Here is a 144,179-nt window from a genome sequence, read left to right as displayed (position 1 = left end):
TTCAACACTGCCTTTAGCTCGATTAGTGTGAAGTCGCGGTCCATAACTTCCGGGGGACGTGGCCAGTCGTGGTGAAGTTCAGCCGTCAAACTGTGGAAAAAACTGCGGTGTAGGGGCGTGGTCGAGGCAGCCGCCGGAGTCGTTAGTACCACACAGAAGTCCGTCGCAAGCGTGTTCTCGTCTACACGCTGAACGATAGCCAAGGCCGCGAGAGGATTCTTTTGAGGGGGCGCCTCCTTCAGAGATCGGATTGTCCGCCAGATCTTCGTGGCCGGATCGAACGGTGAAAGGTGGTGGGAAAACTTACGCCAACGCTTCCTGTCCTCGTTTTTAAGTTCTCGTGTTACAAGCTTGTCACAGTCGAAGTACTGCGTGGTTGCGTGCATTTCTGTTGTTTTTCTAATCAATTTAAAATATGTACAGAATCACACGTCCTCCGTCAAAGATGTGCGCTGTAAAAACGTTTTTACAACACGATTTTATGACGAGTGGCAGGCAAAAGAGGCGAATCGCACGGTTGCTAGTGCTTTCGGTGTGCGTCCCTAGTGTTAGAAACGCCGTCCTGCTGGCCGCATTTTTTTTTCAGACAAACCTCACCCATAGCATTACGGAGGAGTTACATCACCAGGAGCATAGAGTGACCATGGCAGTACCTTTAATAAAATTTCTGGCACTTCGTGTGAAAGTTCAGTACCACAAAGTACAGTTAAATTCAGCTTTCTCTGTTGTGCATGTATTGTGATGTCCCTCCTATTTTTGTTTACTTGCTACACGGAGCATGTCGCATGTCACAGTACAATCCTATGCATTGTATTTAAGACCTTTAATTCTCACTGTATTTAGAGCTCTTGGCTTGTTGCTCTCCGGAATAAGTTCAAGAACGAGTGACGAAAGGTGCAGAACCATCAACAAGTGCAACGAAATCGCACAAAGCAATCGACGTGGAACTGATGCTGAGCAGCCTAGTGAACTGCGGAGGGCACAACGAAAGGTACAGACAGTAAAAGGAGCACTTTACTATAGCCATAGGATGTCTGCGTGTAAATTTCTGCATTACTAATTACAAATTAAAGGCAGTTTAGTTGCTCAATGCTTTTGTACAGCAAGAGCTTGTTAATTCAAATGTAACAGTGACTCTAAATAAGTTTGAATTAATCACTGTTGTACCCGCTACCCGAAAAAGGTAGCGTAATACCGATAGGGGATACCTGAGCAAAAAGTAACGAAATGCCGATAACGTTACACGTACCTAAAAGTAGCGGAATACCGCTACCGTTACCCGTAAAAAGTAACGCGATACTTCATGCGCTACTTTTTAGGAAACAGTATCGTTGATGACGAACTTCAAACGTCTTAAAATAATAAATCATAAAATCAAACCACATCTCAAAATAATAATATAAAATAATATCTCAAAATTATAAATCGACGTCCAATGGAGGTTATACGTAGGTCGACTGAAAACTATAATTTGGAAAACCGTTTTTTTTTTTTTTAACAGATTCACCAAAAACCTACTCCATAACCTGCATATATACAAGGTGTCCCAGAAAACGTGTCATTGAATTATAATAAAAAAAACTACGCCACCTAGAACCATGCGGTCAACGGCATTTGTTCTTATTACGTTTTTGCCACCTTGTAAAGTTAATGTCATCTACCCCAAGTTTAATTATGCAAATATTTGCGAACTGAACTCAGAAATTTGCCAAGGGAAGGTCACTTTTTTACCCCACCAATATGAAGAGCGTGCCGAATTCACTCAAATTCATAATAATTGTCAGTGGTATTCACGAGCTATCCCATCGGAAAAAATAGCCGAACATCATGCTTTTCGGAGCACCGGACCATAAAGCGGTAACCGCATACGACGAATTCTCGACGGAAAAACGGCCAACTTCCCCACCGGCATGACAACTCGACGGAAAAACGGCGGGATCAACCGCATGCACAGATTTCCACTGCGGCGGACGGTGGCTTTCCTAGCGGGCGTTTCTTTAGTCCGTGTTAAATTTTCACTTCAAATTAACTGACAAATATTTTGCTACACATAGAAAAGTTATAGTGACACACAGAATAGTTCTTGCGGTCAATGCATACTCTCGAAGTAAGCGCTACACAAGCGCCCTCAGACAGCAGCGAGCGGACGACAGCATCCTTCCCAGTTCCCACTCTTCTCGTCTTGTGTTGTTGTTCGCGCGCACTATGGATGAGATTGACCTGCTTTTGCTGAAAAAGAAACTGTTGCTGTTGAAAAAGAGAAAGCTTCGCGCTGCAAGCAATCCCAAGCGATGGCCTGTTCGTCCTGTTTGGCTTCAACGGAAGAAGGAAAGCGAGTACTTCACAGCGGTACGTCAGTTTTGTTTTTCGTGCGAACGCTTGTCACTTACTCGCGTTTGAAATAATTGTTGCAGATGAGAAAACTGAGGGAGTCTGGTGACACGGAGTACTTCACAAAGTACTTCCGTATGTTACCAGATACCTTCGACCGGCTACACAGACTTGTAGAGTCCGCGTTGACGAAAGAGTATCTGTGCCGAGAACCAATCTCCTCGGGTGAGCGACTCGCGCTCACACTGAGGTAAGCGTACGTTTTTCTGTCTGAATTCTTGCGAACTCACGTTGAAATGCGTAATTGGGTAATCAGCAAGCCTGCGTTGTAGAATATAAAGCGTTCATCTTGTACTCTAGAAGATTATCTTGCAAAATGTGGTTTCCCAGTCACCGGCAAGAGCCGTATAGTGCTATGCAACTCCCCCAAAGCTTTGTTTTCTGCCATATAAAATTACAGAGTTGCCGTTACTCCCAAAACCTGCTGGATATTTCGTAATGCTTTGTTGTGTCAGTCATTTATAATATGAGCAGCATATTTTGTACATTACAAATTAAAGCAATGTTCCTGGTTTACTTCTGACACATATTTTGTGAGAAACCACTCAATCCCTGTACAGAAACGTTAGTAAAATTGAGAGCAAAGTTAGCTTGTTTGAGATTACGAGTAACTTCTCTTGATATGGATGTAAATTGACGGATCAGTGCATTTCATAAGTGTGTTTATAAATTTTGTGGCAGGTACTTGTCGTCAGCGATGGATTTGAAGGACGTTGCAATGGCTTATCGCATGGGCCTGGAAACGGCACGTGAAGCTATCCTACTAACCTGTACAGCATTGTGGGAAATCCTCAAAGACAGGTACATGAAGGTAATACGGATTTTCAGTGCTCGTCTAACATGACTGAAAGAACGGCATATATGTAGGAAGGTCGATGGTAGAAATACATTCAGGTCCTCTGCTTGTCTTAAGTCCCACATGTTTATCCCCTTATTTTAGCTCATTCTGTAGGTTTTCTTATGGACCCATCTTACATACATTCTGTGGTCATCTCAGTCATTGTGTACTCTTTTGTATGTTTGAAACGTGCACATCATGTGAAGTTGCTTCACATCACATTGCAAGTAACACGTCCATGTGTGTTCCAGCCACCTACAACTATAGAATGGCAAGAGATTGCTGCCGGCTTCATGGAAAGATGGCAGTTTCCCAACTGCTTGGGAGCTGTAGATGGCAAACACGTTAAAATAACTGCACCAAAGAGATCTGGGACCACTTACTTCAACTACAAGGTTTAACATCTTGTCTCTCTTTCAAGCTACCATGTGGAGGTCTCGCGTGTTGCTCATGATTTCTCGTTTCGCTTCCAGGGCACGTACTCCATTGTTCTCATGGCTGTCGTGGACTCGACGTATCGGTTCAGACTAGTTGACATAGGTGCTGAAGGTAGACTAAGTGACTCAGGTGTCTTCAAGAACTCCCCGATTGGGTTTCACCTCGAGGCTGGCACACCCGGAATACCTGGGCTGGCACGGATACCAGGGACGGAACTGGTTGCTCCCCATGTCTTCATAGGAGATGAAGCATTCCAGTTACGCGCTGATTTTCTGCGGCCATATCCAGGCAGCAACTTACCCGTAGACAAGAGAATATACAACTACAGGCTAAGCCGTGCTAGGTAAAATTATTTTATGCATTTATCTATACCTCTTACGTCTATGCTGTTCTGCACAGTGACTCGAAACAAGATTATTATAACTGCGAAAGTTGTTTAATCTTCCTTACATTGTTCTTTAATTAGCATGGGTAGTTATTGTTTTTGGATTTTAACATGTTATGCAGGAACTGCGTGGAAAATGCCTTCGGTATTCTGTCAGCACGCTGGAGGACACTACTGCATACCATCAACTTTGCACCGAAAAACGTGGACCTGATTGTCAAGGCAGCCTGCATTCTTCACAACTTCTTGCTAGACCACGGAGACGACTCGGCTGACTATGGTGACAGAGAGGACGCATTCGGCAATATTACTGAGGGACGGTGGCATGAAGAACTAAGTGACAGCGTTCTACAGTCTATCCAGAGCACCCATGCTCGGAACCACAGCAGGGAGGCAGTAGCAGCTCGAGATATTTTTGCTCGTTACTTTAACAGTACTGAGGGTGCGCTGACATGGCAGTGGGCGAGAGCACAGCCTCCAGCGCCTTTGTAAATGCATGTGCATGTTGTTCATAGGAAGCGGCATTTTCAAGTTAAATGTGATTTTGCCTGATTTCTCCCTGAATTTCAGGCTGTATCAGTCGTCGATTGCCCTTTCCGTTGAAGGCCCACAAACATTGCCATGTGATATTTCAGGAACGCACTGGTGTATTGACACTTTCTATTAATCCGCAGATTAGCACATTTAGATTAGCAGATTAGCACATCGTTAATTTCTTAGGCAAATTGAGGCTTTGTATGTATTTGTCCCTTCTATGTTGTTCCAGCCTCAGAACATCAGTTCTTTCACATTTAGGTTGTTCACCAAAAGGTACAAAGCACAGGGAGTCTTTTCACAAAGAAAATTATTTTTCAAAGGTGTGTGGAATGCAGCCATCATGCTCGCTCTTTAGGTCACCTGCGCTCACCGTTCTTTCGCATGAACTCAATTTATGAGTTGGAAAACACTTCGCACCAAAAAAAGGTTAAACTAAATTGGGGTTCACTTCAATGCTGCTTTAAGCAAGTTTACTGTATGAAGCACCTGATTCCCCCTCCCCCTAGAATCTATCAAATACATTTCAGCTGAAAAAGCCGCTCCCTGTGTATAGAGTTGAGGTTTATGTCTTGAGGCTCTTGCGTACTAGCTCCGCTAAATAATTTAGGAGTTACAAACATTGATACTCGGTGTACATTTTGCTTAACCATTTCTCTCCACAAAACATTTAATTTTTTGACACGGGGTGTTAATAGTTTGACTGAAAACCCGCATAGTTTCGGTATGTGCTGTGCATTTTATGTTTGCACATTTTCATTCAACTTGAATTTGTTAATGAACTGATGTGTCATGCACTATAGTTATTACCAAAATGATGAGAGGGTAATAGAAAGGTAAACCGGCAGCTATATTTGAAGCCACTCGGGATTGTGCCATGTTGGCCTCGCCTTGCCTTGTTTGCAAATCTCGGACATTTGGGTTTTGTACGCTTTTTTTTAGGGTTTTGTACGCTTGTACGTTTCAAAATTCTATAGCAATTATTCATTCAATAATGCTGCCAATAATATTTCCCAAGCGTACTGCAGACATACTATGGTAGTCACATAAGCAAACCAAACAGCCTGTGCCAGTGCTGTACAATAATCGCTTACAAATATTGTTTGTGTTCATAACCCTGTTTCTTGACTCTTCACAATGCATGATGAGAACTGTGCTTTTTCACTATTGTTGTTGCACAATACTAATTCAAATGGATAAGGCTTTCATTACATCTTGTGACCTTTGTTGCCTTGAAATTAAAAAGAAAATGTTAGCATTTTAATAAAAATTGTTTGAGAGAGACCAGCGACATGCTGGTTTTTGCACATAGAAATAAATTTTTGTAAAATACGGTTAGTCGTTTGACATTTCTTCATAGTGATTAAGCATATTCAGAAAGTCAATTCTCATGCTGTGTAGGTGCTCCTTTTTGACACGTCGCATGCCCTCTGCAAGGACCCTGCAAAAATTGTCGTGCTCATCTCCCATTCGCTGTTGAATTTGTGTGTCTATCAGTCTCAGCTCTGCTTCAATTCTGTCCTCCTGGTCGTCTCTCCTTCGCTTCCGTGCATTTCTTGTGGAACGCGAGGAAGGCTGGATGGTATTGTGTAGTTGGGGTACCACAGCTGCAGGAGGACTTTGTGACTGTGTAGGGCCAGCAGGCAGGTCTTCAATTGAGGCAGCAGACTGAGGAGGTGGCGGACACTGTGATGTAGACCTGGGCAAACACTGCGCACATACACTGGCAGTCGCTTGTGAGACGTCTGTCTCTGTTGCTGTACAGCACATGGACCCTATTATTGATTCTACCGTCTTCGTTGAACTTCCTGCTGCATTTGTGGGCTGTGGAATTATTGCATATCCAAGGTTCCCGGATGTTCTGCACAGAAACCTGAACAAATGTAGAACTTCTAGAATGACCTCTAAAATCGTTCGACAAGCGTTATTTCAGCAGCATCCTTATTAAAATTGTTCATACTTGGGTATACTAATCTCGGGGATCAGAGGGTCACTTGTGTTCATTCTCTTCACCTTGCTGCAATGTTAATTAAATCAGCACGTGAATTGAAGCGCGAGCTATTTACCACGCACGCATGGGCAGCTGAAGCTTTGAGGGTTGGCCGGGACGCAGTTGCCCCCCCCCCCTCCTTTGCGTGAATATCGACGTTACCGCCACCATCTTGAGCATTCCTCAACAAGTTAAAACAGTCCGCCTTGTACGTGACCCATGTGACTTATTATAATCGAGGCTCTATTTTTGCCACAGCGGCATTTTCAAGTTAAATGTGATGTGTGTTAAATGTGAAACCAACTCGTTAACGTTTACCTCCTTATATTGTACACGTCCTTGAGAAAGAACAACTGACGGAAATGAGTCCAGTTCACATCATCAGCACTAATTTCTTCAACTTCATCGACGCCGGCACCACTTCTTCTAGACAAAAGTACAGCTCGATACTTCTTGCCGAAGGTGTCTCTAAGGTTGCGCCAGCGGCATTGCACTTCTTCAACTAGAGAGAAAAGATGATATTGCTGAAATTTTGCTAGCACACATGAACTGCCGCAACTAAATTTTAAACTTACTATCCCATGCTACCGCCTCTGCAACCTGCTGCCATAAAAGTGACTTCAGCGTTGTGTCCTTATATTGAGGGCATTTAATGTCCCAAAGAACCTTCCTCTTCTCTACTTCACTGATAATTTTTTCATTTTGAAGGGCTCGTGTCATCCCCGAAGACAGCATCGTTACTTTTTTGAGTGCTACCGAGCTTGGCCATACGCGCGTCCGAAATACCCGCCGCGCCCGCACGTGGAGCGGCCATCTGACGTGACTTCCGTTTGCGCTCCCATTGGCTGCCGTCGAGCGGCCGCTTCCGCTCTTCGACGAATTTTTCTGGCGATCGCTGTCGTCGAGAAATCGGTGAAGTTCCCATTGCTTGCGTCGGCTCACCGGAAAAACGGTGACGGTGGCCGTTTTTCCGTCGAGAATTCGTCGTATGCGGTTACCGCTCAACGCGCGATGTCTTTTTGAGTGCAATCGCTCGCAGTCCGACGAAAGGAGGTTCCGAAGCCAGCCCACAGAGTGATAGTAGAAAAAGTAACAGTTTCTAAAATTGGGAGAGGGAAAGCATTATCCCAGCGAAAGTTGGACGTGATAAGCCATGTCTGCGTTATCTCTTTCTACGATGCCGTGGTGGGCTGGGTTCCCAACCTCCTTTCGTCGGACTGACAAAGATTGCACTGAAAAATTCATCGTGCGCTATCCTGTGCGACCTCCGTAGAGCATGATGTTCGGCTATTTTTTCCGATGGGATAACTCCGGAATAGCCTTGCCAATTATCATTAATTTGAGTAAATTAGACACGCTCTTCACATTGGTGGGGTAAAAAAGTGACCTTTACTAGGCAAATTTCCGACTTAAGCTCGCAAAAATGTACATAATTAAACTTACGTCACACGACATTCACATGAGGAGGTGGCAAAAACCCAGTAAGAACAAATGCCGTTGACCGCATGACTCTAGGTGGTGTAGTTTTTTTTATTATAATTCAATGACACGTTTTCTGGGACACCCTGTATATTATCTTCCTCTAAAGTAAACAAAGCATGTCTACCGATAAAAGGCACAACAGCTTTGTCACACAAAAAAATCAGATTGCCCGGAACGAGAAGTTAGTAAACATACCATGGTAAGTTTTTTTTTTTTTTTTTCAAATTGGATGTTGACTTCCTTGACGAACAGATAAAGCTTCGCCACCGAGGCGCATAAAAGACAGCTAAACACCACGCTACCGTTTTGAGTTTGAGTTTGATTATAGAAAAAAAAACGGAAGATATTGAATTCGTCACTGACGAATTCTGCTACTCCCACAAGGCTACCGTTTTCTTTCTCCTCCTTATACTGAAAGATGCTTGCTGCAGCATGCCATGGTCCCTCCATTGCAGCGGACAGGAAATGGCAATAGTCAAGCACCTAAGCGTACGTTGTGCAATGTCATGACTCATAGCTAGCGGGGACGGCTCCAGAATGCAGTAGGAGTGACGTCCCAAGCAGCACAATGTACCGAAAGTCGAGTGCAATAGGGGTGGACGGTGTCTTATCAGTGTTCTTTAGCTTCACGAGTCTGTTCAAGGCCTTCCACCTACCCGTCCACCCCTATTGCACTCGACTTTGAGTACATTGTGCTGCTTGGGCACCATACACCAAATTTTGAAGTAGGTTAATCCCAACTAGGGAACACGCGTGGAGGACACAGCCTGTTTGTAAGATAACGGCCTCCGTGCCCTCCTTTCGGCTATTTGCCTGGTCTTCGCAGAATGAGTTGTGACATCGGGCAGCTTGTTCGAAGGCAGGCACAGTGGAGGCTTGATGATAGGTCCGGGTCGAGTTGTCGCGAACCTGAGCTCGGAAAGTAGCGGCAGCGGTAGCGCTCAAAGGTTGCGCTACCGCAAATTTGTAACGAAAGTACTTCTTCCGTTACCAGTTAAAAAAAGGAGCGCGATCTCTACTCCACCACCGATAAAAGTAACGGATCCGGTAGCGCCGCTACGTACAACACTCGAAATAATGCACGGAAATAAAGCGATATCCAACAGTGGTAAAACAGGAGTCTCCCAACACTTACGTATTCAACGAACAAGTATGTTTCCGTTAAGGCGCTTGCACAAAAATTTCAAAATTCAGCATGTTTTGTGAAATGAAGTGGTTGGCACGGAATTCTGCCATTTCAGAACTGCAAAATTATGTTCTGTTTCTAAAGCAGCCTATTGCGCTTGTATGCAATTATTGTGGGGTGACCTCTCTACAGGACCGTTTTCAGCTTGTCAGGCAACAACTTTCCTTGCAATAGCCACCAGTGGCGGTGCATTTTTGTGACAAAAGTTCACTTCAGCTCTGTGCGTTTTCGTAAAAGGGGGGGGGGCGCCCAGTTCGAATCGTCATATGCTTGACTCTTGTAAGGAACTATAATTTTTTTTTTTTTTCATTTATGATTTTGACTACAAACTCTTTCCCTCATGGTATACTTGCTTGCCTTCTGTTTCAGTCTGATGTTCATACTGCCAGTCAGCATGAGGATGAAACAAGTATAGAGAGACATGAGCAGTGGCTAAGAAGCTAGATCAAAATGACAGACCTTGGTTAGTTCCGCCACTTTTTTCCTACTAGAGAGAGCAGACCACTCGTTCCATCGCCGATCAACGTCCTTCCTCTGTTATTTCCATAGTAATAGTGCTGCTGCGCTCTAACCCAAATACGAAGAGGCCCCAACCTCCTACCACGCACTAACGTCTGCCCCAGTCGTTTTCATATTTGCAACAGTGGTGTCTAAATTAACTTATTGCAAAGCACACCTTGTTTCTGATGTTTCTTGCAGTTTTTCAGTGAGTTTGAGTGCCACAGGCAAAGAAGCCCTCCAATCTGTGCAGCGTGGTGTGGAGAAAGTGATCAGGCTCACTGTTAGTGGTACTATTCGTACCGGCAGCCAGCTGGAGGAAAAGGTGAAAAAAATCCCACACCTGGAAGATGTAGGCACAACGCGAAAGAAACGTAAGCTGCAGCTGTACTCTGATTTAAGACCCAGGTGATGACCGTACATATGGCGCCCAGTTTTCGGGTTTTATTTTTTGTAAAAATCGGGGGATAAAACTCGTGTTCAAAATGAGGACCAGCCAAACAGTGTGAAATCGGGTGTTATACTGAGAAGCAAGGGCGGGCATTCGGCCTGACCGGCCTCAGTCTTGCCCTCACCTCAATTTTCCAGGAGAAAAAATTTCCTCCCCTCATCTCACCTCACCTCACCTCAAAATGACTTTTGAAGCCTTTTCTCACTTCACATCCAAATATTTGTTTGAAACTTTTCTGCACATCACCTCAAAAAAAATTTTCTCTCCCTCTCTTCAAAATTTTTTCCGGAACTTTTCCTGGCCTCAACTCACTCCAGGCTAACGAAACGAGCAACTTTATCGACGCTTTGCGTGGTCCCAATCTGTGCTCCTCGTGAAGCTTGTTCTTTGTGGTTATTTTGCACGTTGCGAGCGCTCACATGTTGTGATGTCACCGCCCTGAGCGAAGAGCAGGCTGGCAGCGAGGCTGCATCTTCTCTGACCAATAGGACTGTTTCATTTCTTCCGATAGCTCTCATTCTCGTGCTCTCATACATGCTCATTGCGTTCCAATGTTCGTTCCCAGGCTCGTTCGTCATCTTCTTTTTCTTCCCGTCTCAATATATGGCTCGCTAGTCGTGTGAAAATAATTAACAAACATGTACATCACTGTAAGGATAATCGTCGAGCTATACGCAAAAAATTGTAAATCATTTTCCTACCCTGACGATGGTGTCGGGTGAGAATGGTCTTAAGTATGATACCAGAACTAGTGTGAGTCCGAGACCAGAAAGGAAAGACGTAGTGGTATCAGAAGTATCAAAAGAAGAAAGAGGAGGAGGCTGCCCGTTCTCCTCAACGTGTACACTTATTTCATTAACTTTATGTACCTTTTTCTTCATGCATGGAAGTACAACGCGCAGCCTTACAGTCAGGCTTCATAAACATTGCGAACAGCAATTCTTCCCGGATGGAACAACTTTACAAAATCTATCTGGTCCAGTTGAAAGGCATCCTGACGCCTAAAATAAAATAAATTCGCAGTGCGACAATTTTCTAGTGAGCTCCAACAGAACATCAGTGAACTGTTTTAATTCCATGTTAGCAGCGCGAAGCAAGAGAATGTTATGAAACTATTCAAGACAATCGACCTAAAAAAATCCACAGAATCCTTTGCTCTTCCTTTCATTGCTACATCAACACTATGTCCGCAATCTACTATTAAAGAGAACGATTCGAACACTACTATATGCATCCATTTCGCCTTTGTTGTTCATCACAACACCCGTAGCTATCAAGACGGAGTGAAGTACACGGTCACAAGTCCTCACAAACGGTGCGGAGAGCGTTTCTTGGCGGACGGAAGAACTTTACAGAATCTGTCTCGTCCAGTTGAAAGGCATCCTGACGCCATCACGTTCATGGGGCACAGTTAGATGCTTGTGTGATCGCCCAAGCGAAGAATCACTCCGCCGTCTTTCTTAGGTAGCTTCAACGTCAGCGTGTCGTTACGAATAACGGAACGAAGAAACTTATCGACGCCCTGCTGTGGCACAATCTCTGCTCCTCGTTTAGCTTCTTCGTTGAGGCTATCATGCTCGTAACGAGCCGTTACGTGTTGTGATGTCACCGCCCTGAACAAACTACAGCTGCCAACGAGGCTGTAATCTTGTCGACCAATGAGGTTGTTTAATTTTCTTTGGATAGCTCGCATGGTTTGTCTATGGCTTGTCGTTGTCACTTCTTTGTCTTCTTTCTCGTCTTCATCTGCATCTTCTCGAGAATATCTAACAGCCCTCATGTAACCACTGGTGTAAATACGATGAAAGGGGGAGCATGTCATTTTGTACACAGTCGTGGAGCAATACATGTTCGTTTCTGAAGAAATTCCGTTTCTGCAAATCTCCAAATGAAGATGTTTCACATTTTAACGAGTGGGTAGACCCACTCGTTAGGCAAACGATCTAATTTGATCGTAGCTAGACCGAGAGATTACGCCCCTGTCACTTTAACGAAAAGAGCGCGTCATACACCACGTGCTCGAGCTCCCGAGTGCCTCGCGCCTCGTTAGATCATGAGCCGTGTAGGCGATGAAGCCTGTGAGCACGTGAACACATTCGTTAGGCAGACGACAACGTCGGTCGTTACGCGAGCAAGAGATTACGCCTTTGTTCCGTTAACGAAAAAAGCGCGTTACGCGTCACGTGAAACGTGTCACGTGTTCGTTTTAACGAGAGCTCCGCCCCTCGTTTGCTCGCGAACGATGGAAGTGATTAAGCCCCCAGCTGGTGAGGAGTGATGTATTTTCGGGTGGGAAAAAAACGCATGGTGCATTACTGTGTTGAATTAAAGTGAGAGAATACGGTATTTACTCAAGATTACTCAAGTGTCACGTCACGTGAGAATTAGACGCGGTGCCACTGTCAGCTGAGTAGTTTCTGTTTCGGTGTACCTTTGCCACGTAGTAGTTGTGGAACTCGGCAACTTTTAAGTGTTTTTATGGATGGGTACTGAAAAATACTGCCTTTGGAACGCGCCGACTGTGATTCTTCATGCCGGCCCTTCAAGTTAACGCGAAACATTGTTTTGCGGTAAGTTTGGCACTATAATCCCATTAAACTCCGTGAAGGTTCCGCAGAGAAAAAAGCGCGATTAGCACATGTCAAAAGCATGTTTGGAAGTCCTGTGTGTGCGTGATGTCACGCTCGTACCCCTGAGGTCAAGTACGCGTTCTTTCTACGTGGTGCTTTCTCCGTCCCATGGCCTTCAAATTAGGGTCAGTGCTCCCCTGAAGACCGCAAATGACGTTCGCTAATCCGGATTAGCAGAATACGTACCTGTTATTCCTGTTTGCATAGGAAACTTTTCGTTGCAAAGATAAAAATTCCGCGGAACAGACTCAAAAATCAATCAATCAATCAATCAATCAATCAATCAATCAATCAATCGGTCGGTCGGTCGGTCGGTCGGTCGGTCGGTCGGTCGGTCGGTCGGTTGGTTGGTAAAATAACAAGGGGAGGTTGAATTCGCGCAAGTGAATTCCGCAACCCCCCCCCCCCCCCCCAGAAGAAAAAAAAAGGAAACGGTACGAGCGCACCGCAAAAGTTCACCGGTGCGAGCGTCTCGACCGCGACCACGCAGGACCGAGCGCGCCGTTCACATCAAGCATCATAGTAATGTCCACGCACCGTCTAGTATAGGGTTTCTAGTCCAGATTTCACCATGAAATTGACAAGAGCATTGAAGGCCGTGACCCTGTGCTTAGCGTCCCATACGCCTAAGACTTTCTCTATGCTGAAGTCCCTGCTGTCGAGATGGCCAAGGGTCTGCCTCAGGATGCCTCTTTGTACAGCATGTTTTGGACAATGCATGATGATATGTTCAGTGTTTTCCACTGTCCGGTACAGTAAAGAGTTGGGCGGGTCCACCTTGCCCACTTTATGAAAAAACTGGCGACCATAGGGCACATTCAGGCGTAGACGATGCAGGAGAGTTTCTATGTGTCTGGGCGTTTTTGAAGGTATTGTAAAATTCAGCTCCGGGTCTAGCGTGCGCAGCAGTGACGGACCACTGTCGGCTTGGTGCCATTTTGTCCTGCGGATGTCATCAGTCATAGATTTGAGGAGAGATTTGATGTCCTGCTTAGAAAACGTGACTAGATGTTCTGTCGATGACAGGTGTGCGATGTTCGCCATTTCGTCCGCCTTCTCGTTACCGCTTATGCCAATATGGCCAGGTATCCACTGAAGAATGACGCCGTGACCGATGTCTGTGCACTTGCGATACCCTAACAGGAGGTCTCGTACTGTTGACGCCGTACGGCCTTTTTCCAAGAACGATGACATAGCTCAAAAATCGTTTTGCTAATTCGGTATGTTCGTTCAAAAGGAATTCGTTGTAAATGTCCTACAAATGCATTACATCATATGGGAGCAAAAAAATCGTTGTAGCAGTAGCAGTTGTAGCAGTTTTTGTGTGTGTGTGTGTGTGTCGTTAAGAGGGGTTTGGTGTAAAGGAGTTTGATTGTACTGATGAGTTGGGACACCTCTGAGGCTGAGTGCAAACTCATGTGACATTGCGAACAGAATATTAAGTAGATGTGTGTGAATATTGAAATTCTCAAATACGAATAGTAGACGCATACACAAAAAAGTTCCTCCGAGTATTGAATCAAATATCGGACATCACAGCCCGACAAAAATGCTAACACTACAGCCTTAACACTAAACAGTCACGTTCACGAACTTTGCATGGGCACGACATATATGGTCCTGGTGCTTATGAAAGGGGCAGGCACATAAGAAAGATAGATAATTAGGACCCTCAGTTTTTTAGATATATTTTTATGAAAATTGGATAAAAATCAGGATGAATTTTAGTTTAAGGTTTAACCCTATTTTTCTCTGAATTTACAATCCACATCACAGCCAGCCTGCTTAGGGTTCAACTCATTTACTACCAACAAGACCGCACCTCAGCTAAACACCTCAAGGCAGCGGCATACCATTCTTTCACAAAATGCACAGTTCATTACGCCTAAGGCTCCGTATAAACAGTACGATGAAGAACTTCAGTTCTACAATAAGGCCAGATCTCTCCCTACCCCAGTTAAGTCAGGTGGTGATTTTTGCATCCGAATATGCATCAATTATCAACATGAGGCTATTGACACGATTTGTACCCCCAAGCTTAAAAGAATAAAACCCGAAAACTTCAGGATCTATTTGGGTACTACCTGCGACCACTGAACAGTGTGATGTTCTGATTCTTCATTCTACTGTAGTCCATATGCTTGTGCAGCACCAGTGTTTAAGAGTGTATATTTCAGGTGGACCCAACAACCATGACCCCCTGCGTCAGGTTCACAGGGGACTCAGTTGACGAAGCACAGCATATGCACCTTCGTGTTGATGGAAGCACAGTATGGCAAAGAAGTGACCAACGTCATGACATTCATCGAACGTCAGTGGTGCAAGTTGCATTCTACAAAGGCAAAGCAACAAGTCATCAAGCTAGTCAGCAAAGTGGAGAGGGCTACCACGTAAAACAATGCGGAAGTCTGGTGTGGAACTGTGTTTCAGTTCACCCGTGTATTGTTCAGGATTGCCTTTTTTGTTTTTGACATTTTTTTATAGTTCCTGTCTTCTGATAGTGCCCATTTAGACATTTTATGGAACACATTTGTTCATTTTCACAAATAACTGTGATAGCGAACTGGTCGTAACATTGCTAGTGTTGCACTTGGACACTTAACTGCTCGACTCCAAGTATATTCTAGTCTCATTTATAAGGAACTTACATTGAAGCACTGTAGATTTACACATATTAAGCAAAATATTAGTTTATTTCGCAGCTCCTTGAGGGCACTTCCAGCTTTGGCACACTTTGATATACCGACGTCAGGAGTTTTAAAGCAGTGTTGCCCAGCAAGACTTCACATAATTCTTGTTGAATGTTTCATTTAAAGTGAAAGTCGCATCCGGGAACGAGTATAAAAACTGATACCAAAATGTTGAGCATCGCTATCAGATAAGACACAAATACCAATATATTTTCAGCAACTATTGGTTAATTTCTAGTTGGTGCGGTGCATATAGCGTGTCCATGGACTGATTTTTTTGTTCTTGGAGAAATCGTATTTTTTTGCAGTTATAAGGGATGACAACATGTTCTACATCCGAAGTGGATGTACTAATTAGGTCTCGTTTAATTATTGAAAATAGAAGGTCGGTGCAAATGCAACGTCGGTTTCCCTATGTGCCGCTATAGTTTTCAAAAGTATGCTCCTGAGCATTTAGTGCGAGGACATGGCCCCGAAATAATGGTTGTGTGAGAGTACGTCTCGAAGTGTTCTTTTTGCCCTTTCACTTGAACGTGAGGAAGAAACAACGCTGCAGAACTGCAAGCAGCACATTTAATGTAATGTCGCGCAGGATGCAAGTTTTATAGCAATTTCATATTTCAGCACAATATTTATAAGCTGTAAAACTAGGTGCAAGGGTACCATACAATGAAGTAGCTGGTACCGTAAATTTTAGACTTCTTCTTGGCGTGGGGGCTTAGCATAAAGAGTGACCTGCTAATAAACGTACTTGGGGATTTCTGAATGTTAAGATCATAGGAGAGAAAGGAAGGCAAACAAATACATCAGAGTGTGGAATGCATTTCTCACACTTCTGATTTCAGTTACTTATTGCGGTTGGTTTTCTTCAGTTCCCACATCTGATAACCAGAATTTGCACTGTATATCCACGCGATGCAGGTGCAAAAAAGATGCAAAAATTTCTGTGAGAAAATTTCATGGTATTTAAGACCTTGAAAATGGCATTCTTCGGTTTCAGGGTATTCAAAGACCAATGAAAACAAAGTGCTTGAATTATTATGTCTAGATACATCTCTTGCAGCTTTTGCATGGCAAATCGTTGTCTAGGAAGGTGCGCGAATCAATGTGGATGTTCCTGAAATTAGAATCTTATTTTGTTACACTTTGAAATTACCGTATGCTGGTTACAAAAATTAACGCACCTCTGCTGAATCAAGTTATTCATCCGAGAGAAAATTGTTTTTTTTCTTGCAAACAAACAAAACAGTTTCTTCACATTCATATGCAGCTGGTTTGCAGAAATGCATTTTGAGAGTCTGTCCAGTACCTGTTCCCTGCATCTATCAGAACGTAGGCTCACAAGGAAAACCACAGGCAGGTTCCGATTTCACGATTCTACGTTTCTGAGGCTGGAGCACACACAAACACATATAGAATAACGGACAAACACAACACATCCACACGGTATCGGAATCATACTTTTTCGTCGATCGTCACTTCTCAACTCTACGATTTCACAACCAAGGCAGCCCTGCAGGAGAATGGCGATGTGCGCGACAATGTTCATAATATAGCAGGTGTCCACGATAGCTGGAACCAACACTGGTTACACGACACGAATTCAGAGTTCGACATACTCAAGTTTGACAGGCGACCAGCGGAACAAAGCATTAACTGTAGTGTCAACAGAATCCCGATAGCCGGCTAATACAGTAAACGATTCGTCCAGACTCGGTACTCTCGTTCCCAGCCCACCGCAAAGGGCCTCACGCTGCGGGGAACTATTTTGAGACGCGGGAGCCAAAAGCCTTCGCTGCTCTGAGGCTGTCGTGCCTATTGACCAATCAGAGACGATTTATTTTGAAAGTTTGAATCTCAAGCGTTTGTATCGCAAAAGTTGATTTTTACGGCTTTATCTTTACATCGTGAATTTTTTCGTGATTTATTTCGAGGAGTTTATTCTCGAAGTTTATTTTGCGATGTGTAAACCAGAGTGATCCCGCATAGAGCAGTCGCCGCATTCAGTACAGTGTATGACATTGGAGCTTGTGCTTGTGAATGCGTGGTTAATGGGGTCGGTGTAACTGCTCAATGAAATGCTCGATTGCTCATGTTCTTTCATGTAATTACTCGCAGTGCTTTTGGGGGAGTTAGCGTGTTGAACGTTCTTGCATGTTTTGCAGCGCGGGAGGTTGCAGGGTCGTGTTCCCGTGTACGGGGTGCTCGTTTTCCTGATTTTAGCATTGACCAAGGAGTCTGCTAGATTTTTTGCGCGTCGGTATGTCACCTGTATTGGATGGGTGAATATACTGCTAAGTCGGTCACTGCTTTAGAGGAGAGGGTCGTGCTTCTGTAGAATGGCTTTGATGTTTGGAAGTGCCTCGGAATATCTTGTAATGAAGCTTATTGGCCACGCGTCAGGATTTTTTCGGTTTTCCAGAACCTCGTTTCGATCGAATGTGAGTGCCTTGCTACGGAATTGGGTTAGGAGGGAGTCTGGATAGTCCCTTTGGGCAAGTGTACTGCAGAGTTCGTCAAGCTTCTCAGCGTAATCCGTGTCGTTTCAACAAATTCTGCGCAGTCTTACACTCTGCCCATTAGGAATTCCAACCTTACAGTGACGCGGGTGGTGACTCTTGAAGTGAAGGTATTGTTGTTTGTCAGTTGGCTTTTTGTACAGGGTTGTAGTGAGGTTGCCGTTGTCTAGTGATATTGTGGTGTCGCGGAAGTTAATTAAGTGAGCTGGCTGTTGTGATGTGAACTTTATGTTGCTATGCGCGGTGTTCAGTAGATCTACGAACTTTTGAAATTCATGTTCCCCGTGTTCCCATATTATCAGTATATCATCGATGTATCGAAGGTACACAGTGGGTTTTAATGAGAGGGCGCTGAGAACTTTGTTTCCTCAGAACCCAATTAAGATATTTGCACATGTGAGTGCAACAGGTGTGCCCATACTTGTACCGTGTACTTGTAGGTAGTATACGCCATTAAACTCGAAGTAGTTCAGTTTAAGGACCAAGTCCATTAGAGCGAGCATGTTTTCCGTGCCTTTTCTGGCGTTTGTTGTAGAAAGGGTATTGCAGAGGGCTGTGATTCCGTCGTTGTGTGGGATGTTAGTATACAGTGATGTCACCTCCAGCGTGGCTAGTATTGTGTCCCAACCAAATGTACGAGTGTTGTTTATGTCTCTGATTATTCTGAGGAGGTGGCGTGTGTCTTGTACATGCAATGGCAGTGTTGTCGGAATATGGTTTAAATAGTGGTCCAGGAATTTCGAGAGTATTTCTGTTGGTGTGTTGTTATTACATACAATTGGCCTGCCGGGGATGTCAGCCGTATAGAGCTCGCTGGCGTGTACCTTGTGGATTTTGGGCAGTAAATAGAAACGACCTGCGCCTGTGTTTGATGGGGAGAGTCATCACGTGTGATGAGGTCATCACGTGTGATGAGCTTTCGTTCGTGGAGGTCCTGTATGGTATGGGTTATTAGCGCCGTGTACTCCTTCGTTGGGTCATGGTCCAGTTTGAGGTAGTGCTGCGTATTGTTGAGTTGCCTACGAGCTTCAGAAATATATTTATCTGTGGGCTAGATGGCAATACTCCCACCCTTATCTGCGGACTTGATAATGATATCATCTCTGTCAGTTAGCGCTTTGATGATGTCACGCTGTGTTTTAGTGAGGTTGTGACCACGCGAGCTTTGGGAAATACCGCGAAGGATGTCGTTGCTTACTTGTTTAATGTACAGGTCTAATGCAGGTTCTTGGCCGTGACTTGTTGTCCAGGTTAATCGTAGTCGGAGGTCGTTGTTGTTTTCTTGTGTTGTATCAGCGAAGAATTCTCTAAGGCGTAGCCGTCTCCCAAAGTCTGATATGTCTTTGTGGATTTCGTATTCGTTAACAGAATTGAGTGTAGGGCAGAATGTTAACCTCCTAAAGAGGACTTGTAGTTCGTCGCTGGTTACTGAGCGTGATATATCTATTACGGTGCTTGCGTCAGCGTTTTCTCCGGGTGGCTCAGCGATGTTGCGGAGAGTTGTGGTTGTGTGGAAATTATTTGTTCAGCTGTTGCGTGTGTTGTGTTAGTGGGTCCGGTACCCGTGTCGCTGTTCGAATTCGGTTTTCCGAGTTTTGAGTGTTCCTTGTTATAAAGAAAATTTATTACATTAACCTGATGATATGTTCCTTGTTAGCTTGCTCGCGGTTGAGTTGATGAATGTGTAGTTCGAGAGTGTTTGCCTCCGCGTCGGTGAGACTGATATTGTTTATATGGGCCTGGATCGCAGCGAGTTGCGCGTGGCACGGTTTCTTTAATGCTTCTAGAAACGTACGGGTTGTGTTGCTAAGGGCTGATGCCCACTCTAGCTCTAGCTCAGGTGTCAGTTTTCCTAATGCAGGAACTGTTTTAGGGGTGAGGCCTTTAGGTGCTGTGTTGTGAGCCAGGTGGTGGGTGTAGATCCGTAGATGATGTAGGTATCGGCTACGTTTCTCCATGAGTTTTCGCATTCGTAGAAAGTATTGAAGCAAGAAAGCATTGAATGCGGTGACTGCTCTATGCAATAGATTGGTGAAACCGGCCGACAAATGAACAACCGCCTTACCGGACACAGAACCCCACGTCCAACTCCTCAAGGCAGTCGCCGAACACTTTAACGTTCCTGATCACAATTTTGACACCATTAAACTATATATTCTATAAACCGGGTTTAGATCCACACGTGACAGACGTGATAGGTAGTCTTATCTCATATACAAGTTCAACGCTCTTCACCCGTCCGGTATCAACAAATCACAAGGCACCCCAGAAACACTTCACAACTAAAACTAGAAACTTCTAGGCACCTAGGCAACCTAGAAACTTCGCAAATAAAATGTGCGTTTCCCTTCTATCTCCATATCATGGCTTATGTTCTGCATGGCCACTGCTTTCTGCTTTCTTTATTGCATGCCACAACTTTGTATTACAAATATTACAAAGAAAAAAAAACTTTGCTCGTTCTGGAATTTTCCGCACGTAACCACTAACGTCCTTATCTTTCGCTATGTTTGCCAATTCTTGCCTGTTGTCCCGTTTCGTCCACGTGTTCGTGAACCTCCCATTTTTCTGTAACCGGTGTGGAGCCTAGATCACTACGTTCACATAATCCCCTCCACACTCTAACAATGCGGCGATTCACTCCGGCCGTAGAAGCCCGTACGGGTAGCAGACCATATCCTCCAAACTCCCATTTCCACCGACGTCCCAAATCAACCAAAAGCTCGTTTCCTCCGAAAAAATGTTCGGAGGTTCTGGGCTTTCGGTTGATATGAGCAAACGGGGTGCAGTGACCCACATCATCCAAATACTCTTTTCATCCGAGCGCCCAGAACCACCGAAAGCGGAGCATTTGAAAGGACACGCTTCCCCAATTTTCCAGGGAGACTTATCCAGGGAGAGTTATCATTGCTGTGTCGTCAGGGGAAGTTTCCTTATAATGAGCACTAATCAAACGCGTTCCAGGAAGCAGACGTACATTCAGAAAACACGCTATTAACCGGCTTAGAAAAGCTTGCAACCAGTAGGACTTCGTGAAAACAACATATAGTCTGAACTGTCAATCTCCTCAGGAGACGCCTGAGGTTTGTCTGTTTTTTCACCGTCCCGCTATGTGTAACAGTCACAGAACATACCATTTCCACCATCCCCTTTCTCTGTTCCTCATGACGCGGACCTTCATGAGCTTTCGAAGATAGCGCTTGTCGCGTCAGCAACCAACATCCATACGAATAAAATTGTTGGTATCACTTCTTGAACACAACCTCATTTATACGTATTTCCTTTCCAAGCTTCACTTCTGAGCTTTAACGGATAGAAATCACATGACAGGTGCCCACCTCACACCGAGTATCGCGTCGTTTCCATCCACCCATGCTCAGGCTTCTTTAATGTGGTTTTTGTACACCAGCTCTCATTTTTATATCCGTCATATCTGTTACATCTCCAGGATAGAGAATAGACATTTCGGGCACCGGATGAGCAGCAGCCAGGAACCCACGTGACGACAAGAGTCACGTGACCCTCTCTGGTCAGTTGTAGTCTTGCAGGGAGTACATCGAATTGCCGCACACTTCAGAGCCGTGTACCCTTCCTCCTCTCCCGCAAAAACGGGAAAGGCGTGTCCTTTCAAGTATTCCGCTTTCTGTGGTTATGGGCGCTCGGATGAAAAGAGCATTTGGGGGATGTGGGTCACTGCGATCCGCGTGCTCATATCAACCGAAAACCCAGAACCTCCGAACATTTTTTCGGAGGAAACGAGCTTTTGGTTGATTTGGGACGTCGGTGGAAATGGGCATTTGGAGGATATGAGGCCTAACCGCCCGTACGGACCCTTTCTTCCCTCCGTGCTGTTGACCCACAATTCGCATGAAACTTTAAACACGTGACACCTAACCCTTTAAATACCATGTCAATGATGAGGACGGTGCCCAGAAGAAGAACAGTCTCTGTTCGAAATATCGACGGCTTCTGTCCTGAGGCAACTCCCTTCCTACAAAATAACACTGTAGTTTCCGAATCGCCAGAATGAGATGCGACTGTCAGTTTAAGACCCAGAACTAAGGGAGACCGAGTTTTGTTAAGCGATGCACCAACAGGTGGGTAGTTTCATTTTAAATCGAACAACGTGTGAAAGTCGTATTTTTTAATTCGCCCAGAAAAAATATATGTTAGAGGACAGTTCAAACGACGCAAATCGCGCCACGTGCGACGCTCGTGCGTGGAGTAGTTTCCGCGTAGGAGAGGGGGAAAGTCAGAGGCTGCTTGGGCGCGCTTTCTCCTGGACCGACTTTGACGGGATCTAGCACCGTTGACTTTATGTCTAGGAACTGGAGGATTTTTGTGATTATAGGCTGCACCACAGATACTGTGGACAGCCACCCACAGAATTCTGAGAGCCACAGATTTTCTGTTAAAAAATGCCAAACTTGGCGTAAACGTTCAAAAAGGCCAAATTTTGTTACCAATTTCCTTCATGACGGAACCTCTGACAACATCGAGCTTAGTGTCATTCGATAGGACATTGAAAGAGCTTTCGTGCTATATAGAGCTCATTTTTCTCAGCCCAGTTATTTCTGTGTTATTAGCTTGAGAATCACACATAGTAGGCGAAAATTGCCAATGTTGCATCTCAGTTTTCTCAAAAATGCCATCTTCGATTTCCTTGATTATTTGTCAAAAGGTGCCGTCATGTCTCTACTTTAGACGCCAAATGAGACAATCTTTTATTTTTGCCTGAGAGACGCGCAGCGATTTTTTTTTTGTCAGGCAGGGTGCACGAGGCTGCAGCCTTGCGCGCCCCACCCACGAGCACGCGACCTTCAACCTCTTCTTTGCTACATGTGTCCCGTTGATGGAGAAATCAATGACCACACTGTGTGAGCTTGTTGTAGTGTCCCCGGAGCATCACTTTACGTTTACCCAATGGCCTCTCAGTTCCGTCAGGCTCATTCAAACCGTGGGAGAGTACATGAGTTGCCTGTGCGCCCTTGACGAGAAGCCCCAGTTCGACGAACATACCGACAAAGCAGTGAGAAGAAAGGAAGCACTTCGTAGAGATCTTTATCCACTGGTAACATCTTAGCTTTTGTTTCAGGTTGCCGCCAGTCCCTCAGGCAGTGTGAAAGGCACATCCTTTTCATTGGTAAAAGAACGAAAACCGAAAGTTTCGAAATATTGTAAAATGTGCCCATGGCGAGACCCCTGCAGGTGGTGGCTGCCACCATTGGATTAGCATCATCCGATAGCTTTAGACATGACCTTTCACATGATATGAAGTGACTGGGTTCAAGCGCATGCTTTGTCCACCTAGTATCGCAAAACCACGAGTGGTACGCGAAAATTTTGCATGTTCGATCGTAATTATTTCTAAAAAGCCGGAATATTTTTCACGATTTATTCCACAGGGGCAGAATTATGCCGGTACTTGGCGGTAGTGGTAAAGTACCTTTTCTCTTTTTGATTGAGACGTAGGGCTACCTTTCCGCGGAGCGATTTTTCCACACAAAGGCGCCCTTCGTATGTTTACGAGCGCGTTTTGCTTCGTAGTCTTTGCTTTGTAATTTAATGCCCAGATGTTGCATTATGTACTTATTTTGCACTTATGGTACGTATGTTTAAGTTTTCCTTTGGAGACGCAGGGCAATACTTTCGTGGACGACTTGAACTTGCTATTACGCACTTTCATGGGAGTCGCATGCACGACGTGTGCGTATACGCACGTGCGCATATTCACTATTCTCCCGCACATGTGCTTGAGGCAATGCACATAGCACGCTATGGGGCTGCCGTGCGAGTTAATATTAAGAAGGCAGAACTACGGCCACAGGGGACAGAAAGTTACAACACCTGAGAATACAAATTTGTGGTCGTGTGGTTGCAGTCGCCTCTTAACTTGGGCGCAATAAGTGATAGTTCCGAAGGTCTGCATGCTCTCTTTAATTAGTTTTATGCTCCGTAGCGTTATTTCGGAACTACAACGAGTGGTACAAAACCCGTAAGACCGCTGTGATGACAGTTGGTGCTCTCAAGTATAACACGTTCGCGCTCACCGAGATGTGTCAGTGTCACCGTGGGAATCAAAATTTCCGACAGAACAACGCATAACTAAAATCCCTCGTTTCCGGTAGCCGTAGGTGCCTTAAACCCTCGGTGTGGTCTTCAGTAGTCCTTCTGGCATCCATGCGCTTGAACCCATTCACTTTATATCATGTGAAAGGACATGTGTAAAGCTATCGGATGATGCTAATCCAATGGTGGCAGCCACCACCTGCAGGGATCTCGCAATTGGCACATTTTACGTTGCTCGAAACTTCCGTTTTTCGTTCTTTTACCAATGAAAAGGATGTGACTTTCACACTTCCTGGGGGACTGGTGGCAACCCGAAACAAAAGCTAAGATGTTACCAGTGGATAAAGATCTCTACGAAGCGCTTCGTTTCTTCTCACTGCTTTGTCGGTATGTTCGTCGAACTGGGGTTTCTCGACAAGGGCGCACAGGAAACTCATGTACTCACCCACGGTTTGAATGAGGCTGACGGAACTGGGAGGCCATTGGGCTCTGGGGACACTACAACAAGCTCACGCAGTTTGGTCATTGATTTCTCCGTCAGCGGGACACATGTAGCAAAGAAGAGGTTGAAGGTCGCGTGCTCGTAGGTGGGGCGCGCAAGGCCGCAGCCTCGTGCACCCTGCCTGACAAAAAAAATCGCTGCGCGTCTCTCAGGAAAAAATAAAAGATTGTCTCACTTGGCGTCTAAAGTAGAGACATGACGCCACCTTTTCAAAAATAATCAAGGAAATCGAAGATGGCATTTTTGAGAAAACTGAGATGCAACATTGGCAATTTTCGCCTACTATGTGTGATTCTCAAGCTAATAACACAAAAATAACTGGGCTGAGAAAAATGAGCTCTATATAGCACGAAAGCTCTTTCAATGTCCTATCGAATGACACTAATGTCGATGTTGTCAGAGGTTCCGTCATGAAGGAAATTGGTAACAAAATTTGGCCTTTTTGAACGTTTACGCCAAGTTTGGCATTTTTTAACAGAAAATCTGTGGCTCTCAGAATTCTGTGGGTGACTGTCGACAGTGTCTATGGTGTAGCCTATAATCACAAAAAACCTCCAGTTCCTAGACGTAAAATTAGCGGTGCTAGATCACGTCAAAGTCGGTCCAGAAGAAAGCGTGCTCAAGCAGCCTCAGACTTTCCCCCTCTCCTGCGCGGAAACTACTACACGCACGAGCATCGCACGTGGCGCGATTTGCGTCGTTTGAGCTGTCCTCTAACATATATTTTTTCTGGGCGAATAAAAAAAATACGACTTTCACACGTTGTTCGATTTAAAATGAAACTACCCAGGTGCTTTGTATCCTGGCAGCAAGAGTTTCATGCCATATATAGTTTTGGTAGTAATTACGGTTATAGTATTGATATGTGGTGTTTGTCTGGTTTGTCCTCATTAGCAATACAAAGGTATTCTTTGGGTAGCTGCCGTAGCAATTGGACCCCAAGCATTAGAAAATAAAGAAGCTGTATACTAGAACTTTTCTTTACAGGTGCATTCCTCAAATGCTGCAGTGGTTGTGCATTTGGCGCTCGTGGAAATTTGTTGTGTCCATAGCAATTAGCAGCGAGGGACTCCCCTGAATAGTGCATGCGTAATTCAACTCCTCTTTTATTGGCCTACGTACGCGTGCATGGATTCACAGTTTCTGGCTGCTGGCCTTTGTGAGAACTATAGCAACACTTTTTGGAAAGGGTGTAATATTACCAAGGGGCGTTAAATTACCCTAAAGGGCGTGAGTTATAACATTTTTGGATTACACCTTAAAGGGTGTTTTTAAGTAGCAAATTACACCCCTGTTTGGAGGGCGTAGCCTGTGGAAAAGGGTGTTTTATTACACCCTAAAGGGAGTGTGTTATCGCACTTTTGGAATACCCCCTTAATGGAATGCACCTTTGGAATACCCCCTTTGGAATGCACCCTTAATACACCCTAAAGGGTGCAAAAAATTAAGGGTGTAGCATGAGGCCACGACCATCTTCCCGCTGGGACATTCCATCATCGCCGATCAGAACTCACGTAGAGGGACACCAGCTCCTCTACAGAAGTTTTAGTGTCACATCCACAACAAAGGTCGCACTGCGCCAACACAGTGCTTACCATGAGACGATTTGAAAATATCGACAATGTTTAATATAAGGAGAGATGTAATATATAAAATACCAGTCTAAAGCTAAAAAATGTTGACAATTCCAATGGCTCTTAAAAAATTTAGAACTCTACGAAAATGGATGATAGCCCATTCACCAAACAATAGCGCACTAGATAATATAATTTACTAGAATATTTTATTGTCGAAGGACACGCACAGAATGCGTAACAGTGAACACAAAACATGGCATTCCTGATCCAATATCAAAAAGCCTCAAACAGCGTTTACATGCTTTAATTTAAAGTGATGAACGAGGCTTCTCTTCCACTTGTAAGGAACTCCGCACTGAACACATTTAAACGGCCTCTCGTCGGTATGCACCCTCATGTGTCTCCGAGCATCATACCTGCAACGAAATTTTCTGCCGCACACTTCACACGACACCGGTCCCTTGCCCGTGCGTCTCATCTTGTGGAGTCTCAAACCCCCGGTGTCTCTCCCGGAAACCACGCGACTTAAGTGTCTCTCGCGAACGTGAACATGCTCTACGTGGTTTACGTAGCCGCGTGTGCTGTAGAAGGGCCTCGAACATACGCAGCACACATCCGTCGGCTCTCCCGTGTGACGCCTAACGTGCTCGACAAGATCGTTGCTGTCGCGGAACCCTTTATCGCACACATTGCAGCACCATCTGTGTTCTCCTAAATGCACCGTTTTAATGTGTCTGTCCACGTTGCGGATACTCGCAAAGACGGCTCCGCAGATGTCGCATTCGAATAGCTTCTCCCCGGTGTGGACATAGTAATGGCGTCGTAGTTTTTTGGGACGAAACCACCTGAAGCACACTTCACAACGCTCCCTCGAATTCTTAGAGTGTGTAAACATATGCGCTTTTAACGAAGACTTGGAATTGAAGCTGCCATGGCACGTCTTGCAGACTTGCTTCAGATGCTTGCTGTGCGTTCTGCTGTAGTGGTCCACGAAGGTCCACGCGTCTTTGTAGGTTTTCGGACATTTTGGACAGCGAAACGGACGCTCGGTGGCATGTACATTGTAGTGCCTGCGTAAGCCGGACATGCATCCTACTCGTCGACCACAAAGTGTGCAACATATGGCTCCATTTGGCTGACGGCTCTTTTCGAAGTAGCTGGCATCTGGAGGGCCCTGTTTTTGAAGACGATTACGATATTAGTAACGTGGTAGCACGAGCAGGTATCTTTTGTATGAAAAAAACATATTGCACTATTTTGTACGGCGCTGATTTAAGGGATTCCAAAACTTATACGGGATTATATTTACGTGTACCACGGATACGCTACCGTGAAGGTTTAATTCGGGACAACAAAGTAGGCTCCTAGGAATCTGCAGAAATGTTCCCTAATAGCAGACGCTGGATGTTCAGAGCGGTGAGAATCTCACCCTCCCAAAAAAGTGTTGCCGTTTAGCCGAATACACCAATGGGCGGGCGGACTGGCAGAACGTCTGTATTATGTGCACGATACCTTGAGCACGCCATGTCTGCAGATTCCTCGTCCTCTAAACTTGCCGTTAAGCTCAGCTAAATGGATATCTTTGTTGACGTCTGGTTGTCCCTCCCGGATGTCAATTAATTAACCCGATGATCCATATGTACTAAATAACGACTCAAATTTGATATCCAAATGGTGTCAAACAATGGAAATGCAACTTAGTGTCAATAAGACAGTGTGTATGTCGGTGTCACGAAAACGAGACATTCGTACATTTAATTATTCCATTGAAGGAAATGGGATTAAATGCGTTGTGGAATACAAATATTTGGGTGTTTTCATGGACAGCTGGTTAAGCTCGGATAGCCACATAGAACACATCATTAAGAAATGTACTTTTCGTGTAAACACATTCAGGAGAACGTTAAGGTATGCCATGCTAGACACAAAACTATTAATATATAAAGTCTCGATACGTCCAGTTTTAGATTATGCGGCTGTGGTATGGTTGCCCTTTCAGACGACTAAAGTTAATGCTCTCGAAATGGTGCAAAGGAAAGCGGCAAGGTTTATATGTAGGAAATATTCCAGGGACATTTCGGTATCCACGTTGTATCGGGACTTGTGCCTAGAAAACTTAAGCAGTAGGGTCAAGGTTCAGCGACCGAAATTGTTTTGGCAGTTCCTGAATCATGAACTGACACTGAATGCTCCTGACATAAAAAGTTTAGCGCGACCTGGACGGTCACGTACCAGACACTCGATACACATCCCTTTCGCAAGGGTAGAAATTAGGGATGTGCCAACCGAATCCACGAATCCTAGGCAGGAATTCGAGATTCGGGAATCCGAATCCCAGTGCCCAAAACGGCGAATCGAATCTTTCGAATCCACCAACCACGTTTGTTTGTTTCTTTTTCAAACTGGCGACTCCGGAGTCCGCGAAAACCTCATTGGCCGACGGGTGTTTTCTTGTTTCTTCGTTTCCATTGCTCTGGACTGAAAGAGTTCAGGTAGGAACTGTTACATTACAAGTTTAAAAGTAATATGATTTTCGATTGTTGCTTAGTTTAATGGAAAAAATTCTGACTCGCGAATTTATGTACTTCTTGTAGATGAACAATATGTTAAATACATTATGTTTGAGAAGAACTATATGGGTATATGTTCTCCCGAAACTGAACTAATATTTAATTGGTTTTTCATTAAACAAATGCATCATATCTGCTTCAAAACACTTTTCACTATAAGCTTTTTTATGGGAGGGGGGGGGGGGGCGTTTTCAACTCTTTTTAAAGAAAGGATTCGAAAGATTCGAGATTCGTCCCATCTCTAGTAGAAATCTTTAGGTATTCTTTCTTCGTCTAGGTGATAAATGATTGGAATAATCTGCCGCGAAATGTTGTTGTAATCAAAAACAGCACAGACTTTATCAAGAAACTACATTCCTTGTTATTACCATTGACTTCAGAAAGGGGTGGGGGGGGTGTATATGAATTACCGCTGTTTTTGTTCGCAATTGTGCTTTAATATGTACTGCCCTATATTGCATTGTATTATCTGTATTGTCGATACTGCCCTTCTGGTTTGAACGTATGGTACAGACTTCAATTTTCTGTTGTGCTGAGTAATTGGTAGCAGTAAGTTCAAAGTGTGTAGGTTGTGGCACAGAGTTAGAATCCCGTAATTAGTGCTCTCATCTATATGTTACGAGTGTGAAGGTGCATGTAAATGAATGTACACAGACATGTACGTACTCTGTTTATTTGTCACATTCGAAGTGTGTGTGTTGTACCTGTCCTTCCTGCTACGCATGCCGATTGGCAGCGCATGCAGTATGAATAAAAAAATCGTCCGAACGCCCACAATCGCGCCCGTAACAGCCGAAAGGTCGCTTAGATGTCATCGGTCGTCGCCCAAGCAGCCGGTCCAGCGCAGCTGATGACCGTCGACGGCAGTGATTAAGTGTTGAAAGCAAAGAAGAAGACGAGGGTCCGTTTCCGACGTTGTTTATTTTCCGATGCGTGTCAATGCGCTGATCACACTACTTGCTTATCGACCTAGGCCGGCACGTATTACTACAGGCGTGCAAGCTTAATGGTGATCCCATACAAAAAAAACTTGTGCCGAACTTCTTAGTTTACTTGCTCACCGCAATGGCGCTCGCTCCCAGGCCCAGGAATGCTAAGACAGCAATAAATGTAAAACGTTATGATATATCCAAGAGTAATCAAATAGCGATTTATAGCGCACATTTTTACAATTCTAGCAACAATTGGGACATATGTGAGTGTTCATATACGAGCGTAAAATACAAAGAGTGTGGTGACGACAGTTAACGTAGTCTGCCATGAGCATCGATCGTCTGTCGCAGAACACGGATAGCATCTAAAGGGGCTCTAAAATGAAAAAAAAAAAAAAAAAAAAGATGTCCTGAAATGAAAGTCCGTGTTTCAGTTGGCATAATCGAAACAAAATTAGTTCACACAATACTACCGTTTAGAAGGAAAGCGCAGTGAAAACAGAGTAGTCTTTGTCGGCAAGGAACGGGATATCCAGGAGGCAAAGATTGCCGCCATCCAATGAGACAGCAGTAGAGGCGCGTGCATACCGCTCGAGAACCTGTGGATTTGGAATGGGTCCGGCCGTATAGCGTGCCGTTTATGCGCGGCATAATGCGCGCACTGCTGCATTTTTCAACAACGATTCACTGAATTGTAGCCCACAACAGTTCTCGCGAATGTTCCACTGACATTTATCTTCATGTCCTTCGAACAGCGACGCAAATCCGCTTTGCAAAGCGCACTATGTTTTTCACCGGGACTGTTCCATTGCGTGCACGTGCAGCATGGACTAAAAACACCGATGCACGAGCTGAAGCGTCCTTCACTGCTTAACGCCGAAGCAAGAAAGGGTCCGGTATCATTTTGATTCTAGCTTCGTACCGGAACGATACTTTGGACTTATGATATCATTCAAAATTAAGATAGCGTGTAACGGAATTTGAAGCTAACGTGTTTTTACATTTTAGTGCCCCTTTAAGCCATTTGGTACGCCAGCTATCATTTGATACTCCGAATTAGGGTTCTTCCTCAAATTTCAGCGCAAATGATGTTTATTCGAAGGCACAGCGGCAACAAATTAGGCATGGGCGGTGTACAGAATGTTTGAAACCACTTTGAGGGGAAGCCTCAGTATGGGATGGCCAGGGTGGAGGGAGGTATACACTATAACTGTTCCCGAGGCAGATCGCGGTCCGCTTAACGGACATTTGGCCCATGTACGCAGCGCCAATGTGGCAAGTTGGTGAGCTAAGGGCAGCACAACCTTTTGTGCGGAGCTTTCAGGCCTGAAGTAATACATGTCGGCCTAGGTCCGACATTAGCATCGATGACGGATGGAAACATGCGGCTACTTTGTAGCGCACGCAAATGGCTCGCCTATCTCGCTCTCGTCGGTATACATGTACCTCGAGTGTACGGCTAAAGTCGGTGTGGACAATCTCGCCCTTCCCCGTTCGCCGCACGAAGAGCGTCCGCCCGTCGAAGCTTAAAATCGCATTACCCACCTACACTTAACTGTCCCGTTCCCGCTATAACTTAATTTGAAATAATATAATTAATTTTAGCATTTTTCGCAGTTCTCATCGCCACCAAATACCTGGAAAAAAAAGAGTTAACATCTCCACATATATTACGACGATTTCAACTTTCACAGGAGCACCTGTGGCGTTCACTTAAATACGGACGAATTCGACATCCAACATTAAGCAAAACAGCACGCGCTCGTGCAAATTCCTTCCCTTATTTTTAGCTCAACGCTATCCTGCAACACACGCGCTCACAATCTCACAATATCGCGATCAGTCTTTACGAGCTGTTACCATATCAGTCGTTTTCCCACCAACACTCAAAAAACAGAACTTCACCGTATGACAGCCTCAGGGCTGAACTTCGTTCAGGATGATATCGTACACTTTCTCATGTGCACGATACAGGACGTCACAGGAGTTTGTCGGAAACCCAAGCCACCGACTCAGAACGTCGCTGAACTTCACGTGAATGGCATTGAGATTGAGCTGTGGGAAACACGAGTCAGAAAGACTCAAAATATATTGCTAGGATGGGATTTGCGGTAGATCTGCATCATGAGCTCTGTCATTCAAGGCCAGACACGTCGGCAGTAGCAGAGGTCACTGATATTGTTAACTCGCTGGCGTGGTTCTCCCTGTCGCGATGTACGTTTTCTCCGCACTCCACGTTTGATACGGGCTATCCCGAGTTGTGCCAAGAGGAAACCTTCCGTTTTGCGAACACAAGTAGGTAACAGCCTGGGCTATATAACTACAAAATATGAAGAAAATCCGAGGTGGGGTTTTTGAGAAACTAGAATCCCAAAAAACCCATTTTGAGAACATAGCTGTACTCTATACACCGCCTTGCCAAAAGGGGGCAAAGTATAGACATGTAAATGTGCATCAATTTAAAGAGCACGCTTCGGAGTTTCACGCCCGTACCTCATATATCTCGGTGGCATGTATACCAGGAGTACAGCGCAAAGACCAATATGAGCAAAATGTGAATTTTCTAGCAACTTTGGCGATTTTTAATGCAGATCAAAATAGAATTGACCCGTGCTGCTTGCGCACGCTAAAAGTCGTTGTATCTGGCATGTTGTGCAAAAATATATATATAGTTTGGGACCGGCCGATGGCGAGGAATAAAATGTCAAAGTCGCTCCGTCAGAAAGCTCCGTCGTCGAATCAATTTCTTTGGTATTTTCTTTTTTTTTTTTTTTTTTCTGACGGACCGCAACGCATAGAGCCAAAATATTTATTGATCCTGTGTGTATGTGTGTTGCGGCACAACATATATATTTTTAAAGGAAATCGGTGACGGTGTCCGGACCACCCTGCCTGACTTGAGATGGAAACACCCACACGCATTGCACGCCCCGGGTTGCAGTTGCGGTGCGAGTAAATATTTATTTACCCGCGCTCACCTCCACTAATAAATACGGCCGTTCGGAACGAGAGGATGCTCGCTAATAAATTCTTAACGATGTATAACGGAATCGTGTGCGCTCTAAGTATAGGTGATTGCCTGAGAGACCATTCCTCTAACCCAAGAATTCTCAACTGGTGGGGCATTCCCTACTGTGGGTGATTTGGAATGGTCAAGAGGAGAATGACAAGATGTAACATTCGTCTCCAATTGACCCTCGTCAACGCCACCTAGATAGAGAAATCCGCCTTAATCCGCCTTCTCTCCCTCCTTCGTTACGTAGATAAATAGTAGTCAGCATTCGTCCGCTACCGAGATTCGCTGTCCTGCGAGTTCAGGAACTAACAGATGGTTGCACCTAACTCTGCAAACCTGAACCTGTAGACCAAAAGTGCAAAACGCTTTCCGGAAGATTAGGTTTAAGAAACGTACGGGACCGTTTTGCGTCTTATTTTGTTTTTCCCATTTAGTATGCGAGGATGTTCTATACTCGCTGCCTATATAGTGGCGTTCTGCTGCTACCTTTAGTTATACTACGAATAAGTGAATAAATTACGCCAGACCTTTGCTGTGTTCACAACTGCAATAATAACGGGATGCCAGAAGAAAAATCCTTTCTTTTTTGTTCATACTAGGTGACGAGAATGCAGTGGCGATTTTGAAACACAGGCTGTCTGTGGCTGCCCATGCTGCTGACGGCGGTTCGGTCAATGCCTACGACCGCTAACAGCACGTTCGTCAGTCGCTACGGCCGTTTAAAACGCGGTCCCGATTGGTTGACCCTTACTTTTTACGTCACGTCCACGAGTAAGCAGGATTTCTCTCTATAGGGGCGCGCGCCTGGGGTTTAGCGGAACGACGCCAGCGCCAATTTCTCCCCTGTCGACGGAAGGCGAAACTACCGTCCCGTGTATGCCGGAGTGTGCTGCTGGGCGATTCCACGCGAAATGATCCAGCTGACCTGCTCGGCCCCCACAAAACGATCCCGAATTTTTACGAAAAATTTTTTAGCAGTCGCTAATAGTGCAAAACGACACACCACGAAACATTTCTTCCCAAATCTCTATGTGGCGGGTGCTAGACACGAGTAAAGTTCGCAGCGCTGGCGGTAACCGTGCCTGGCGTGAACGGCAGGTGCGGCTCATAGAAAGCACCTAGAACTGTGTGGTTTTCTTTTGCGGATAGAGGAAACTATGCTCTACACAGCATCCAAATCCCGGTTGTCGTGCTGTAATCGGTGCAGGGATACAAAGGCCGGAAGTTTCGCAATTTTCCTCCTACTTCGCGATTTTTTTGTGGACAATCAAACCATTAAATTTTAATGAATATTTTTTTCCTGACAAGGCCCCAAGGCATACTTCAACAGGAAAAATCGCCAGACACGTAACTTTCACAGTCATTGCAGGAAAAAAAGAGGAAGTATGCGATTTTTCCAAAATTCGCTACAATCGAGCGTAAAACACGCAATGAAGAAGTCGGAAGATACGCCTGAAACCGACGCAGTTTTATAGAACGAGCCTTGCTCTACAACATACTAAAAAATCTCGAGGGTGTTTTTTCGTATACAGGAGAAAATATTTTTTTGTAGTAGAGGGTATTACGACCACAAAAAGAAAAGAAAAAGGCCAACAAAAAAAGCTGTCACCAAACTTCATCCACACGGGCGACTTCCTGTCTTTCGTTCTGACAGTGAAAACCCCGGAGCGGCATAGCTTTTGTAGCGAGGACAAGTCCTGAGCGTCCTATCATCAACTCGTGCACTCCAGTCCAAAAAATGTATCCCAGTGCAGTGAATATGTCTCTAAACCCTATGGAACGTAATTTCAGTGGGGCTTTGAAACAACAGTGTTGGCACGAGACTGTCCTTTTAACCACTGAAGTCAGTAACGCACCTTTGGCTTCTATTTGAGCATCATTTATTGAGTTGTTAGAACATTGCTACAGAATAAAGCAAATGTTGATATTCAGATAATATAAGCCACAAGTTTATTCGGTCTCACTGAGCTCATTGAGGAGATATGTAAAGTAAAAATACTCTAGCTTTGGGATTAATTCTGAAAGAAACGAGTCATCCCGAGTGACTACCACAGTCTGTGTCTCCTTCGGACTGTACACAAACAAAGCACCCCTGGACAGGTTGAGAACATATAACTGGACTTGGATTTGAGTGTAGTAGCAATGTTGATTCCTTAGTGATACCTGTCCAGTACACAGCTCTAGATATTCTACCAAACATCGTGCACCATCTTCAAAAATAACGCTCCTGTGAAGTATGCTTCCACGTTCTCCACCTTGCCGAATCCACAAAATAGACGCAACATTGCCATAGCTAGGAAAGCACGGCGGCACAACGCAGAAGTAGCCGTTCACTTGCTTTCGCTGGAAACAGCTGCGCCTATGGCCTGGCTGGCGCGAGACGGTAATTACTCCGCCACCGCGAGTGGCGCTGTACGCAGTGAACTTGCACGCCACCTGGCCGAGACGTTCCATTCTATATGGGTGGTGTTGCTCTTGCGCGTATTCTTCGTAGAGTATTATTTACGGGACACCTCCACAGGAAAGCCTCAACAGTATCTCATGATCACTCCTGGGTGCACACGGTACTGGAACAGCTATGCTTTTAAGGCACACCGAAGACGCAACGAAATATTTTTATTCGTGCATTGCTTAGGAGTTAATATGTGGGACATAACTGTTTCATGAACGCTAAAAGGGGTCTACGGAGCAAAAAGGTTGAGCACCTCTACATTAACCATTTCGCTAGTAACGCATGAAAGCCGCAAAGAAAGTGTTATGTTTCCTTCTTTCGCTTCTTTCATTGCAGAACTGTGGCATCGTATTTCCGCATTTCCTGTCACTGGTATTTCCTGGTACTGTCACTGGGGTGCTCTAGATCTAGAGCACATTCTTCTTCATTGTTTAGACTACACAACCTTCCCGAACCGCACTCTCATGGTCTGTTAATCAGCTGGACTCTCGAACCTTCTCTCTATCAAAATTGCTTGGTCCCTAGCCAAATCCTGCCCCCCAACGCTATGCCCTCGAAGCTCTTTTGACCTTTTTGGACACCGTAGAGCTTACGTCTTTATTGCGAAGGGGCTCCTTTTTACATTCCCCACATCACCACCAGCAATGGGTAGGTACCACCCTGTGATGAAACGCCCCATTCATCACCTCAAAATGAAGTTGTTTGTATTTCCTGAACATTGCTGCTGCACAGGCACACAAGGTTGCCTACAGGAAATACATCTGGGCTCTTGTAGGTACACAAAAACTGTGAACTTATAAAAAATAAAAATGCATAAATAAAAAAAGTGACCAGCTCCCGTGGCATAGTGGTTAAAATGACCGCTTTCCACGCCGAGACTGGGAGGTGACACGTGGTTCGAATCCTGTCATCGGCTGTGCTGTCTCAGGTTTTTCCTGGGTTTTGCGAATACTTTCCAGACGAATGTCGGCACAATTCCCGCTGAAGTCGGCCCAGGTCGCATACTAACTCCCCTGTCCCCCACTCCTTCCTGCTGTCCACGGCTGTTCGCCGCTCATAGCCACAGTTGCTTCGCGGCGCTAATACGGAATTTTAAAAAATATACATACAAACAAGACTGTCAAGTTATGAGGCCTGATAGCATTGCGATTCCATAATGTGGCTCAAATAAACTGCTGCCCACGTCTGAACAAGGCTGACCAATAGACCTACCGGATTATGAGTCACCATATGTTTCTTTAGCCTCGTCCAGTCTTCACACGTCTCCTGGCACACGATGCATTTGTTGCCAAGTCCAGCAGGTATGGTGTCGCTTTCTTGTCCTTTCGTACCCCTCATATCTGTGCCAACACCATTGGCAAGTGTAGCCTACCCTGTGCAGATCAAGCAAAGTTTCACCGAAGCCTCAAAAGGATTACTAGAAGAATTATACACTAACGCGCAAATAATTTGTTTCCCAACATAACGTGACACATTGCGCGAACCTTCAACAAATACCAGTGGTACCGTGGTCAATGTCCATGGGAGCTCGAAATCCATCTTTTGGGGTTCAAAGTTTCTGTGAGTGAAATTACAAAGTGCGTCACGTAAGATTGACCAAAATTTTAATAAATCTGCGCTTTATTCTTCTTTCGCCAAAGTCGTTCAACACATGTATTTTCGATGGGGCCTAACCGTAGTGGTGTATAAGTAATTAGTGCTACAGTTAACTAACTTTCATGATTAACTTTCATAAATAGGGAAAATGTGTTGACTGCGTAATTGCGAAGCTGCTGTAGAGCACAACCCTGAGAGGTCTGCACCGCAAGAATGGAAACCGCAGCACTTTTCCGCGCTCCAGTAAAAAATACGCGACTTTGCAAGATATTCGAACGCTCCGCGGGTGTGTCTTGCGGCCACTTTCTCTCCTTCCCATCCCGGTGTGACACCTTCGCAACCGCCATTAGGTTGTTCCTCGAAGTATCGAACACCCCGTTTTGTCCCCAGGAGTAAGTGTGAGCGGGAATAGTGATACCCTTTATCAGCCCACTTATCGCCGAAATGTCGCCTTTGATTTTATTGCCGCCATTATCTGCTTTCATCTGATCAACACACAAGACAGAGTTCGCGGTTTCATTTGAGAAATGTCGCGCAAAAAAAATAAAAAGAAAAAGGAAAGAACTACCAATCCAGAATTTAAAAAAAACACGCAGATAGTAAAAATAACATTATGGATTCTGCTGCTCGATAAGTGTGTACGTTAGGGTGTCTACCAACCTGGAAAACCGGAAATTGTCAGGGAATTTTAGTGCGACTGGAAAACTCAAGGGATTGTCAGGGAATTTCCCAAAAAGCAGCTGGAGTCAGGAAATATAGGAAGCAAGTGTCGTGACGATGTCCAGCGAATTTTGAGTGCGGGTTGGTGGTTGAGTGGCCACGCCACAGAATCGTTGCTACGAGTAGGTTATCCAACACGACAAAGCTCATAGAGAGAAAAGTGGGCCAGCCTCACTTACGCTCAATAAATGATCTGTTTCATGAATGATCCGTATCAAAACGTAGCAGAAGGCAACAATTTTCCTTTTGTTTTGGTCAGGGATTTCGCTTGAAATAGTCTGTGAAAACCGAAAAGTTAGGGAATTTGGAAACTGCAACTTGGTAGACGTGGTTTGTGAACGTTGTACCAGGATTTAACGAAACAAAACTAACGGCTTCGACCCGGAGCCCGACCTTCAACTTGTCATTATCCCATAACGCGATTAAATGCATCACTTCGGCCCGTGATTCGCCACGAGTTCTCGCACTAGCCTATCAAAGCGGCTTTCGAACCGCCTTAAATATAACCATACCGATCGCAATGTGAAAGCTGAAGACTGGGGCCCAGGACGCTAGGAAGGAGGAGTGACTCATGCTTTGAGGAACAGAACGAAAATCCAAAAGGGCTGCCAGGTACACGTACACAGAGAGAAAAAAAGGGGGGAAGTGGTGTACCGAAGACGGGAGCAAAGTAAGGGAGGGGAGAGGGGGGGGGGGGGGGGTGACGTTTCGAGCGAAGGCTCTTCTTCAGACTAGATGGACGGCATGTGGGGGATGTCGTGAAACATGTTGTATATATAGTCCAGCCCGCTAGGGGCCCAACACGAGATCCGTGTAAGAGGGCGGCATGTTACAACACGTGCCGACAAACTAGAATCCTGAAATGAGTCTTTCATTTAGGCCTCCGGGATGAGTCGAGTTGCCGTGGTAGATAAGGCGGCTTTCTTCCCGTTAACGTGAATTGGAATTGTTGAAGCCGGATCGAAGAACGCTAACTCGGGCGTTATCAGCACTATGGGTCGAACTGGAAAAATGCTTGGAAATCAGAGTCATTTGGTGGTTGCTAATGTTATCAAACTGTTGTAAAAGTATTAAGCGGCGGTGTTCGCGGAACCTTTCGTGTAGTTTCCTCTCGGTTTCTCCGATGTATAGAAGATTTAGGCAGACAGAACAAAATATTGCATATGTTATATTTGCTGACTTGCATGTGTAGTGGCCGGACGTGTGGATTCGCTCTAAACGTCACCCCCCTCCCGCGCCTTACTTTGCTCCCCTCTTCGGTACACCAGTTCCCCCCTTTTTTTCTCTCTTTGAGCAACAGCCTGATGTCAATTGAGAAATCCACGTGAATTGTTCATCCGTCATGACTGACTTCGTTAGTATTGGGTATATTTAGCATAAACACACGACCAGAGTGTGGTCCAAGTGGACTGTTTAACCGTGTTGACTGCCTTGGTTAGATTTAGTCTCTAATTTCTTTTCGTGTCAACACACGACACGCTGGCGCCACGACGAAAAGAAACATTTCTGTATGCCTGCCACGGTTACGCATACTACAGAATGCCAAGGCAATGTATGCAGAGTGTCTACCGTAACTATAGAAGTAATTTTTAAAAATAGAAAAATCACTCTTTCTCAGTTTTAAACAATGGCGATGTACTCTACGCCTCAATGCCCACCTTCAGAGGGCACAGGCAAGCTTCTGTATCGATGCATTAATTAACTTTCGTTAATTAACTTTTTAACTATCAGAGATAAAAGATTTACCCAATGACAACATCGAATACCTTGGAGTAACTGGTAACATTGCCGTTTTCAGAACAAAAATCGAGACAGTTATAGCGGCAGGAAAGAGCCTGCAAATAAGGCGATCTAGTGTTCGTCTTTCGACGCTCAAGTTTTCCTTTCCTCTGTATGCGGGGAAGAAAAAACACTCTGGCGGGGAGGGGGGGGGGGGGGGACAGATTGCATGGGGACGGATTGGTGCGACAGCTATTTCCCCATTCCCGCATACGCAGGAAATAAAAACGGGAGCGCTTCTACCTAAGCGTTGAACAATGACCACCAGAGCACCTTACTTCCAGGCCCTTTCCTCGCGCTATAACTGCCTCAATTGTTGTTCTGAAAACGGTAACATTACCAGTGGCCCAAAGGGATCCGATGTTCTCAGTGGGTCAATCTTCTATCACTGAGAATTAAAAAGTTAATTAACGAAAGTTAATTAATGCATCATCACAGAAGCTTGCCTGAGCCATCTTAAGGCTTAAGGCTTAAGGAACGTTAGGCGTAGGGTACATTTCCATTTGTTAAAACTGGGGGAAAATGATTTTGCTATATTTAAAAATTACTTCCTACTGTGGACGCCCCGTATATGAAATCCAGTCCATTTCGTACTTTGCTGGACGTCTTCGCCACATTGTTTTATAGGCATTTTATGAAATGCCTACGTATTCTGCAGAATGCCAGATTTAAACACTTTGCCTGTAACATATACTGAAAATTTCATCAGCAGTTTCTCATCCGATTTCCCGCCTGGACGAAGCGGGCTACCCCCTGGAAACCATCCACCATCTCTTAAAAAACCTCACCATCCTCAGCATGTCTGTTTGCACTGCACAAAACTCCGAGCGCCCCATCCTTTTATCGTTTTTTTTTTTTTCATGGGATATCCCACATCTTACGAGAACTAGCCAACGTATTTGCGTTGTACACTCCATAAAACACAGATTGTCCAGATTGACACCCTTCCTCTGCACTTAGTTAAATAATGGGCGTATCTCTGCCAATGTAACTAAATTCAGGAATTCAAAATGCCCTACTTGCGCGAATACAACCTCCCCTTGTTATTTTATCAACCACCAACCAACCAACCAGCCCTACTCAAATGTGGTGTGTGACATATTCGTGAAACACACCGTGGTCAAACAGCCTGTGCATCAATACCGGACATCGAGACCGTGCAAATCATGTGAACAAAAATTCCAATAATTCTGTGATTTGTAAATATATCACGAACTGCAAAAAAAAAAAAAAAAAAAACAGGAAAAAATGTTAGGTTGTTATATCTAAGGCAAAAACGTTGTTTGTTTGTAACGAAGAATCGTAGCGAAAAACCCTTGGAATCACTGTGCTTAGAATTGTAAAATGGCCCGCATACCAGGGTGTGTGAGGAAACCACCAGCAATTGTACTCACACAGGCCGTAATTGCGCTAGACTGCAAATAAACATTTCATCTGGTCTAGCAATTCCTTTGTCTCATTTTTATTCGCAATTGAAGATTAATCATCCTTTGCCTGACACCGTCTTACCATCCATTACTGGAACACAAATGCTCCAGTTCATACTCCTGTTAGTCTTGCAAGACTCACATTACATATGTATCAAATTTAGTTTCTCCGAAAGAGCGAACTGTACTCTTTGAACTCACTCTTGTTCACATAATCGTCTTTGCACATCATGTATTAAAGCCTCGTTACCGGTTCTGAGTCCGTCCTGTCCACTTTCTAGTGCTCGCGGAACCAAAGCGCAATGACGCATTTTTTAACGAAAAGTGCCTGAGTAAAAAAATTAATAAACTTAAATAAATAAATATATAAAAATATAAATAAATAAATAAATAAAGTTTTGTTTTGCTTCATTAGGATACACGCCGATATTTTGTCTTGTCCAATCATTATACTTGACGCGTAGAGTGCAGTGATATTTGCCGGGAACTCCCATGCTTTCAGTTTTTTATAATAGCAAGCTTTGCAGTACATACGTGGAGCAAACAACTGCTGCAGATATCTTTCTTGTTATATATATATATATACTTTTTTACACTGCCACTGACCATTAGAAGGCTTTGGGGTTTCCAAGGACCGGCGCCACATCAAAACAACCACAGGTGGTCGAAATTATCCGCAGCTTTTAACTCCCGCACGCGCGGCGTGACGCCACGTAAAATAGACTGACACACCTTACGTGCAAATCGACTCTGATTACTTTCTTACCAATGTCACCTGCCGAGCCTTCTGTGCACGCGGGCTGGGTTAGCTTCGTAGCTGCGAACTTTGTATTTCTATTTCCGCCTCTACCACAATTTCGTAACACGAGGTGCACGTGTTGTTTCACCTGTGGTACATATCCGTTGTACAGTTAATTTTCAAGCCTTTCAAGCCACCGTTGCGAAATGACATGACGGCATGCGGCGAACTAATGCAGCTGCGAGCGGCGAGGAAGTTGTCTGGCTATGGTTCAGTTAGAATTACTTAGTCGATGCAATCGCCTCAAAGCTGCTGCAAGTACCTGATGCAATCGCTAGATTCTTTTTACAGCACTGCCCAAAATATCTTAAATCTCCCTCCGAAAAAAGAAACGAAATTAAAGCTGCAACAGTGACAAAAAAAAAACTTGAATCTCCATCTGACCAATGACTATAAAACCAATCCAGATCAAGTCTGGATGTAAATTTACGTTGGTAAATCAAATTATTTTGAGCACGCATTGATAATCACGTCAAATCCCACCAATCCCGTCAGTCGCCTTTTTCAAACACCTCAACTGGCTTATAGGGATGTAGGGTCCCTATTGCAGATATCTTCTATTAAGTGCATGAGACAAGGTGTTGTCTCACTGCAGTTGTTTTCTTTCGTTCTTTTTCTGTTCTTGCCTGCGTGTCCTCATACCAATACGTAAAGCGTATCATCAATAAATAAATAAATGTAAAATACCATCAGTGCTATAGGCGTCTCATACAGTCAGAGCAGTCAACAATCACAAACAGCGTAAAAGTGTAATTTTCAAGCCATACATAATAATTATTCGTGGCTTTACGTCGCGAGACAACTATGATCACGAGCGACGCTACATTGGTCGGTCTATGAATTAATATGAGACACTCGAAGGTTCACCAACGTGCCCTTGAAGCTCAGCACACGGCACACCGTATTTAATATTCCTCGTGCAAAACGGCCGTGTCTAAGAAATTTTATAGCCTACCACCAAGCCATCAAGTTGCTGGCGTCCTCGGCTGGGATGGAACCCACAACATTCAAATCGACTACCACCTCCCCTCCCACATCAGGGCCGACTTTCCGGGGTGGCAAAGTGTGTGTGTGGGGGGGGGGGGCGGTGCCCCCATGGCTTCAGCAAGTAAACACTGCCGTTGCAACACAATCACATATTATGATTTCTTTTTCTCTCTACGTTCCTCAAAAGTTTCCGAACGATGACAGTTGCGGGAGCAGTTGACGCACAGAATTAGACGTAGATCCCGTACCGTGAAAACCACCACCCTAACCATTCTGCCCTGCCTCCTCCGCCCCCCCCCTCCCTCCCCCCGGTAGCGCCCATGTCCTACATCATTACACTAAACATTAATTTTCCCTCCCTGTCCTCCCCGCTACGCGCCTCCACCCCGATACCACCACCCTGCATAAAGTGAGGTCCTGTGTCCACCCCTGCCTCACGTTCGAATCCCGGAACCGGCTTTCGCGGTAATTCTCTGTGAAGTCTCTCGTGGTTCCCCCTCGCCTTCTCCACCCCAAAGAACATGGCATATCAGTATGCAGGTGGTCTGGTGACGCCTGCCAAAATAATATCCAATTCGTCAATCAAACGCCACCAACGAACCAGTCAGCGGACGCGGTCATCACCACCAGATCCACCACACTGGAACATTCCCTCTCTGAGAACGAAATCTCGCACGAAACAATAGGGTCATTATTGTAGAAGTACTCTTGAATTTGCCTCTTCCAAAATCGATGCAGATGAGACTCGGAGCGGAAAAAAAGACGCGGGAATTTACGCTGTGCTACGCACGAAAACGGTTAACACAAATTACGCCATTGTCGACAAGCAGAATGCAGATAGCGAAGAATTAGTAGTATACATTCAACTGGCAATGAGTGGCGTTCCGGGTTTAATCCCGGCCGAGGAGAGTAGCAATGTAAGGAAGGTAAACATTGCTCCCAGAGTTTTCGGCACACGTTAAAGTAACCCCATGTGGTCGAAATTGTCCTCTGTCCCGCACCGTGCCATATCGTCGCACAACACCTTAGGTTTAAAACTACTCCGATTACCATTACGGCAATGGGTTGCAATCTTACCTCGCATAAAAGAAGAGGAAACGCCTGCACCCTTCGTGGTAATCCTGCACAGACACTTGGCCTTCAGGAGAGGAAAATAAGTAACGCTACGCATGCGCCAACAGTGACGACACCTGTCGTTTTTTTGCTGCCGCTGCCGCCGCCTTGCCGTCTGTTCGCTTCGCGTGCGCGTGCGCTAGCAGACAGCGGTTTGCTCGAGGATGCGATTTGTGGTAGTGATGAAGCAAATTTGCTGACTATTCCGTTCAAGTTCATCACTAGACGCCCGTCGATGTTCACCAGGTGAGGGAACGTTTCACTAACGCCTGCGAGTTGCATGGTCGGTTGAAAAGATAACGGCGTCTGAGGGAGTCCACTTTTTCTAAGCTGCACTCTCTCAGTCCAGGCAGCAGCAGCACCAGATGAATGTACACAACTTCCGACTGAATGAAGAAGCATTAATGCAATTCTGAAGCTGGTAAGTACGTCTCATGCTCTGTTACACTAATACACACATGTCATTCGCGCTCAATGCACTGTTTTGGAGGTGTTGCAGCAAATGATGCTGTTGTCCAAAACGGCAGTGTGGTGCGTAATGTACACCCGTACTGTCGAGTTCGACTAATTCAGAAAGAAGGAAGTCACAGTGTTCCAGCCTCAGAACATCAGTTCCCATCATCTTCGAGTGATTGGCGGTAACGTGTTCGGACTGTCTAATTGTATCACCTGTTCTATGTCAACACAGAAGTCGGTAAATATGTAACAAATATCGTAGTTCGGACAGTTATCAGTAATATTTAGTTGTGCTTAGTTATACCTATTATTTTGTAGTTGTGTTTTTACTCAGAATTCCCATGATGTATTCTTAACTAGGGACAACAAAATACAACACATGAGAATTGTGTTAATACTGAGATTTTATTATTAATCTTCATGGATGGAGAGAAGAAATGCAGAAGGCAGCCAAGCGCCATTTTACAAAAGGGACAGGAGCAAAAACATTGAAAGGTAGATGTTTGAAGTGCTATTATATTTGTGACTGATCTGGTGCTCTTACAGAGAAGAACATCAAAGGAGAAAGGTCCATAAAATCACAAGGTTCCGTCACGCGTGGGGCAACCTGCATTGATGATTCGTCTGCAACGTTCCAGAGTGGCAAGGTTGTAGGACATAACGGGACATATGCTCCGGGGCCCCCACCATCTCGCTCATGATTAGAGCCGACAGATAAGGCATAACATTTATAACGTTTCAAAATTTCCAAAGGTTCTCAAGAAGTGGGATGCAGTTTAGAATTTGTATGACTACAGCTCGACCGCGTGTAGGCCTGAGACAAAAGTTCACGGCACTGGTGCTTTTCTTCATCGGAGCAGTCCCCTGCCAACTACTAGCAAGCGATCGAATAAGAAAAGTGTGACTAACTGGCAGTATATGTGTCTGCTCTTCTTGGATGCTAGGATGTCACTCCAATCGAGAAATGTGACACCATGGTGTTCCATAAACTTGTACCCCAAGCTGTACATTGTACAACCCCAACAGCTAACAAACACTGCTCGGTAAGGTCAGAGTTCCAATTTGAGATTTTGCGACCTATTTCATTCCAAATGGCTGCTCTTGCAAAAGCGCTTAAGAAAGTCATTTGGGTGACCTCCGGGATACAAAGATGAGTGCAGGGCATGAGAAAATGTATAGTTCAACTTTGAAGGCAGTAGTAAACATAAATATGTTTTATCTCTGAGCAATGATTACCCATTCAAGGCAATAACAAACTCATAGGTTCACCACATGATCTAAACTTCCTAGGCCTGTTACAGCTGGTTTCTGTGCGCATCATCATCTTCAAGATGCATATCCTGTGCCATGCAAACAGAGGAGTGGTTACATGAACTATCATTCATCAAGCATTTGTGAGGAGATTGTTAAAGGAATCAGTCAGACAGGTGTGTTTCAGATGATTCTTTTTTTTTTTTTTAGCTTTGAGATTTTTATTGTTATTCCATGACACTGTACACTGATTAGTGACAAGAGGACTGAGGGGGCAAGCCCTATTGAACAGTCAATGCAAATGTCTACACAGTTTGAGGGGAACAGAAATACCAAGAACACATGTCAAGTATACAAATAGCTATGTAAACAACAAGTAACAAGAAGCCACAAGTAAACAAATAGCTAAGGTATTGCACAGCAGAGACATGCAAATAATCAAAAAGTAATTGCATGTCACCCTACGTATTAGCAGAAAAGTCCTGTTTGTTCGCGTTTTTGAAGGATGCAAGATTGTTGGAACGAACACGTAGAGCTGTGTTTCTCAAACTGCGGGTCATTACCCCCCCAAATGAGCCTTGACTGGTCATGAGTCTTTCTGGGGCTCATGGAGGGCCCAAGTAGACATGCGATATGCCTTGCTTGCATAGCTTGATATGCATTGAGTCATACAGACCAATGTATTGATTTGCTTGTATCAAGAAAGCAAATACATATTAAGATACATGATTAAATCAATCCTTGTTAAAAAAACATCAATGATCATTTTTGGTAGCTCTGTTTGTGGTTGATGTCTTTTAAATACATTACAATATAAATGTATCTGCGTCATTGAAAAAAAGTAAATTTTCAGAAGGTGGGATGAAAGTAAAGGTGGGGGATCATGGTATGTTTGGTGCTACTCCAAGGGGTCACGTACTGGAAAAGTTTGAGAAACACAGGCATAGAGGGATGTCGTTCCAAATTTGACTACCCATGGACGAAAGGAAGAATGGATCGAAATTGGTGTGGTAAGTAGGAAACGAGAATTAATTGTGCTCATGCCTGAGAGAAGGCTGTGGTATAATTGTGCATGGCTAACTGAAGTTTACTAGAAGGCGTGTAAAATAGCTGGTACATAACCTCAGCTCCTTTATAGTTCACAAGTTGTGCATTGAGGAGCGGAGAAGCAAATGAGACATACTCATCAGGATCTAAGAAAAGAATAATCTGCAGTGCCCGCTTCTGGGTCAGGAGAAGGGGTTGAAGGTATATGTGAGGCAATAAGTGGTACGTGAGTGGATAAGGGTGTATCACACACCGTGATTTGTCCAGACCCCCTCTACACCCCTCCCCAAATGTTCAGCGACACTCCGCTCACTATTTCACCAGTGCACCCCCTACAGGGGGTGCCCTTGCGATTTCAGCGTTAGACACACGTCGGTAATGATATGTTAAGCTGTCATGACGTAACTACAATAATGACCCCCCCCCCTCATTTTTTTTCAACACCTATCCGTGCTTGTGCTCCTGGATAAACGACTGAGCACACAGAACGCTAACAGCATCTGAGCTTAGCAAGTGTGAAGACACCAGACGTAGTTCTCCTTTTAACAAAGTGAATATGATGTTGCCACCAGATATTTTCTTGGAGCACAATGCTCAGAAACCATACAGATGATACCCGAGTGAGATCATGTGGCCCCAGCCTAAGAATATTGTTAGCGAGGTTAAGGGTTTTTTGGGATATCGTGAAAGAGGGGTTCTTGTTAAGACTGATTCATGAATACAAGCCTGGTATAGTACTCTCCTATCAGTTGAAGATGGCACAAGACATGAGCCATGTTGATAAACTGTTTCTGATGTTTTGCAGTTTGGAAAATGGTATGCTCACTGAGAGATTCATTGTTTCACGCCCAACCAGAGGCGTAAAACTCAATGCATGTTCAAAGCATTAATGGACTGTCATGTGTTGTCACGTGACAATGCTGCATTCATGAGTAAATGATGTAGGTGTGAAACTCTTTAAACACGAATTCAACAGAAATACTCTGGCTGGGTGTACTTCCTGTTGCTGGGCACGCTCTTGGTATCTGGTTGGAAAGCTGCTTCTGAAAACTGCCCTGCTGCTATTGCTTTCTTCACACTGTTTGTGCATCAATATTTGTACAGCTTGGGACAAAAGTTTACGGAACACCAGGGTGTCGCATTTCTTCATTGGAGCGACACCCTTGCAGCAAACAGAAGCAGGCACACACACTGAGAGGTGCATAGTACAGCCAGTCACCTGTTTCTTGTTCAATATCTTCCTGCTAGCCAACAGAGGGCCGCTCCGATGAAGTGCAAGCCAATAGGCTCATTGATATGGCGTCCAGCTGAATTTATGTTGTATTTTGGAATGATGTGTTGCTCTATTGAACTATGTATTGTCAACGAGACGAGTAAAAGTATCCAAAACTGGACCTGAACTGCGTTTTGGCTCACTGAGGTTACTGAAGAGCTACGTTTCCTTGAGGTGTGAAACAAAGCGTTATAAAATGAATGAATCAACCAAGTTGTGTGATCTAACTGGCGTATACTGGGTAGATCTACAATATAGATTTGCAGTATCCTCAGGACTTTTGCCTTTCATGTCACAAATGTTAAATAAGTGCAATCAAGCATACATTGGAACTCAGTTGCTGACGCAAGGCACACGAACATCCAAACATTTGTGATTGTGCCGGTTATTTTCACGCCCAGTATGATCTTCTGACTTCCCAGTAGCTGTTCGAACATCAGGTGCCAGAAATGTTGCTCTTATTTGCATTTCTGCGGTGGTTGGGAATCGTCCCCCCCCCCCCCCGGGAATCGTACATTTAGTGGTGCATTTGGGAGGGGAAAACGAGGGCAGAATCCTCCTTCCGCATGTGAAGTCCCCGTAGAACCCCCCACAATTATAGCCAACACTAGCACGAGACAATGTAAAGCCAACTTGAATAGATAAGGTGTACTGATGTGCATGAAAAATTTAAAAATAACAAAAGAAGACAATAAAGCTGGTGTGATGGCCATAAATTTTTACTTTAACTAAATAATTATGCATTATGTATAGCCATAAAGAGTTCACAAGAATTCACAACGGCTCTGAGCTCACCAAGGCTTTATGCGTGCAATGCCAACTGATGTTAGTACTTTCATGGTAGAAAGCAGCTGTTGCAGCTTAAAACAATACCATCAGCTAGGGGCGCAATCACAGGGGCAGTTGTCTCGGTACATTACAGGAGAGTACTCAGTACTGGGGAGACATAAACACACAGAATAAAGTATAGTCTGAGTAGAATGGCTGAGTGAGTCTGTTAGTACATAGCCATACGAAGAAATTGGAGCTGTAAGGACAAGGAACCAGTCATGTGTACGTGTGTTCTTTATGTCCCTTGTCCTTACAGCTCCAATTTCTTCGTATAGCTATGTAATAACAGACTCGCTCAGCTATTCTAATCAGATTATACTTTATTCTGTGTGTTTATATCTCGCCAGTACTGAGTAGTCTTCTGCAATGTAACGAGACAACTGCCCCTGTGATTGCGCCCCTGACTGATGGTATTGTTTTCTTAAGCTGCAACAGGTGCTGTTCACCATAATGTACTTAGTGCCAGTACACAGCTATCTCATAGAATGACACACCCGTGGTGCCATGTGTAGAATCTATGCACACTTTTCTTGGTGCCCAAACGCCTTAACAGCTGTTTTTGCATGCCCGTCATGAGAATTAGCAAGAAAACCTCAACAAGTCCTCCTCCTTGCAACAAGTCAGTATTTCCCCATTGAAAGAGAGTAGCATCATCTTTCTTGCCTTTGTGTGTGAGGGAAAGCTCTGAACTGCTTGTTTGGGCTCTGACAGAACTGACCAACAAGGCAACACTGCTTTGATTGTCGTCGTCCTTCCTCTCACTGTAATGTATATGATAGTCCCTCATGGTAGTGTACAAGTACTGCCTTGTAGTGAGATGAATTGGATCCTTTGCAATGTGCCATCCAGCTCACCTCGAATACCGAGCTGCAGAGAAAGCAGAGTGCTACAAAGTCACATAAACAAATAGTTTCTTGAAGGGATAAAAAAAAATGACATTCCAGTACAACATAGTGTTTTACAGAGGCCTGCACGGGCCGTCTCTATTGCATCTGCCTCTGTTTTTGTCAGTGGGGTGTAGCACAGCCCAAAGTCACGTGCATAATAAGAAGCTTGGAAGACAAATGAGACCTTGCCAGTTTGGAACGTTGCAGACACATCAGCAAGGCAGGTGTCTCCACGCCTGGCGGAACCTCGTGATTTTATGGAACATTTCCTTCGATGTGTCCTCTCTGTAAAACCACCTGATCAGTCACAAACATAATAACACTTTAAACATCCACCTTTCAATCTTTTCGCCCCTGTGCCTTTAGTAAAATGACTCTTGGCTGCCTTCTGCATTTCTTCTCTCCACGCCTGAAAATATGAAATCAGCAAAAATAAGCAATGTCCTCAGTTTTAACACAGTTGGCATGTGTTTTGTAATTTCATTGCCCCAGTTAAAAATGCAGCATGAGAGTTCCGAGTAGAAACCCAAGTACAAAATACACAGTCGACCCCCGTTTATCCGGACTTCATTTATCCGGATCCCGCGGTATCCGGACAAAAGGCACGGGAACGGATTTTCTTCCATGTATTTTGTTCTCGTTTATCCGGACTTCAGCTTCCGGACTCGGACAAGAATTCCAGGGAACGAAAGTCGAAAATTATTTTAATCCAGCTTCAGTTATCCGGACTACCGTGAATAAGAGGAGACGCTGACCCCACTTCGTCACCATTTTCGCTGTGTTTGGGTTGTTCCCGTCACACGTCAGTGACCAACATTCTCCCGAAGGGGACACAACCGTGCACGATGACCCCCTTTTCTATTTGTGTGCGTTGGGTCACGTTGACCATAACGGTACGTTGACCATAACCCAAGAGGGTGTCGATGACGCCAGTGAGAAAGAAGGCCCCGTTGAGGAAGAAGCCCCCGTTGTGACAGTTGAGCATGCGAGATCGGCATTAATGACTGCACTGACATTTTTCTAGCAGCGCAACAACGTAGCTCAAGTCCATGCAATTAGCAAAAGTTTGCAGGAATTGAAACAACTACTATGAAACAACTGTCATTGACGAGCTTTCTGTGTTTTAATTAAGCCTTGCTCTGTATGACGTTTCTATTCGGTCGTTTCATTTATCCGGATGCCCCGGTATCCGGACGATTTCGCCGAGAACGGCACCGTCCGGATAAACGGGGGTCGACTGTAATAGGAATAATTAAGCACAACTAAAGATTACTGATAATTGTCGGAACCACGATATTTCATACACATCTACCGGCTTCGGTGTTGAGATGGAACAGGTGAGCCAATTATAGATAGTCCGAACACGCCACACGAACTTGGCAGAATGGGTGTACATTACACGCCAGACTGCCGGTTTATGCCACTGCATCATTTGTTGCAACACCTGCAAAATAAGTGCGTTGAACGCGAATGGTATGTGTGTATATTTAGTGAAACAGAGCATGAGACGTACTTATCTTCACTTGCATGTCTTAATTCACTTGGAAGTTGTGTACATTTACCTGGTGCAGCTGTTGCCTGGGCTAAGAGAGTTCAGCTGAGAAAAACTTGCATTTGTTGCAATCTGCAGTAACAGAACGGCCCATGGAATATTTTGTTCAGACGCCCTCACCTTTTGAACCGAACATGCTACTCGGAGGTGTTAATGAAACGTTCCCTCACCTGGTGAACATCGACGGACGTCCAGGGAGGAGCATGAACGGAATATTCACCAAAGCTGCTTCACTGGCTTCAACGCTACCACAAATCCATCCTCAAGCAAACCGCTGTCTGCATGCGCAAGCGAAGCGAGCAGACGACAAGGCGGCGGCCATGGAGGAAGGAAAGAGAGGAGGAGACCTGTGCTCAGAAAAGTAAAGCCAAAATTCGGGGCCACCAGTGTGACGTCACGATAAGCTTCCGGTTTCGGTTTGGAGGGGATATCTCTGTTGCAATTTCGCCGCTGTGTCCGCCTGCGTATCGGGAGTAGATCGAGAGTGTGAGTTTCTTCGGCTCCGGTATTTGTCGTCATTGAACGATGCCAAGCTGTAGTGTCAGAGGCTGCATGAGCCGATCACGACTGAAAGAAGAAGGAGTCCACTTTTTTCGGTGAGGAAGATGCCCGCAAAAATGAAATTGTCTGTGTGATGTCTACTTATTGCGCATGCGGTGGACATGCTGCCACTCTGTATGTGGAACTACTCTGATATATTAACAAATTGAACGCATTTGAGCAGATTTCCTGCCAACACCCAGCGTAGGGATATGTGGATTCGTGCTTTGAATATGCCTGACGGATGGCAGCCGTCTACAGATGCTCGTGTATGTTCCAAACACTTTCGCAAGCGGGATATCAGGCAGCTGCCTGAGCAAGCTCGCTTGGAGCTCGACGCTGTGCCCACGGCAGAGAACATACAGGTACACAGCACTGTCATATATATCCACACACATATATAACGTGATAAACACAGTATAAAGATGCGCATTCCTTGTAGATTGGTGGGTTATAGATGTTTGCTATGAAGTGCAACTTTCTATGTGTAGCGATGTAACCATCTGTACGTTCTTCAGGAAGCTCCTGCTGTAGTGGATATCCCAGAGGCGCATGCATATGTGCAACTACCACAGCTGAGAAGCGAAGGTGACATGGAGGTATAGCGTTTGTTTTAGAACTTGTAGAGCTGTAAAAGCAGTGAAATAATCAATCGTCATTGCAGCAGGATCATTTCAGGGGTACACCCTGCATTGAAGATTCCTGGCAACTCTCCTATCACAGAAACAACCGTGAGTGTGGAATGTGGAGACAGGACAAAACGTATTTGGTCAAGGCATTGTTGGACGTCCCCACCTGACAAACTACCACACATAATAGCCATGTTATGAATGTATCGCCAAGCAGCAATGAAAACAACATTGTGTGAAGTTTTGTCTGGTACTACGACCTGCGATTTATTGGTGCACAGATTGTCAAGCCCGCCCTTACTGCTAAGAATGCTATTTTGTACACCGCAGTATAGGGCTGATTATCGCCTTGCAAGAAGACCTTGTGATAGCAGCACAGGTCGAGACGGCCGTACATCAGTGCAGGACGATCCCGGCCGGGGCGGCTCAGAGCACAGTGTCAGAGTTCCTGAGAACATCCAACTTGTGGAGCGCCTGATCCTCAAGGACCGACGGATAACATGTCTCGAACTGGCTCGAAAGACGGACCTTTCTGTGGGAACGTTGAACACTATCATTCATGAACACATCCAGTTCCGGAAAGCCGGGCCTTATCACCAAAGGAGTCCTCCTCCTACAGGACAATGCACGCCCGCATACCGCGCATCTCACGACACGCACCTTACAGGAACTTGGCTGGGAGTTGCTGCCACATCCCCCTTACAGTCCAGACCTCGCCACCAGTGATGTCCATCTCTTCGGCCCACTGAAGGCGTTCCTTGGGGGCCGCCACTTCAGCTGCGCGACGAAGTAAAGAATGCGTTCCGATCATGGCTGCTACGCGTCGGTAAGGATTTCTACGCTGCTGGCATCCAAGCCCTCCTGAAACGCTGGGACAAGTGCATTAGTGCAGCTGGATATTACGTTGAAAAATAAAACTAATTTCTCGCCTGTAACTTCATTTTACAATTGCGAAAAATGAAAAGTCTCGGTTTGACTTGAACGCCCCTCGTAAAATGTCATATGAAGAAAACAAGGTGCACAAAAAATGACGCCAAAGGTTGGCAAACCATTGAGAATGAGACCGAATTCAGAGAATGTTCGTCATATTGGTAGTTTTTCCTGTAATAACATAACTTTTGTGCCACACAGGTAACCGTCATGCCCATCATTTGGAATGATGGGGAGTCCAGCGGAGTTAGTGGAAACGTAAGTTAGTTTATAAATGTCTTACAAATATGCATTTGAACACAGGTATTAATGATACAAGCTTTAATGCACAGGTCACGAGTGCAATTCAAGATATTGTGTCGCTGCCTTCGACAAGCAAAGAGGCAAAGGTAAATCACACACATGGAACGAAATTAGTAGAAACTAGAAAACAAATAATCCATATACATCTTGTACATCCCTTGTACATCTGTGCATGTAAGCAGGGCAACTGTGGTTTCATATTTACAATAGATGTGTAGCACATTAACAGTTTCACTGTCACGGCTACTACATACATCCCAGAACCATGTAACCATGGCCCCAGATATGCACTCTTCTACACAACATAAAGAATGCCTGCAACCATCACCTGTTATCCTAGGCTAATCTAAATCACCACTGACTAACCCGCATCCCTCTTATGAGCAAAGCATGTTTAAGAATGTAACATTTAATGTAGTGTAACATGTAAACAGAGCAGGTACCGTCTGAGTGCTGGCTGCTTCCAATGATCAGGGTAATCAATGGTCTCTAAACCATTGTTTTGTTAAGGAATGGGTCCCTATCTGAAAATATGAAGAATGACATCTAATATACATGTACCTTCAGCATGCCTCGACTGAGTTCTGTGGATTGATCTCATACTCCTGAAGAATCAATAAAGCAATGAATTTTTCAAGCAGGTTTCTGGTTGATTATTCTACTTGCCAATGAATTTATTCTACATCTGCCTGATCAGTAGGTTGGCATGTGTAGTTTCTACCAAAAAAGAGGAAAAGTCAGATCCCCACAAGGCGATAATTTATACTTCCTTGGTTTAGGCTGCAGTTGAAGACACACCAGAAAAAGCTTTTCTTAGAGCACGGGTTAACTGGTACACCATTCAACAAGGAAAAAGTCAGAAACAAATTAAACGACTTCAACAGAAAGAACACAGGATAAAAAAGAAATGTGCTTCACTTAAGGATGTCATAAAAGAATTATCGCGACAGAAAATGCTGCTGGAAGAGAATGCTGTACTCCTAGGGAATCTGGGTGCAGTGAATCAGGACCTTCTAAAAAGACAAATCGCAAAACGAACTGGAGGCCACCTGCCAAAGCAGTACTCACCTGAATTGAGGATACTCGCACTGACGTTACACTTCTATTCTCCACGTGCATACAGATACGTGAGGCAAGTTTTTGACACCTGTTTGCCGCATCCCAGAACACTTCAAAAATGGTACAAGACAATTGATGGAAGGCCTGGATTCAGCACAGAGGCATTCAATGCACTAAAATTGAAGGTACGGGAAAATTCAGCCACAAGTTTTCCCACACTTTGCAGCCTAATGATTGACGAAATGTCAATACGGCAACAACTGGAATGGAACGGCTCCAGATTTGAAGGGTACATTGACATGGGTTCTGGTGCAGATGATGACAGCTTTCCTTTGGCCAAGTACGCATTTGTAATAATGGCAGTTGCAATTAATGGGCGATGGAAGTTGCCTCTTGGCTACTTCCTTGTTGATGGTCTCGCAGGTGAGCAGGGAGCTAGCTTGGTAAATCAAGCCCTCAGCCTTGCTTGTGAGGCAGGAGCATCCATAGTTTCCTGCACGTGTGATGGTGCACCGAGCAACCAGTCCATGTTCAGGTTTCTAGGGTGCAACTTGTGGGGGGCGCTGATAACCCGGCAACTTCCGCGCGATAGCGCAGATAGCGCAAGAGATAAAAGAGCGAGCGCTCGGGAAAAGAAGAGATTCGTGCGGCAGGCAGGCTGGCAGACGGTCACAGAAACGAGGAGCGACGAAGCGGGCAGACGGCCAGCAGCTCTGATGTGAGGCAATAAACTTTGTTTCTTTTGTTCAACTGCTGTGTCAGTGTTCTTCGGGGTTACGGCGGGGTCGAATACGGAACCACCCCGGGTTTGTGGGCCGAGGTTCCCACAAAATTGGCGCCCAACGTTGGTGTTTTCGACCCGTCGTACCGTTTTCCCCGGAGGGCACGGCATAGTTGCAGTTAGTGTGCATTTTTGTTTGTTTTTTTCGTTCTGCCGCCGTCTGCGTTGCAACGCAGGTTCTTCGACCGGAGATGCCTCCCAGGAAGAAGCACGAACCAGACAGCGACGAGGACGAGCCTGCGCCAGTGGCTGAGGACTTGCTTCGACAGATGGCATCCCTCTATACGTTACTGACGCAGCAGCTTGGTAGCAGCACGCCCGCCGCCCAGCCGTCCCCGGACACGCAGCTGCGCCTGAACTTGCCGGTACCGACATTTTCAGGCTACAGCGACTCCAAGTCGGCTGAAGATTTCCTCGCCGACTTGAGTGCTTACCAAACTGCCGTTGGAGCCACCGACGACTTCATTCTGCGTCGAGTACTTCCCGCAGCGCTGGTAAGCTCAGCTGCTTTGTGGCGTAGGTCCCAGCCCCCATTTCTCTCGATGAGCGTATTCAAGCAGCAGTTTCGGGACGAGTTCCTCCCCCCAGACTACGTGATGCGTATGCGCGAAGAGCTTGCAGCCCGAACGCAGCATAGTGATGAGAGCCTTTTGGAATACATCCGGGCGATTCAGGAACTGTATCGGAGAGCGGACCCTCTCGTAGACGAAAAAGAGAAGGTGGCACGCGTTATCCGACAGTGCCACCCTCGGTTCAAGCCATATTTACGGGGTCGAAGTTTTACTTCCCTGTCGGAGTTAGCTACAGAAGCGCGCAGCATTCAGGCCGACTTGCTAGCTGAGCTGCGTTACCGCCCACCTCCTAGACCGGAGGAGACTCTTGAGCCTAGTTGTGCATGGGGCGGATCGGTACAGGCAACGGAGCTGCATCCCCGTTGGCCTGCGGGACCGAATAGCGGAGCATTGGCAGGTCCTTCACACCGCTCACTCGATCCTTTTGCGCACGAGCAAAGGAACCGAGCGAGGCTTGTTGAGGAGACTTCGAGGAGCGCAGGACAGACCGGTAGCGAACGTCGCCGAACGTCAGGATACCGGCGTAACGACAGGATTGAGGGATCAACCCCACCGCGCTCTAATGGACTAAACGTTGGGAGACCACGTTGTTACGGTTGCGGGCAACACTGACACATCCGTCGGGACTGCCCACATCGTACTTCGGCCACCCCCGAAAGAACCCCCCAGGGAAACTCGGAACGCCGACGGCGGTAACCGCAGATTACGAATTCCCGTCGTCGGCCGGAGAGAACATTGATAAGAGGCAAGTTACTTCTAACCGTGCTATCTTTTCTGATAATACAGTGGCCTTGGTCCCGCTTGCGTGCCGATTGCAAGATGACATCTGCAACATCGGACCTTTCATCGTGGTGCGCGTTCTGGGCAAAGACGTTGCAGGTTTGGTGGACACCGGAGCAGCTGTTTCCCTGATCGGCGACACCATCCACGACTGGTGCCGGGAGCGGAACATCTCGGTACGGACGACCAGGACTCTCCTAAGGCTCGCCTCTGATGCGGTTGTACCTGCCGGTGGCGCGGTGCGCCTTACCTTGACTGTCGATGGACATCGGGTCAGACAACGCTTTGTTTACCTTCCTGGGCTGGCAGGAGCAATGATCCTGGGACGCGACTTCATTATCCGGATGGGACTTGTCCTGGACTTGCGTCGCGGAGGTTACCAGCATGCATGCAGCAGTGCCTTCTACCCATTCCTGGAGTGGACAACCCCTGGAGCGGACCAACGCCGGACTGGCGAGAGAGCCCAGGACGACTGCTCAAAGCGAAACCGGGAACCGACTGGCAACAGTGATGAACCTAAGCAGCAAGCCGCTGCAGTACTTCGCGGCGCTGGACCATCACTGCCCGTTGGAGAGCATCACGGAACGGGATACCGAACGCCTGTAGTTGCAACTGCTGCCTTGCATGGGGGTCTGCAAGGGTTTTCTGGAACCTCAGAGCAACGAGAAATGCTGGAGCAAGCATTGCTACCCTTTTCCCGGATGTCTACGGAAAAACCCGGCTTGACCGAAGTCTTGGAACACGGCATAGACACCGGCGACGCAAGGCCTTGGAGATGCAACCCGCGGCCGCTTAGCGTCCACAAGCGCAAGCTGCTCGATGCTGCGCTGAACGAAATGATCGAGACAGGTGCTGTGAGACCCTCGCGCAGCCCGTGGGCCTTTCCGGTGGTACTCGCTCCGAAGAAAGATGGAACCGCAAGGTTATGCGTGGACTACCGCCGGTTGAACGAGGTGACTGTGAGAGATTCGTATCCATTTCCCCCTATAGACTCGATCATGTACACGTTGGGATCAGCCCGCGTGTTTACAATCTTGGGCTGCAGTCGAGGATTCCTGCAGATACCGATAGCACCTAATGATGTCGAAAAGACAGCCTTTACCTGTCATAGGGGACTGTTTGAGTTCGTCCGGCTTCCCTTCGGACTGTCCAATTCCCCGGCTAGTTTTCAGCGTATGATGGACGAGGTGCTCGGCGATGCGAAGTACAACTTCGCTATGGCTTATATGGATGACGTAGTAATTTTTTCACGTTTATTCCAGGAACACCTTTCACACCTGAAAGTGGTGTTGGGACGTATGCAAGCTGCTGGATTGACGGTCAATCCTCGAAAGATGCAGTTGGCGACTAACCGCATCGACCTGCTCGGGTTTACAGTGGAGTCCGGCACGGTCAGGCCGAACGAGGACAAGCTGAAGGCTATCCTAGACTACCCTCGCCCGCAGGACGTAAAGAGCTTGCAGCGCTTCCTTGGTATGATTGGATTTTATAGACAATTCATACCGCGGTGTTCGGACATGACGCAGCCACTAACCTGGCTACTGCGGAAAGGTGCGCGCTGGTCATGGGGAGAAGCACAGGAGAATGCATTCTCCGCCCTGACCGAAGCGATAGCGCAGATCACCTGTCTCTATCTCCCAGATCTTAATCGCCCATTTGTAATGCAGACAGACGCGAGCGATTATGGACTGGGCGCAGTGTTGTTACAACAGCACGAAGGTGAACTTAGGCCGGTGGCATTTGCAAGCCGCACGCTGACATCACCTGAACGAAATTACACCGTGACAGAGAAAGAGTGCCTGGCTATCATGTTCGCACTGAATAAGTTTGACATGTATCTGGATGGTGCGAAATTTGCAATCCAGACTGACCATCAGGCACTCACCTGGCTGAGTAGATTGAAAAATCCCGCCGGAAGACTTGCATGTTGGAGTCTGACGTTGCAACGGTACGACTTCTCGATCGAATATCGGAGGGGGACCTCTAACAAAGTGGCAGATGCGCTGTCTCGAGCACCTCTGCCCCTGGAGGACGTCGTTACCACGCAGGAGCTCGTAGCCGCGGTTGGACAAGCCGGAACGGACAGAGAGCAGGCCTGGGGACACATAGTGAGCCGGAAGGACATCGTGGAAGCCCAGAGGACGGACGGACTCTGTCAGGGTGTAGTAAGGTGGCTGGAGACAACGGGCCCAGCGGACGCCGGAGACGCTGAAGAGAGGTTCCACTCCTATCAGCTGAGCGAGGATGGTCTTCTGGTGAGGTATATCCCCCAGGCGGACGACGAGGAGATCGGCGGCAACCCTTTCAGGATCGTAGTACCACGAAAGCTACGTAAGTTATTCCTCAGATATCTCCATGACTCTGCTTTGGCAGGTCACGGTAGCGGCAGCAAGACTAATTCTAAGTTATGTCGTATCGCGACGTGGCCAGGCATGAGACAGGATGTTTTGCGATTTACTCGCAGCTGTCCAGTGTGTCAGAAGTCGAAACCTAGGGGCGGACAGCCGCCAGGATTGCTGCAACCGATTGTCAGTCAAGGGCCTTGGCAGATAGTCGCATGTGGCGTAATGGGGCCATACCCCAGAAGTCCCCGTGGTAACCAATACCTGTTAGTCATTACAGATCACTTCACGAAGTGGGTTGAGCTCTATCCCCTGCGGAAATTGGTGTCAGCTCGGATCTGGGATCGACTGCTGGATGTCTTTTCGCGGTTTGGATTCCCTGACCAGCTTATCACGGATAACGCCTCGTACTTTACAAGTAAGGTGTTTGTCGACACATGCTCGGCATTGAGTATTCGACATAAGAAGACGTCCCCTTATCACCCTCAGGCAAACATAACTGAGCGGGTCAATAGAAATATCAAAATGATGATGGTAACACTTACCAGCAGGCATAAGGATTGGGACGCGCGTCTAACGGAGATTGGCTTCGCCACTCGTACGACGGAAAATAGGTCTACTGGGTTCATCCCTGCCTATTTGAGTTTTGGACGGGAAATAGTATTCCCACTCGAAAACACGCTACGAACACTGAGGGAACAACCCCGTCGCCCGTATGCACGATATGCGGAAGACATTCGCAACCGTCTCTCAACTGCAGTTCGTTGTGCACGTAAGAATCTTGAGGTCGCACGACTGGAGCAAGCATCCCAGTACAACAAGGGTCGACGCCAGGTAACATACCGCGTAGGAGACTTAGTCCTGAGGCGGACGCATCCACTTAGCGACGCGGCGAAGGGCTTCGCAGCTTCTCTCGCGGACCGATGGGACGGGCCTTACCGGGTAAGTGCGCAACTTACACCCGTAACTTATAGACTTGAACGTTGCAGTACAAGCGAGGAGTCCGGCCCAGTTCACATCACAGACCTCAAGGAGTTCATCGATCGCACCTTGGAGCAAGATGAAGGGCAAGAGGACTCCGGCACACGTTCGTCGCAGTCCCAACCCTTCCACGGCCCCATCGACACGGAGTCGCAGCCCGCTGAAGATGGGACAGTTCGGGGCGGGTTACCGGGGTCTCCTCGTTATAACCTCCGCCCTCGTGGACCTCCAAGGTGATGTTTTTTCATTTTTTTTCCCTGCAGATGCCACGACCACCTGCAGCGAGAAGCCGTTCTCGACCCCAACCACGGCAACGGCCTCAGCGATTCCCTGGGAACTCTCCTGCTCGGAGGCCTTCCCCGTCACCCAGATCCCCAAACAGATCAAACAGACACCCCACCGAGCCTCCAGCGGTGTACACGGAACAAGAAAGAAGCGCCCTCTGCCCCTTCTGCGGTGTTCCACTGATCCACCCTCCGACCCATAATGTGGGAGCCCTTTACCTGCATCGTATCCAACAAGCCGCACAGCCGAGGGCAGCAGCTAACAACGTGGCCTCCGCTCCTACACGTCGGGACATAGTCGCTGCAGTGAACCTACTTCGGCAGCTGGCCCCCAAGTTCTCGCTCGGCCATCCTTCTCACCGGACCCTGAGGATATAATCCTCGACCTCCCCGAACTTCCTCATTTGCCTCAAGGGGGGGGGGGAGTGTGGGGGGCGCTGATAACCCGGCAACTTCCGCGCGATAGCGCAGATAGCGCAAGAGATAAAAGAGCGAGCGCTCGGGAAGAGAAGAGATTCATGCGGCAGGCAGGCTGGCAGACGGTCACAGAAGCGAGGAGCGACGAAGCGGGCAGACGGCCAGCAGCTCTGATGTGAGGCAATAAACTTTGTTTCTTTTGTTCAACTGCTGTGTCAGTGTTCTTCGGGGTTACGGCGGGGTCGAATACGGAACCACCCCGGGTTTGTGGGCCGAGGTTCCCACAAACTTTAGTGACATCAACAACCTGAAGACCAGCTTTCCTCATCCATCCACAAATGAGCCTGTGGTGGCAATACTTGACCCCTGCCACATGCTGAAATTAGTACGGAATGACTTCCGTGACAAACAAGTCCTCAATGCATCTGCAGGCAAGGTGATTTCATGGAATTTCCTTGAAAAACTGTATGAGCTTCAGGCGAAAGAAGGGCTGCGTTTTGCAAACAAATTAAGAGCTGCTCACCTTCACTGGAGGCAGCAACCAATGAAAGTGAGCCTTGCTGCTCAGATATTAAGTACATCTGTAGCAGACAGTCTTGCGAATTGCCGTGCACAAGGATTGCAACAGTTTGAGGGTTCAGAAGCAACTGAAGAATTTCTTTGCATTTTCAACAACTTGTTTGACATTTGCAACTCTCGGAGCATGAGACAAAAGTATGGGAAAAGTCCACTGTACAGTGAAAACATAGTTCAAGTGAAGGCGTTTTTTGAAGATTCCGATGCTTACATTTCTACCCTCAGCAACTCTGGATGCAGTATTATCTGCAGCAACCGCAAAACAGGATTTTTAGGATTCAAGATCCTCATAAGAAGCCTTCTCGCCCTCTACAAAAGTGTTGTCGAAGAGAAGAAATTTTTGAAGTACTTGGCTGTCCATAAAATGTTGCAAGACCACTTGGAATTGTTCTTTGGTGCCGTTAGGTCGTGTGGAGGGCACAACGATAATCCGAATGCGAGGCAGTTTGCTTCAGCATTCAAAACCTGATCACCCTTAATAAAGTTCGTGATGAGAGCACTGGAAACTGCCTACCTTTAGACTCTGTAGCTATCCTTCACGTAAGCAGCGCTGGAGTTGCAGATCCTGAACAAATCATAAATAGTACAGCAGAAAGGTGCAGAATACTTGGTGATGTGAAAATATCCTGAGATGGGGATCACGACTACTGCCCTGGCCCCCAGCACATCTCGAAATTCGGAGAACAAATTGTAACCTACATTGCAGGTTATGTCGTACGTTCATTGAAGGCATCACTCCTGTGTGAAACCTGCGTGTCTCAGCTTACTACATGTTCAAATCAGCAACCGACCTATTCTCTCATCAACCAGAAAAGCATGGGTGGGCTACTGCACCCGTCAGAAAGTGTCATACAAATAGCACAGATGTGTGAGAAGGTCTTTCGTGCAGCATCTTTCTTGAATAGGCTTTCCGTGAAGAATGTGTTGCAGTGCATGGTAAACGAGGTACTCCATGAATGCCTTCATCACAGACTATTCGAAAGTGCTAATGATCACATGTTTGACAACAGCCCCTTGGAACATCATATATTCATCTAGTAAAAGCCATTGCAAACAAGTACTTGAAGACGCGGTTGCACCACGCATCCAGAGAGATAAACGAAAAACTTGACATCAACAGAGTTCGTCAAAAATATACAAAGCTCACCCAGTTCAAAGGACAGTAAGAAGTGTTTTATTCTCGTTTGCTTAGCAGCATAGAGTTCGGACAACGCATGCCGCAGTAGAGTATATGCAATTTATGTATATGTATATCATCCAACGTACAAATAACAAATTCCATTAGAATGAGCAATACGTGGAGACTAATGAACGTGTTCGATTTCTTCTGTATGTTTATATTTGTGCAATTTCTCCAATCTGAACTAAAAATTTGTTTGAAAAATGTGTTCTTTTCTCTTTAACGACAGCTAATATATGAAGCGCTATTCTTCACAGAGAGGTCAGAGAGGCAAACCATTCATGGGCCCTTTCTCCGTGTAAGGTCGTTAGCTGTGTTTTGTAATGCTTCTGTGTCACATGTCACCATGTGTCACATCAATACCTATGTACATAGAAGGGGCACATATCCAATGCGGTACACCATGATAGCAGCGCACTAATGAATGATTACATTCCATAAAAACGATGGGTACCTGCCCTTCTTTCTATGCGATCGATTTTGGATTGTTTGCAGGACTTACATCCTAATCGGACTGTTAGTATATATTTAGGTGCGGCTCCAAATCACCCTCCAAACGATGTCATGCTAATAGGTGCAGGTTGTTACAATATACGCTTCTGGGAGCAGAACATCGTTGTTTCCAAGGTTGTTTCGGAATTCTTGGATGCATGTACCTATAGCGTACCAAAGTGGCCCCCAAAGTGTCGTGTGTAAAGCCTTCTCATTGGTTGTTCGACGTCACGTGATAGCTGCAAAGCTAAAACTGCTCCCCTATCTTTACGTCACTTCCACTACGCTCCTCTCCTTGCTCGAAAATGCTTCAGGGCGGCTCCTTTTCTTCCTTCCTCCATGGAGGCGGCAAAGAGCGACACGTGATGTCTCTGCTGGCGCATGCGCAGCGCAACTCATTTTCCTCTCCCGAAGGCCAAGTGCACAGGGGAGCTATTCTTGTCAAAAGTAATCGAGCTCGATTACTTTGTGTCTCGCCTGTCATTGGTCGTCACGCGAAGAAGGCGTGGAGAACGTGTATGCCACGCGCCCTCAATCAATAGTCGAGTCCTTGGTCCTGCAATCTTCGCGCTTTATCGGAGTGCTCATATCACAGCGAGACCGCCCTTCCGCGTGTTCTCGCCGGAAGCAGAAGGTTGTAGGTTGTATCGCGAAAGAGAAATTTGTGCCGACGTGCGATATGAGCGCGTAGAGTGCATGGCCTACAGCATGGCGCCACTTGACTCCCAACGTGACGTGACTGCCAACAACCTGGCGAAATGCGCAATGTTTCGCAATCCATGCATATGAAAATTATTCCACAGTGAACGGAATACCACCACATCACATTAATTGTAATACACGTTTACACCTATGCGCCACGCTTTTCCCTCCTTTACTCCCTGTCCTTTATTTCAGGATAGCACACCGTGATAGCACATCGCGTCCCCATGTCGTAGGAAAGCGCGACTTTCCTACTGTTCATGCGCTAGGGACAACGGTGGACGACGGTACACACTAACGACGGATAGCGGCTAGAGATAAATAAGGGGAGCCTATGGGCGGAGCGTGTTCGGGTAGCTCTGCCCAACAGTTCGTGACGAAAAGTAATCGAGCTCGATTACCTTTGACGAGAATGGCTCCCCAGACGGAAGTTTAGGAGGATTGGTTTAGCGCAGAGGTGTGCGCCGCCGCTGCAGAGCCCAAACTGTCGGCGTGCCGCTGCCGCCACCGCCGAAGATGAAAAACCTGAATGGCTGAATGTTGTGCCCATTCTGATGCGTCTTTCTTGAAAAAAAAAAAAGTTCTCTTTTTCCTTTCTTTCATCTTACGATGCATGGCCCAGTCTTCCGTCATACTGTTTTCCGCTACCAGAATTTGATCACTGATTTGGCATTTCAATGCAAATGCTTCACAATTTCGTTCCGAGGTCGTCTTTGAACGGAGAACGGTTGAGCAACTTGCTATTCAGTTCCTGCAGGCTATGTTCTCGGTCATCCAGCAGCACCATAGGAGTGAGCAATACCCGTATATGTATAATATCTGCTGTTTTTCTACAGGAGATGGAACCAAGTCAGTTATTGAACCGTAAACCTAAAACTTTAAAACCATAAAGATTAAGCTTCCACCATATCACCGCCCCCCCCCCTCTCCGCCCCCCGCCCCGTGAATGTTTAGAATGCTGCGATTTGAGATATGTCACACGTGAGATATGTGTTCCCCCATTGCCATCACTGTCATTTTCTCTCGGAAATAAGGTACGATAAACTTGTAATTTTTGAAAAACAGAAAGGAATCAGGCGAGCTTGTGAAATTTAACATCCATGACGAAACCCTGAGTGTGAAAAGAAAAGCTGTCTCAGCGTCTCCTCTCGTCATGGCTGCAATTTTTCTGCCGGCCATTTCATGTGATTACACATGTCTCTACCAGTCCACAATGGGTCATACTTTTCTTTTCACTTTTTTTCGCACTTTGGAACTGTGGACAGGGCATAGTGTTCGTGCAATGAATGACTGTCTGCCTCCGCACGATAAACGTCGCTTTATACTTCATAACTACCTCCAGCGACGTGCAATTGCTGTAGCATCTTCGCTGCCCATCATAACACTGCACTTGCCTGGACAAGTAAAATGCGCCCCAAGTGTGTCCCGGTCTATAACAACAACCATCCAATGACAACAACCTTTCATAGTGTGTCCAATGGGCCGCCTGACCGATTCGTTGACCTTCGGACCCACCGATCATAAGCAGGACTCCCAGCGATTAGGGATCCTCCATGTGCGGAGAGGCCGCAGCAACCCATCCAGGCTCCCTAACAGCGATCAGAGCCGTGAGCCGCGCTCTGCCAGCGATGAGAGTTGAGCGCATCTCTTCCTTTATTTTATAAGTTTCCCTCGCGTGCCCTCGCCTGGGTCGCGCGCGGGCGTCCCAGACTGACCGTTAGCGCTTCTTCATTCCTACGTGCGCCTTCAGTGCATGGGCAACGCGACATTGGAAGAAGCTCTCACATTCGCAGTTAATGCGATGGCAGACGAAAGTTTAATGGCAGGCACGATACGTTTAAGAAGAAAGTGTCCTGTTTCAAGATCACTCCGCTGCATTCAGCATCACGTTCAAGTTACGCGTGGTCCTATTTCGGAACGCTGGTGCATGATGATGGCCAGAAAACGAGAACTGTTGGTTCGGACAATTTCTGTAAGCTCGGCTTCCACAAGGCTCTCAGTGAGGACTCCATGCTTCCCTTCGAAAAATGAGTTTCAAAGAAAAGTTAGTTTTAGTACAGTTAGGTGCTGAAACCTGGATTCACTCTGCAGACGGGGAAAACCATCTTATATTCTGTTTGCCGAACGTCTTGGGACATGTGCCAATCTAGTTTCTCTCATATAGGTGCGATATCAAGCGTTACTCGAATTCTGTAAGCACGACGAACCTTCAACGTCACTTGGCGGACGTACACAAAGTGAGAGGGAAGCAAGACAAAGGAGACAGCGAAGGGCTGAAGAACTACTTCAGTACAACCAAATCGAAGCGCACAAATGACTCCATGGTAAAGAAGCAACTAGATAGAGTCTTTGTACTCTGGGTTGCAAGAGACATCCTACCGTTCAGCATAGTTAATAGAGAAGGCCTTCGAGTGAGTAACTGTTCTTCGGACTCGACGAGCGGACGTAGTACCCCAACACATGAATAAACTTTACAGGACTTCTCGCTGAAGTACAAGCTAATTAAGTCTGACGAGGACCTCCCTGACAGGACAACGCTCTCCCGCGGTGCACTTAAAGGTCAGATATGCCGATTTTGAAGTGCCGCAGAACTGAGCGATGCTCGCGCTGTGTGTTCATTACAAAACACTGAATATGTGTGCGAAATATCTTGGTCCAACTGTTCGTAGTTTTTCAGAAACACTTTTTTGTTAGTTTCCCCGCCCGCCCGTCAGACCGTCGGCAAACCCTGCGCACGGGCGCACCGACGTCACGGCTCTAGGTTTATCTGTCTTTGGCTTGGCATGGACTCTTGTCTTGGCCGCTTGGCTCCCTTGGTTTCGTTCTCTGTGCACCGTACATTGGCAAACAGCTGTTATGTTATTGCTAAGCCGGAAACAAAGCATGTGAACATTTCTTTCGCACGACGTCGTTTGGGAAGCGCACTTCCTTGTGCTGACCTTGCCTTTTATGAGCTGAAGCGGTGTGATACGTGATATGCCACGGCGAAGTTGTCGAGAATTTAACGGTGCTACGCTGTTAAAAAGATTCATCGGAGCATTACCTATTACAAGTTGCCAAAAGACAAAGCAGTGCGGAGCTTTTGGCTGACAGCGACAGGTCTGTGGACTGAGTTTTACTCCAAGCATTTCGTCCGCGAATGTTATCATAGGTTACGCGCGACTCCTGAGGCAATTTGGAATCTCGGCACGAAATCGTTTGAAGTGAGTTGCCCGGCACACAAGTTTTGAACTGGACGTGCCACGGATGACCAAGGCATAAAAGAGAGCAAAGGTAAGTCGAGGATCAGATACAAAAATAGGAACTTTCATGAATCGATTGTGCAGCTGTCCTACTGCGCTTCCTCTGATATAGCCACGATTAACAACACAGCAGTATTGATAATCTAACTTGTGAATTACCACAGATGCACGCTGAAGGCAGGGTATTGCTTGCAGGGCGGCTTGCATCTGGTGCATGAAGAAATTGCTGACACATTAGTTGCAGTCCAGCTGCCACCAACAGGTGTGACAATGTGATGTTATAATTTGAGCATTCACCTATATTCCACTTTTCATAGAAGCTCTTATGCAGACATCTTGGCACCACTCTTAAATCTGCCCTCAACATTACAATCTCGGCTTTCAGGGTGGAAAAGAAAGGTCGCTATTCCGATTAACTGCTATCTCCCAGTTTAAACACTTCTGCTGTCCAAACTCTGGTTCCTGTGGACGGGGTGGTACAAGCTTCACTGTCTGATATAGAAGGTACGTTACATTAGTTCAGTTAATTTGCCTTTTGCACATTTTTGTTACTGTTAGCTGGATTACTGTTGGACATACAATCCTTTCTGACACGCAGAAGCTGATGTTATCTCTGATAACGTTTTAGAATTTTCACTGTTATCAATGTCCATTGAGGAAGATGCCCTTACTATCTGTGAATGTTTGATAGAAGAATAGCCCAGAATTCATGTTATCATTGTCTACTCTTATTAACTCACTGTCTGTGTTCTGATAGCTAAGAAAAATGGGAACGATTTATTTGTCACAACTTCACACTGGATAGTGGTACTGGATTGGCATGTAAGCTAAAATACATACAATATTCTACAATACTTGTGTTGCACTTGGTGCATTACTGTGGGCAATGCCACATTCATATATTTTTAGTGGGTGCTGTTCATTAGGCAAAAATACCTGAGCAGTGCTATGTAGTCTTTTTATCCAAAGTCCATAATCTTACTGCAAAATCATAGTACGTAGAAGAGCAATGTGCAAGTATCCCGCGATAGAGATGAGTCACAACAGAAAACAGACGGTTGAGAGCATCTAAATTTTAATGAGACGAGACTTTCGTGCAGAAGGCTGCCCTTCCTCAGGTCTAACATGAAGTTACAAAATCCCAGAATATATCAGACATGTTGTAAGGTAGACAGCGAGGTTTGACACAAACATAAAAATAAATATACAAACATATATAATACAATAAAAAGGGGGCACAACTACATCAGTTTTAAGCCGGCAAGGGAGAAGTTGACAAAACACTAGCACTGCTTCCCTGAATGTGTCTCCCGTGAATGCCTTTTGTGCCAAATACTGGCCTGGCCACCGTGCTCATTCATGTATTATGTTACACAACTCATCCCTCATTTGTTTCAAACTGATGGAGTAATACACCCTTTTTATTTTATTATATATGTTTGTATCTTTATTTGTATGTTTGTACCAACCCTAGCTCTTCTTGCTAACTACCTTAAAACATGTGTTATATATTCTTTTGTGTGTGTGTGTGTAACTTCATGTTAGACCTGAAGAAGTGCAGCCTTCTGCATGAAAGTCTCGTCTCATTAAAATTCAGATGCTCTCAACCGTCTTCTCTCTGTTGTGCCAGATCATTGTAAAGTAAACATGACTATCCATTTCTTGTCATTAAATTCTTTTTTTTTTCGCAGTGGTGAGCAACCCTAAGGACACATGCAAGAAACGGAGTCCCTTTGGGATGACGACCCTTCATCACCTCATGAGGATTCACTGGTTGATGAGTCGTTCGTGTTATCAGGCACATGGAAACTTCAACAAATAATTCATTAAAAACACAGTCAGTGCTAGCACCAGGAATTGAACATGAACCCAAGGTCGAGGTTCCCACAGCTCATTTGCCTATCTGTTAATGTTGCGGCCTGTGTTGTGTTTTTCTGTTTGTGTGTTCCAGACTCAGAACAGTTACGTTGGATCAGGTCAGGTACATTTCATTTAGACACGGCAAACAGGAAGCGGTGTTTCTCAACACAACTTAGCAGTGGCCTTCCTGCACTACTACTGCGGCCATGAAGCATGAATGGGAAGCCAAAAATTATATTCACTGTACTTTTATTCTGCGCTATGTAATCCTGCTCAATTTCTGTCAGAGGAGCGCGTAATGGCATGCAACATAGTAATACAGTTCAGTAATTCTTTAAAGTGGGCGGAAGGGCAGCATATAAATGCCGGAATGAAACTGTCATGTTATGACAACTGTTTATGTATTGTACATTTAACTACTCATTTTATTTTGCCGCATTCATCAGCGTATCGTGTCGAGCCATGTTGTATTAATTCGGAACATGCTCATTTTCGTAGCCAGAGCAGCTGTTACACAGTAAGAACATAGCCCGTGAGTAGTATAGTTTAATACGGTGTGGCGGCCCGTGTGTGATGACGAAGACGTGCCTCTGCTGCCACGCGCTACGGCGCTGGCACGGCAGTTCTACCGGCACCGTCCTAGCGTGAGGCCACGACCATCTGCCCGCTGGGACATTCCATCATCGCCGGTCAGGACTCATGTAGAGGGACACGACCTCCTCTACATTTGGTGACCCGAACAACGAACACCATGTTCGGCATAATTCGGCCAAGCACCATCCCAAATTACTGCAAGCCCACCTCCGAAGGTACGGTGCAACGTTCTACCGAGGAACCGCTAGGCGACGACGTCAATTCACCGCGGCTCCACTCATCGCAACGCCCGACCGCGCCACACCATGGTCCTACCCACCTTACCCATCTACCCAGATCACGTCACCATGGTCTCGCACTCTGCGTCACGTCGCCACACGCTTCACGATGGCACTCCTCGGGCTACCACCAGCGGCACCTTCCCGAGCATCACGCTCCTGTACCGGTCGCGGTACGCCGCTGTCGACCGCGCCACCCGCATCTGCTACGCCAGCGGTCAAGGAACCCTGCCCGCCTCGCCTTCCCACCTGGCTTTTGTGCAACATAGTGGCAGTCCAGTCCATCCAATTGCGGTCAAGGGGCACCGGGACCAACGTTCCACCGGGGTCACGCACGGAGGCCACAGTGAGTTTTACTCCCGGTCTCCACGTGCTTCACGATGGTCCTCCCCGGCACTCTCCGTGGTGACAACACTACGAGCTCAACGCTCACGAACCGGTCGCGGTTCTGTCGCCCCACTCTCTTATCACTTCGGCCTACATGCATGCTCTCCGCTTTGGCCCGCCCCTGGAACCCTCCCGGCCAGCTCTTGTCCGCACCGTTCAGCCCGCCACTTCTGCCCACTCATCACAACACGCAAGACCAGCCGTCCCTGTACTGCGTGTCGCCCGTCTTCCTCCTCTTCCTGTATCGACGCGGAATCTCAACCGCCAGCTCTACACCGCTCCGCGTCTGAGGGGGGGAGTGATGTGGCGGCCCGTGTGTGATGACGAAGACGTGCCTCTGCTGCCACGCGCTACGGCGCTGGCACGGCAGTTCTACCGGCACCGTCCTAGCGTGAGGCCACGACCATCTGCCCGCTGGGACATTCCATCATCGCCGGTCAGGACTCATGTAGAGGGACACCACCTCCTCTACAACGGCATAAGAACCATACTGTATAACCACCACTTTTTTTCTAATCCAAGATGGCCGATTCTAATCCAATTCTAAGCCAACACAATCCAGTTCTAAGCCAACACAAACCATTTGTAATCCATCACAAGCCAATTCAAAGCCATCTGATTGGCCGCCATTAGCTCCGCCCACTTCACGTTGATTGGTCCACGCCAATCCCCACTGATCTTTGATTGGCTGACCGTAGCTCCGCTCCTTTATGCTAATTAGTTGGCTTGGCTCCGCCCAGTTCACGCTGAATGGCTGTGCTAAGCCTACTGATAATTGATTGGTTGACTGTAGCTCCGCGCCTTTATGCTAATTACTCGGCTCCGCCCACTTCACGCTGATTGGTGCATGCGTATCGCTGAGCACAGCTCCGCCCCTTTATGCTAATTGACCGGCTCCGCTGATTGGTCCATTCTAAGCCTACTGATCACTCTCCACATTTTCCAGACTTTCTAAGCCCTCTGACTGGCCGTCCCCAATTTAAGCCTACCGATTGGCCCGTTCTAAGCCCACTGATTGGCTGACTAAGCCCGCTGAACATAGCCTTCATTAGCGCCCGCAAGATGGCAGCGACCCCGCTGCGGCTTTATCTCAGATGTTCAAACTTACCTTGTGGCGTGCAACTTTCCGCCCACTTCATGCTGATTGGTCCATTCTAAGCCTACTGATTCAGACGTCTAAGCCAAAGCCTACTGATCACCGTCCCAGACTTTCCTGACTCTCTGATTGGCCGTCCCCAACGTAAACCTACCGATTAGCCCTCGCTGGCCTGTTCTATGCCCACTGACACCAGATGGTGCAACTCTTTACTGGCTCCGCCCACTTCACACTGATTGGCCCTTCACAATGATTGGTCTACGCTAATTGGTCTAAGCCTACCGATGGCTGGCCCTGATTGGTCCACGCTAAGCCTACTGAATGGTGATTGGCTGACCTGAATTTGTCTGCACCAGGCAGCAGCTTCAGACAAGACACACGACAATTGTTGATTTCAACCTTTATTTGGCACAACGGCCTCCTAGTCCAGCTGTGGGTTGGTTCAGCTGCATCAGAGAGATCATTGGTCCATAATTCTATGCGGTCATCTCTCCCGCTCATTGCTCGCTCAGCTCCCTCGGTAGATTCTAATTGTTATTGGTTCATCTAACTGCAGGTGGTCTGCTTGTTAGTCCGTCTGACTGCAAGTGGCCGCACACCTAGCTCCTTATTGGTTCTAGTTGGTCACAGCTCCCTCATAGGCTCCAACTCTGATTGTTCCATCTAACAGCAAGTGGTCACTCACCCACTGCTATGGATCCATTGAACTGCAAGCCACTCATTGGTCACTCGCACTCATCTCTAGATCAGATGAATTTAACTGTGGAAGATTGTAACTTTTACCATAAGATAAGTTTAACGGGGGTCGTACGCTGGCAGGCTCCAACTGCTATTGGCCCGTGCTAACCGCATTCCTCCACCCTGCTGCTCATTGGTTCACAACATTTCTACGCATGCTCTGATGGTGCCGAAGAAGGTTCCCTACACATTTAATAGAAATTATGCTATTGGTCCAGCTGCGTCATAGGGCACGGCTTGGTTCTGCTGTGGCTGGCCCTGATTGGTCCATGCTACTTACCTCGTGGCGCAACTTTTTACTTGCTCCACCCACTTCGCGTTGATTGGTCCATTCTAAGCCTGCCGACTTCTAAGCCAGTTCACGCTAAGCCTACTGATCACTCTACCAGACTTTCTAAACGCTCTAATTGGCCGCTCACCGATTGGCCCTCACTGGCCCGCTCTAAGTCCACTGACACCAGATGGCGCAACTGTTCACCAGCTCCATCTACTTCATGCTGATTGGTCCATTCTAAGCCTACTGACTTCTAAGCCGAACCACGTTAAGCCTACTGATTGTCCCTTCACACCGAAGCCTACTGATGTCTGGCACTGATTGGTCCATGCTAAGCCTACTGAACAGTGATTGACTAGCCTGTCGCTCCTAAATCACAATGCAGCAGCTACAGACAAGACACATGACAATTGTTGATTTCAACCTTTATTTGGTACAACAGCCTCTTGGTCCAGCTGTGGGTTGGTTCAGCTGCATCAGAGAGATCATTGGTCCCGGTCATCTCTTGCGCTCATTGGTCACTCAGCTCCCTCGATAGACACCAACTGCTGTCGGTTCATCTAACTACAAGTGGTTGTGCTCATTGGCCCATCTGACTACAAGCCTCTCATTGGTCACTTATGTCTAGAGCTCCTTAACAGGCTCCAACTGCACTTTTCACTCATCGCTAGACCCATTTCTATCCAACTGGTTCATACTTCTAGAGAGCCAGCGTTAGAAGGCTGAACAGCTTACATGCCGCCGCCTCCCGCTGTTCACACAGCCACAGTTGCTAAGGGGAAATAAAAAAACGTGTTTATGGTACACATCTCAAAACACACCCTACACGAGTAAAGTTGGCTTCACCTGGTTGCATGCGTGCGTTAGGTCAAGCCCACCCTTGAGAAAAAGCTTAGGATCGTTTAGGATGTGTGTGCTTTGCAGTTCAACCTAAAAATCGTTTCAATCAAGCAGAATGGCAAATGATGCAATGAAACGTGTTCATTCTTGAGAACGAATTTTGTGACAGAACCACACAAAAAAAAAACATTTCAATGTGTATTAAAGGAAGTGCAAAAAAACTCATCGTGATGCTAATCAGGGAAGCCAGCACGTATTCGAAATAAGCAGGAAGAAGCACATGATCGAGAAAACATCGATAGTTGATGCTGTGCTGAGAAGCTGATTTGAGAGAAAAACAACTTGAATGATCAATAAACCCAATAGAGCTTGGGTCCGTTTTTATTTTAGACAGCGCACATTGAACACACGAAATTAAATAAATCGAGCAGAATGACAATAGCATAGTGGCGCTATGTGGTGAAGCTCAAGACGCACTGACGCTCCAACACTTATTAAACAATGCTATGCACGCACGTACTCAAGCTTAAAAAAAGAAGACTCAACCCAAGCTGAGTATGAAGAAACACAATTTCACATTGCTCCCCTCAGAATATTCTGTTCAAACATAGCCAGCGCACGCGACACAGCTCACATGCAGAGCATAACTGGAAGCACCCTTAGAAATATAAGTTCAGGGCACAACGTCGCACTATGAACGAGTTCATCTCGGAAAAAAATGCGCTCACCTTCGCAGACGGGCATATAGATTCACGAGCACCATACAGCAATATCTGAAACATGCGGCGCGTGGACAGCTCACGCGACTTTAGCCAGCCCGTGTTTACACATATTGCAGTTTTAGACTTCAACATAAGATATTAATTAAATCAGCACTGCCTACCAAAGTGACTACAGTGCTACACTATGTCGTTTTCATCGGTTACATTTTCTCATGACTTAGAAGTACGGCTATCCTAAAGATTTATGCTATATACTTATCCTCTCAGTTTTTAATAGCCTTGTTACACGGCCATTCTCAACCGTGGGTACACAAACCGCGGTTACTCACGAGTAACCGCCGTTCGCCACAGTTACACGGCCGGCCTCACTGCAGTTACGCCGCTAACGGCGGTTAGAGCAAACGGAGCTAGGCAACCTCGGTTTAGGCTGCCAAGCCAAACCGAGGCTGCGTTCCAATACCTCGCGCCCGCGAAGCCGCCTGACTAGGCAGCTTAGTAGACCCATTTGCTTGTCACTATTGGAACAGACTTGCCTAGCCGAGGCGCCTGTGGCGCCATCTCGTTGCTCACGCAAGAAATGCGTACGGCGCAAGCGCAGCAGGACTCGAATGCGCTAAGTTTGTAGGACATCGTGCATAAACTGTCACCTTCACAACTAAACATGTGTTGCAACTCGCTACGCAGTTTTAAAAAACATACCACTATGTGCAACTTTACATTTAAAGGCAGCAGAAACAGCGGGCACGCTGATACCGTCATCGCGCGTCTCCATCTCGGCTGTCAGATGGTCAGGCGTATAACTAGACTACATCGATGCGCACTAGGCGGTAGCCGACTGAATAGCGGACTTGGCGAGATTTGGATCGAGACTTAACATGGCGGCACTTCCAGTTAGACCGGTAGAGAGTCGATTAACCGTTTACGACAAAAGTTTACGAAACACGCGAGCGACGTACTTTTTCTTCGGTGCGACACCCTAGCGGCTGCCGGAAGCGGGTGAGTTCACTGTTTCGGAGGGGTGGACGGATGCGCTGTTAGCGACACGCAGTGGTCGCTCCAGTGTCGCTTGGGTGTGCCAGGGAAGTACGAGTTACCGCTGTGTGTCGCTCACAGCGCACCCTTCCATCCCTCCGAAACAGTGAACTCACCCACTTCCGGCTGCCGCTAGGGTGTCGCACCGAAGAAAAAGTACGTCGCTCGCGTGTTCCGTAAACTTTTGTCCCAATCTGTACCTCATATGTATTCGTTAAACAAGTAAGCAGTAAATATTTTCCCACTACATCACTTGCTTGTGTGCTGCAATTCGTTCGTCACTTTATTATCACGAAACTCGACAGACCAGAGCATGGAATGGGGGGTGGTTTCGTTTTTGCCATTTCCGGTTCCTGTTAGTTCGCAGAGCAGCATGAAAATGGCGGTTTACTGTGTGTATTCATCTTTGGAATTCTGTTGCCTTCGGAAATACATGCCTAAATTTGTTACGATGGGTAACGATTTATTGATTTCGCTCGCAAAGCATACAAACGCCACTTCAACAAGTCATAGGCGGTAAACATCTTCATCCGTGTCAGTGGAAAACAAAGTGTTGGCGGTGTCGCAGGTATCTCATAGATAAGATATGATTCACGTTTGATATGGCAACGTTTACCTTGTGATTCCGATAGCACTACTCAATTCTGCAGGTATCCCGAAGATTCGTACGTACTCGTCGGCTGGCCTCGCTTCGTACGGTGGACGCCGTTGCCTCCATCGGGTCGTTCCACCGTCTGTCATCCCACGTAACTGCACAGGGTTGGCAACAAACGGAGCAGCTCCGCTGTAGTTAGGGGGCTGAAATTCGTCCACTAACACTGTCCATGACCAACTGATGGCTGCGCCCGGGCGATCACGCTCTGGGATAGGAGAATCCCATTGACGGTGCGCCAAGTACGTTCTCTAGAGTCTTCCTATATTAACTCTATGGTCGACGGAACCGTGCGAATATTTGGCTATATAGTTTAAAAAGAAGGTCGATACAGGAAAAGTATGTTAGGAATATATTATTCAATCATTTTATACGTTTCTAAGTGCTCAATTTAGTAAATATTAATCCGCGGGATTGAAACCACGTAATCACACCAAACTGTGATGATACACGCCGTGTAACAGCAGCGAACGGTGGTTTAGGATAACCGCGTTTAGGTAGAGTAACGGCGGTTATTGAGAACCGCGGTTAAGAATGACCGTGTAACAAGGGTATAAGTATTCCTTTCAAAATTCTATACTTATGATAGAAAGTGTGGTATGTACCGAACACCACAGTAGTGGCGAATACTATATATTCAGCCATTTACAGCAAAGACAGCTTGACCTGTCCTTTGTGGGAGTTTTATTTGATGCGTCACGTTACCTGCCACTGTCAGTTACACATTGCCAAGTGTTGCTCTTAGCTTGGTATTCTTGTGATATCAACATAACATTTAGACATTGACCATAGAGTCGTGTACAGTGTGGTTTTCAACGTCTGCATGCACTGAAACGCGATCTACTTAGCTACTTATCCGATGCTTAGCATTGGTTTTTTTGATCAGGGTGTCATCTGTTTTTGCTGTTACGTTTATTTTCTTTCTTTCTCTCGTGTAAAATGCACCACTCATAAGGATTATTTCGGATGATGCAGAGTAATAAATAAATAAGCTATATATTCTGTTTTATGCTATTTTGGGGGGTCAGTGTCATTGCTCTTGCGTGTTCTGTGCAACTGATTATATCAATTAGTCCGTTGTAACGTTTGTTTTGTCTATCAAATAAAAGTGCTGTTCACAATTGAACTGTTGTAAAATATTGTCACGCTTCGTGCACAGTGGAAGTGCAGTGAAGCATGCATGAGGAAGAGGGAGAGCTCGATGGTAACGTCCCGTAAGGCGTCCATTAAATGTCATTCTGGATGTCCACGTACGATGTCCAAAAGGAAGACCCACCCGTTGGCCATTGTTCAGTTATTCAAGAAATATCCTCCACCTGTGTCACATGAAAACATGAGCAGCTTTTAGTGACTCGAGGGAGTGCTGAGGAGCACATCAAGGAATGGAATGCGTGAGACCGCATAATGCGCAACAATGGCGCAATAAAAGACACCAGGAATTGTGGTGTGCAGCATCAGACCACACACACCAAAAACACCAGGGTGCCTGAACATAAGGTAAAATACACGTGGAACAAGAGGGAATGATGTTAACACTGGAGAGGAAAACTCCAGAAATGTCCCAAATCACGGCAACTAAAAGCTGCTGCGGCAACTGTTTCTTTTATTGTTCATTTTTTCAATGGGGTTATATGTTGGGACGCCGCAGCAGTTTTCCACGGTTAGTTTCCAGTCACGAAGATTCTTGAAATAAAATACCGTTGCAGCACCAATATACGTCGAAGTTCAGTCATGATGGTGCATTCGTTTTCGCTCAAACCATGCCGCATTCTGTTTGCGGTTGCTGTACGTGTGATCTTGTGCTCTGGTATATTTCATTGTTAGTTAGCAGATGTTCTTCTGACACTTTTGTCTATTATTCAGGTACCTTCATGTGCGATCCGTAAACGTAAAGGAGAGAAGCTCAAGAAAAGAACAAAATATGGTAGTTGGACAGTAACTATCTGAAAAGAGGATTCGTGTTCCAGCTTCGAGATGGTCCAACCCTCACCTGTATGTATCGTTGTGTGCTTCAAATAAATATGTTTTATAATTGTGTTAGAGACCAGTCTTTTGTTAGGAATCAGTACACCACTCATACGATTTGGTGGTCCCATCAAGCCGTCACGCCTGGTCTGCACCAATTTACAGGCATCAGTAGAATTCTGATGAACAAGCAGAAACTTGGCTGATAGTTTTTTCAGTAGGGTACAGTATTCAATGGTACAGTACAGTACTGAACGGTTGATGTGGTCTGGTGAAAGATCACAGCTGATTACGATGATTAGAGTACTGATGATTTTCTGACAGAAAAGCGACCGAAGCTTGATTCGATGTGATAAGTGGATATAATGTGCTTTCCTTGCACCCATGTGCGCCGCTTGTGATGAAGAACAGAACCTCAAAGCTGGCAAAGCTAAAAGAAGACAAGTAGGAAGGGAGTTGCCTCAGGACAGAAGCCGCCGATATTTCGAACAGAGACTGTTCTTCTTCTGGGTTCGCTGGATTTCTACCCATCTATAAAAGATGACAAGAACCACAACCGACAAGTTATGGCCCAACAGGTTCATTGGAACCCTCGTCCACGAGCTATGTCACTTTGCTCGTCACCTTGTCTACAGAAATGGCAGGAAAGAACTCATAGTCCATTGTAGGGAGAGAGAGAGAGAGAAAAAAAAAACATTCTGAACGGTATTGAAAACCCAACAAACAAGTTTTAAGGAGCCAGAGGAATTGCCGTGTGCTTTATGTCGAAGAAGAGCTCGTGGTACGCATCCCACGCAACCATGCCCCACGTGTCATATAGGCAGTTGTTTCTGCATATATATTTATTCTTTCGACGAAGCACCACGACTCGTCTTAGGACAACAATGCTGGAACAAACAGGACCGTATTTTTCTATTGCACTATGTTACGGACTGCAACACAAACTCCAGACACAATCAGCATGCAGTTTAACTTCCAGCCTCCCGCACGCAGAGCATTGACGGCATCGTTGACTGGAAGGTATGTCGCAGTGGTGCTCACGTTTTTCAATCGGCGAATTTATGAAGAAAATAAAATGTCATTGCTGCCTACATTGTAAGGCGTTGCCCTAAAATGGCTTTTTGGGCCGACACTGCAGTAAAATGTGGGAGGGCAGGTAGGTAAAGTGTAAGATATTAACCGTCATAGATAGTGTCAGGAATTTGAAAGCTAAACATTGTTCGCAAGAAAAGAATGCGCTATCGCCACAGTGAGTGAACCCAAAGCCTACGTTTCTTGCGTCTGCAATGTTGATTTCGCAAAAGCTCATATGTAAGAACTGAAGCGTTCACTATTGTCAGTAGCTCGACTTCGATGTCGTTCGCCATCTTGTCAAACACGGAACCAGAAGCTCTCGCTGTGGAGAGTCGCGGGAGGACGCAGTAGAGCTGGGGCGGCATGCATACGCGCAGCAAGCAGCAGGAGGCCGCGCATATCTCTACCGCATGTGGGTACGCTAGAGCCGTATATTAAAAGGAAGTCTGGCCATTAATGGGTCATGCCTATACCAGAAGCTCCAGCCACTTTTTCAGCTCTCTGACGAATCGGGTGTCGAAATATAGGACGCTATCAATCGACCTATCCTCACTATTTGTCCCCCTATCCAACACTGGCAGCGCCATTTTGCGTGGCAAGTGGATTGGATGGGATTGAAATGGATACCTCTCACAATCTGCAAAACTAGTGGATTTTTAGTGCAAATTTGATGAACGCCACCTAAGGTGCATGGGGCACGTCGGGAATTGTCGTCTACTTCCGTCGTTGTACCGCTGTATACATGTACCATGTGAATTACCAGGTGTATGTACATTAAAAGGAGGCACTAAACGGAAGACATTTCCGGAAGACATTAAACGTTTTAATGTCCTCCTGGGGCTTTTGACGTACTGTAAAACACAGAACAACAATGTTGCCGAAGTTCTTTCGATTTGAGAGTAGCTGCTACAGAAATCATCATCATCGAACACCTACACTGACTTCGAGAGTGAAGGCTACCCGTGCATGGTATTGTGTGTCTGAACAACGCCAACGCAAAGAACCATGACAGAGAACAAACCTTCGTAGGAGCCGAAAATTAAAGGACAGCTCTGGACTCAGATATATTTGGGCACATTGGCACATGAGTTCTGTCAGCTTGCCTTTCAGATTGTTTACAAGAATAGCGACACACCACCCTCTGCCACTGTGTGGAGAAAAACAGTATTCCATGATATCTAGAACACAATAAAGAGGCCTAAAGAGTAGGCCTTGTGTTCTGCCTTATAAAGAAGAAGAATTCATCGTCCGTGTACCTCACATCCACGCGCCACACGCGGTTTGTATGAGTAGGTCTATCTTCATTCTACGCAACTTCCGGCGTCTCTTAAAGAAGACAAAGCTCTAATGGAATCGTCTTTTTTCATAACATGGTGTTACAAGTGGAACTGACGTCGGTCCTGGCTGCATGCAATTCCTATACGTAAGAGGAGCTACAGAGAGTCATTATCAGTAAAAGAAACACTTGCGCGACCACTCCAAGGAATGAGAACAGGCAGTGTTCTGTGCAGAGTAAGTAGTGTCTGCAATTGCCCCATCAGTCTGCGTTCTTCGTGCTGCATTTAGGAATGTTGTACCGTTACCAGCTATCACATGTGACAAACTTGGTATGTTGTTTCGCACAACGTAGCCTGGTCAAGTCCCAAACGTGGAACAGCTATGGGGTACAAATTCACGAACCGCTATAGGGCTGTTGCACTGAAGTTTGCACAGCGCCATTTCTGGCCCAAGCGGCCACGGATCCAAACAGTAAGGAGTTTCATCAGCGGGTTTTGCATGATGTTTCAAGCGGTATGGTGCCAAGGAAAGCTACAAAACCTGTAGGAAATCCACAGAAAAATCGGTGCTTCTTGAAAACTGCGAACAACTCGGGACCGTGTATTTGAAAGTGCCGCGTCGTCTGCTAAACTAGGGAGTGTTGCATAATTTGGGGCGCTGATGTTGCTGCTCACTTGCGCCACCTGGACCAGAGCAACAGGTCTATAGGCAAGATGAGCAGCATATCTACCCCAGCATGAAATACTCTCGGAAGAGTGTACAGTCCCCAATTCACAACTCAACATTCTGGCAGGTTCTCAAAGCACTGCGAAGAGGATGATACACGAAACAAGGATGAACACACCAGGCGCGGATGTAGGGGGGGGGCAGGGGTCCGGACCCCCTCAATTACAGACTTGAACACAGGGTTCAGCGGACCAATCCCAGAATGCACGTGGCATTTGTCCACATGGACCCCCCCCCCCCTCGGGAAAATCTTAGACCCGCCCCTAGAACACACAACACATTGTAACAAATACCGGGCAAGTTGGTACATATTAGTGTCACTAAATAGGGGTACAGAGTATCGCATTCCTTTTCCCCGCCGAAGCCGCCGTTCAGTGTCTGCGATTGGGCCGAACGTGCCACGTGGTTTCTCCTTCCAAGAACTCGCCGTCCATGTTGAGTTACCTCCATCCAAAACCGGTTTCCTGGGTTGCGAGGTGGCTCGACTGCGCGTTGTTCTCCACCGGAGGAGGGGGAACTGGCGTCCCATTGCTAGGCGACGCAGCCGCGCCTGACTCAAAATGGCGGGCTCGCTCGCCGACGTGGCTCAGTGTCGCTACTATGCTCCCTATTTAGTGACTCTAGTACATATTGCTGACAGTTGCGACGCAGTACACAAAGGACGAGACAAAGGTGCGACATCGTCTGTCTCGCCCTTTGTGTACTGCGTCGCAACTGTCAGCAACACATCACATGTGTGAGAAAGCTTGTGTGTTTATCCTTTTCTCTGGGATCATCCTCTTCACAGTTATGCACCCGCTAGGCAACACCCTTCTGCTCCCGTCAATCGTTTTGCCCAAAGCACTTCGGCAAAACGCATACCTAAAGAAGCCTACGCTTCACGAGATCCAACAGCCTTGCAGTGATGAGTCACTGTAAAAGCCACCGGTCATGTGGAAAGAAATGAAGCTGACGGATCAAATTCGATAGTGAATGCACTGCATAGGCCCATTGACGCAGGTGCGTCCAACACTTTCCATAGTGCTCCTGTAGTCTGCTCGTTTACAACATCGAAAAAGTGGACTTAGAACTCAATGCCTCCATCAAAGCGAATACTCGGCTCGGACAGTGTTCCCATGTGACCCAACATTTTAAGATTGTTTATACAGCAGCAAGAGTGTCGAAACAGTTTAATAAGACCTCTGGTTGGTTCAACTGATTTACCACGAAACCCCAATCGAAACTGCAGGATGCCCAAGTAAGCTTCTCATCAGGCGTCGATTATCTTCGCATGTGCGAGCCTTCATCGCAGAACGTTCAGCCAACTCCAGTGCGCGAGCGACAGCACGGGCACAAATGAGTTCGGAAACGTGAAGTATGTTTGTTGGTTTTGGTGTTTTATTGCCCAAGGGCGACAAGCAGCCAAATGTGCCACCACACATGACTAGTTCGTACCGTGTCTGCGTAGGGCTTGTAATTATAGTAATTACCGTACACAGAATTGTCTGTCGTATGTGATACCAATGAATTGAGGCATGTTCAGTGGCAGGTTGTAACGACCTTATATTTTGTGTTATTCGAGACCGAAGTGAGACGCGGAGGTTACCTGGGTGAAACTCCTAGCAATACATGCCACTCGATCCTCTGGTGTCTCTTCACGGATAACCAACGCCTACCCAGATGGTTCCGAATCTTCTGGAAACATTTCCAGCGAGGGGATCACCTATGTCCTCTGGCCGAAGGGAGTTTAGACTCTGCAGATGAGGGGATCTAGGCATCCCCTGGAGAGGGAGTCGCCATTTCTCTCTTGTCCTTGAGACTGTGGGGTAGTTTATGCAGAACGACAGGAGTTTATGCAGTTTCTCACATTCTTGATTAACTTGATTAACAACCGACGACTTCTTCTTCATCAGCTTCAACGGAGGCGACAGCAAATACAGACCATTCGTATTCACAGAAAAGTATTTCACCTGCCGGGAAACAGCTATCGGATCCTCCCTTCAAGAAATTAAAAACATCGTCTGTGATGGACGGGACCACTTCCACCTGCTCCACATATGCGCATACTCCAACAGGTACTGTCGGTGCCGGATCCTATGAAACACCATCGTTAGCCGCAGCTCGCGCTTGGGTACGTCCATTCGCGATCTCATGGAACAACACCTCATCGACACCCTGGAGTATTTCACGCCACCACCAAGGCGATTTGTATGCGTTCACAACTGGGGACAACATATCGACATTGGGTGCTGTACGAATCAGAGCTTTTGGAGAGGGATCGGTACCATCAGCTACCTCGCGAGGAGCGCTGGAAGACTCCGCACACTTAGTGTATTGTTCCGATAGACTGGGACCCGGAAACACCACAGATGCAGGCAGAGATCCACCAAATGATCGACCGACTCCAGGGCCAACTCAAAGAAAGAAGAAGAAGAAAAAAAACAACAACAACTGCGAGTCACTAAAGTGCACGTGTATATATATTTTCAATATAATCTAATTATGGGTTATGATTTTACGTTTTGGCATTTTCCTCACTCATATCGTCCTGCGGCACAGTCGAATGGATTTAAACGGAATGTGCCATGCTTAATCGCGGTTATCCTGCTTACGCTTTAGCTGTACATAGCTTTCGCACTCTTACTAAAGGATGGACTTTCCGCGACTACGAGGAATATTATACTAACGTGGCCATTGCTCCTCGGTTCACCCTGCTCGTAATCTATACTTGTCTCTATAGAAGAGTCCGTAGATATTTTAGAGCGTCTCGTCTTCTGTCAATGTCAAGAGGAATCCATGCGATTCTTGCATGAGTTAGCTGCGGTATGTGGACTTGCCTACCCTAAGAAGAAGAAGCGCTTTGTATCTTTTCACCGCTGTCCGCAGGAAAGACCTTTCTAATTATCTATATGTGTTACTTCTACTTAAATGCAGATTTCTTACGTAACTTCAACAGGGGCACACAGTTCACATTTCAAGATTGTCACCTGAGGGGGATAATGATGTTCAGCGAACCGGACATTGAACCTACCGCGTACGAAAGATTGGAAACGATTTTTGGCGGAGACCCTGTGTCGATCAGCATCAAGTACCAAGACGTACATATACTGCACAGAATGCCAGTAATTAACTTATCGGATGAGCACGTATTACCCACAGATAAAGTGTGGACTGATAGGTGTGCCCTTTGGGAATGGAGTTCACAGGCCTGGCTACAAGATATTAAGAACAAACGCAAAGGAAGCTGGGGAGAAGCATGCTCCTGAAATCGTAGTTCGATCTGCTGGAGGAGACCCGGCGAGAGATGAAAGTTGAATACTAAAAAATAAATAAAAATAAAACAAAGCAATGACGCTCTGGAAATGCTCTGAACAATAGCAGAGAAGCAGTGGAACGATACGTACCGAAACCCACGGCCGCCAAGAGGGCGGTGGAGGAAAACAAATGAGTTGGACAAGAGTACTCCCACAGCCAGACGCGTCAACGCATTCTCAATATGTATTTGGTGGAACTTTGGTACTTGCATTTTCTTTCGAAATTTGAAAAGCTCGTGAGCATTAAACGAATTGTGGTGTCTCGCACCGTAGAGCAGGATACTGGACACGGTGAGTAGTGTTGTACTGGCCCATGAAGAGAGTTCGACCACGGCCCCTCGATCGCTCCCCTCTGCGGAGACAGGTCGAGAGAGAGAGAGCGATCGTGTGCATGTGTGCCTCTAGTTGAAAGTTGAGTGGTGCAAGAGTGGCTAGAGTGACCGAGAGGCCATGGTCCTTCAGTATGACTTCACACCTGTTGGACCAAAGAACGAAACATCAATCAGTACGAAGTGTGTTCCTAAACAAACACACAGCTGTGAATTCGTAAAGCAAAGTTCCAGGAAGGACCACACAAAGTATGTTTGCAGAGCAACCTATTGTCACCACGCAATTTAATTTGCATAGCACTTAAACACGCAATGTGGCCAAGGCTGTCAAGTCTGGTAGAGTAAAGCTACTTTGACAACGTACCGGGAGTGTATTTCCATTCGCTCTCGAAAAACTGCGCTGGTAAGATATCATACCTTTGCTATCGGTTTACTATTGCTGTTGTCTGGCCTCCATTCTCTTTGCTTATTGGCAAGGGGCTTGGAACTCTCGGAGTGGAAAGATATTCCGCACCTTAACACACGAGATATGTCACCTCGCTTTCCACCTGGTTTACATAAATACCGGGAAATCACGTTGTGGAGAAGAAGCATCCTGAATGATATCTAGAAACAAATAAAATACCTCAACCCCGCAATAAGCCTTGTTTCCAGCTTTCTGGCGAAGCAGAACTGATTGTCCGTATACCACACATCCACGCACCACATGCCCCACAAGAAGTCGCACAATACATCCATTCTCCGCAACTAGCGCCGTGGCTTCTCTTATAGGGCTGTTGCACTGAAGTTTGCACAGCGCCATTTCGGGCCCAAACGGCCGCGGATCCCAACAGTAAGGAGTTCCATCAGCGGGTTTTGCATGATGTGTCAAACGGTATGGTGCCAAGGAAGCTACAAAACCTGTAGGAAATCAACAGAAAAAGCGGTGCTTCTTGAAAAGCGCGAACAACTCGAAACCGTGTACTTGAAAGTGCCACGTCGTCTGCTAAACTGGGGAGTGTTGCATGATTTGGGGCGCTGATGTTGCTGCTCATTCGCGCCACCTGGCCCAGAGCAACAGGCCCATAGAGGAAGAAGCTCCAAGTATGATCAGTATCAACTTCAACTAGAATAATCCGTTCCATGACATGGTGAGGCGGGGTACCAACTCACGTTCAGACACGAAGTACAAAATTACGAACCGTTGTAGGCAAGAAGAGCAGCAGGTGCCAGCACAGAATACCCTCGGCGGTGTGTCCAGTCCACAATCCACATCTCGAACGCTTGGCAAGACTTTAAACAGGATACACGAAGCCCAGACTTTCCCTTTTCCAACGGTCCGACATTGAAGAGAGTTGTAGCCGAAGAAATTTGCAGAAGTTCGGAACGGTTAACAGGTTAGCAACAATTCCGCAACACATTGGAATATATCACGACGCCACCAAGGAGATTTGTATGTGCTCATAGCTTGTGACAATCCAACGTATTTGGGTGTTGTACGAATCAGGTTGCGGGAATGGGATCGGTACCGTCTGTTACCGCGCGATGAGCGGTGGAAGTCCCGATCGACGTGGAGGAGACATCATAGATGCAGGATGAAGTACATCTACTGATCGACTGGCTGCAACGCCAGTTTAAAAAAAAGACAACAAAGAAAAGGGAAGAAAAATGCTAACCTCTAACGCGCGTGAAAGTGCCCAGACTTATTATTAAGAGACAATCAAGGTATGTTATTATACTTTTACAATAGTCTACTTTTATTATCAATGTTAAATTTGACGTCCTTGCTGTGTCACCCTCATTGCAACTCGCGACACGTGGGAATGGGAGCAAACACAGTGCGCGATGTTTTCACGTAGCGATCCAGCATATGTATTAGCTGTAGATATTTGCTGCAAATATACGAAAGGCTGGACATTTTGTAATTACGAAGATTACTATAGCAGTGTAGCAATAACACCAAGTAATACACGCTTGTTATTTATCCTTACATAAAAGAGTCAGTTGACGTGTTAGAACGTCTTGTTAGAACGCACGCTGCAATGAACAGTCTGGACAGTTTCGGCATAACCTTGTAGCAGTCTGCGAAATGCCTTACTCTAAAAACAACTCTTTCGACGTAGTCTCTGCTCCTTCGGCTGGCAAAAACTTGCTCATGGACTTTGTCTGTTCATTTTACTGAATGTAGGATATATTGGTAATTTCAACACAGGGACACAGTTTCCCTTCCAAGGTACTCGAATGAGACGAGTGATCATGTTCAATGAACCAAATATAGAGCTGTCGCGGCCTATGAAACACCCAACACTATCTTTGGAGGGGGCACATCAATATAAAATACCAAGATGTCCACATTTTATACAGGACCCCAATGATAATCCTCTCCAATCAGCATGAGCTGCCTAGTGACAAAGTTTGGACAAACAGACGCCCTTTTTGGGAATGGCAGAGCAAGAAGAAGCCACATCCATCTGCGGTGATCTCACTCTTCAAGAAATTTGCCCCGTAAATAGTTGCTTTATAAACATGTTTAATATGCTCATTTTATAACTAAATATACATGACCCTCTAATTATTTAAGCTGCGAAACTTATTTCAAATCTACCATGTGAGAAGAACTGAAGTGGTCCTGTCTTCAAGTAGGTGCTATCTTCATCAATCGTAGTGCTACGTATCGTTTGATTCGTATACATTTGCTCAAATGTATACGAAGGCACATGGTACGACGTAGTGGTTGTAGAACCAAAGTTAAATTCAACGTCCAGTTCAGCTTCAATATTCCAATAGATCACAATATCCGCACACTTCATATCTTGTGCAGATGGGAGCGTTGTTGGTATAGGTTTCACTCCAGTATACACTAATGGTGATGAACATGGCTTCATAATATCATTCCAGCCCACAAGCAGGTCTTCCGAAATTCGTTGTATAGGTCAGATTTCTTGAGTCGTTTGCAGCGATGTGTCTGTCATATACTGCTGAGATACTATCCGTACTAAATTCTGTAAACATCGTATTTGCTGCACCACATGCTGTTTTATAGCCTGAATTGTAAACTGCCACTTGGTGAGCCATGTGTTGTGAAGATTTAAGCTTCCACTCAGAAAAAGAATGACTGACAGGACGGCTCTGAAGACCAGCTGTAATGCACTCCGTCGAACATCGAAAAAACAACAAAAATCGAACGGCAAGCAAGCGCACTCCAACTCCAACAAAGACAAAAAAAGCTCACGTCGTTTTCCTCATTAACTCAGTACACAGACCAAATAAAACCACAACGCTACACATTTCGAGGGAGCATGTTTGAAATTATACTCACAATTCACACTTGCAGATTATCGTGCAACATATAAATTTACAACGGTTACATGTTGATCTAAACGAGGTATTTCTTGAAAGTACCAATTTGGGCCTGTTGGTCACACATGATAAAATCGCTAAAACCAGTGCTAACAACACTAAGGACGAAACTCACCGTCCGTCCTTTTTCGTCCTCAGTGTTTTTAGCACTGGTTTTAGCGATTTTATGAGGTATTTCTTCTTTAAGTGAAAAAATGCCCGTATATTGATTGAGATGACGTCCTGGCCCTATTAGAGCCGGATAATCTGTGGTCTGTTTCGTCCAGTATAGTATATTTTGAATAGTTGTATGTACTGCATTTCGCTTCGGGATCTGGTACAGGTTTAGCGGGTACATGCATTATAGTTATATGCATATAGCAACCACAAGAAATTGTATTAGTCCATTTTATTTAGTTTTCACATCCGCAACAGTCATAGTGGGTCACTACTGTAGTGAAAGGAGTATACTGGTTTTATATATCTGGTGCTGTTTTGTAAGATATTAAACTTGATAATATCCTACATGAATGTTTGCTGTGTACCACTTCGTTCGTACTTGAAAGAAGGACTAGAGCAGCATTTGAGCTCAGCCCAAGCAGCCCACGCTGCAACTAATGCGTTTCATAGCCTTCTTTGTTTGGGGAAGCTTCAAAAGCGGGTCCCGCTAAGAGAATAAGTGACTTGAAGGTAAAAAGCACGAGCCGTACCGTAACAATGTTCCGAGCTGAGGGTAGAGGAATGGTCTCCTTTATGAGGGTAGCGTCCCTTGACATTTCTTTTTTTTTTTTTTTTTTGCTTCTTGTTGTGTGCAGTATTTAATCACATCGAACAACAGGAAAGCCCGAGAATGTAGTGCTCAGCAAAAGAGACCGGCAAATATCACGGTGCGAACTCTTAGCGGACTGTGCTTGCTACCTGTAGGAAGGTGCACCGGATCGGATCGAACGAATGTCTAACACAGAATTTGTGGTGGTACGAATGGTAGTGCACCTGTCAGACGATAAGTCTCTCGTGATCTGACATCGATGAAGCGACTTGTACTGGTACACCACAATACCGCAAATAACAAGGGCTGTGCTCCACGAACTAGTTCCATCTCTCAATGATGATTTCCTTCAAGTAGCTTCCCGTATGTGAAGCAAATGAGTGTCACACTGGAACACACAGCAAATCCTTGAAAGATGGAACTAGTTCCTGGAGAGGAGCCATAGTCTTTGTTATCTGTGGTATTACGCTGTACCTGTAGCAGTTGTACAAGCTGCACAAGGCGTGTGCACTCGACGACTAATTCCGTCGCCATTAGAAGCTACCGTCAAATTGAGGCTTGACCCGATGTACTGAAACTGGATCATAAACGGCTGTACAGCAAGACGAACGGCGAACTGAAGAGTCTGGCAATGTTTGATCCCGAAGGAATCAGCAGTTACAGATCACCTAGAGGGCGTACATCTGCGGGGAACTACGCAACCCAGTTCAAGTGCATAGATTACGTGCAGAAGCCGTTTAGCTGTGCCGCCTGCGAGCCGCCGGTGTCGAGTGCAAGTGCTAAATCGAAGTGTTGTGAGACTACTGTGTTCTTTCCATATTCTCATCGCGAAACCTAAAAATAGAAGGGCGTGTTCAATTCAATTCAAATTTATTTTCATCATATGATAAAAATAATGTTGTTCATGATACGTGTTAATAGCGCCATTCTATTAGCTAAGATGTGACTTCTTCTATGTGCACGACCCTTTGTTGTCTTGTCTCCGCCTCCCAGTTCCCTTACTGAAAATCTTGGAATGCGTCGAATCTTCGATATCAGCGGGAATCAGTGGAAATCTGGATGTAGTATGGGAGAACGTTGTACAGAGTTTCTCAAATTGTTACATGAGCATAGACAGGAACAACATAGATTCCTCAACGATATCCTTCTCATAGGAAGCTTTCACGGAGTGGTTGACTTTCTGAATGAACTACGGACGTCCCGGGCGAGCAACGAATTCTACTTCCTGTCATTGCACGGGAGCGAAAGTAAGTGGATACCGCGCGTATTCCCGGAAGATTACTTCACCTGTAGAGAAAGTGCCATGCCAGCCGCCATCAAAGAGGTTGAAGACATCATTCCAGAAGGAAGGGGCCACTTCCGCCTTTTGCACCTTTGCTCATATGGGAACAGATGCTGCATGTGCCGCCCACTCAGAAACGTCATCGTTAAACGCCGCACGCGTCTGGGTCTGTTCTTTCGGGAAATCTCGGAACAACAGTTTAGCAACACTGTGAATTACATCACATTCCCACAAAGAAGGTTCGTACATAGTCAAAGCTGGGGACATTCCGTCTGCTTCGGCTGTTGTACAGATCAAACTTTAGGAATGGGAGAAGTACCATTCTCTTCCCAAGGGGGAGCGGTGGAAAGCTGCACGCACACAATACCTACGGATTGGGACCTGGACACTCCAGCGGCGCAAGCGGACAGTCTTCAACTGACAGACAAAGTACAGTACCAACTAGAAAAAAAAAAGTACCTCAGTGCATGAAGGTACCAAGACTCCTCTAGGAGTCAGCAAGGTAAATACATAATTTCAAGTATCACACGGGTAGCTAATAATATGCGTTTATTTTACGTGCTTGCCGCTTCAAATCCTATAGCAAAATGTGACACGGTGGAATGATCCCAAACTGATTGTGCGCCACGTACATCCGTAATGATCCATCATACGGACCAGCGGTGCACAGCTTTTGTACTTTAACAAAGGAGTGTACACTTAGAGGCTACGAAGAGTAGTACTATGCTAATCTAGCAATTCCACAAATATTTGTCCAAGCACTTCATATTGGTGGGGATTGGGGGAACGCTTGAGAGAAGATGCTTTTGATATTGTAGCACTGGTGGTGTGATTCTGGAAATGATGATGATGATGATGATTGGGAGTTTAGTGGCGCAACGACAACAAAGTGATTCTGGAAAGCTTTTATCCAGTCCTCCTCTTGTAAAGAATTGATGTGTACCTGTAGTCAGATAATACTTTGCCTTGTCTTCGTCCGAAATTGTGGCAAATGAAGCCGGAGGTGTATCGTAACCTCTTATCACGATTGACGAAGCACTAAATTCCACTCATGCTCTACTTCTATACTATACAGTAGACCACTATATTGATGTAGGTAGTTATTCGATTTGTAAGTATCGTATTTGTCGCAGCTTTTACACCAAATGATACACTTAGAGGAGCGTGTGAATTCAAGAAAGTTGCCAAAGGCATATAACCAATAGATGATTTTTCAGTTTTATGTGCATATTCCTTGTTCGACACTGCAGCGTGGATCAACGAGCAAATAATCTACTTTAGTAATTTTGTTAGTAATTTTTTTGTAAAATTAGAAGGGGATACACTGATATAAAGTTTAAGTAGAAGGGGTTCTTTTACTCAAGTCGTGCACTGGTTTCTGCGACTGCCTCGATGAAATTGAACGATCAGAATCAGGTGCTTGCTCGTCACTTGGTCTACGCACAAACAACCGGGCGGGAATCAACCCATAGTCAGATTGTGAAGAACAAGAACTCGGAATGACACTGACGACACAACCAAGAAATCAAACCCAACAACAGATCTTGCATTCGGGTTTATGTCAAAGAAGATCTCGTCGTTCGTGTTCCACACGTCATCATTTGCATCCTGATTCACTTTGGGCAAATTCGTGAAAATATCCGTCCAAAGAAGAATTCCTTCTGTATTGTACCACCGTCTAGTGCTGGCCAGGACTTTCTTATTGGCGCCGCGCCCGCGTCTCATTTAAACGTCGCACATCTAGGAGGCACATATCTATTGAAATAGAAATGTGGAAATATGAAGAAAGGGGGACAGTTAGGAAATTTCAGCAGAAACTCTGCTTTCCTATTCCAAGGCTGCCGGATGCGTAGAATAATCGTGTTTAACGAACAACCAAACAGAGCCCAGGGCATACGGAAAACTCAAAGCTATATTTGGTGGAGATCCCGCGAGCATCAGTATTAAACACTAGGACGTACATACGTTATATCGCACCCTAGTAACAATCTTGAGTAACACAGACACAGAACCGAAGAGAAAGTGTGGCATATGTTACTTCCACCAATGTTCAACACAGCCGTGGTTACAGATTATAAAAAAACCAGATCCCTGTCAAGCAAATCCATGGCATTACGCGTCCGAACGTGCAAAACCATTAAGTCGCGATCTGTGAGCCAAGCCTAATGGATGCCGCAGAAGCCTGTAGTACGCATTTATTTCATCTTGTCGCACCTATCTTCTCCACCGGGGTTGTTGTTATGGTCTAGTGGGAGAGGATTCGGTACGATAAGTGAATACGATGCGCTTCCGTCGCATCCATGTAAATGCCGCTTAGGACGAATTATCAACGCAGTCAAAAGCAAAAGACTGGAACCACAATCAACAATTTTCGGACGCAGACGTCATTTGGAACATTAGCGCACGAAATCTGCCACCTTGCACGTAACGTGGTCTACAGAAACAGCTGGGCGGAAAACAACCCGTAGCCCCATTGTTGAAAATAACCATTAGGAATGATACTGAGAACACAACCAGGAAGTAAATCAAGCACCAAAATGGGTCTTGCATTCTGCCTTATGTCAAAGACAATCTCGTGGTACGTGTTGCGCACAACCACGCCCTGCACGCAGTTGTAGAAATAATTTGGTTCTGTGCAAGCAGCGCCACGAGTCTCTTAAAAAAGGACAAGGCATAAACTAGCAGGACCGTCTTTTTTATGGTGTGGTGTTAAAACTGAGATGTGAGATCATACCCCTATAGCGTGCATGTCCGACACCATCGGCAGGCAACTACATGATGGCCTAGCCTATAAAGCCATCACAGTTAGTACACACAGTGGTCTACAAAGCATTATTTTTCCAGTACCGCCTCTCGTCTGTGCTACTCCGCAAGACGTTCTGAACGTTAAGGACACACACTATCAAGGACGATGCAAGGAGCTAGGCCTTACGATTTGACTTTGTTCTACAGTTAAAAGTGAAGGCAGGTATAATGAGCGTTATGAGGCTCTCGATTCCAGGTGCCTATTTTGGGTGAATACCTGGTCTTCATTGCAGGAAGAAAGATGTATCAGTGCTGTCACGTTCTATAGGAGCAGCGCAACGGCTGCGTTTAGAACGGACAGAGCTTGAGCCAATCAGCCTTAAGATTACGTGCATCGGCTGCAGCATGCCGCATAATGACAATTCCTATCAAGGCAAGCTTTGAAGATAGGTGTGTACATACGAAGTCCTCGGAGGGAAATTTTTCGAAGGAAATAAGTGCACCAAGAAAAGTACAACACATGCCACCTCAATGTTAGCATAGTCCCTTGGAACGCTCCATTCTGAACGCAGCTGATCACGTGGAACAGAACCTTCCATCACAAGCGCGGAAAGTTGGGCTAGTTGGTGAGACAGCATACTGCAGATTTTGGGACGCGAAAGATAACTACTGAAGGAAGCACACAAACACTTCCATCACTTTTGTCGATCATCACGTTGATGGTAGCGGGCCTCGTGGAAGGTTACAAAGAGAAAAGACCTCTCAGGCATAGCAGCACAGACTAGAAAGCGAGGAAGAGGAAGTCCCGCTGGTTCACCCTAAAATCCATGCCTACTTTATGGGCAACAAAAGAAAGGGCACCGTAATGACCGAAGCCAGACCGAAATGGCTATGAGACGACGTCAGGCAAGAATTTGCCAAATAGACTTAATGAGGTGAAAACACGACTAAATATTTCTACGTAGGTGTTCACCTGGGAGTATATGCCCTCACTCGAGCATAAGGGCCTCGATAGACTCTCACTTTGTCTTTTTCCTTCGTAAGACACCCCCTTCCCCCTGAAAATATACTAGTGATACTCACGATCTTGGAACTAGAACTACGACAGCATGCTGTATATGCGCAAACTCTGCCATCTGGGTAGCTACGTTTTTCCTATTTCCTGCTGTTGACCGTCCGCTTCAATCAAGATCATGAACTCGGCTACGTCTAACAAGCTAGAGCACTTTTACAGCAAGCAGCATGTCCCCAAAGCGCCAGAAAATACTATGGGGAAAGTAGACGCTATATAATTTAGCATATGAGAAATCCGTCTCATTTTGCTTGTGGGGACGTCCAATGTATTGTGCGCATTCTTGCGAATACAATCTTGGTCTGGCGGAGAGGATCCCGTAAGGGAAGAAATTTATGTTGGGAAGACAAAACACAAAGAAGTGAAAGAGAGAGAAGCGCTTGAAATTCTAGATGCGACATCCGGAAAACCATGGCGGGCTATAAACAAAACCACAAGCGCATGGAGAACGAAGCAGCTGGGCAAGGGCAAGCCCACAGCCGGAAGGGTCTGCACATTGTCAACATGGTTTGTGAACGACGAAAAACCATAAGCATTTGACGTATTGCTGTGTCTTGCACGGTAAAGCAAGATGGAGCCAGTCGGTAAGCTCACCATGCGATACTGTAAATTCGTTCTCCTTTGCTCATATGCAGAGATACCACAGATCAGATGCCACACCCGTCTGTGGCTGATAATGTTCGGTTGGGGTTTCAGGGACTCAACGAGGCATCCGCGAAGTTGGGCACAAAACCCAAGTGTGACTTTTGTGGAAAAAGAAGAACAAGAGATTTTGACACTGCTCAGAAACGGTTTCCAGTTCGTAAAGCAGAGTGTCAGAAAATCCCACGCGAAATATGTTTGCCTAGCGACGTGTTATGACGGCGCAATTTCAGTTACAGAAACGCTACGAATTCGCAGCGCATGACGGGCTCTCAAATACAGTAGACAGATACCGCTTTTCACCATTCCCTGTGGTAAAACAGCACGGACGGCTCATATTCCTCTCCAGGGTCATTTGGCCTCGTGTAAAACACATACAAAAAAGTAAGAATTCCTAGCTCCAAAATGCGCTTAATCGGAGTAGTTAAGTTAGCAGTTAACTGCCACAGACATCGTTATCGCAATGAAGTCAGACATTTGATTGATTTCGAGAGAGGAAGTTTCTAGTATATGATGTTGTGTCGAATAAGGTAACAACAGAAGAAGTACGCAGGACTACGCGTCATCGTGTTTTTCCTTGTTTCCCCCATCTAACTCAAGGGAATGTTACCTTTATCTTTTATAAATTTACGCCAGCTTGCCTGCGTTCTAGTTTTATTTCCACGACGTTATGTGTCTGAACAGACGCAAGCATTAGGTAAAGAAGGATTACAAAGAACTAATACTCGTTACTCATTGCGCTCAATATTCATGTCATTGTTGATGATGTTCACACACGAAATATGTCATCTTGCTTTCCACCTCCTGTGGCACCTTCTGTTCCACCTTCTGTGACAAACTGTGAACCTGGGTTCACAGAAATACCGGGAAACCACCGGCAGCAACTTTCGGAGAAAGTAATTCTCAATTACCCTCTCATTACCCATGACGTTGTATCACTGGGTGGGTACTACCCAGAAGGACTACTTTTCGTTAGAATATGTGGATCTGGAATGTAAATATGGCACTCGAGGTGTCTGTTCCGGGGAATATAGTTGGGCTTCGTTGCAGGTAGAACGATGTGTCAGTGGTCTGAGGTTCTGTAAGCAGCACCATCACTGTTTTTTTTAGAAAGCGAGTGGGGCTGGTACAAAAGAATAACGGTACGGCTAGATCCGTGTAGTCCAGGCGATGTGTTTGTTGGAGTCTTTATTCATGAGCAACTGAATACATGGACTATGTATGTTTCCATTCGCCGGATGCACTATGTTTTTGAGACAGGCAAAGCACGATATTTTTTATTAGTTCCCTACTGGATGGTGAACCTTTACGTGCACAGAGCAGTTGTGAAGAACATCACACGTCCATGCATGTAGTTTGCTCCTTTGGATTGAAATCACAAATATGACTCGAAGGACACAGAAGGAAAATAGTGCTCTCATTATATGCACCGGAATCGCAAATCTACGGAGGAGTCAAAAACCGAAATACCGCTGCGGACTCAGAGTTCCTTGGGAACCTTAGCGCACGAAATTTGCCACCTTGCTTTTCACTTTGGCTGCACAAACGGACGTGGGCTGCCCATAGCCACATTGCGGAGAAGAGGCGCTCTCAATGACGTCTAGAAGCCAATAGAAACCAAGCATTGCGTTAGGCCATGCGGCAAAGAAGAAGTGGTCGTCCGTGTTCCGCACATCCAGGTTCCATATGCATCACGCGCGGTCGTACGACTATCTTCAGTCTCCTCAAGTAGCGCCACACTTGCTCGTAAAGAGGATAAAGATATAACCCATAGGATCACCACTTTCACATTCGTGATGTGCGTTTCCCACACGGCGTCGGAGGCACATCTCTGTCATGTATTGTTCAAGTGCAAAGCTTTTGGGTGCAGATGTTCAACTTTTACTTTTGCAGGTTCCAATACTAACAGTATGGCTTTAGACTGCTAGTTGAAGCAGATATGACGATACCGAAATGGGAAGACGTCAGTTTCGCAGGCGCTCTTTCATGGATATGACAGTATGAGGGGTGAGAATGCTGAAGTACTGAAATGCACAGAATATGAACGGTGGAGAGTCAATTTCTTTGGCTTCGTGACATAGGACTTCCAGTACATACTGTTACATACCAAAGAGACACATCATAAAGTAACTAAAACTAACTAAAGTTCATCATCGGCAAAAACTGAAAGACTGTTCCGGACTGCGAGGTCGTTCGGAACTTTTACTCACCATACGTGTAACCTAGATTTTAACTTGGTTTGCATAATTGGCAGGAACCACACAGAGCCACGTGGTGAAGAGAATAATGTCTCAATGACGCCTAGACAACGATAAAATCCAAGTGCTGTGTTATGTCATACATCAAAGAAGAAGAACTCATCGTGCGTGTCCCTCGCATCCACTCCCCACATGTCCTCGAAGACATGTACATGTATGAGTATCTCCAGTCTCCGTTACGTACGGCACGGCTCCTCTTATTGAGGACGAAGCTCAAACTGCTAAGATGATGATGATGATGGTTATGATGATGATTTGAGTTTTATTGGCACAAAGCTACTCAGGCTATAGTGCGCCAAGCTACAAAGTAGTGTCATGAACCTACTTAAAACTTGAAATGATGATGTTAGAGGAACTTCACTGGCAGGACCGTCTTTTTTTTTTCTTTTCATGACATCATGAGAGAAGTGGTTGCAAACAAAGAAAGAAGTGGGTGCTGACAAACCGGTGCAGGCAAGGTGAGCCGCACATCAAGCACGTAGTACCCTTGGAGCTGTCTGCAGTACATATTCCACATAGCAAGATTTTAGCGGCTTCTGGGAGCTCTCCGGCGTTAAGCACACCACATGGTCCTCGAGCTTCCCCAGTTCCAACAGCCTGGTAGTGAGGGCGGTTCAAGTCGTGGAACACATTTGAGTAATTTCAGAAAGATTCACAAGATCAGCAGATGCGCTGCTGACGTGCCGCGAAATGCCAAACGGGAGGATGCCAAAAAGAGCTACGTTCGCCTATGCCAGATTCCTCGGAGGACGTAAAATTTTCAGCGTGCAAGCGATAGCAAAGGCACCAAATAACTCAGAAACGTTATGTGTCAAGGAATTGCACGTTGTTTCCATGGGGGTAGAGCAGAAATGCCGCCACACGTCAAACATAGGGTCCTTCATATAGGGTACTCTGTAGACACAGTGCTACCGAAGGACCACCAACGTAGACGTAAAAGTTCAGGAGCCCTTTCCACTGGATAGACTTGAATCAGTGGAACGTAGTGTACGGTGTCCCGGAACGCCAGAGTCGAACTAGGTAAAGTAACGAAGTATTACAGAGAACAAAACTTCATCATTGCCAAAGGCTGATCCGGACTGAGAGGTCATTCGCAACCTTTACACACCAAATGTGCAACCCTGATTTTCACTTGGTTTGCATAAGTGACAAACCACCCAGAGCCATGTAGTGAAGAGACTACTTTCTCAATCACGCTTAGACAACAATAAAATCCAGGCGTTGTGTTAAGAAGAAGAAGAACCCATTATCCGCGTCCCTCGCGTCGGCGCCCCCATGTGCCACGCGCTAGCGTATCGTCATTATTTTCCGCACAAACCGTGACGTATAGAACGTGCTGTGAACGTGCGCGTGACATGAAGGCCGTAGAGACCAGACAGGTAAGGCCCTTGTCCTTTGTCTTTGTGGAATAGGGTCTTTGTTTGCAAGTCAGAGAAGCCTTTGTGTCTGCATTATTACCTCGTTCTTGTGTGAAGAATATCACGTCTAGATCTACATGTAAATGGTTGCTCTGCGCGTCTATCTTTTACGTGTTTCAAAGAGGCAGAGAGAGAGTTTCAGATCAGCCGCAGGGTATATCAAACCATATACGGCATTTCACATGCTTCACTGTATGATGTCCTTCATGCATAATGTCCTAGCAATAAGACAGGAAGTGAGACCCAGTGAGACATTAGGCCATAAACCTAAGGCGAAACCGTCGCCATTCTTGTATCCCACTGGTCTCACTTACCGACACCGTGTCTGGTATGTGACAAATTGTGGACCATTAGGTAAAATGACTTATGTAGTATTGCGTAATACTTTTCCAGTACGACCGTTCCAAGCACAGATGCGGCTTATGGAAAGCCGTGGCGTAATTAACATACCTTCCTAGTCACTCCATCCCTGTACCGTTGTAAACAGAGAACCAGGAAAGAATGTAAACAGACATTTCCAGAGTATTGTTCATTGTGTTCGGTATAACCATCCTCGAGAGGACGTTTATACACTAGGACTACACAGCACTGTGACTACGACATACACTGGGGAACCGAGTCGGCTCTACGCGGAAGTGCATCAACTTCTAGACAGGGTACAGAGCGACTTCGAAAAAAATTGCGCCCAACTTGAACGCATGAAAATGCAGAGACAATTCTGAACGTACCGAATGGCCATAATGTACGTAATGGAAGTGGCCCACGCTCATCTACACAGACCACTGCGGCCACCTTGGTATCAAACTGATTCATTCCCGATTACATTTTTAATTGGTTGATTATTTTTAATTCATCCGTAAGACAATTAATTTGATTATAATATAAAGATTATTAAATAGATTTCGATAAAATAGATATGGAAGTGGTGGCCTGTGTAGATGGGGGTGGACCGAAGGTCGAGACAAGTTCCCAGTATATCAAACCAACAGGGTCACTACGATGGTGGTATAGTGGTTGTTAGGCGCATAGTAAGATAGCGCATTGAAAAAAAAAAAGTATGACAATGAAACGGCAAAACACTGAAACGGAGGCAATAGAGCATTGTTATCGAAAGAGAGAGAGTAAAACGTCAAAATGCTTGAACGCGTATAGCGGAATATTGTTATTGGACGAGAGATAATGAAAGCTTAGAATTACAATACCGCATATACTCTGGGCATATACCTGTTGTAAAACACATGTGTCGTTATAGATGTGTAGAAATCCAGCGAACCGGTAGAGATGTAGGAAGGGAGTTGCCTCAGGACAGAAGCCGCCGATATTTCGAACAGAGACTGTTCTTCTTCTGGGCTTCTTCTTCTGGGCTATTCTTCTTCTGGGCCCAGAAGAAGAACAGTCTCTGTTCGAAATATCGGCGGCTTCTGTCCTGAGGCAACTCCCTTCCTACATGTGTCGTTATGGAGGAGGTAGCCGCTTTCGAAGATGTTTCCAACAACGTGGTCCGAGATGTCAACAATGGAGAGGTTATTGTGGGGAATGACCCAATTAACAATGAAGGAAGAGGCATGGGGCATTCGAACTATTGCTACAACTTCTCGTAGGGCTCCTGCCATCACTGACAAGCAGCATGATCTGGACTACTACCAACATTGACATTGTCGACAGCAATTATGGAAGTATTGATGTCACTGAGCGACGTGATCTTCAAGGAGAGGAATGGTGATGCGGAAGCGCCTCAGGCAAACGTTATTGGAAGCTTACTCGCAAGCATCAAAGCAGGAAGACCAGGAACGCACAGATTTTTCGAAGACATCTCCGGCAACGGTCAGCATGGCGTTACTTGACTTGCTTCGTGAATTGCGTAAATCACGAAGCTCCCCGGTGATGAAACTCCCCCACCCATTATCCTGAATTAAAGTTGTTGTTTACTTCATCTCTTATCATGGCGAAGGAGGAGAGAATTCTTATTAACGCAAGAATACTTCAACGGTCGGGACTCTGCGATTAACGCAGCAATCGAAGAAACGCCTCGACATGCAACGAAGAGCACATTTCCACTTACTTCACGTCGGCAAACCGGTATGTATTGCAAGTGCAGGGCCCTCAGGCAGGCGATCATTAACAAACGGAAACGGCTGGGGCGAATGCTCCGCGACTTATCAGAGGGTTACTTCAGAAACACCCTGGAGTATTTATCGTCATCTCCAGGGCGACCTGTATATTGTCAGAATGGAGGCACCCCACCGGCGTTGGGAATATGCCATCTGAAGGTATGGGATTACGAGACGTCAGCCCAAGAACCAAAGGTCGAAGTTAGCTCGTACCAATTGCATTGTTCCGGTAGCCATTCAGGAAAAGGAATCAATGATGACGATGAAGTTGATACACATAGTGGAGACGATGCAGTACCACGTCTAAAAAAGCTGCGACAACCTCGTTCACGCGAAACTGCCCAGGCTGTCGTAGAGACAATATTAAGGTATGTGGGATAGCCTTTAAAAATGAGTACTTATAATATATTTCACGCATGTACTCTCAGTATCACCACCCAAACACCCATAGCCACCTGTTATACATTGAATGGTCACAGACAGCGTGCGCCCTGTATTCACGTGCCGATCCGGCACACAACCTTGATGTACACAGTTTTTGTACTTTGAGTAAGAGCCGGATGCTCAATGACTTTTAAGGACATTACACCTCAACGGCTATTGTCCCACGCTTTAAACCTTTCGTAACCTACTTGGCAAGAGATAACTCTGTGGATGTACTTGAACGATTAGTATTATTTAGTCAGTGTGGTGAAGAAGCAGCAACGTTTTGGTAGCAGTAGCACAGGTTAAGGACATATGTAGATGCACGCCGTGTGCTATTCGCTGCGGCAAAACCTTTTCAGGTCACTGAATGACAATACAACATTTTTTGCAACTGTTGTCTTTGCACGATGGTATTATATATATATTACGTGCGGACCTTGAGTACAGATGAAATAAAACAGAACAGTGTTTGAAGCGGAGGACGGTAGTGGCTGCACAGTACAAACGAAAGGGCCGCGAAAGCCGTGAACGAATTCCCTGCGTTCGCTGCTTCCGATGCACTAGTACTTCCGAACACCCTTCGTCTTCCACGTTGTCACCTCCGTGTATACAAACATCCAGAATCACTTACGAACGTCCATCCTGATGCGAAGATACGTCAGAAAAAGTGAGGCCCTCCGTCAAAACCGCTGAGCATCGTCGGTCTTTGGGCGGAGTTCGAGGCGTACAAGATAGCTAGGGTTAGCAGACCTGAACAAAATAAAAAGAAACGTAATAAACGTAAGAAAGTTGCGCAAACGCAATGTGCAGAGCTATGCCCTACCATAACGCTAGGAGAAACCTAATAAAGTGGCGTAGGAGACCATCACAGTCGCCTCCCCCTAAGTATTATTGTAGGAGCCCACAAAGCGAATCTGCAGATAGCTCGAGGGCAGAAACGGCTGCGCCATGAAGAAGCACCTCGGGAACGTTGGAACGAGATATCACGGCAGTGTGATTATGAGACTACCACCTTGCAGTCACATAAACCGCCGGACGGCTTATCTAGAATGGGTCAACAAAAGATAATACAGTGTGCGTGTTTGGTGTAGCACAGCCACACGATTTTCACAATAAAATATAAATGCCAGCATAGAATTACTAAGAGGCATCGTAATTTATCATTACAATTTGGCGTTCGGTTTCACAAAATATTCCAGAGAGCATTCCCCAACAAGAACGTACTGTTTCGTAGAATCGGGTGTGGTGTCGAGGTTACACAGTTTTGCAGGCGGAATTCAGCCGTTTAGATATGGTATTCTATGATATGCTAAGTGTCGGTTGTTGCAAATGCACAATATTATAAGTCGAGAGGGCTGTGGCATCCTTGAATAAGACGGGTGGCTAGACTTACGCGCGCGCGTGTTGCTACCAGTTGCTCAGAAATAACAAGAGGCACGTCTGTCATAACTCCAGGCTTTATCTCGGTCGTCTTATCTGTGCATCTTCTGCTCCTCTTTGTGCATGCAGGGGAGCGGTTTTCGTGTGCGCGTGTGTAGGGGGAGAAGGGGGTAACATACAGGCAGGACATTTCACGATCGCTAAACTGGACTATGGCACTACCGATAAAAATGATTGTGCACATGGATGTGCCCACAGCGTATTTCCTTTATAGTCGTTATTCGCAGGCTGCCGTCAACCCCTGAATGCTTGCATCGTCTTTAATGCATTTGCTTCAGATGTTGTAATGTGACGTTTCTCTCGACGTATTACAAACGTGTGTCTTTGTGTCCGTAAGGAACAGCGACTGATAAGCAAAAAAGAGGCAAGAAGAGAAAAATACAAATACAGCGTCAACGCATCTATACCCAACTCATTTTTTCTCCCGAGCAGAGTTGTCCTCATCAGCGACCTGGAGAAGGCCGGCTTCATGGTTAACTTACCCTCCCCTCACACATATAGAAAGTGGCACATAGAAAATGCATCAAAGGAACAACCGTGAACCTATACTTAGCTAAGCCACAAGAAAATAGAGAGTTTTAGGAAACCGTTGATAACATGGCTTGCGTCCAACCGTATCAACCGGAACCAATGAGTGGATAAGATTCTGAGTCACACACAACTGCGATTGGTTCCGATTGGCACGATAACCGTACCAACGGTTTGCTAAAACTGCCTATTATGCAGACAAAACAAGCCAGATAAGAGGACGCTACAGCAGACACCCCGTCCTCATGAACGGATCCAAGCAATTCATCAGCCTATATCGCAGGCGCCGAAGTGTGGGCCCACGCCTGGGGTTGCCTCCCCTCAGCAAAAAAATAAGAAATATACATATTAGACCGAAGCTTCATGAATGGTCGTGGCGTCATCGTTAGGCTCTGTACTCGTGCAGTTTATATCACGTTAATTAGTGATAAAAAAAACTGTTGCCACTGACCTATAACAGCCGATGACTCTAAGTAACAGAACAGCGGAGCCGGTTGGCATATGACAACAGCGAAGACGACAAAGGTAACACAAGGACAGTCAGGGAACGTTCAACTTTCAACCTTTAATCATATGTTACTGTCTGTCTCTGTGTTGCTTTCGTTAACTTCGCTGACGACGCTCTATAGCTGTCCCTGCGTCTTATTTTTATTTCATACATTATTATTATCACATCCCTACCAAATTTCTCAGCAAACTACATGGCCGATTTGTAAAATGTGTGCCTTCAATGCAACCAGAAACGGACCGGTTCAGTTGCAGGCTCGATGATCTCCCGAGTGAATTCGACCAAAGATTCCTCGAGTGCAGGAGACTTGAAACGGGGCTTTTTATTCGTCAATTGTCGTAGTTGTCGACAGCGTTCCACATCGTTTCAATATACCTCTGCCAGCAGACGTTTTCTGTGATGAAACTGAGTATCTTAAAGTTATACGCTCATAACTAAAAAACGAACACCTGAACGCAAACCTTAAGATTGCAATGAATCACTTTCAGACGATGTTTACGCAATACTTAAAAACAAGAGGTGCCAAGATTCCTTGTGACGCAGGAAATAAACAGGATTGCTCTCTCGGATTGAGCAACGCTAAGTAATACGCGTTGTTTTAAGTTTTGTGTTGTGTCATCAGTATCAGAAGTAGGCTACCCCAAAAACCCCCCAAGCAGCATAATGTATTGAAAGTCGACTGCAATAGGGGTGGACGGGTACGTGAAAGGCCTTGAACAGACTCGTGAAACTAGAGTACATTGATAAGACACATACCGTCCAGCCCTGTTGCACTCGACTTTCAGTACATGGTGCTGCTTGGGTGCCGTATGCGGTTCCTCCATGGCCCGCGGACACGAATGGGTTCGGCACCCTTACTATAACGGATTTCAGCAATACACGCGCAAGTGTAGCTACTCATGTTGTTTGAAAGATAGTACTCCTTTTTAACCACAATAGAGAAGATCATCGAGACGTCATATCATAGAGCTCAATTGAGGCAGGTGCCTCACAACCCTCTTGAATTCTGAGTGTAAAACTAGCTGCCATTTGAAGAGCGTCTAATTTATTTTCGTTTTTAAGTGACCCGGACGAACTCTTAGAGATATAACGTTTTCGTAACGCTTCGTAACGGCGGCCTGCACCCCTCCCAACAAACTAATTCCGACAACCACATATCTTGGGAATCATTCTCGCAGAATATTAGTTCTGGCATTTGAGTACATAATTGACGGGAGTCGTGGTCGCACGCCATTCGGCACGGTAAGATAAAATGCCGCCCCTTCGAGAACCAACCGAATGCTCCTGTGCGAATGGTCGTTTGTTGCCGTACGAATCGTTGGCTTTGGTATCCGCCCTGTGATGTGGGGGTACAAACGCGAATGAACAAACTAAGAAACAATGCTTCAAATAATATTATATAATTCCATACCATAAGGCAGGCAGTCTGACCCGTGTGCACCTGGAAGGACAACTGCAGTTTCGCGCAGTTTCTGATAAGACGGGAAGAGGTGACGCCTTCCTTCTCTCCGTCTGTTGACATGTTGCAGCATCCAAAGTTCGCCTTCCATAGATACGTTATCAGAGACGGACGCCAAATAAGGAGACAGACGCCAAGAGAAGACTCGAAATAAGACTCGACTCGGGGACAAAAATATAAGCTGCGTTTACACAGACGCGACAAAAACGCATCGAATGGAGTTATTACGATATATCTTCTCCTACTGTCATCCAATCCACTAGTCGAGATAGGGATGCAATAACTCGATTCGATTATCGTCTCATGCACGCAAACGCGGTTTCCTGGGTTTTCCTCAGACGCTGTCAGACGTACGTCGGCCCAGTTTCGTTAGAAGTCGACCCACACTCTTAAAAATGAATGTCACCGCATAGCACGCTCCTAGCCAACCATCATCTCGAATGATATCGCTATGTGCCCCGATTTGTTCAAAACGGTAGGCGTACGCCTTTTTTGTGACACTTATGCTGTTCATAATTGTCAGAGAAATGGCGTACGCCTCCCGTTTTCAGCAAATCAGGGCAGATAACGATATCTTTCGAGATGATGGTTGGCTAGAACCGTGCTATGCGGTGAAGTTCATTTCTAAGAGTGCAGGACGCACATTACCCCTGGGCGTTAGTCGTGACGTTGCCCATCTCTGTTAGGTCGATAACGGCGAGCCCTTTCACCACCACCACGAGGTTATATATACAATTTATTACATATATTATTGTATATACGCGGTTCCCATATTTCAAGGCTAAAACTTGGTACCGGCCATGTTTTGTCTCAAACTGGAGGTGAGATCGGGTATAATACCATACGTGGCAGAAGTAATGATAATACTAATTGAACCTCTGTATGCAATAAAGGGATAAGTCGACTTATCCCGTTTTTTTTTTGTATTTTTGCTGCAATTGTGACATCTACATACCAGTGTGTACCTGTCAAAGGAAATTTGCGACCGTATTGCAATTTATTGGCCCGCTACAGGAGGGTAAGAAACGGGAAATGCATGTGTGTCAATGTGACGCACATTCAGATCAGGCCCCTTTTCTCGGTTTGGGATTTTTGGACCAATCCCCTTATTGCATACAGAGGTACAATTGTGGGTTTTATGTCGCAAGATAAATATGATTATGAGCGACGCTTCGGCGGTCACACAGTTAGTTAATTTTTCCCACTATGGTCTTCTTTTTCGTTTTCCTTCTTCTTGCCATACGCGTTAAGTATTCCTATCGTTGCATTGCGTTTCAATGAAACCTTTCGTCAGCCATGGCTGTCAGGTGTACTGTTCAAAATGAGAGGAAACAGGAGTTGGTTTGGACTTGTTTCTATGTCATTTCACATACGTGAAAATGAGGGAAGCAGGCGCAAAAGGCATGAGCTCGTAAATGTATGATGTAAAGTTGGACTAGGATCGAACAAATTATTGAGCCTTGTCCGACGCCGTACTTAACTGCACGTAACCGAGTCTCATCATAGCCATGTAGCCCGACATATTCTGACCTGAGGGTGAGATAATTATGAAAAAGCTTTACAGCCGTGCCACGTATACCGTAATACCGTATTTTTTAAAATAACAATTTAATGTTTGATGCAATATGCTGTTGATAGAAAAACGGAATCTGACTGAATAGAACTCATGGGAGGATGTGGGAAGTCAAGCATTTTCTCCTTCAGCAAAAGCTACGACATTGGTGAAATGGTCATTCATTACATCAGCTAATTGTTTCCCCTTGTATATCTTCCAGTTTATACTCATTTCAGAAGGAACTGGTTTATCTACTGCTCCGAACGCAAGCTCTTTACTATTGGACCACTTTTGCAGGGTTCCCCTGGGCGGTGTGGAAACACTTAATACAGTAAACTTGTTTACCTTTCCTAATGTCAGAAGGTAATATAGGTATTCTTTTTAAATTCAGCCAGATCATTTCTATCGCGCGACTTTTCAAACATCTTTCAAACAGCTCCTCCTTTTTCGTTTTTCTTTTTGCTTAATTCGTTTGGACAAGGGACATGTAATCCAAGGCTTTCTGACCTTTTTGAGTACAGCAGTCACGTAATGATGATCCAGGTTTTAATGGCGCACCAGGTACTCAGGCCGTCATGCACCAAAACGGTGATGGAAAATGTAACTGTAGCAAATTAGAGATAGTCGATTACGCTATAACCTGCGCATTATGTAAAGTAGTCATAAAAATTCACACACGTCAGAAGGCGTTGTTTACAAAGAACTTAAAAACCCAGCAATAAAACAGGGTGAACCCTGAACTCCCCACATGCTTCTCCCTGCGCAGCAAAAACCCGTGGCTGATATTCGTGTATCCAAGCCGAAGTCAGCATAAAATAACCTCGTGTAAGAGATTGGTGACCTTCGGTGTAGACTTCCCTATGTTGTTTTAAATTAGTTTGTTCATGTTTCGTTCATGCCAGTGCTGTTGCCATATGTTTTTTATTCTTGCCCTCAAGACCATCCTGACAAGGAATATCAAATGGGGTTATGTCAATCGAGTGGGCTGCAAGAGCAGTTTTGTCAGCTAGTTCATTTCCGGCTATACTCAAATGACTAAACATCCAGCAAAAGCTCAACGAAAGGTCGCTTCCAATTATTTTACTGGACAGGCATTGAGTCTGTCATTCTATCTACTACGTCACACTAGAGTGGGTGTGGTCTGCAGTTGGAGCGCTCCGAGCTGTCACCGCGGCAGCGATTTTGCAAATTAATTCCGCCGCGGTGAAACAACTTTGGTCAGAAATATTTTGTGGGAATGCTTTTCATATACTGCTTTACAAGATTACAGCAGCTTTTGGTCATGTTACGTACCACTTTAATGTTCCTTTAAAGGTCCTTGAGCAAAAAATTTCCCAATGTGTTGAAACCTTTGTGATATTCAGAACGAGCACATCCAACTGCCACAGAAATGCACCTTCGTTTCTCAATTTTACCTTTCATTATGAAAGTGAAATAGTCAAAGAAACCAAGACAAGCCATCTTTGTGACGTAGATGTGAAAAAACCTGCCCCATCCTATGTAGATGGCAATAATGATGATGATTCGGGTTTTCCTGAGGCACTAGAAGGTCACAGTGCGCCAAGACAAACACGTAGATGGGGTATCGTCGTGATGGATATTTTCGTCTTGGGTGTCTTCCTTATAGCTAGCAGGAGGCTGCTCCAATAAAGAAATTTGCTAGTACCGTGTTCCGTAGACTTTTGTCTCAAGCTGTAGCGCCACCACCGACATTCCAATTGCATTGTCCATTAATGAAAGTGATTTTTGGAGTTGCTCCCCACAAGTGTTTATCTTGTAGAGTGCGTCGTGAGTGATTTTGCACACGAGAGAACTGATGTTCTGAGGCTGGAACAACATAGAAAGGACAAATACATACAAAGCCTCAATAACTCGTTGATTTTCATCGTTGATTTTGCACGTTTCGCATGGCTCAACCCTCGCTAGCCATATTCCATTCACAATGGTTTCGCCAATATTTGCATAGGGTTCCACCCCATACCGCTTTTCGGTCGTCAGGCATAGTACCTTCACATCCCGTATAAGTACCCTGTTTGCAGGGCCACAGATGTAATAGAAGGTAGTCCCACATTTTTCACTTGCTTACAGGGGAAGAAGGAGGAAAGAGCCTTTTCATGAAAGGAGCACTACATCGTATTTAATGTCACCTCAAAGTATAAAGCCACAAAATGTATACAGAGTCAGCTGGTGTATTTAGTTATGTTGGTCACCTACTGCACCCCTTGGTTTTAATCAGCATCATTTGTGTTTCCACCAACCAGGGGCTACGCCTGACTGTGCTAGAAATATCAAACGATATATCACTCTCACATACATATCTAATATATTAGGCTTCTGTGATCTACGATATAGACATCGATACTTCATCGAAGTACTTTGACAAGAGACTTGCAGAGTGGAGATTTTGTTTATTTATATTTTCCAGGGAACACACATAAAAAAACAGAAACGATGTACCGTACCAACTATATCCAAACAAATACAAACATAGTTTGTTGTAGCCATGTGCATTTTAGCACATTGCAGGTGATCAACCACCAGTAGCAGATCCAAGTGGGTGAGAGGGAACGGTTGGGTGATCGCCCCTCCGAAAACGTCAGTTTATACATTGAATTTCCTTCTCTCCCCTCCCTGGATCCGCCACTGCAAAGCACATCCAGTGGGCGCGCAGAGTGTGAGCACAAGCATATTGTCACTGCAACCACTGTCCTGAAATTCTGAATGACCATTTATCAGAAAGCAAAGACCACACACAGCCTAGAAATCATACTGGACTCCATCCATTGTTCTTTTTCTTGACGTTCTTGATGTCTTGATGTTCATTGTTCTCATGTTCGCTGCCGTCCAGTTCATGAAGGTGACCTTTATCAACGAAAGAATTGTTAAACAGCAACGAGCTAGTGACAAGTATCCATGATAGAGAAACCCCACCACGAGGGACAAGAAGGGACATGCACATACAACGTTGAAACATTGTGCATGCCCCTTCCTGTCTTTTTTTCTCGGGATTTTCGCTATGAACCTTCATTACGTTTTCTTCCTGAAAGTTTATTTTTTTTTATGTAGAATTGTGAAGGCACAGCTAGGCACTGCAGTGCTTACAAATCACTGTCCTTTTCTTTGCAACAACAAGGCAAAGAAGGTTCACATTCTTCTTCTGCATTGCAGATACCTATGGTGAATGTGCATGTTAAAGGAGCATTAAAGTGGTATCCAACGTGGCCAAAAACAGCTGCCATCTTGTAAAGCAGTGACCCAAAGCAGCCAACCCAGCAACCCAAAGACGTTATGGAAGTTTCTTCCGATGACATCATGGCGAAGCTGTCGGGACATTACACACCGAAGCGGTTCAAAGAATTTGAGCGTTTCATGCTTTTCTCGTCCCGACAGGAGAGAAACAAGTCGGTCAACGACTTTGTGGAGAGACTATCAGCCATTGTCGGCCGCTGCGAATACGAAGGCGAGAGGGACACTCGAGCTTGGTCGTTGTCGGCAGCCTTCATCGTTGGCTTACGATTACGTATTCGAGGGTGCGAGCAAGACTTGTCCTGGAAAAAGAGTTGACGTTGGAGTCAGCCATTCGTTTGGCGGAGAGTTCGTTGGCGGCAGAAGCAGAGTCACGCCAGCTTCATTCTGAAGTTCCTGTCCACAAGATTCCAGGACCAGAGACCGTCCATCGCAGGTGTTTTTGCTGTGGGAATACCAACCAATGACCTGATGCATGTAGATTCAAGAAAGAAGAATGCCACTCTTGTGGGAAGTCTGGCCGTATAGCTAAGATGTGTCAGAATGGACGTGCTTCGATGTCCACCCAAGAACACAAGCCCAAGCACTCAAGCAGAGTCAAGCTAGTTACGGACGTGCTGCTCGCAGATGAACAGGACGGACGATATCTGTCTTGTAACCTTTTGGGCAAGGATATCACACTGCAAGAGGATACTGGTTCACGGGCCACATTGCTGGATGACCGCACGTTTATAAAGATTGGGAAGCCGAAGCTAGAGACTTCGCCTTATTGACTATGCGGTTTGAACAAGGGTGAAATTCCACTTCGTGGACAAACAGAATTGGATGTTTCGTTCGGAAACCGAACGCAAATGTTGCAGGTGTTGTTCACACGAATGGAACAAACGAATTTACTTGGAAGAGTGTGGATTAGGCGACTGAATATCGATCTCAACAGGCTGTGTGTCGGGAGCGTCGGTATTGCGAAGGAGTCAGTAAATGAGATTTTTGGAAAATTTTCAGCACTCTTCCGTCCTGGCTTCGGAAGGCGCACGAAGTTGCTGGTTCATCTTCATGTACGTGAGGGTGCACAACGGAAGTTCTCCAAACCACGACCTATACGTTTTGCCACAAGACAGGCAGTACTGACCGATTTACAACGTCAAGTGAACAATGGAGTGTTGAAACCGGTGGACGTATCTGAATGGGCGACACCAATCGTGGTCGTGCCTGAACCAAACGGAGGCGTGCGTGTCTGCGGAGACTTCAGTGTCACGGTTAACCCGCAGCTGTTCGTTGCACAGTATCCCATTCCAAGGCCAGAAGAGCTCCTGGCGGTCCTCAACGGTGGTGAGAAATTCACGAAGCTCGATCTCTCAGAGACATACCTTCAAATAGAACTCGACGAAGAGGCAAAAAAAATGCTGGTTATTAATACGCACAAAGGTCTCTTCCAATCCAACCATACGTCTTTCGGGATAGCGTCGGCACCTGCTGTATGCCAGCGCACGATGGTGCAAGTTATCTCAGGACTGCCATCAGTGGCTTGCTATCTCGACGACATTATTGTCACGGACCGCAACGACGAAGGACATCTCAGCAATCTGTCTAAGGTCCTAGCAAGACTGCAAGGATTCGGATTCACTCTGAAACGGGAGAAATGTGTTTTCCTGCAAACCCAAGTTGAGTATCTCGGTCACATCGGGGATGCCGACGGATTTCGGCCCTCTCCGAAGAAGGTGTCAGCGATCCTTAACATGCCACCGCCCAATCAAGTGTCAAAACTACGTTCCTTCTTAGGCATGGTTCAGCACTATGGCAAATATTTGGAGGGTCTGGCGGATGTGCGTTCACATTTAAATGCTTTACTCAAGAAGGGATCGTCGTGGTGTTGGACTTCTGGATGCGTCGAAGCTTTTGAGAGCATCAAGAGCATGCTCGGTTCAGCGAAGGTATTAACACACTACGATCCCACTAAGGAAATATTCTTGGCAGTCGACGCGTCTTCAGAAGGTCCCGGAGCAGTTATCTATCACCGGCTCCACGGGATAGATAGAGCGATCGCGCACGCGTCAAGGACACTCAAGTACGCCCAAATTGAACGAGAAGCATTGGCCATCATTTTCGGCGTTAGGAAATTCCACCAGTACCTGTGGGGCCGGAAATTGTATTGTGTTGTGAAATTGTTGTGTTGGCCGGGTATTCTACACCGACCACAAGCTCCTTATAGTAATTTTCGGGGCGTCAAGAGGTATTCCTGTAACGACAGCAAGCCGGTTCCAACGTTGGGCCCACAGTTTCGACATCCAGTTCAAGGAATCATCTAAAGGCTGGTTCACACTGTCACGTTTACGCTTGCGTCTACGGGTTACGGGCGCTTACGGTGGGGGTTGCCATGACGACGAAAAGACGGCGCCCGCAAGATCGTTTCCGCAAGGAGTTGAAGCAACTTCAACTTTTCTCCCGCAAGCTCCGTAACCGTAAGCGCACTGGCCAATAGGATGGCAGAAAAGTTCGGATGCCGCGCAAGCGTTTTGTCACGCGCGTCTCCTTGCAAAGATGGCGGAAACATTGGATGTCTTAGAAGCTCTTATTCTGCTAGTTGAGAAGTTTCCCTGGCTATACAATAGCAAAAGAAGCGACTACAGGGATGCCACGAAAAAAGAAAACTCGTGGATGACAATTAGCATAGCAGTGGGTCTGTCAGGTGATATCTTTACTCAGTGAATCTGTCCGAAGTAGCGAGTTGTACGTTGCACTGTCGACGATGGCGTTAAGTTAAGAACATCGTCAAGGAATGTCTGATTGTCTTCCAAAGCAGCTGGCACCGGGGTGCTCGACGCTGGATGCCATGCTACTCTGTGGCTCTATTTCACTTTTCTTCCGAAGGATGGCGCTCTAGGAGGCCGCTCCTCATTGGAGGAACGGAGCGCCGAAACGTAGTAATGTGAACGATGGAGGAACGTAGCCGGCAACGAGATGGGTACTACGTAAGCGCAGACCGTAAGCGCGAACGTGGCAGTGTGAACCAGCCTTAAAACTGCAAACGCAGACGGTCTCTCCCGGCTTCCGGAAGGACCGGACCATGAATTTGACAAGGCTGCTGAAGAGGGTGTTTTCAGCGTTGGAACGCACGAAATTTTTGCGGTCGAAGATTACCACATGTCAACCTTTCCAGTGAGGGCTAAAGACATTGCCGCTGCCACTCTTGAAGAGGCCGTGCTAACAAAGGTCAGTAGTATTAATCTAAGTCTACCTTCGGAATTCAGGCCATTGGGACCCCCAACCCGCAAGAAGATGAATATGACAGCCACCACCGGCAGCGCGGCACGGCAACAGCTGGGCGCTTTCGCGACCCACCCAACCTGCACCACTCAGCTACCAGCCACGCGCACAAGGAACTCGCAAGACAGACGTACGGCGAACGTCAGACTTGAGGCCGCTCTGCTACCACTGTGAAGAAGCCACCCGGGTCTACCGCCGTTTCCCGTACCGACGACTGGTTCTACCCGGATTTTCACCTGACGCCTCCCGCCTTCAGCGCGTAGTCACCCCGCCGCAATTGAAGACTCTCTACGGCAGCAGCATGCTTCTGCTGACTCACGACGCGACCAGTTCCCGAGCTCGCCGAACAGCAATACAGACCGCCGAGACGCTCAAAACCTTACCAGTGACCTGCAAATACTCATCGACGACCACGAGACAACTGCATTAATCGATAACGGCGCCGACGACAATGTTAAAGACGACGACGTTGGCTACGAGGCTTTGCAGGGTGCAAACGAAATGTGATGAGCCGACACAGGTTCTGGCATCGGGACGATGCCACGTCTACGGAGGGGGCAATGCCACGAATCATCTTCGATAAACTTCCAGGGCAGGTACGAAACGGTACATCTCATCCCGGCGCGTGCTGAAGAAGAAGCAAGAAGCTTCCAGACACATCGCCTGCTCTCTGGCAAACGCACGTGCTGTTCTAGACTTTTCGGCGCGACGCTTAAATGCTTGTGCGCTCCAGGCTGGAGCATTCCATTCTTTGGACTCAGTTGTGTTCAGAGAGCTATCACTCTTGTGGTTTTGCTACCAAGTAGTTTAATAAACCGTTTGCTGCTTATTTGACGACTCGCCGGCCCATTTCGCTTCGTGACACTATTAACTGGACCCACGTCAAATTGAGCTAGATGAGGAAGCACGAGACATTACGACGTTAACAACACACATGGGGAATTTTTGGTACAAAACGTTGATTTATGGAGTTTATTGTGCAGGAGAAATATTCCAGAGCCTTAAGACAACAACAAATGAATTAATGATAATGAAAGGGGAAATTCGCCACAAAAGGTGCGGCCCACTACCCCAAGGCACAATGGGCAGGGTGAGATGTGTCCTGATGATCAGGTGATGAACGATGCTAAGTAGGTTCGATAGTCAGTGGAGTCAGGCAAAACCACAGCACACAAAAACACACACACAGCACACAGGTACGCAGGCACATCATGCAAGATGTATTCAAGGGTTGCAAGGGTGTGACCAACATTTCGCACAATACCATCGTTTTTGGGAGGTTACAAGAAGAACATGATGAGAGGCTGACAATGGTTCTCCAAAGATTTAAAGAACACAACTTAACGTTGAACCGAAAAAAAAATGCCATTTTGGGCTTAGCAAACTTGACATCATGGGACATACCATCTCGGGGGCTGACATTCGTCCAAGTGCCGAAAACATAAAGGCGATCGAAGAAACCGAAGCTCCAAGAAATATGTCTGAACTGAGAAGCTTCCTAGGACTCATTAATTTTTGTGCACGGCATATTCCTCATCTGGCAGCACGGACTGCGAGGTTACGAGAGTTGGTAAAAAAAAAAAAAAGAAGTAACATGGGAATGGACTGCAGAACAAGAAGCAGACTTCCAGGATTTAAAGCACAGTTCGACCAAAAACACAGTTCTAGCATTTTATGATAAAAATGCACAAACGAGACTGGTCACTGATGCTAGCAGTGTGGGGCTATAGGAGCGGTACTGCTGCAAGCCAAAAAGAGATCACAGTTCTACGCCATATTGTACCTGAGCAGAGCACCCACAGACATAGAGAAGAAATACTCGAACGCGAAAAAAGCACTCGAAGCGAAGCACTCGCTGTGGTATGAGCAGTAGAAAGATGTCGGTTGTATCTGTATGGTGCATCGTCTGAACTTGTAACGGATAATAAAGCCTTAGAAATAATTTACGGACAAAGCTCAAGGCTCTCGACCCGCATTGAAAGATGGCTTTTGCGGTTAATGCAATTCAAGTACAAGGTGATTTATCAACCTGGAACGATGAACATTGCTGACCCTTTATCCCGGCTGCTGAAAAACCAAGGGCAAGTGGTCAGACGTGTAACTGAAGGCTACGTTCGTTTTGTGATAGAGGGAGCGGTTCCCAAGGCGATAACTGAAGAACTGCGTAATGCTACAAAAGAAGACCGTACCCTACAGCGAGTGATAAAGAAAAATGAAACATGAAACTTGGAATGAAGAAAATGTAGGTGACGCTTTCAAGCGGGTGCAACATGAGCTCTCCGAGAATGATGGGCTTTTACTTCGGGGAACAAGGATTGTCATTCCGAGTAGATTGGAAATGAGAATTTTGGACATAGCTCATAAAAGCCACCAAGCTATTGTCAAGACAAAACAATTGCTGAGTACAAAGGTGTGGTGGCCAGGAATGGAGAAACAGGAGGAAGATGTAGTCCGGAAGTGTGCGGGATGTCAACTAGTAACACTGGATAATCAACTTCCAGCGGCCATCCCAACACCCTTACCAAGTAGAGCCCAGGAAGAACTACTTGCGTGAGACATTTGCGGCCCATTGCCAACAAATGAGTATACAGTAGTCCTAGTTGGTTACTATTCAAGGTGGCCAGAAGCAATCATGATGACGAAAGTAAGCACTACTACAAAAATTATGTGGTTGAAAGATACTTTTTCAGGGTTTCGCTACTTTTGCAGTTTAAAGAGAGATAATGGTCCACAATTTATCACCAACGAGTTTGGCAGCTACGTCAAGCAATGTGGGATAACTCACAAAAGAACAACTCCGTACTGGCCTCAAGCAATGGTGAAGTAGAGAGACTGAATAAGCCATTCTTGAAGTCAATCAAAACTGGTCACCTTGGAGGCTCCAACCTCAGGTATGTACGTACGAAGTTCCTTCTAGCATATTGAAGCAAGCGTCACTCTGTAACGGACAAAACACCAGCTGAACTGATTCTTGGAAGATTGATAAGGACAAAACTGCCAGGAATTCAAAGACAAACAAGATCAACTAAAATTGCAAGAGTTCACACGAGGAGGAAGGAATATGAAAAGAAGTACGCCGATATAGGAAGGAGAGCAAGAGATAGAAATGTCAATAGGCGCGTTTGCATGAAGGTGACATAGGTCCACTGGGCGAGATAGGTCGATCTCCCCTCTCCATGTAAACCCGCCTACATCGACCTAAAGGGGACGTCGACGCAGCAGAAATAAGTAGCTACGTCGGGGTAGATCGGACGACTGGGGTCGTCTCGCCTTTGCCATGTAAACCGGGTAAGTCGACTGTGCCGATGGTTTCCGCTTCGTCACAACCGCATCTGCCGCCGTGCTCCGTCACAACACAGAAAATAAACATGGCGGCTGACGTTCCCGCCAGTGCAAGCGTTTCAAGTCAGCAGCGCTGTGTATAGACGGAGAACAGCACCAAGTGTATGCTGTGCATTATCTTAGAGCTTGATGTGGCGTCCCTACTCGACTCAAAGCGCCAACTCAACAAAGCGACGTTCGAAGCGGTGGAATAAAAATGAAGGAGATTGAACTTGGCTTCACCTGGTCGCAAATAAGGTGCCACTGGAAGAACTTGAAGCAGAAGTACAAGGCAGTAAGCGTTATTTCTGTATTGCTACTTAAAGGCAAGAGTATGTTAGCGTGCGGAAGGTATGCGGTGTCTGCGCGGATATTCTGTTTTATGCTATATTCGTGGGCACTGAAGTGCGTTTCTTTGTCAGAAATGCAGAAATGACAGGGAAAATCGCGGCTACCTTGTGAACGTTCATGGTTGATGGTGGTAGCAGCCTTCCACATGTGTTATGTAATGATGACAGTTTGTGCCTGCACGTCACAAGACAGTCATCTTCGGTGGCAGTGGCAAGACACTAGCCATACTATAAATAGGGTCTGACTTTTTCGGGTTAAACCCGATTCCACCCGATTATTCCCTCCCGAACAAGGTTCCCGGCGATTGGGGCCGGATTTGTCCCTGAATTTCACTCGCCATTTTGGTCAGCAACCTGCCTTTCTTCCATTCGTTGGGTTCTGAAAAACTACTTCCGGTGTTATACCTTCAAGAAAGCAGCCGTTGCTCTAATGAAGAGTTGTATGGTTTTCACCAGGACATATTAATATTTGACGAACTACAAATTTGTAGGCCAAAAAGGTAGGCCGTATTATTTTAGTCCGTCCAACTCCAAGGTGGGTAACGATACCGGAGCAACCCGATAACACCCGAAATGCCTCAGTAGCACCAGATTTCTCCCCGAATGTCACCATCAAAAATAACACCCGATTTTTCCCTCCCGAATCCGGAAAAGGTGTTTAACCCGAAAAAGTCAGACCCTAATCTATAAGCAGTTGTATTCATAATGCATAGCTGTACACACACTGATTACAGCTCGCATACAGCGTTATGTACGTTGTGTTAAACAAACAGGATCTGGCTAAAAATCATTTCGTCTGCTAACCAGGAGAAACTTAAACAAGGTCGTAGTTGACAAGCACCATCATGTTGGAAGTGGTTTGGTCAGATGGATGTCATCCTCGGTGCACGACCAACTGCAAGAGTAGCTGAAAATGGTGTGGACACCGGTGAAGAACAAGTGCTCCAGATACCAAACTTCGTCGTATTTGGCTGACTGGCTATAAATCACTGGCATGTATGACAACTTGATTCACACTGAATTACTCTTCAGCAGAAGACAGTTTCGTGGAACAGCTTTCACTACAGGGTAGGTTATTTGCAACGTCTGGTATATCTCCACATGCAAAACTATTGGCCACTTAGTGCTACATAAACAGGAATATGTAGTACTTCTGTGCAAACTGAAATTTCAATTTCTCTAATACTGGGATACATGCAGCACCTTCTCATACCCCTGCCTCATGCTTATTATTCCTATCGAGCACTCAAGATGCTACAATAACAGGACAGGAAAACTGTTTTCGAAGTTTAATTGTGATGGTAAACAAAATGTCACAGTATTGGTCGTCACTCTTCTTGCAGACCATCCCACCAGCAGAGTGCATGAAAAGGAAGATGGTGAGCACACTTGTCATTCCCAACGGTCTTCGACATGACCAGAATTCAGGGACACCTCCTCTGATGCAGGTTCTGCCTGATAGCAGAAGAACATGTAGGAAAGCCAACTTGAAAGAAAAATATGAGGTGAGGAAGAAGGAAGATGGAAAGAGGCGTGGGCAGACGAGAAAGGGAACATCAGATATCGCGCGCGAAGCCTGGCTATCAGCAGCAATTGCCTAACGCAGAAGCAGAATGAAAACGTGATAATCAGTTCTTTTATCAATCTTTTCTTTGCTGTACTCTGCTGCTCATAATTCTGGGCTGCTACTCGTAGCGTGTGGAACGGGATGACCGGCACTCGTAAGGCTGGTCAATATACATTTTTGTTCTCTCTGTGGGAAATGGGGATGCCGTCGACGATAAGAAATGTGCGTCCTGGGGCGACTTCTAAGGGGACTGTGCCGGTGTATGTGTGACAGCGTCGGAGGAAAACCTCAGAAATTACCACACATTATGATGAAAAAAATACTCCATAGGCTACTAAGACGAATTCAGTAACTGCACTTCACTTTGTTACTTGTACCTTGTTACTCTGTTATCACGGTATCATACACTTCAGTTTGTTCTCGGCATTATCATGAGGACCTTTCAATGCTTAATTCCAAATTTTGCGTGTTACAGTCTCTTCCCGACACCATCAAGAAGGCCTGTCGGCTACCAACGCCCTCTCCTAAAAAAATGAAAATAAACAAACAAAAGGAAGAGTGCTTATTTTCGGAACATCTATATGGGTGGCAGCAGCGTCACGTTCGACACAAAAAGTGATTGGTAAGCCAACAGCTCCTAGATAGCGTCGGGCTGCGCGCTTACCTCACCTATGGAGGCCTTTCCTATACTTTGCGATGTGCTTCGAGCTTTCTTCTCGTTCGCTCTTTCATTTACTTCATACCAGCATCCACAATAGTAACAGCGGGCCTTCCTGTGTGACGTAGGGCGCGGACCTTCTCCTTATCTTGGAGGTGTTGGGTAAACTCTGCTCAAATAAGTACGAGAAACCGAGAAAAGGGAAGAAGGGTGCAATCGCAAACTGTGGAGATAAGATGGTAGGGAGCAACGGACGTCATATCAAAGTTTCCTTTCACCGCACCAAGAGTAGAGTCGCGCAAACGTCCGTGATGTTTCCCGCAGATAATCGCCATTCTTCTGGAATTTTTGTGGGCGTCCTATTCGCTTTATTGTGGAATGGGGTGAACATGGTAGAAAATTTTAGCAAACCGTTCATAACGTACGGCTTGCCTGAACGTGGCTTGCCAGTGGATAATATTCTGAGTCTTACATAACTGCAAATTGGCACCGACAAGCATGATAACCTTAAAAACGGTCTGCTAAAACTGCTTTTATGCGCTTGCTATTGATAACCTGAAATAAGAGACTTCAACTAGCAAGCAACGACAGTTATCGCAGTCCCATATGAAGACACTTTATATTATAATATAAGGAAGCGGTAAGGAAAAACGCGGATTCAAGTACAAGTTTTCTCACCCGTCGGAAGCACTGTAATGCTTAATACGCATTCTCCGTGGGACGTGCATGACTTGGCATGACAGTTTGATTAAACAGCATGGGAAGCCTTGTGACTGCGCACGAGAGCACATTGTTAAGGGTGAACAAGTACAATTGAAAAAGAGAAACAAGAATTTCGGCCTCACGCGCCTTGCTGTTGTAACGATGGCGGTTAAAGGCGCTCTGTCTGCTGTTGTTCTGAAATGTTAACACCTTGGCATTCTGCAGAGGGGTGGGGGTGGATATACGTTTATTTCGGAAAGGTGAGCCTGACCGGAGGTCGGCTTGCTATTCCTAAAACGAAAATATAGCATGGATGGAGCAAAACCGAATATAAGATAATATAAGATAACGAAGGTGGGTGAAGTGTAGATGACATGAAAGGTGAACTCATAATTTCTTCGTGAGGGGACTTCCTATAACGATGTACAGTCGACCCGCGTTTACCCGGACTTCGTTTATCCGGATCTTGCGCTATCTCGAGAAAAACGCATGGGGACAGATTTCTCCCCATGTATTTCGCCCTCGTTTATCCGGACTTCAGCTTCCGGCCTCGGAGTAGAATTCCAGGGAACAGAAATGACTAATACCCAACAATCGGATTCAGTTTTCCGGTCATTGTCCAGGAAGGACACTTGGCCCACACTTAGTCAAGGGAGGTCAAGGACCCTGGTCGTGGCCTCCTTTTTATTGACACAAAGAGGGTGTTGCTATGAAGAATTTTCTCCCTTCCGACTTTGCACGTTACACAAAAGTAATCCACTGAGCAGTGTGGTCATTTCAGACTGAGAAGGTCTGCAACGAGGGCCCCTGCGCGGCAATCACAGATGACGACATCGTCGGTGTCGTCGCTTCCGATTGTGTGCAAGAAGAATCTGATGATGAAAGTGGGGATGGGGGGGGGGGGCACCAGCTGTGACGGTAGAGAATCTGCGGGCGGCACTGAGAACAGCGCTAGTACTTTCCGAGCAACAAAACAATATTTCGCAAGTTAACGCCAGTAGCGAAGGTTTACAAGAACGGGATGCCTGTATTAGAATGAAACAGATGACAATGGATAGTTTTCTGTGTAATGGTCAACAAAGATATGTCAATGGTGAATGTCCTTTTAGGATCACTCTGGATTTTCGTGTTTCACTTATCCGGTTCCCCCGGAATCCGGACACTTTCACAGGAAAGAGGCCGTCCAGATAAACGCGGGTCGACTGGAGTAGGCTCGGATGCAATAAAAAGTGGTCTACCTTTCACATACTAGTCATGTTATGTCATAGTGCCTAATAATAAGCCATCCTAAATAAAAATTGTGATGATCTTGCCTTGCCGTAATCTTAAAACCCTCTTCATAAAAAAGAAGGCATGACCCTCAGATCGAACCAGGGAACATGAAAGCTAGAATCGACACCTGCATCACTGAACCACCAGCCCAGAATGTTGTCATCGTGAGAGACCAAGACGCAACCGCTTTGGAACGCACACTCAGCAGCCGTTACTTCTTTCGTCGTGTAAATAATAATAATAATAATAATAACTTTATTTTTGTTCGGGTACAACAAAACAAGCACAAGGGTCAAAAAAAAGAAAGGGTCAAAAAAGAAAAAAAAAACCTTTATAATGAATCTTCACAATTCCTGAAAACAAGTTGAATGCGCAATTCTAGATTTGTAGAGCACAACCCTGAGAAGTCTAGTCAGCAAGAATCGAAACAGTAGTACTTTTCTGTGCCTTTAAATATGAGGAAATGCCCTATCGTCGAGCGTTGGGCGAGTTCGGCGGCCGCTTTTTCCTGTCGTTCTCTCACTGTCAACCTTTGACAACGCTGATATCACGAAACATGGGGCACCCTCGCTTCCTAGCGTCCTGGTCGATATCGTCGTTTTTCTTTTCTGGCAGAACGTACACACTTATTGAGCAGCAGAATCGGTGATTTTATTTTTGTTATCTCTGTGGTACATTGGTAGTTCTATTGCGTGACCGTTGTCACATAAAATCGCGAACTGCCTTGGAAGGTGCTGAGCAGACCAAAGGAGATAATGACGGAAAGAAGATCAAAGACGGCATGTTTTATGATAACGTAGACTGAGAATTGGCATCACTAATTCCCCTCACGCTTACTTCTGGGGACAAAGCGGGCTGTTCCATGATTTCAGGAACAAACTGATGTCAGTTGAAAAGGGGTGACACCGAGACAGGGAGAGGAGAAATTGGCCGCAAAACCCGCACAATGCTCAATTATTTTGTATTTTCGCACATTTTTAATAGAGCACAAAAAGGCGCTGTCGTGTCGGTTCTTGTGGGGTAGACCCTCCAGGGAGTTCTACGCTACATCTTTGCAATCACGCAGTCAACGTATTTTCATTAATTACAAAGATTAATTACAAAAGTTAATTAACAGCTGCGCTATTTACTGATACACCACCACCATTGAGTAGATCCCGTCGGGAATAGATATATTTAACGACTTTGGCGGGAAAAAAAAGTCAATCTCGGATTTAATAAAATTTAGTCGGTCTTACTTCACGTACCCTGTATATATGACAATAAGCACGCGTGTATTTTTAACATATTCATTATTTTGGTACCTAGAACGAGTTAACCCGTAAGGAGATTACGGCCTTGCGCAATGCCGAGAACGAAAGTTTTGGCGAGTTGGCGAATAAAGCAAGTTTAAGCCACATGTCCGAAATTTATGCTAAATGATTGACATGTATTAACACTGCAAGAGACACGCGTGGTGGTTTGTTCATCTCAATTCCCTTTACCATTAGAGCGCGTCAAAGTTGACTCGCAGAATTAGTTCCGTCGTCACATCGATCTCGAATGAAACTTTGATGAGTTGCTCCTTCACGGAGAACAAAGGACGTTTAAGCCACAAGTTCGAAATTCATGTTAGATGATTGACAATCATCTACATTATATAACAAAAACACCCGGCAGTGTGCAAAACGGAGATTCCTGTAACGGCGAAGTAAGTCAAAACGAACAGCATGCAGTATGACATAGAGCCAGTACGGCATTATTAAGTCAAAACTCTGACGCTCTCGCCCTGCCGTTACTCTCATAACTCCCACTACAAAAAAAAATAAAAAGTAGAAAATACCTGAATATAATAATAATAAAAAAGCACTAAGCAGGCCGTGGATCGAACCACGGCCCTCGAAAGCTATAACCAAAATCGTCATCAGTGAGCCAACACCGCCCGTTGCTGTCACCTTCACGAATGAAGATACAGACGCTTCGCAGGCCACACTGAGCTTGTCAACACTTCTTTTGTCGTGGGAACAACATTGCAGCAGCCCACAGTTGCGCACAAAGTTGCAAAGCGTAAGAGGCAACTTCAGCTTTCATGTCTGACATGGGCATTTTCTGCAGAACCCATTGTCTTGGCTGAGTGCGAGAAAAATAGCACACCAATGCATTCTGCCACGAAGCCAACACGGCGAAAATAAGTCCTCCAGGAACAAAACTGTGACGTTCTTGTGCTCCCATTCCACTTGTACGCCATCGAAGGGCCTCTGACAACAACACCCATGTGTGGGCATTTCTTTCTAAAGCTCAGGGTCAACAGATATTCTAACAAAACCAGATGGGATGCGTTGCTTCAATGGGGCAGCGAGTTCGCCGGCCAAGCCAACTTTGTTTTCCGCACTTCTTGGAATGCTTTAGGAAGTTATTATCAGTGTGTGGAATATAATTACTTGAACATGCACTGTTGTGTTGTCAGATGTTCTTAAAACCGAACGGCAATTGGTGATAAACAAAAAGTATACTCCTAAAATTTTCTCAAATACGTTAACACAAACGAATTCATCGAACAGCGACATCTTAATAATTGCTATGACATGAAATAACGCTTCAAAATTCGTGTTCCACCCGCGGGCGCATAATGTATCAACCATGCTCTCGAAATTCTATCTAACTCAAGAAATGGGGTCAAAAGCAGTTACTAAATTTAAATAAGCAGAGAAAAGTTCAACTGACGCGCAAAGGTCACTTCCCTGCTACACACCGCAACAACGCGGAGAAGCCACCTTGACTGTTTCCGAATTTTTGCATTTGGGCCACGTTTGCCATGCAAGGGAACCGCAGACGATTGAGTGACTCTGAAACTTCTTCTAAATGTTGAATCTAGAGGCACCCTACAACGCATATCCACGGGAATATTACAGTGCATCATACATTACCAGAGATATTAAGCGATGAAATCGTTTCCTGCGTGAAAATCCCCATACCTCCCATGTATTCACGGTCCGAATTACGGGATGTCTGGGGAACCAAATGTATTTCATGTAGAGCGATATTTTTCGTTGGTATCAGCTTAGAATAGATGTCTGAACGTGTATCCTCGGGAATATTACGACACGTTGGATAGAACAGCTGCTACAGCACTTTTCTATTGTCTTGGCGGCAAGTTTCACTCAATGGTCGCGAGAGGGCGCAAGGCGTCGCTGTCCACGAAAGCTGGGAATGAATGAAAGTAAGATATCCACCACTTTGTTTTGTACACTGTGTTCACTGATGGTGCTCGCACAGTAAGTAACAGCTGCTGCCCACTTGAGGCCCGCCTCTCAACAGGAACGGCCAAGGAAACGCACCAAGAAAGATGGTTTTCTTGATGGCCTGCAAAAAATTATGAGGGAGTCAGCATGCAGGTCAAGAGAGCTGCCATGTAAAGGGACGAGGAAGCGCACAGACGACAACGAAAACTCCTGCAGGAAGAGCGGCAGGAGGTCAGCAGGATGATGGGGGAAATGAATTAAGAATTTATGCAAACTTGTACGCAGATGGTAATGATGTTCCAACAGCAACCTTTCATTTCTCTTTTTTCTTTTTTTTCTTCTTCTCTATTCTTTCCCCTTTTTTTCTTTGCATGAAACATGTTCCCCCCCCCCTCCCCCGCAACAGCAGCCGACTACATTACTCCATACATTTCTTGCTTCAAGGGAGACCTCAACACGCACATCGCAGCCTTGTTCCCGACCGCAATCACCTTTCAAGTCGCCAATGTTTCCACTGTATCCACCAAACTGTCAGTCCCCTTTTTCTTCTAATATCGCCACCACGAAGCCGTGACCGTGTGCAAAAACTAGTTGTGTATCTTGGCAGAGTGCAATAAATACCATGTTTTCATCATAGCTATGGTTGACCCAATGCCCACTCAGCCCCTACTTGGTTTACATTTGATGCGTTCTGTGTCCTATATCTATAGACTGACTGTTCCGGGTTAAACCCAGTTCCATCCATTCCTTCGTTTCCAAATGTGCACGAACTGATCCAGGTTAAGCCCGATTCCTACCAGAGCTACAGCTCGTATCGGCCACTAGTCATCTCTTCTACAGGTACTTGGCAAACCCTCTGTGCACATTTTAGCCCGTGACCACAGAAAAAGTGACATCTATTCCCGAAGTTCATCTAAACCTCATGTACACCAAGCTACAGCAGTTTGTAGAGAATATCAGTAATATGTTATTTCACAAACAGGCGTTTTGTAACGAGACCGTTCCTAGACAAAAGTAAACCAGCTGATGCAGAATTAGCATCCAATTTCATCCCAGATTCCAAAATTACAAACAGCACTTAGTTTTTACCCGCGAAGTCAGGGTGAGGTCCCCAAACTAAAAAAGTCACTGCCTAACTATAGTTTAAGCTCCAGGATTTTTGGTGCATAGAACACGGATCCCGTACCAGCTTTCCAAGCTATTTAAGAAGGCATCCTAGTTGCGGCTTGTGTTAGTTCCTCCTGGTGTCTTGACCACTTCTGGCCACGGTGTACATGCAGAGGGCATTCCTGACGTGCCCGTTGGCCACATCTGTCTGTGCCTGGCGGGCTGGCTGAGGGAACCTGGTTTCCGTTTCGCTCGTGTCTTCGGACCAGCTTTAAGAAGAAATTATGTGTATCACCATGGTGACCCTTCTTGAAGCAAGATATATTAATAAAACTATTACCTTGGGTTAACACCATCATTTCCTTCTTCACATATATTGTGAATACACACAGTAGTCACAAGTGTAGGGACAAGTATGTGATCTGTGTCCGTGCGCTTCATCACACAGTGCCATCGGCTCTTGAACCTCCCAAGAGCATGCTTAACGACGACTCTTCCTGCACTGAGATGTTCGTTGAACTGCTGCTGCGGCGTGATCCTGGCGCTGTGTGGAAATGGCTTGACCAGCCATGAAAGCAACGGGTACGCGGGTTCTCTAAGGATAAAGTAGGGAACTTGGGTTCCGTTGATGTCCTTGGAACGTTACGAAATTGAGAAAGCTTATATATAGACTACAGTGATCACCGCAGAACACCACAGGTTGTGATCTATACAAGCAGGCCGAGGTGACACGCATCTAAATTAAAGGTTGGGCAAGGAACTATCTGTGTTCTCAAGCAGTCTTAGCCACTTGGAATGACGTCTTCATTCAGTATGGACTCGTTTATGATACACACGACAGCGCACGAAACGTACAAAGACATCACAAGAGGTCTCGCTGTTGGGCACGTCGGTGACTAGACATGAAGATAAAAAACAAGGCGCGAAAAGACACTACGAAAAAAGAGAAGACAGGACAGGCGATGCCTGTCCTCAAGACATCACAGCACAAACCACGCCTATTGCGGTCGTTCTACATTTGCAACTCACCGTGCATTGCTGCCAACTCGGCAACTGTCCAGCCCGGTGCTATCGCATCCTCTGTAGACGGTAGACGCGTGATTCGCTGCACTGCTTGGTTATACTGCTGCACCGCCATCACAACCGATGCCACATACCTCGACAACATCATGCTGAGCGCAGCAAAGAAATTGCTTTGCAAAACTAGTAGCCGCCGGAAAAACGACGCGCTTTCGCCCATGTTGGTCATGGAGGAAAGAATACTAAGGAGAGCGCATCGCATTCGCCCGTTCCAGACAACTGTGGGGGGAAGTGGAGTGCAGGCTTCTCCGTCATACAATCCCATGGAGCAATCAGGCTACGCCGTCGTTCGTCCGCCATTTTATTTCGGGCAAACAGCTCCTCTATGGAGGCATTATGGAGGAAAAAATAGGTATGCGTACCTGCAAAGCGTAGCTTCTACAAGACGTTAAAAATGGCTTACGTGAATTATGTGCAACAGAACTGTCCACAACCTCCGACTGGGTCTATGAAGATGTTTTTTTTTATTTTAAATAATTTTTATTCTGTGGTGTGGCATTCAGCTTTCTTTGATTCACGTCGTTCCACCAAAAAGTTGGCTCTGTTTTATTATACGCTTATCACCAGTTATGAAAGATGTCATAAAAATAAAGTGAGTATATATATACACACGTTCGCTTTGTTTCACTAGTTTGAGCACAAACCAAAAAACATTAACGACACATTAGGCACGTTCGTAAGGAAGGTCACACAATGCACAGTTGCAGTATCTTCTGCTACTGTCCTTTAAACTGTGTTAATTTAGTGAACATTTGTCGTACTCTTTTTACGTGGACACTTCTTGTCACCTCTATGCTAGCACGATGCAGTCTTGGGTAGTAACTAAGTTACTTTTAACTTGTAACTGTAACTAGTTACTTTTCGGGGTAACTAGTTACATTTCCAGAGAAGTAGCTTTTAACTGTAACTAGTTACTATTTCTGTGAAAGTAACTGCAAAATGTAACTAGTTACCCAAATAAATGTTCCTTTTTTCTTTACTCTACCTTCCGCTATACTTCCCCCTAACAGTGTCTTCCTTCCTTTTATCCGTAATCGGTAGGTGCCCCGTGCCTTGGGCTCTTGACCAAGCGGGGAATTCCAGCTTTGCGAACAGAAATTAGTTGAAGTTAGTGACCCTCAACGGTCGGAGTGAGTCATATGTGAGTAATAGTGTCACTGCCCTAGTACGGGGTCCTGCCTCCTGTGGATACGAACAAGGGAATGATTATGCACAAAGAGAAACTTTACGGTCAGCTCATTGCGCTCCGACCAGTGCAATGGCTAATCCTGCTCCGGTTGCTGCTACCATAAGCTTCCGTGGCCGCTCTATGAAGCTTTATCATGCAAGGATGAGAATAATTTAACTGTAAAGTGCAAGCTACGGAATAAGACATGCTCGGCAAACAGGACGTCAACTTCAAACCTGAAAGAGCATCTGAGGCTAGTTCCTTGGTATTGTGTATGTCTCTCTCTCTACATGCTACGAAACGCGTGCGTGCCACCGTGCTCTTCTTTTTCACCGCGATGCGCCAGGTCGAATGCACATGTCGTATTTTTCCGTGTGGGATAACCGCGTATTAACTTATACTGCTTCTGGTTAAGTGCAATACAACTTTTATCGCGCTTCAGTAAATGTAAATATAAATGTATGTTTTTAACAATTGTATCACCCTCTCATGGTCATTTTTATAAAAAGTAACTAAAGTAACTAAGTTACTTTCTCTCAGTAACTGTAACTGTAACTAGTTACTCGACCAAGAAAGTAACTATAACTGTAACTTAGTTACTATTTTTGGCAGATAAACTGTAACTGTAACTCAGTTACTTTTTACAAGTAACTTACCCAAGACTGGCACGATGAAGCTGTATGTTGATATATCGACTTGCAACCGACCTGATGAGGTGGACTAGATAGTTATCGAGAGGAGAGCTTTCGAACACGTGTTCGTGTACTGACGGGAACAGACCCTGGTCGTGCAGCTCGTTGACAACTTGTGCCATCATGATTTGTGCGACATTTTTGTTGGAAATCTCGTTGCGGGCAATTGTGGCACGAACTATCTGGTCACACTTCCTTGATATTTTAATCACTCCATCTGAAGGGCACACCAGCCAACCTCTGCTCTTACGGCGAATTAGGGAGTATTCTGGTAGGTCACAGGAAGCAACTGTCAGGACATCGAAACAAGTGCTGCACATCAAGGACTGCCGTAGCCTGCGCACAACAAAGCTTGCAGTGTATGTCACAGCCCTCCCAGCGATGTCAGTAATTCTCCCTGGGTCAGGGCAATAATCGCGGTCTCCTTCGACATCACTCAGTGAGTATTCTTCACCATTAGGCAGGAGTTGTCTCTGTGAAACCGTCATGTTGATCACCTCTTCTGGGCATGGTACACTTGCACAGCTGACAGTGATTATCGAAATGCTCTCCAGCGGCAAGCAATTTCCAGTAGTGACATCCTGGATCTCATTTTGACCAAATTAAACGTTTAAAAGCTGCACACAACTGCCGTGCATTTGGGTTGTCGTTGTGCCTGCCATGTGACCTTATTGCGCCAAAGAGAAGTTCCACATGATCTTGACATATGCTGTGTGCAGGCACACACTTGAGCACGTTTTCTTCACTACTGTTTCTTCATACAAATGAAGGAAACTTTGCATGGAAATTTTGAAACCCAGAAATCCTGTCTTCCTGTGTTGAGCAGGCTTGGACCACCTCTGTGCTCCCGAAGTGCAGACAAATACTTCTGGACTGTTTCGAACAGACCTTTGACATTCCTGGTGTTTCTGTCGCTGAGGGACATCTTCCACTTCGTTTGATGGATACTTTGTGAATTTAGTACACCAAAGCTATTAATAATGTGACGCAGAAACTGTTCCGTTGCCCCCGGATCCTCAAATCCTGGCTGCTGCGGCATTCGGCCAAGGCATCTGCCACCAGAGATCGGCATTTTGACTCACGATAACTCACGATCACAATCATTTGATGTAGTGTGTGGCGATTTCAGTCGCACGTGTAGCCAGCGGTGGCTTCTATGGCGCCCGTCATGTCGTACTCACAGCTAAACTATTTGCAGCGCAGTGCGATACTGTGCTCACTCAGCCGAGGATCGCTGATTATCGCATGCTACTACGCTACCAAGACTCTTTCAAGTGATACTGCTGATTGCCCTCATACGTCCACGATATTATAAAACGTGATCACGGGGCATTACTAGTGCAATCATATAGATAGCGATAGCAACACACCATCCACCCCAGAGCGCGAGCGGCTGACGCTGTATCATCGCTGATATGATACCGCAGCGGTCGGTGAGAGAAAACAACATATTTCATTTTGGGGGAAGAGGGGATATGTTATCTTAAATAGCGACAGTCTATTGGTTGTAAGTTGTGTAGTGTGTCACATACAGATAGGAGTTACAATAAGAGCAGGTTCGGCGCGATCTTCGGTTTGATCATCATGAAAGTATGCTGGTTTCGATGTGCTTAATACTGCTGTTTAGTGACATTTGGAGTCTAGTGTCTGTCCTGCGTTGTGTAATGACGGCTCCATCTGATAATCTTGTCGTCTTGGAGGCATTTATGGTACCTGACTGGCTACAAGACCACTTCGTGTATGTTGGTAGCACTGCGGACGGAGAGAGAAGACGTATATGATTTGTCGATACTGCAATACAAGAAAATCTGGGAAGACGAAGGCAGTTGGAAATTTTGTGAGACATCTGGAGGTAGGTTGCTGGCTGTTTCCGAAAATGCCTTTATAAATACAAGCTACTACTTACTAGCTAACTGTACCCATGTTGCGTTGAACTGACCCAGGGAGCACCATACCGTGCAACTTTACGGAGAAGCCTGTCTCTAAGCTCGACCATGTACAACGGGGCAAACTGTTAAAGAAAGAAAAAAAAAAACAAAAAAAAAAAAAACGAGGATACCTTCTGCAGCGAATGTAGCATTGTGGTTAGAAGTGTTATCTTTTTTTTTCTGACAATGTTGCAGAATCGAACAGTCATGTGAGAAATTACTTAAAATATAGCTATATAGTTTGTGGAACTTTCGCCTTTTCGCGATAAAGATTATTTCCGAGCTTGTGATTTCGCGTTATCTGTGCGTTGATATCTGCGCTCCTTATCTGTGTCCCCTACCTGTTTTGTTGACGGTTTCCCTTCTAGAGAGAGCTGTGGGCGGGGTTTGTTGGTTTAAAAGAAGCGCTCGGTTTCCGAGCGGGAGGGGAGATTGTTCCGTTCAAGGCTGGGGCTTGTTCGCCGGGCGATTGGGTGCGGATACCTGGCTCCCGTTAAAGGTATGACAATAAACTGAGTCTGGCCGACCTTGTCTGTGCGGTGCATTTGGTACTCCGGTAGCGAGCGGGTGGTGCGGCCCTGGGAGTGGAAATGCACCTTATTCATAAAATGTGCTGCCACCCTGCGGCATTTTGGTGAACCAATCTGGAGGGCAGCGCTATTTGAATGGCGACGTGAGACGCACGACGTTGTTGTTGTTGTTCCTTGTCGTGGGGATCTGCGAGTTTCACGCATTGTGTTTGCAGCAACTTCGTGTGCGAGACTTGGTGCATTTTGCTTGTGATGACAAGTCCTGGTGAAGAGTTTATTCCCGGGGGCTTCACGTCTCTCGTAAATGGGTGGTACAGTGATCTGCAGCAGTTTCGCCTTCCAAGTAATGAAGACGTCGTTGAGCACTTGAACTCATCGGGTGTGCCATCTGCTCGACAGATGGAAAAGGGACATCGTTTTAAAGAGGAAGGCTACGTGAGACAGATTTATGTGCATACTGTATCACAGGATTGCGACTACAACGTCGTGAAGTGCATTTGCCTGCCGTCCATGCGGTCTGGGTATTACGTCGTACACGCCGTAATAAGAAAGGACAACGGCAGTGTTGCTGGTGCACATTGTTACTGTGCAGCGGGGTAAGTGTGTTGGTTTTGTACAACTGCAAACAGGTTTGAATACTGAAAACTTCTGTGTTGTATATGCGCATGTGAGCTGGTTTGTTACTACAGGGTACGATATGATTTGTTTTATTTGTAGTTTTCTGCGTACTTCAAATATAGGTAATATGTGCACAACCAGTGATGATTGCCTGTAATTTACAGATTGAGCGGTTCATGCCAGCACGTCGCAGGGCTATTGTTTAGCCTCGCAGAATGGAATCACAGAGCAGAGCCTTCATGCACTGATATGCCCTGCAAGTGGGTTGTGCCACCATCTGGTAACAGCTGTTCAGTCTTCTTTCTCGTAAACTATTAGAACCAACAAGAAATACAGCATCGAAAGGCAGTGATGCATGTACTATGATTAGCACTTGCAAATAATTTTGATATTTAGTGGATTGTTTGTAAATCTACTTCAATTCTAATCACAGCAAAACAGCCAGACCCTCCTGCCACAATTGATAAAATCGACTTCCGGAAAAATGCAGCAGGAGTTACCAGGAGCCGTTACACACCCTCTGCACACCTAACACCGGCCAGTAGTTCACAACTGGCAGCGGCTGTTGAGAAGGCCCATCCCGAGTGTCTATGGCTAAGATACAACAGAGACCTGGATGATGACACAAGCAGCAGCCACCTGCAACCACCAACAGCTGTGCCAACGTCTGACAACTTCATGTGTGCCGATTGGAAGTCTTATATACAACAGTACTTTGAAGGTATTAGTGGGATACTCTTCAAACACAGCATTATGCTGGACACAATTCTTCTAGTATACAATGTGATACCACGACAAGGCATACTTGAAGGAAGTATGAAACAAAATACTGAGTGCTAAGTCATGGTGGCAAATTGTGTTTCTTGTATCCAATTAACCACTGCCAGCACTGTTGTGAGGACCTCACTAGCGAGATACATTTATTTAATCATGCACGTTCTTACGTTCTCCAGCCATTCAACCTCTCACAGAAGAAGAAAGGGTACATGTACAGCAAGCAACGACTGGGCAAGCCTCCAATCGTGTGTGGCACGAAGAGAGGACTGGACGCTTAACTTCTTCACTGTTTGGTCGCATCAGAGGCTGTAGAAAGCCAGAAGGACTGCTAAAGGAAATTTTGTACAGTAAGAAGCAAGTGCGCTGTGAGGCTATGCAGTATGGTCAGAACCACGAAGGGGTTGCCGTAAATGCATATGTGAAACTTATGTCATATTATGAAAAGCAAGTGACTGTATGTGAAACTGGACTTCACATCCACCCAGTTTACCCATTCCTTGCTGCATCACCAGATCGAATTGTAATGGATGGCAATGATGTAGGTCTCCTAGAAGTAAAGTGCCCCTTTTCACACCAGGGCAGGTCCCCACTCGATGCATGTAGTGCTAAGACTTTTTGTTGTGAGGTATGGAATGAAGACATACGCCTAAAACGAGGGCATCACTACTATGCTCAGGTACAGGGTCAAATGGCAATATGTGGCCACAGGTGGTGTGATTTTGTTGTCTGGACAAACAATGAGACACTTGAGGGTTCTATTATTGTAGAACGCATTGATTTTGATGAGGAGTACTGGAATAACTTGTTGCCTGCACTATTGTATTTTTACAAATATGCTGTTATACCAGAAACACTTACTGGCCGTCTCAGAGCGACGGGAAAGTTGTTCAGTGAAAATGCACCATATGTGCCATATTTGCTGCAAACAAAACAACCCCGATCCAAACCAAAGAAACCAAAGCTGTTGTAAAAGCTTAGAAATAAAGAGGAAAGCTTTTATTACAACTCAGTGTACATGATCACTTGAAACATGCAAACATTTGGCATTTACATATTAATCAGGGGATTCTGAAAGTTACTTAGGAAAGCACAGACTCTAAAAATGTGCTCAGCAATGTCTGTCATGTTGACTGGGATGGGGCTGTCAAAAATGTGAAACTCCTTCACACGTCTAATAACGCGTTCTATGTGGATCCTTGCACTTGCAATTTTGCGGGTTTTCTCAACATCTGCCCGTGGCATCTGCACACCTTTTCGGAATGGTGGCAAATACAGTTTTACACCAGGTGGTAAAAGGTGATCTATCTTGAAGCCCTTATCAGCCATAATGGCATCCCCTGGGTCCAAAAGATTTAGAAGGCCACTTTCCTTCACTATTAGACCTGCGTCCCAGGAAAAAGTAACTAAAGTATACTACAATTACGGCTAAAAATAGAAATTGGTTACATTCTCTCAACGTAACCCTGTTACCCAAAGCTATTTCCGAAATACTTCTAAACAAGGAGGAAAACGATTCCATGGTTCCATCAGTGTCTGGAATGTCTGTTTAACCTAGGGCCTTCTGTTTTCTCCATCTCTTTTTGTCGTTCCAAGTGTTCTGGGGTAACCAACCGACTCCCAATCTTTTCTCTTTCTCATGATCATCATCAGTGAGATCCCAAATTGTTATTTTCTGTGAAATGAACAGTTTTAAAGTGCATGGCATGGTCCTTATGTTCATCTCCGAGCTTTTGCGCTGCTTTATTTCGAGAACATGCCCACCAATGCTGTGGAATACTTTAACTGCGGTAGTAAACAGGGTATCACTGCTGAAGGAGTCTAAGACAGTGCTGATATTTTTCAACTTGCGTTTTACGGTAATTGTTTCAGGAAGCGCGATAGTTGCAGCGTTTCCCGTTTCCTTTTTTTTCTATTCGAAACGTGCTGGCTAATAAAAAAATGAAACTATAGCGCTTCCAAAATATAGTTAGTTACTTGGATAAGGTAACGATGTCGTACAAAGTTAATTTCAATAGATTATTAATTTTTTATAGATTTCAGATAGATTAAATTGTCACAGCAATTAGTTACAATTATCTAAAACCACAGTTACTCTAGCTGCTCACTAGCAACTGAGTTAGTGCCCAACCGCAATCGAATGCAACCTTCAGCATGACTGGCCACCACATGCACTCGACAGCGTAGAATAATTATTGCGATGCTCTCTAAAACAACTTTATATTCATTACAGCTGATGCATAGAGATGAGCACGCGGCCTGTGTGTCGAAACGAAGAAAGTACATGGCAGAAGGTCATTCTGCAACATTTGCGCGCTCGCAAGTGAAGCTGACGCCATCACATCAGGTACAGCAAACATAAAACAGACTGGTGACTGAAATGATCGCGGTTGATGGGCTGCCCTTAAACTTTGCCACTGGTTTGGGCTTCCAGAGACTAATGACATTCGTGAGGCCCAATTTAAACGTTTATCGCCCAGAACAATAAGCCGGCAGTTAGAAGATCTTGCCAGAAAGTACGCCCTGCCCAGTCTTCGTGAAGACATCAAGAAATGTAAACCAAACACGGTACACTTCACGGTAGACCTGTGGTCGAGCAGAGCCAGGACCTCTATACTTGGTATTACGGTGCATTTCATTAGGGACTGGAAACTTGTACTCAATCCAAGAATAAAGCTCAGAATCTTCGAGTCACACATCGCGAAGGGATTATCGGAGCCAAGTACTTCGGAGGCAGTCAAAGTTGTGGAACATCTACTCGACGGAGTCGAGAGGGTACTGTACACAATTTTTTTTACTATAGATAGACTGTCATCCTCAGGACGGAACTGACTACGTGATTGACCCTAATGTAGTGCTGATAACTTCAGTACCGTATTAGCTATCCGGACTTACGCGTACATTATGCCGTGTTTATCCACTGGAATTTGTTTCGTATAATCCATTAGGGAGGCAATCAGACATAACGGCAACACTAGGACAGGAAACCTCCAGGAAGCAATAAAGGCTTGTTTTACTACAAGCCTTCAGTAGTGTATCAGCCACGCGAATTCGGACTTGACTATTTTTAGTCAACTTATTGTCTACCCTTTGCGCTTGTCTAGTTGTATGTGGTGCACTGCACAGTTATGATCATGTTTTTGCATGTTGAGTGCCACGACTGTTACGCACTATATTGCATGCCAGAAGCTGCAATAATAGGGTAGCTTATTGTGTCTGTAGGTTACCTGCTATTTTGTCAACTGCTGATCAATCAGTTTTTGAAACAACATATATGCACTTAGGAGAAGTGCAGGTGGACATGGTGCAATGATTCCTGTAGTAACACTCGAATTTCTAACAATATTATACAATATATACATATCGAGATATATACAATATATTCTGTCGAGATAACAATATATCAACAACAACCAAAATAAAGTTGTTGTCTAACAATATTCCTTCTTGCAGGCTCCATATTCTTTCACGGCTACCAGCGTAAGTTCAGTACCAACACCTTCTACGCCTGATGCTGCAGTGGACATATCTGAAGTTGTCGGTCTGTACGGCGTGCTGGATGCGGTATACCCACTCCGGGAGACTCGGTAGTTGTCTGAACTGGAACGTTACCTCAGCCCGGAATACGACGATCAGGATGTGCTCTCCTTCTGGAGGAATAGTTTTCACCAGTATCCCAAACTCTGACATCCTGCCCAAGTATGCCTCGGGATACCGGCCACTTCGGCAGCAGTGGAGCGCCTCTTCTCTGTGGCAGGCGCTCTTCAAAGAGCAAGGCGAGCGTCTCTCGTGCCAAGCACCATAGATAACTTAATCCTTGTGTCCAGGCACGTCAGGAAAAATTAACTTACAAAAAAACGAAAAAGGAACTTGAACTTTTTGAATAAAACGTATTGTCCCCCTCTCTTGGTCTTTCGTTTTTACATGATGTCCCACAAATGAGTGCAGTGGTCAAGGTAAATATAAATGGTAGCGAAGCTTGCATTGGCCCCACGTCTTCAATGGCGGCCATGATAAAGACCGTCAGCGCCATCCATCCGTTGCGGGGCAGACTACAAATTCCGTCATAATGACGTCACCTGGTACGTCCCCATTACGTATAGCGCGGGTCGTGCGCCCGCGCTGCGCGTTCCTTCCGTCGCGATGTCGAGCCGGGGAATATCACAATCTCTGTTGAAAACAAATACAAGAGCAAACAAAGAATTTGTAAACAGGGAAGAACGAACACTAGCGACATGCGTGCAACAAAGGACACAGGAGACCAGGTGGGGGCTTTCTTTCTTTTATCTCAGGTAAATTCGCCATGCTGTTGGAAACAGTATAAATTCCCACATGAGACAATTGATGTTCTGAGGCTGCAACACGGTGACTTTTCAGTGACTTCCATCTTCATCATAAATACCCACGACAGAATAATGTGCAAAATAACCAGTATGACAGTCCATGTACTGAATAAGCACGAAAGGATAACGTACAAATTCCAGCAAACCCAGGTGGGGCCCAGGACCTTAATGTCCAATGCATGCTGCTATAGCTGTCTTCATGCACATGTGGAACTTTCCACATATCTCTCGTACAAAGAAGGTGGAAGTGAACATATTTCAACTTGAGACGACTGATGTTCTGAGGCTGGAACAGTTCCGCTGGGTTCGAGCCCCTACAGCTGGCTAACCTTTTCAGTGACTTCCATCTTTCATCATATTTGCACCTGAAGATCATATTATATGATATTGGCATACTGTGTGGTGCTATGTCTGCCCACAGTTTATTGTAACGAATGCTATGGGGGAATTAGAAGGCACAAGTCTATTAGCTCAGTTTAGAAGTCTGTGATACTTTATCTTGCAAAACAGCCACAATAATATCAGCTTCCAGCAATGACAACCTTGTTCAGTGTGTGCACACCCTGCTGATGACTACTTCTACTTTGATTACAACAGCATTTTTGTATTAAAGGCATGTCAAAGCATCGACAATGTTCTGTGCTTCTGGTATTTTGTGCACATTTTGCCATGTGGTGTAGATTTTCAAGCTGCACAAAGTGCTTAGCCCTGCACATAACTGCGCCTACGTACTGGCGGCTGTGCACACAACTACTGAACTCAGTGCAGGATTCAAAGTATAAAATTACTGCTGAAGATTCAAAATAGAAAATGTATGCTAGGTATCCATGTACACAGGTGTACATACACTAAACATATAATAGGCACAGACTACTGAACTCTGCATCGCTGTCAAAATACAAATAACACAGTAAGGAGCTATGTGCAAAAGTGCACTTTAATAAATCGTATGCTACACAGGAATGAAAGAATTACAAGAGTTCATGTGTAATCTAGGTTACAACTGAAAACACTGGATAGACAACAGAACCATGCATATCCTTTCGCATGGAAAGAAACCTTCTGGTTACATCAGAACAATGTGCAGAGATTACGAACTTAGTCTCGCTGCCTGCTGCAGTGCCTTCTGACCTAACGTACGACTTCGTACTTCCTCATTCCTTTGTCGTGCCAAACCAGAACAGTCGTACCCTCAGAAAAAAGTGAAATGTCCGTGTCTTTGACAATGTATCTAACACTTCACACAGCCTTGGACCTGACCCCTTGGGAGGTGAGGAATGGCTTGACGTTGGCTTTGAAGGCTATGTAGAGGACGATGGTATTCCTCTACATGAGCCCCGACCGGTGATGATGGTATGCCACGGAGAGGCGATGATGGTGGCCTATCTCCATGGCCGCGCCGGTGGAACTGAGGCATGTGCTCCAGGCGCGTGGCCATCTTCGTCTTTGTCCACCGGCCGCTACATCACTCCCCCCCTCAGACGCGGAGCGGCGATAAAGCAGATGATGTCCGCGACTTCACTGGAGGAGGGCAGTGAGTGCGACCGTGGTTAGCATGCACGGTTGAACAGGATGACGGCACTGCATGCGATGGCGAAGCATCACAGCTGATGAGTAATCAGATCCGGTAGCCCGAGAAGAGCGAGGAAAAGAGGCGCTGGGGAAGTGGATGTCCTGGGGTGCCGCTACCGGCACGGGAGCCGAAGCTCAGAGTCCCAGAGGAGGAGAGGGTGTGGCTGTGGGAGCCGTTGAGAGACGCCGAGACGCCGGCTGAAGCGTGCCGTGGCGTCGGCTGCCGCGACTGCCGCGACCGGCAGGTGAGCGCGAAGCTCGGGTGTCGCGGCCGGCAGTGAAGGAGCGCCGGGGTGCGGTGAGCTGAAGTGATGGTTGATGAAGCTGTGAGGCGCGTGTGTGTCCCGGAGGGATGTGCTTCGCAATACGGCGTCTGCAGTACAGCTGTGGTCTTGCCGAGCAGAAGAAGTCTTTGGAAATGTGACCAGTTTGTGGCGTGTGGATGAGATGGTTCGAAGGAGTCGAGTCGCTCTTGAATGGTCCGGTCGCTGCGTGAACGCAGGGCGTCGTAGGGTTGAGAGGCTTCCAGGATGGGGTGCTCAGCACCATGCCGGTGAATCTGTTGCAAAATTTGGGATGGTTGAAGAGGCCGAATTGTTTACCGAACTGAGGTGTTCGTAGTTCGGGTCACCAAATGTAGAGGACGATGGTATTCCTCTACATGAGCCCCGACCGGCGATGATGGTATGCCACGGAGAAGCGATGATGGTGGCCTATCTCCATGGCCGCGCCGGTGGAACTGAGGCATGTGCTCCAGGCGCGTGGCCATCTTCGTCTTTGTCCACCGGCCGCTACAGCTTCCTCACACGCACCCACAAACGTCGCAAAGGCAGGAAGAGGAACCGACACCTCCAAAGTCAGTACTGTCCACATTCTTGACACCGAAATAAAGCAATAGCTGGCTACTGTCCTCAAATGTGGCATCCCTCCGAGGAATATCCCATGTAAGACTTGGTAGTTTGAAATTGAAAAGACGACGAAGAAGAAGCAAACAGCTATGAACAGTCACAAAGTGCGCAGTCAACGTACGGCAAACTAGGAGCTAAGAACATGGAGAGGGACAGTAACCGGAAGCGTACTCAGCTCTGTCTATAATCTTACGTATTACTGGCAGACCGCGCAAATTGCTATAATAAAAATATTCATATTGCATTAGTACACACATTATTCGCGCCTCCGATTAAACTATTTTTGTTTACCTTCGTAGTTTGCCCCTCAACAACCAGGTTCGCATGTGTATCATGAAGGGCGCAGGGTTGCTAACACAGATTTCGTATTTTTTCCCCGCCTTCGCTACCATTTATATGTACCTTGCAGTGGTTGCTAAGTCCCACCATGATTCCACAGCGAAGCCACTCCGACGGAAGCGATTTTTAAAGAACTGACTATAAATCGCGTCGCAGCCACATGCCCCATCACATGGTCACCGCACTCACTTTGGTATGGGCGTGCAGTACAACAAACCTCTACTTTGTTTCGATTTCTCTGCACAGGCGCGACGAAAACGAGTCCAGTGTAGAACAACGTTTTATGTAGCAAACTGCAGAGATATTGTGCCACGGGTATATCGCCGGCTCCGGAAATATCGTGCTTCAAACGTTTAGTAGTGATTTGCATTCCACAAGTAACATGCAGGGGAGTTTGTGTACACGCAAAAGTAGTGTTCTGGAGACCGGACGAATTGCGATTTTCTTGGAAAGCCTCGTGGAAGCTGTTACAAAAACGTGAAGCTACATACCAATATGGACGTAACGAAGCACAAAGTGTACCCGCAGTACAACAGATGCGCATCGGCATAGATAATTTGTACGATACAAAGAGTCGATCATGCCACAAAAAAGTAAACACAGCCGCGCGAAACATTTTCGGTATGTGAAGGCGCCCTAGCCGTTTCAACTTCAAGCAATGTGCTCCGGCCTTCAAAGCGCCGCAGCTTGGGGATCTGGACAAAACGTCCCCGAACGAAATGTCCCCGGACAAATGGTCCCCGGACGAAATGTCCCCGAACAAAATGTCCCTAGATGCCGTCCGGTTGCACAGCCGTTGGTACCTCAAATGTGACAAATGTTTTTCATGCTATCATGTGCAGGGTTCATTGATTTAAATCAGCCAGATTTAAATCACCGATTTTAATCGCGATTTAAGTCATGAATATTAATCAAGATTTAAATCACCTCCCTTATGGTGTGTTTGAATTCGAATAGTAACATAAAACTGGAGACGCTGGGGAAGATGAGACTGAGCCTGGAAATGAACCACAGCCTCAAATATATTATACTTCAGTGACTTTTAGCGCAAACAGCGTCACGTGACCCCTTCAGTGTCTCTCCGGCACACTGGCAAACAATTTGGTTACACATGGCAGGTGGTCATTCCACGAGCGTAGAACTTTTCCAGTTATTTCTTTTTCCTATTACTATTCGGTGTAATTCATAATATATAGTTTTCAAATAGATCTCCATTTGCATTAGCTAGTAACTGTTAGCCGCACTGTTAGAAGTCTAGACGCCCTTCTTTGTATGTGCTCAAAAAGTGATTTCGCTACTACGAGGTGGCACACGGAAGCCTACTGCTCTACGTGCAGTTGGACCCATGTAGTTAAAGCTCCCTCTAAAGCCAGTCTGGGGACTCAAGCAATGAAGCATGTGTCAAAAGTAGGAGCTTAACAGTTATTGCGACAATGAGTATGGAACTGAACTAACCAAAGCATTTATTTACAATTATTTACATCGCTAAACGAATCTCTCCAAAGTGGGGATGCTGGTCTAGGGACCCATACAATGGAGCATCTCTCAAAAGTAGGACCTTAGCAATTATTTACATTATTTACAATACCGAACGTCTCGGATTACTTCAGCTTGCGATCTAGAAGCGGATCGTCCGGGCAACACCTCGTAAGAATTCTTCAATGGTTTTTTCATTGTTGACGTACTGGCTGCAAAGGTTCCGCAGCTGTGCTTGCAGCTCCACGGTTGCTGGTTTCACTCGTTTCTGGGGTCGGACTCCGATCGCTTCTTGCTGGAACAAGGTTGAGACGGCGCCTTCCTCGAGTTGCAGAGCGTCGATGAGCCTGTGCACAGAAGGGTGGCTGTGCCGAAGAAGGGATCCAAAACGACGGTTCCACGCCTCCGAATGGTTGTTTGTACGGTGGCCGTCTGCCACCGTAGCGTCGTGTACGTTCCACACCTCCGGTGGAAATCTCGGCGGCACTCGCCTCAGTGTAACGTTTCCATTCCTTCGGGGCACGTTTCTGTACGACCCCAGAACATAATTTGTCTCAAAGTACATAACCAGCTCACCGACGTCTGCTGGCTCAACAGATCTCAGGAGACGAAAGCCATCTTCCACTTCTGGAACGGGGAGGAAGGCAAGGGCATCCAGCATACCCACGAAGAGTCGAAGTCCCTCGTCCTCTCTGTACCTCGGCACCAAACCGAGACCTTGAACCTTCCTCCGTGTGGACTGCGTCATGCGGAAGAAGCATCCCTGCGTCTTCACGTCGCTTCCAAATACTTCTTTCGCGGCATTCATCGCAGCCTTCTCAAAGTCGGTTAATATAACCTCTGGGTAGGGCGAGCAGCCAAGCGATTCGCATCTTGATGTGATGGCACGAAACAGTTCCTCGTAACTCTCCTGAGTCTTCCTTTCCATCAGAGCGTAGACAACAGAAACTACGGCATCTCCAAGTGGGATTAGAAGTACATATAGTTGCAGAAAGAGCTTTGGAGCGACGTCAAAGTTTCCGTCCATGAACCACAGCTCACTTTCCGCAAGGGCACGCAGACACTGTTCAGTTCCGAACACAAGAATTCTGCTGTCGGCTGTAGGACCATTATCGTAGAAGAGGAATAATGCAGGCTGAGGACCTGCAGTCATCTTCCACTCTTCATCGATGACTAGATGCACAAGGTGCTCAGGATCCACAGGGTACTTTAGAGCTCTCTCTAGCCGTATCGTCCTCTTGAGGCTGTCTTCCCTCGCCATTCGAGCTTTTTCCTCTTGTGTAAGCTCTAGTAGCGATCGTCGAACAATGTTTGCCGGGTTTTCGTTGGAAATACCCGCGCTTTCTTTCATCCTGTTTCTTGCGCGCGCAACGCTGACTGCAGGGTCGTCGGGAGGGTGGCTGTGAACGACGCTGACAGTGTACGTGCCAGAGGTTTCGATGACTGCCCCCTTGCAGTCACCTCTCTTTACACAGCGCCATCTAAATCCAGATTTCAGGGTCTTGTGCTTGGTGTAGATGTAGCCGTCAAACACAAGCTTATGTGTTCCCTTGTTGGACAGGACACACTCCATCCTGAAATAAATAATCAATGAGAAAAGCACGTATATGAGCAAAGGTGACTGTTAAAACATTGAATCTATACATGGAACTGTGAATAGCTACCGTTATATATTTATAACGAAATATTTATAGAGGCTTACCCTACGATGCGAATGCCGTGACGACCGCTGTGAGATGCAAAGGGAACCTTCCGAAGCAACCCGCTACCGAAGTCGAACACTCTGTGAGCGGTGCTCGGTTAGCGAATGTCTGTCATACACTTCTCCCTCTTTCGAGAACAAAGAGATTTCCTATGTGAGACTTAGTGACGTCAATTGACGAACCAGGTTGGAAGAGTGACCTGAGGATTGGCAACGGCACGCACGAAAACAGGAACGTTGGGACTTATCCCCCCCCCCCCTCTCCAAATGGGCTACGAAATTACGCAAAGCTCAGTAAACTGCCTTCTTTCAGGTTTCCGTTGCACCCTTGGGCTTTGTCTAATGTCACAAAAGGTTTCGTGTATGACGTGCTCTGCAAGTCAGTGTCCTTTACACAACCGAGGCCGTACTGAGTGTATTGACCTAATCTCCTGCAACCCCTACACGAAGCAATGTTCCACGCGTTTACAAGTCACTCAGTGCACCAGAAGAATGACCTATAGCCTCTCACTGAGGTCTCCATTATGATGCCATGCTTACAATTCGGAACTTCGCAGGTAGTGAAACACGTGGCTTGAGGAATTTACAGTGGAACTCCACTTAAACGAACTTCACTTGAATGAATTTCTCAGATTAACAAACTTCTTTCAAGGTCCCCAGCCAATAGTTGCGCATTCTCAGAGTTTAGTGAACTTTCACGTCTGTGTAAATTTTTTTTGGAGTCCGTTTAGATTTGTTCAACTGGTTCAGTGTATTCGTATTCACAGTGTATTTATAGTGTAAACACACGCGAACCTATACTTATAGGTGCGCTCGAGTGAGGGCATATTCGCGGGTACCCGCACATACCTGCACGGTTTTCCGATTTGCGGGTAGAAAATTAACTTTGCTGCGGGTCGCGGGCAAAATGCGGGTGCACCCGCAAACGTCCGAGGGACTTGCGGTTATACCCGCATTACCCGCACGCCATTAATGCCAGTAATTTTTCGCACTCAGTAAAGTGAAAAATTTTGAAAAGTAAATAGTTGGTAGCTATTTTTCAGAACTTTTGCGATGCAAGCTATGATCAGCCGGTCCCCGGCGTTGCATTGCATGAAATATGTCGAATATGGTGCTCACGTTACTTTTTAAAATACTTGCGGGTAAATGCGTGTTGCGGACGCGGGTGGCACATGCGCGGGTCGCGGGTGGGCGCGGGTCAGGATTTCGGTACCCACGCACACCTCTATATACTTATACACCAAAACGTATATTTTTGCGCTTATTAGATACGCCCTTTAAATACACTTATTTATGCTGTTTATACATTTATAATTGCAATTGTTTTAAGCAATTGCTCCTACTTCCATAATTGTCCCACTCTGCGGCACGCTGCCCATCGGTTAATTGGTGTAGCTCTTAACTGGGCGTAGTTGCAGTGATCCGAGAAGTTGGCCCAGGACACAGTGTCTCCACGGGGCATTATGCCGCCGAACAAGAACGCAGTTGAGGACTGGCAGACGGCTGAGTGACGGCAGCTGGGGACATTTTGTCCTACACCCGCTTGGGGATCCGGCGATCCGGCGGGTTGGGGAAAGACGCTTAGTGTGCTTCTTGCTCGTTTGCGTACTCAACGAATTTCGTTCAGTACGCAAACGAGCAAGAAACACACTAAGCGTCTTGCCGCAGTGAAAGATGAGCTACGTAGTAAAGATCTGACTGTACTTCAGTGTGATAAGTCGGGGATATTCGCTTTACTCCCTAACGACATGTTTGCTGAGAAAGCTAAGGAGGCTATGGGCAAGTTGTTTAGGCCCTTCCAAGGGAACATGAGCTCCATCAAGAATTGTATCTCGACTATACTAATAGGGTCAAACATTGGCATTGGTAGGGGAGTCAGGGATTTAGGGTCATCTGCGCTTGCAGTGAAGTTTTCCTAAAAGACCATAAAGTCGACATGTCATTGAGAGTTGTAGTTAGCGAGGTTGGGTCTTGGCAAAGGTTAGTCTCAGGTTTTCTGCAAAAGGCTTTAAATGTGCTTGCCCTCCCTGATGGTCTCTCACTCAAGCGCTAGGATGATTTACTTCCTCTCCTCTCCGAGTTCCATGGAAAACCCTGTCACGCGGTATCTCTTGACATCAAAGACCTTTACTATTCACTAAACGTGCATGAACTCCTCAGACGTGTCAGGACAGTCATTGAGTCTCAGCTAATCAAGTTCCAGTCTGCCGTAGGCTTGTCAGCGAATGAGTTCCTGCGTGTTTTGCAGTTATACTTGAATGCTACGGCGGTTTCGTACAATGATGAGCTGTTTGTACAGTCCGAAGGGGTATGTATCGGGTCTGCTGTCGCCCCAGTGCTGTCTGAAATCTACTTGAATCTGCTCGATGCCGCAGTTTGCAACTTTTTACGGACCTTTTCGTCTAATCTCATATGTGCGAGAAGATATGTTGACGACATTTTGATCATTGGCATTGATTCATCGCTGGTTATGGAAACGGCCGATGTGATTGTGTCTTCGTCCCCTGAATTGACCTTTTCTTTAGAGAACCCCACGGAGGGAATGCTCATGTTTCTGGATTTTCGGTTGCATTTGTGTCCCCGGTTGTGTGCTGGGCGTACGGGAAGCGTATATCCGTAACCTAGCCAGCAGCACGCGCCTATACGTGCCCTGATTGGCTGCTGCGCCGCGGGCGACCCATCAAAACCCACGCTTCGCCCATGCTCGTCAGGTGTTGATGCCGTTGTCTTGACAACGAAGCGCGCAGATTGAACTGGTTTGAGCAAGACGTTTGTAATGCGACGAGCGTTCGCGCATTGGAAAAACGCAAGTAAAGGCAGGCGAGCTGGTGGACGAAATCCATCGAGCAATAACGATAATAACAATAATAATAAATATAATGATAATTAGGAGTGGAAGTTACGCGCAAGGCGATCCATCGAAGAAAAAGTTTGGATAAACACAACGTCGGACTTTTAATTTACAATGGATTTCGTCTCGCCAAGCGGGTTGTG

General features: G+C 45.9%; 4 protein-coding genes and 1 long non-coding RNA gene across 5 annotated transcripts; 3 read left to right on the top strand and 2 right to left on the bottom strand.

Moving 5' to 3' along the window:
* The first annotated feature begins 2,205 nt into the window (after positions 1–2,205).
* Positions 2,206–3,630, top strand: LOC135372137 (uncharacterized). The gene is made up of 4 exons (XM_064605832.1): positions 2,206–2,349; positions 2,415–2,581; positions 3,073–3,202; positions 3,481–3,630. Exons 1-4 carry the CDS (start codon positions 2,206–2,208, stop codon positions 3,628–3,630), a joined length of 591 nt encoding a protein of 196 aa, XP_064461902.1.
* A 93-nt stretch (positions 3,631–3,723) lies between these two features.
* On the top strand, positions 3,724–4,544 carry LOC135372136 (uncharacterized). Its single transcript, XM_064605831.1, has 2 exons — positions 3,724–4,010; positions 4,175–4,544. Exons 1-2 carry the CDS (start codon positions 3,724–3,726, stop codon positions 4,542–4,544), a joined length of 657 nt encoding a protein of 218 aa, XP_064461901.1.
* A 21,823-nt stretch (positions 4,545–26,367) lies between these two features.
* LOC135372061 (zinc finger protein 70-like) lies at positions 26,368–43,583 on the bottom strand. Its single transcript, XM_064605784.1, has 3 exons — positions 43,536–43,583; positions 36,363–36,518; positions 26,368–27,354 (listed from the first exon to the last, which is right to left on the bottom strand). The coding sequence occupies exons 2-3, from the start codon at positions 36,486–36,488 to the stop codon at positions 26,464–26,466; spliced, it is 1,017 nt and encodes a 338-aa protein (XP_064461854.1). The 5' UTR covers positions 36,489–36,518; positions 43,536–43,583; the 3' UTR covers positions 26,368–26,463.
* A 28,726-nt stretch (positions 43,584–72,309) lies between these two features.
* Positions 72,310–103,840, bottom strand: LOC135372198 (uncharacterized). The gene is made up of 3 exons (XR_010415873.1): positions 103,745–103,840; positions 100,489–100,607; positions 72,310–83,962 (listed from the first exon to the last, which is right to left on the bottom strand). It is a non-coding gene; the product is annotated as an uncharacterized LOC135372198 (long non-coding RNA).
* Positions 103,841–129,535: 25,695 nt separating this feature from the next.
* LOC135372190 (uncharacterized) lies at positions 129,536–131,941 on the top strand. The gene is made up of 4 exons (XM_064605882.1): positions 129,536–130,049; positions 130,236–130,351; positions 130,505–130,792; positions 131,025–131,941. Exons 1-4 carry the CDS (start codon positions 129,706–129,708, stop codon positions 131,816–131,818), a joined length of 1,542 nt encoding a protein of 513 aa, XP_064461952.1. The 5' UTR covers positions 129,536–129,705; the 3' UTR covers positions 131,819–131,941.
* Positions 131,942–144,179: the final 12,238 nt, after the last annotated feature.

This window comes from Ornithodoros turicata, unplaced genomic scaffold (genome assembly GCF_037126465.1).
Source record: "Ornithodoros turicata isolate Travis unplaced genomic scaffold, ASM3712646v1 Chromosome13, whole genome shotgun sequence".
NCBI classification, from domain to species: domain Eukaryota; kingdom Metazoa; phylum Arthropoda; class Arachnida; order Ixodida; family Argasidae; genus Ornithodoros; species Ornithodoros turicata.
The sequence above is the reverse complement of the archived record's forward strand: the minus strand, read 5'-3'. Positions and strand labels throughout refer to the sequence as shown.

Bases quoted from the DNA above. Each gene is read 5' to 3' on its own strand.
- LOC135372137 (XM_064605832.1), top strand. From the start codon at position 2,206: ATGGATGAGATTGACCTGCTTTTGCTGAAAAAGAAACTGTTGCTGTTG. The intron at 2,350-2,414 runs GTACGTCAGTTT...TAATTGTTGCAG, and splicing joins AAAGCGAGTACTTCACAGCG to ATGAGAAAACTGAGGGAGTC. The intron at 2,582-3,072 runs GTAAGCGTACGT...ATTTTGTGGCAG, and splicing joins CGACTCGCGCTCACACTGAG to GTACTTGTCGTCAGCGATGG.
- LOC135372136 (XM_064605831.1), top strand. From the start codon at position 3,724: ATGGCTGTCGTGGACTCGACGTATCGGTTCAGACTAGTTGACATAGGT. The intron at 4,011-4,174 runs GTAAAATTATTT...CATGTTATGCAG, and splicing joins TACAGGCTAAGCCGTGCTAG to GAACTGCGTGGAAAATGCCT.
- LOC135372061 (XM_064605784.1), bottom strand. From the start codon at position 36,488: ATGAGGGGTACGAAAGGACAAGAAAGCGACACCATACCTGCTGGACTT. The intron at 27,355-36,362 runs GTAGGTCTATTG...CTTCAAAAACAG, and splicing joins ATATGGTGACTCATAATCCG to GGCCCTCCAGATGCCAGCTA.
- LOC135372190 (XM_064605882.1), top strand. From the start codon at position 129,706: ATGACAAGTCCTGGTGAAGAGTTTATTCCCGGGGGCTTCACGTCTCTC. The intron at 130,352-130,504 runs GTAACAGCTGTT...TTCTAATCACAG, and splicing joins GTGGGTTGTGCCACCATCTG to CAAAACAGCCAGACCCTCCT. The intron at 130,793-131,024 runs GTATTAGTGGGA...TACGTTCTCCAG, and splicing joins TATACAACAGTACTTTGAAG to CCATTCAACCTCTCACAGAA.